Source organism: Oryzias latipes, chromosome 21, assembly GCF_053564925.1.
Source record: "Oryzias latipes strain Hd-rR chromosome 21, Olatipes_Hd-rR_3.1".
Classification (NCBI taxonomy): Eukaryota; Metazoa; Chordata; class Actinopteri; order Beloniformes; family Adrianichthyidae; genus Oryzias; species Oryzias latipes.
The window spans coordinates 13,945,735-14,067,630 of record NC_136257.1 but is presented as its reverse complement, the minus strand read 5'-3'; the positions used below and the strand labels follow the sequence as shown (position 1 = coordinate 14,067,630).

Here is a 121,896-nt window from a genome sequence, read left to right as displayed (position 1 = left end):
TCCTGTTCCATTTCTTTACATTCTTTATTGCCCCACTGCACATTTTACCTGCACATGTGAGGATTCCTCCTCCTATCTTTCTCTCATAAATCATTTTTTCAATTTCACAAGCTCTCAGGTTAATCAAGAAATTAAGAAGAACCAGGCCGTAATATTCAAAACGTGGAGATGCGTAAGTGATAATGAGTGCTACACTTTCATCAAAAAGACTCATTTGTAGGATGTAAATGAGCCATAAATGAAACAAACAATCTCAGACAAAAAAGACAGGTTTTATTGGAAAAATTAGATTAAAAATAGAGATTATAAAAGCAGAAAGATCTTTCACTTCGCACACACAGACACACACAAACGCACTGTAGTTAGTTTCTTCGGCTGCAGGTTTCACCAGCCGAACATGTACTCCATCGCTTTGGAAACAAAACTGTCGTCTTTCCTTGGGGTCTGTCTATCTTCAACCACCTTCAGATGAGAAAAGATTTAGAAGCCAGTCAACACGTGTTGAGAAGAAGAGAATATCCTCACCCCTTCAACACCAGAGCTTTAGCTCCAGTGTTGACATTCTTCTGACTATCATAACTCTTCCACCGTTTATGCAATCATGCAACTGATTCTGAAGCGAAGAAAAGCAGCTTCGTGCTGATATGCAACACTTTTAACAACACTTTCTGTTTATGTAGCTTTTGGCAACGCACGTCAAGCCACCACTTCCAAAGAAAAGTCCATGTAAACGCGTATGTATGAGCGTTCCGCCTTCAAAACCCTCGCGTGTGCGCATTGCTACGCAAGCTTTAGATGAGTATTTGAACTCTACATCTAAAAGAGCCATTGAACGCGCATTGAAAGTTAAACCAGGTTGAACTTTGAACAATCAGGGACTCAGATTTGACAGTGACGTATGGATGGATGGCTTCCTCTTTTACTTCAAGGAAGTGCCAACCGTGTAAAAGTTGATCATGGAGAAGAAATTACTAATTGGTTGAATGCTATAAAGAATTCAATCCATTGTTTTCCATTTTCTCTGTCTTTTTTAAAGTATGTTCTGCCATTTTTTGGCACTTAACTCTTTCTACAATTTCAGCTATTTTAACCATTAAGCTATTAAAATGTTCAGCTCTTTCAGCTTATTCCAGCTATGACTTTTGGTCCTTCAAATCCTTGAACCTTTCAAGATATTCCAATTATTCAATTAAATATTATTTTTCCACTTTATTTATGGTAAACTTTGATCATTTCTTTATTATTTTTTTGTGTGCCAATTATTACCCTTTAAGTTTCATTTTCATTCAGCAACATAGCATACAACCCTGCCTTTTCTTATGGAAATGCAGCTCCTAGTTGAAGTTTGTGTCCGGACGGAATTCCATGAAACCAAGTCATTCAAAAATTGGAATAGAGCCGTGAAAGAAAAAGCCTAAGAGCTAGATATACCAGATCTGCACCACTCTGACATTTCACACCAAGCCTCTTCCAACTGTAGGTGGCAGACATGCACTAGTATCGGGTAGCAACAGTCTAATCAGGACGCCATATGCTAAACACGCCTTCCAGAACATCCTTTTAGCACATTCTTGAGCGTACATTCATGCTTGCTGTGAACGTAGCATTCGTAGTGAAGTTCTTAATCAATGTAAATCAGCTGATTCTGATGCAGAGAAAAGCGGCTTTGCATTGATATGCGACATTTTACATTACTTTTGCAGTGATTGCGTGAACGGTAGAAGTGTGTGTTATTGAAGAGTCGACAACGACATCTCTGCTGCTGAAAGGTTAAAGGCAGCTCCAGAAATTACCTGGTAGTCACTGCCTGAGCTCCTGTAGGTGGCGCTGAGTGGTCTGATGGCTGAGCGAGGCGTAGTGGGGAAGACAGAGGATGAAAAAGAAGTAGAGCGAGGGGTAGAGACAGCCTCACCGCTGTCCATTACACTCTGTGGAAAACAGACAGCAATCAAAGCTAAAACTCTCATGATGGAACAGCCAATCGCATGACAGAGAGTGACGGCAACAGGAAGCCAACAGCCCGGCTCACCTTGTCTATGCAGGGCTTCACTCCCACCATGATGGAGTCGCCGAACACCTTGCCGTCTTTTGACAGAGCTTTCCTGGCCTGAAGCTTGGACTGGTACTGGAGATGCATCCAATTACCAGGAGACGCCATCTGTAAACACATCATCAGAGCCTCATCTCAAACATCAATCAGTGGGAAAACTACAACTTAGTGAGGAGTTTTACTGCTGTAAAAATTTAGAATCCTACATTGAGGATTTCACCTATTGCGGCTAATTTTTACCATGTAACTCCTGCCATAAACGCGAAAACACTGTAAATGTGACTTCAGTCCAGTCAAAGAGATGCAAACTGTCCCACCTTGTGTTTCTGGATGTTTCCATACTGAGCGAACTGCAGCAGGATGTATGAGGCTGAGGCTGGGGGGAAGCTGAAACACACACATATATATACACACACACACATTTCAGAGAACCTAACTGGTGCAATGTGCTCCCACCAACAAGAAATACCCGAAGACGGTGACCCAGGTCTGGTCCAGCTGGTCGTCAGACGACAGAGACTCGCCCTGGCTGTAAAAGGGATCCACCTGAGCTGGAGACATGCACACCTGCTGCATACCTGAGTGTCACCAGTGTAAAAAACATACCAGACAATTAAAAAAAAAGAAACAAAATGAGACATTTGAGAATTGATATAACATTTTACATTTACTACAAGTGCTGCAGTAAGACTATCAAAGCCGTTTGTTATGGATAAATTGATGTGGTTCCCCATGAAGTCGAAATCAAATGCTTCTCATTTTGAAATGAATGAAGGTTTTGCTCTAGATAAACTCCATGGTTTTTAAAACTTGACCAATCATGTCCTCACAAACTATAGTTAGTAGGCATGCACAATATTCCGCAAATGTAACGTTATCGCAATATCCAGCTCTGCAGTATGCATATCGCAGAAGGTAGCGAAAATCGCAATAAATCGTAAACCTTAAATGTGTTAATACAACCTTATGGCAGCTTGAAGCATTTAACAAATCAAATAAATCCCTTTATGCATTTGACCAATCGGATGGACGCCTTCACCTTTTTGACCAATCAGATGGAGGCCTGTTATGTTAGATGTTTGCCTCCTATGTCGACGAGGGTCATTTGGAGTATAATTTTTAAACTGTTACAATGAAATGGTAATGATGTTTTTGGTTATTTTGTTATTTGTTTATATACCGCAAATTATACCGTTATCGCAATATTAATCTCTAATATCGCGAGTTTTCCTCATATCGGGCAGCCCTAATAGAATTTAATTGCACTTCACATCCACAGCTGGATGTTCCCTTTGGTAACGGATCGGTGGGTCAGTACGCTGTGACGTGACGTCCACAACCTTGTGGATGCGGTCAGAGGGCCTGCTGTTCAGGTTATTTCTCTATGAAGGTTGGAATTTTGACAGTTTAAACAAGAGATGCAAGTGTGAAAATGTTCACGTCTGTCAGAGAAAAGTGTAGAAAGCATGTAGTTAGTGAGGCGTTTTACATCCTTAAAACATCTGTGGTCCTAGCTGCTACTATTTCGCCTATCGCGGGTTATTTATGGAACACTGTGCAGCTTTCCTTTAAGGTTTGGGAGGAGACGTGTTTTCTGAAGGGACTGACCTTTCAATGTTCCTTCATATCATGCAAAACATGCTTAGTCACAGTGAGCTGTTTGATTCAGGCTGTGCTTTTTAAAAAGAAACAAAACGGCTTCAGTGCTCACCTGTTCCTGGAGTGGAAGCTTGGCGTCCAGAAAGGGGGGACTGCATGACAGGAAAAGACTGAAGAGAAGAGAAAACGTTCAGAAACGTTAAACATCCTATAGTTGACCATCTATAGCTACCTTGTGTTCACATTAAAGCTGTCATCTACTCCTCACAGTGTCTGATTCATGTTTTGCTGCCAAAGACGTTGATCATTTGTCTTTGTGCAGCTGAAAACGGTAGCTTATGTAAGGGCTAATGGCCGACGAAGCGTGTATTATCAGAAATGAACGCACTTCGCGGATGCAACCGACATTTTGCTTCCATGAAGTACGCTAATTTCTGATAATGCACCCTTCGACTGCCATTATCCTGCTTATACCATGGTCACTTACAAAAAAAATAATTCAATCAGTTTTTAGTACTTTATTCTTGGTATTTTATCAGTTTAGATCTTTTTTTGTTTTTTTTCAACAAAAAGCGGACTATTTGTTACTTGGTGCGGCGTTTTGAGTCGGCACCGATCTCGACTGCAGCGCCAAAGGAAAGCGATATATATATATGCTGATCTTTCTGATGTGTTAAATAAAGCATCAGTTCAGAGAGAAAGTTCACCTTTTACCACTTGTTTTTGTCCAAATGATGAAGCAGAAGTTTTTTTTAAAGAAGCCAGCACAGTGATATAGAACATTTAAGCTATGTAATAATAATAATAATACATTTTATTTAAAAGCGCCTTTCAAAACACCCAAGGTCACTGTACAAAGTTAGAGGTAAAACACAATAAAATCACAAGTTAAAAACAATAAATAAATTGGATTCATTAATAAAATCAGCTGACAGAAAATGAGAAACTGTGTTCCGGAAATGCAAGCTTGAACAGAAAGGTTTTGAGTCTGGATTTGAAGATCAGAAAGGAGTCAGTGTTACGGAGGTCTGGGGGGAGAGAGTTCCAGAGTTGGGGAGCAGAGCGACTGAAGGCACGGCTCCCCATGGTGACCATACGGGCCGGAGGGACAGAGAGCTGAAGGGAGGAAGAAGATCGAAGAGAGCGAGAGGGAGTGTTAACATGGAGGAGATTAGAGAGATAGGAGGGAGCCAGGCTATGGAGGGCTTTGAAAGTGTAGAGAAGGAGCTTGAACTTAATCCTAAAGGCTACTGGAAGCCAGTGCAACTGCTGGAGAACGGGAGTGATGTGATGGAAGGAGGGGGTTCTGGTGATGATGCGGGCAGCTGAATTCTGGACCAATTGAAGCTTATTTAGAGTTTTGTTGGGAAGACCATAGAGAAGAGCATTACAATAGTCGAGACGAGAAGTGACCAGACTATGAACTAAAATGGAGGCGGAGTGGATGGTGAGGGAGGGGCGGAGACGATTAATATTACGTAAATGATAGTAGGCTGACCGAGTAATGCTATTGATGTGGGATTGAAATGATAATGTACTATCAAGGATGACACCCAGACTCTTTACTTGAGGGGAGGGGAAAACTGGAGAGGAATCGATGGAAATGTTAAAATTAGGAATTTTGGAAAGGGTGGATTTGGAACCTACGAGGAGTAATTCGGTTTTATCACTGTTAAGTTTGAGGAAGTTTAGGGTGAACCAGGTTTTTATTTCAGACAGGCAGGAGGAGAGGGAGGCAGGTGGAATACAAGAGTTGGGTTTACTGGACAGATAGAGCTGAGTGTCATCCGCGAAACAATGAAAATCAATATTGAATTTACGAAATATATTGCCAAGGGGTAGCAGGTAGGTAATGAAGAGGAGGGGACCGAGAACAGAACCTTGAGGAACACCAGATGAAATGAGTGAGGGTTGGGATTTGAAAGAATTCAGTTGAATAAACTGAGTGCGGCTTGAAAAATAAGAATGAAACCAGCGGAGGGGGGTGGACTCGATACCGAGGGCTGAAAGTCTGTGGAGAAGGATGGAGTGAGATATGGTGTCAAATGCTGCGCTCAAGTCGAGGAGGATGAGGATGGTGAAGAGTCCAGAATCAGCTGCAAGGAGAAGGTCATTGGTGATTTTTAGTAGGGCAGTTTCTGTGCTATGAAGGGGACGGAAACCAGATTGAAAGGGTTCAAAAAGATCATTTTGGGTGAGATGATGGGAAAGTTGGGAGGCGACTATTTTTTCAAGAATTTTTGAAATGAAGGGGAGGTTAGAAATAGGACGAAGATTATGAAAGGAATTGGGGTCTGAGCCGGGTTTTTTTAGGATGGGTCTGACGGCAGCGATCTTGAGGAGTGAGGGGACAATACCTGATGTCAATGAGGAGTGAATAATGGCACAAATGAAAGGAAGAAGAGAAGGAAGGCAGGATTTAACCAGGGATGTTGGTAGGGGATCTAGCAAACATGTGGATGGTTTGGACTTATGGATGAGGTGGGAAATTTCACTGGGATCAGGGAGGAAAAAGGAAGTGAATGTATGAGTTACAGAAAATGAGTCAGACGGGGTGGGAGGAGAGGTGGAGGAATGGAGATGCTGATGGATATCTAGAATTTTCTGGTTAAAGAATAATTGAAGAGAATTACAGTGCTCATCTGAATAAAAATGAGGGGGAAAACTGTTACGGGGTTGAAAGACATTATCCATTAGAGAAAACAGCATTTTGGAATTTCCCTTATTTGCATCAATCAGTTGAGTGAAGTATTTTGTTTTAGTGTTAGAAACCAAGTCCTTGTATTGTAAAATCCGTTCATTGTATATTTCCTTATGGACGGGAGAGCCAGTTTTTTTGCAGAGCCGCTCCAACTGGCGGCATTTGGCTTTCATTTTATGGAGTTCAGGGGTGAACCAGGGGGAAGATTTAACAAATAAAACAGACCGGGTTTTTACAGGAGCGAAATTGTTAAGAACATCTAAAAGGCAGTTATTATAAGAAAATATATAGAAAATGTGACCGGAACTTCTTTTTTATCACTGTGGATTATCACTTTTTATACCATGGTCCGGTTGAATACTCAATTCTGATTGGCTGCTGGGTATGCATTAAAACATGATAACCGCACGGTGAAAAAAGAAGTTCCGGTCAGCTAGCTTAAACGTTTTGTATCACTGCGCCAGCTTCTTTAAAATAACCTTTTGCTTCATCATCTGGACAAAAACAAGCGGTAAGAGGTGATCTTTCTCTCTGAACTGATGCTTTATTCAACCCATCGGGACGATCAGCATATATATATATATCGCCGAAACTTGACTGCAGTGGTGCTGCAGATGCGCTGCATAACGTAACATATAGTCTGCTTTTTGTGAGAAAAACGATCCAAATCGAAAAAAAAAAAACAAGAATTAAGGACTAAAACCTGGTTAGTATGTATTGCTTTTGTAACTGACCATGGTATAAGCGGGTTAATGGCCTTCGAAGTGTGCATTTATTACTTTTTAACGCGCTTCGCGGAAGCAAAGTTCAGGCTTCCACGGCGTGCGTTAAAAAGTAATAAACGCACACTTCGTCGGCCATTAACCCTTACTTAATGCACACCCAGCAGCCAATCAGAATCAGGTATTTACCTGGACCATGGTATAAGTTTTTCTAACTTTGTGGTATCAAGTTAACCTAAATGTCCCTAGCTGATGCATCAAATTCATCACATGGAACTCTAACTCTCCAACAATACAGTAGAAATCTTAAGCAGTTATGTTTTTTGGTGGATGCTGCAATGCAACAATTACTTTCAAGCATACAAACCTGCCTGTGAGCACCGAGGGGCGTGCCCATTGTTACCAGGTCGTCATGGATACTGCGAACAGGAGGAGCTCCACTCTTGTCTTTAGGTGTTGGGACAACAGGCTGCATGGGTGAACCGACACCGCCTGGTCCTCCTGCAAACACAGTTTCAGGACAAATGACCGTACGGTTATCCCAAATGAGGCAGCGGATGCGTCCCCCAGCTCACCTCGGTGTGCACTTTTGCTCTCTGAGATGGGGGTGGACAGGCTGAAGGAGCGGGGCTGTGGGCTGGCAGGAGCAGGAAGATCCCCCAACAGGAAACCAGGCAGAAACTGAGCTCCAGAGGTTGGTTTAGGAGAGGTGGGAGAACCCAGACTCATTGGTTCAGTACCCACTGAAACAGACAACATTTTATGCTCAGGTTAGCAGCAGCTTTCTGTTATTATGCAGCAAGAACTGGAACGTTCAAGATCTTTGTGTCTTCATTTTCTCACCCCAATTACCTTTTAGGCCAGGTAAAAATCAATGATCAGTAATCCAAAATAATAATAAAGAGTAAACACCAAGGACGACATCCAAAGCCATCTTTATGACTTCCTGTAACAGAGGAGTGACCTTTCTCAAAGCGTGTCTTGCTTCTTTTCGGTCTACTCCTGCCTTTGGTGCTTACCACAGGTGGAAACCATCAGCAAGCCGGACACCCCTGCCTTAAAGTATGCTAAACTAGACATGTTTCAGCAAGCTAAGTTCGTCCAATCAGCATCCTATATGCTGCTCTCTGGCGTTTGTATGAAGGAAATCCATCGCTTCAAAATGGATTTTACTTTAAAATTCATCCAAAACAAAAGAAAAAAAACGTTGAAAAAAGAAAAGAAAATTGTGTTTTGTATTAAAAAAAAAAGAAAGAACGGCTTTAAACTAAATAGTCAGGACTTAGAAGAGATGTCCTCCTCTGATCAGCCCATCGAGGGGCTGTGACTGTTTTTGGACGGATTTATTTATTTTTTGCTGTAAATATTACACTTAGAAAAAGTTCTTTTGGGTAGGAAAAACGTTTTAGAGGCTCTTTGAGGCAGTCTGATTCACCCCAGCAGATCACTTTGACCCATCTATTGAGAGCTACATTAGAAATGTGAGGACCAAATGTCTGAATTATAAAACTTTAAAGCATGAGAAGTTAGTGAGACGTTACTTTTCATAGTGTGTAAATGGAAAAGTGAAAGACTTTTCTTCTTTTGAATCAAGATAAACCTCCGGTAAAAAGCCACTGCAGCACATAAAACATAAAGCAATCCGTTATGAAACAATAAGTGGATTGGTTGTTTTAACAAACCAAAGGTTGACCAAATGTTAGCTAGTTTACAATTATCTTGTCAGTCTCTAGTAGAGAAAAATAAACGTCGATAGAAGCTGCCAGGAAGTACCGGATTAAGTTAACTGTCTTTAAAGTGTTTGCATATTTTCCCCATAAACAGAATAATTTATTTAAAAGTCGGTGTACCTTGTAGTTCCATTTGAGCTTCTTTAGCCGCGATTTTCAAACGTAGGAAGTGACGATGGAGAAACTGATGGCTAGCAGAGGTATTTACCCTCTAAAATTCAGTGTTCTGATTCTTATGTCTGTTTATATTCAATAAATAGTTACAATGAAGGTTCGGTTTCAATCGATGTATTAATCGATTGATTATCTGCTTCCACAAACCCAGTTCTTCAACTGCTTAATGGATCTCTAGCGTGGGCTGACGCTAAAGCAGCAAGCCGCTCGCTCCAGGCTCTTCTAGATGACGTCATTGACATGATGCATTCAGGTCTGTTGTTTTAAATAGTAATTGCTAGATCCTCAATATGAAAATACGACATTGTGTGTAGAAAAACTATCGGCTTGGGGCCTTTGTATGAAAAGGCAGACACATATATTAAGCTGAGAGCAAATATTACCATAATAGATCGATAGAAATCATGGTTCGAATTATTTACGTTTACAAGATTATGAAGATGTTCTTTGAGCGGCATCTGTCGGTATGCAGTTAAGTTACGTATGAACTAATGGGTAAATTCCAAGAAGCAAACATGTTTTAGAATCAGTCTTTTACAGTAAAAATGTCCTTGCTGTCAATCTACCCGTGGTTCTGTTCGAAATTTTGATTTAACAAAACCCGAACGCAACAAAGTACGTCATAAAGACGTGTCTGTCTATTTTCAAGTTAATCAAACACGTCCATCATAAAGCTTCCGGTTTCAATGTAAATGCGCATGTAAACCACAGCTGCTGAATTAGACCTAATACATAATTTTTAATGGAATATAAACTCCTGATCAAAATCTTAAGATCAGTTAAGAAAATATGCAACAATTTGGATTTATGAAAGGTTCTAAAAAAATGGGTCTTCAACAAAACCCATTTCCGTTATTCTTTTAAATTAAATGGTTTGTACAGAAAGTTTGGTTTCTTGTCCCCACTTCTTATTCTTTTACGTTATAAAGTTTTACTTAGAACCTTGTTATAATCTAGACAGAAAAAAATGCAAATTCATGCAGTTTCTTAACTGGCCTTCAAATCCCACTTTGACGAAAATTGTGATTTTGTTGTTTTTGTGGCATTTGTATCATGATGAGGACATAAAACAAGAAAGTTAAGCTCAAAATTGCATTTCTGAGAATTTCTTTATTCAAATTGTTGTGAATCGGGAGCAGACCAAAAACGCTGTTGGAAAAGCTTGCAAGTGTGATGTAGAAGCTACACTGGTACGACTCAAGCTCCCTGCTCTGCTCCATTCTGATGCATGCACCTGAAGACAAATAGATCCATGTTTTGATGATCAATGTCATCTTTGTTTTCCTCGTCTGGGCTGGTACCTGGCTCTAAACTGGACGGCTGGATAGCTCTGACATTGCACATCATTTTTGTTGCAGTGGTAATATTAGGTTGGGGTTGTGAGTTCTGGGAGAGGATCCCTCCTTCATGTGGACATCCCTGAGGTTTCTTGTTTTTTTCCCAGAATCCGTTTTTTTTTGAGTTTTTCCTTACCGAGAAGGCGGGTCAAAGGGCAGGGATGCCCAGTTTAGCGTAGTCTGTTTAGTTTAGCCATTACTTATTGAATTAAGTGACTTCATGTTCATTATGATTTCTTGTTTATGATACAATTACCGGTATGAAGCCCATTGAGATAACTATTGTTGTAATATTGGGCTATATAAATAAAATAGAATAGATATTGAATTGAATAGACATAAATAAACATGTTTATTATATTTTATATAGGATGATCATCACAAGTTCTCTCGCAGTGTCACCTCAGTCTGACTTACCCACAGGTCTTTTATTTTGAAAGGCAGGGACGGAACAAGCTGTGTTTGGGTGGAACTTGATGCCGGCGCAAGCCGGACGCTGAAGCGGATCTGCAGACTTCTGGAAGTTGGGATCCCTCTTAGGTAACGGCCCGTCTTCTTTATCTGATTTGAACCTTTTCTGAAGCGATAGGTGAATAGTGACCCACCATTAAAACCCCATTCATATAAAATCATGTAGCCTGTGCTTCCGGCTGATATTTTCCCCAACAACAAAATGCATCTATTTAATAATATAGAGCTGCAGCTAACCTAGCTTAGCTCATTTTCTAAGTTATAGTTTAATAGTGAATGAGGACAGTCTAACAGTTTGTTAAATGTCTTAAACAGTCTTATTATCTTTCAAAATTAAATTTTGTTCGTACTTATCTTTAGTATTTAGTAGTTGCAATTTGTGTAAGTGTATTATGTTATATTATTATTTTTTATGTTTTTGAAGAGACTGCATATGAGTTTCAAGTTTTCTAATTGTTTTTTTATGTTTTAGCACGATAATTGTTAATTGGAGACTTTTATTTTGGTAGTACTTGTCTAGACAGGGATCAATTATACCAACTAGAGGTTTGGTGAATTTCTTTGTTAGATCTTTTTTCACCACACCTTGCTTCTTCCTCTCTAATGTGGCCCGAAACAGTGGTGGACTGAGAAAATAAAAGCTGGGGGTTAATTGCAAACTGCACATCCACAGTTGAGGAAAGGATGAGTCTTAATTGTAACTGGGGATGTGATGATTGATCGACTTAATCATTGAGTTGATTTATTTTTCCTATAATCCAACCAGATTGACCTGCAGTTTGTTAATCGAATTGAATTTCCCTATACCATTAAAAAATATTTCAAAATGAAATAAATCTATTATTATGATATTGGAAAATACCATTTGGGTTGAGGCATACTTTACTATAATATAAAAACAAACAAGTGTCATCACACAGTGTGCTAGAATGTTCTACTAATGTTCCCTTTGGATTATGTTGATGTGGAAAAACAACAGTGGGCTGAACTTTAGGAAACTAAAATATGAATGGACTTGACATTAGTTCTTGTTTACTTATAGATATTTAATTTACACTTGATTATCTTGCAAAATCCAAGGAATCTGAAAAACTTCACCTGCACTGTTCAGTAGCAGGTATTTATCTCTGAGTCAGATTTTAGGGCAGTGAATCGGATCGTTCAGAATGAACCAATATTGACTATGAATTGTATTGTCAACCACAAATTATGATTTGGAATTGTTTCACCCCTAACTATAACTATCACAAGTTCTGGAAAAGGAGCTTAAACTGCAATCTAAAGGAAATATGTATCTCTGCTGTTGTGTGAGGTAGATGAGCCGTGACAAATACAATCACGGTTTAGGTTTTTTTTTGTAGTTTCCCGTGATTAGAAATGTTTTGGAGCTCTTTAAATTCTGCTATGATTTAATGGGACTTTAGTGCAGATCCAGCAGCTGTTCTCATGGAGCTAAACAGCTGCATCATCCTATGGTGTTTCCTGCAGGTGTCTGGTTTGGCAAAAAAGACAGTTTTCAAAGATATCCATATCACTAACAATCATTTAAAAGCAATCAAACAAGATAATGATCCCACACCAATAATTCTTCCATTTTTTTCTGTTTGGTCTAAATATTTATGTATTCTGCAAAAATGTCTGACATTGACAGGATATGCAGAAGTTCCAGGATGAGGTTCCTGAAGGATGTGATGTCATCACTTGTCTCAGAAGGCTGACTTTTTCTGTGATGAGCTGGGATTTGGTTCCTTAACTGCATGATGTGACATGAAGAACCAAAATAAATTCAGGAAGAGGACAGAGGAGATTTCAGCCGCCGTCAAAGAAGAAAAAATATATGTCCGCCTGATAAAACTGACGCCTAAAGAACGTTATCAGTCACCAACATTTTGAAGGGCATCAGGCAGGCTCATTCTTGAAGGCTAGTACGTAAAACAAAAAACAGAACTCTCATTTGATTGGTAAATAAAGTTGTATAAAGTTTTTTTTTTCATGCTTCAGCACTTGTTGTCTTTGCACAGCTGAAGAATCTGATCATGCTTGTCGTTTCCTCTTGCAGGAGATTTTCTATGAAGGCTTTGAAGCTCACTGCCAAAATAAAAGTACTGCATAAGTTGTGAAATAAAAAAAAAATGCAGAATTTTCCCTCAGGAAGGATATTTTCTAGCTCAGCTCCAACAAAGAGTGTTACTGGGTTATGATCTCATACTTTGTCTTTAATTGTTGTCTGCAGTCTGGAGGACGTTTCAGACTATTGCCCACGCTCCTCACTTGTTAGCAGGTTCTTAATCAAACAGGCTCATAACGTTTTCCTGATGCGGTAGGATGTGCTTTGCTGTCTGTTGAAGTTCACACTCTTGTGAGGTGGTGATGCCCTCAGGGCTGCCATCTTTAACGGTTTATCAGTGGGTGAATGAGGCTGCCAGCGCCAGTAAGCTTCGAGTTGTATGTTAAAGGTGGAGCCCCGGTGATGGAGAACAGGTCGGTCCTCGGGGCCCTGCGGCCTGTCCGGCTCATGCGGCTCCCGCTGTTGCTCGTCATCCTCCTGCTGGCTGCGGCGCCCGCTGAAGGAGTGTCGGACTACTACGACCTGCTGGGGATCAGCAGAGACGCCACCACCAGAGAGATTCGGCAGGCGTTCAAGAAGCTGGCGCTCACCATGCACCCCGACAAAAACCCGGTAAGCCCCATAGTTCTGACTAGGCCTTCACAGTGAATCGCAAATTTATCGCCATCGCGATATCAGCCTGTGCGATACCCGCATCGGTAAAGACGATGTACATTGCGATAACTGTTGATGTTTACCAACCATCTCATGGCAGCTTGAAGTATTTAACGAATCAAATAGAGTCCTTTATCCATTTGACCAATCAAGTGGAGCTTTTTTGTAAGACGAGGATCATTTGTTGTACAATTTAAGTTATGTTGACTTTATGTCAATGAAACGCTTTCAATGCAATGAAAATGATGTATTAATATTTTTTGTTTTACTATATGATCATGTATCGCAACACATATTATTGATCATTAATATTGAGCATCCCAAGCTTTCCTCATATCATGCAGCCCTAGCTCTGAGCCAGGACTACTGCACATGGATTATCCCCAAAACACACTTTGGTTTTCAAAATAAAAGCTGCCTTCCCTCAGAAAAGCTCAATTAAACTGATCGATTCTTCTCAGGGTGACCCGTCAGCTCATGAAAAGTTCCTGAAGGTGAACCGTGCTTATGAAGTTCTCAAAGATGAAGATCTGAGGAAAAAGTACGATAAGTATGGAGAAAAGGGTCTGGATGACCAGCAGGGAGGACGCTATGAGAGCTGGAACTATTACAGATACGACTTTGGTGAGTTTCCTCTGTTCAGACACTGCAGCAGCACATTACTGTTTGTTCCGTCAACTCTTTGAAATGCGGAGACGTTTGTGTCTTTAGGTTTTTTAAAGTTCTGATCTGTTGACAGGTATCTATGATGATGATTTGGAAATCATCACCCTGGACAGCGGAGACTTTGGTAAGATTATTTTAAATCTGACATTTATCTAAGACAGAAGATAATTACAATCATTCAGATGAAATAGAATCAAATCAATTGCAGTGAATAGACAGCTATCTGTTTGAAAGCCGGCGTGAAATAAATCATAAAACAAAGTAACATGAAAAATGCCAAATTGGAAATAGATGAAGGAACCCCTTGACGCCTTAATTTATTTTCAATTATAAAAAAAAGACTTTCTGTTTTCAGGTAGATTCTAAAATAAGGTAGCTAAAGTGGTATCGTGCATATTTGGATCAATGGGCGTCAAAGGCTTAAATGCAAAAATACTTTTGGGTTTAAACAATTTTTTCATGTCCATGTAGTTTATGACATGAAAGTATTTGTTGTTTTTTTGTGAGTTTTACTCTGTAGTTTTGCTTTGCAAAAATGGCAAATGATGAATACATAAGACCAAAGTCAATGTTAAAACTGGATTTTCTTCTAAACACATTAGTTCTGTTGGTAATTCTTTAGCGACATTTCTCCTATTCCCCTTCATTCTGACAGTTGGAGTTTTTCATTTTCATGAACTTTAATCACATCTCAGTCATCACATAAAGTAACGGTTGTTTAATTGATCCACAGGGAGGAAAATAATAATACAGAAGAAATCGGTTTGGAAAAAGAGCCAGTAGTAGCCGCGTTTACATGGGCAAAAGTAATCGGAATGAACGCCTGATCGGAAAGAAAATGCGTCATGTAAACGCGCCGTTCGGAATACTCTGCCCCGGTCAGACTCATTCGGATCAGAATTTCTTTCCGATCGAGATAGGTGGGTTATACCGATCGTTTATCCGATCGTGGAGCATGTAAACGGTCATTCCGATCGTGTGTCACTGCTGCTCTGGTTTACGTCACGCATAGACGGTGTTTCGCTGAGAGAAAGCTTTGGAGCGCATACGGGACCGACCAGCTCTGCGGACGCCCCTTGAAAAGCGTCGCTCCGCTCTCGCCCCGCTGGCTCTCCCCTCTCTTACACCCCTCACGGGGGAGATTCGGAGGAGGAGCGCTCACTCGGTCCACTGGCACCCGAGTGAGCAGAGCAGCTGGATTAATAATGTTGTGTCGGGGGGGTTACGTGTGCGTTTTGTTGTTTTGTTATGTGTGGGAGAATTCAGACTGCGAGCCGTCCCGCCGCTCTGGGTTAGCGGCTGCAGGACTCAGGAGGAACCGTGTTTGAACAGAGCTCGGGCCGCTAGCTCACAGAGTGGCTTTGGGGCGGTCTGTGTGAACTTTCAGAGCAGAAATAAATGTCGCTCAGTCCTTAGAAAGCTGCAGATTGCTGCGTTTCTCGCACGGTCCTGGATTTTGTGTCCATCCATCAGGCTAATGATGTTAGCCCGTGTTAGTCTGTCCTAAGCTTTCGTCCAGCTTAATTCTTCCACAAAAAAAGCACTGACCACACAGATTAAATATAACGATGAGCGAACAGGCAATTCATAATATTCATGACATTAATAAAAGCACGTTTGGAAGATCGTCTCGTATGTTACCGAGCTGCTGCATAAATGTCTGTGGAAGCGGTTTGTTTACAACGGGACCTATATCCGCATCCGGGTGATTTTACACTACTGCGCATGCCCAAATGATTCATTCCGAACGAGAGTATGAGCCATGGGAACGTTTGTTCTAATCGGAAAAAGGTTTTCTGTGCCCATGTGCACTGGTGAATTTTAACCCGACCATTGATCCGATCAAGATATTCTGCCCATGTAACCGCGGCAGCAGTTTAGTTCGAAAAAAACTTTCCTGATGGATTATTTTCAGTCCAATCATGCTTTAAAGACCCACATAGCCGCGTTTACATGGGCAAAAGTAATCGGAAAGAACGCCTGATCGGAAAGAAAATGCGTCATGTAAGAGCGCCGTTCGGAATACTCTGCCCCGATCAGACTCATTCGGATCAGAATTTCTTTCCGATCGAGATAGGTGGGTTATACCGATCGTTTATCCGATCATGGAGCATGTAAACGGTCATTCCGATCGTGTGTCACTACTGCTCTGGGTTACGTCATGCATAGACGGTGTTTCGCATAGAGAAAGCTTTGAAGCGCATACGGGACCACCAGCTGCTCTGCGGACGCCCCGTGAAAAGCGCCGCTCCGCTCTCGCCCCTCTGGCTGTCTGCCTCTCCCTCCTTCACGAGGGGTATGCGGGGCAGCAGCGCTTTGTTCCACTGGCACCCGAGTCCCGGTGCCAGTGGACCAAGTGAGCAGAGGAGCCAGATAACTTTGTGTGTGAAGGGAGGGAGGGATGCTTAGTTACATGTGCGCTTTTTTGTTTTGATATGTGTGGGAGAATTCAGACTGCGAGCCGTCCCGCCGCTCTGGGTTAGGGACTGCAGGACTCAGGAGGAACCGTGTTGTTTGGGGCGGTGTGTGAACGTTTCAGAGCAGAAATAAATGTTGCTCCGACCTTTAGAAGCTGTCCCGGCAAAATAAAGGCCGATGTTATTCCCACATATTTATGTGCAGCCAAGATAGATTGCTGCGTCTCTCGCACGGTCCGGGATTTTGTGTCCACAAGCAAGGCTAATGTTGTTAGTGCGTGTTTAAAGCCTGTCCTAACTCTTCCAGCTCCGTTCTTCAACATAAAAAGCAATGACCACACGGATTAAATAAACGATGAGCGAGCAGGCGCTTCATACTATTCATAACATTAATAAAAGCACGTTTGGAAGATCGCCTCGTGTTACGGAGCTGTTGCATAAAAGTCTGTGGCAGCGGTCTGTTTACAACGAGGCGCACCTCTTCTTCCGGGTTTTTTTTTTTTTTTTTTACCACTGCTGCGCATGCCCAAACGATTTATTCCGACCAAAGGTGTGAGCCATGGGAACGCTTGTTCTAATCGGAAAAAGGTTTTCTGTGCCCATGTGCACGGGTGAATTTTAACCCGACCATTGATCCGATCAAGATATTCTGCCCATGTAACCGCGGCTAAAATGATGAAAATGGTGTTTAAACATGTTCTTGGAGCATTTTTCTGTTGATGGAGGACAGACATTAAGAAAATTCAGCTTAAAATAGCATTTCTGAGTTTGTCTTTATTCTAATTGTTGTAAATCAGTTGCAGACGAAAAAGTGTAGTTTTAAAAAATGGCTTATTTGGGACGTAGAAAATATACTGGGTGGGACACAAGTTCCTTAACCCAAACCCTCAGCAATGGGGAGGGGAAGAGGGGGCGGGGTTGCTCTTCGCCAATGATCCCACCCACAACTCAGCAGTAACTATGTCCTTGAAAACGACTGTCTTTTTTATTTCTTTATTTTGTCCACAAATGGGATCATCATAATTAAAAGACCACTGGGTACACTAGATCAAAAGATGATCGGAGTTAGACTTTAAAAATAAAAATAAAAACACAACAATGGAAATTAAATTGATTTAAATGACGGAGTCATCTTTTAAGGTCATGAAAGTGCTTTAAATCTCTGAAAAATAGGACTGCTATGAACATAACATCTTAACTGTGGGTATTAAGGTGGAGTGTGTCTGTTGCAGAAGCGGCAGTAAACTCTGGAGAACTCTGGTTTGTCAACTTCTACTCTCCACGCTGCTCACACTGTCACCAGCTGGCTCCTACGGTAATATAACACTAATACATAAAAAACGCTCTTAACATGCAGATAGACTTTTGCAGGAAAATATCCCAAGACTCTCATCTTCATTTCATTGCCAATTTTTGTACAACAAGACTAGGGATGGGCCGATATCATTTTTTCTTGTCCGATACGATAACAGACATTTCCCCTGCAACTGTGGCCGATGGCCAAGATTTGCAGACACCGATACTTAAGTGTCTACATTCACACAAGGTTTACATTTCCTGGATATAACTGTAAAACATAAGCTCCCTATTGCCGGGGATCTAATTGGACCAAGTATACATTTAAAAGAGAAAGGGTGTCAGAAAACAGTCAGAAGAATATCGGCAGATCTTTTTAATATGGGGCAGACACAGATAAACTCAAATTATGCAAATATCGGCCAATACCGATACTGACACCGATATATCGCCTATACCTAGATACAACAGTTTGGGCAACAAGTGAAGACAGCTACAGAGAACCAACCATGACACCAGTCAAAAAGAAACTGAGACTGATCTCACACGAACAAATGCACACACACACAGGTACACAAACATGCACACAGAGACATGGATGCAAACCACTGACTGGAAATGAAACTGGACAGAGTGATTGTAACACCACTAATGGAAAATGGCTTTCTTCTGGCTCCAACCAAATGACGTCAATTCAGTCAGTAAGAAGTGATTGGTCTGAGTCGAGCTACGTACACACCGGCCTTGGCACATGGCGTTCTAGCGACCGCTTTAAATGAAAAGTCTATGTAAATGCCTGTAAACCTGAGCTGAGGTCTGAAGCCTCAGCGTTCAAAACTAACGTGTCCATGCATGGCTACACAATTTTTTAAGTCCGTTTTGGGCGTTCATTGAACATGTGTTGACAGTTCAACCAGTCGAACTTATGACTGCTTGAATGTCAAACAGCTGAACTTTGACCAATCAAGGGCTGGGAGATGGTAGCGATGTACGGATGGCGTCCTCTTTCAATACATGGAAGTGCCAACTGTTTGAAAATTGATCATAGAGGAGAAATGATGCAAACACTCACATATACAAAGATATGCACACAAACGTCTGCACGCATAGGCTTGTGCACAGAGACGTGTGCAGATGCATGTACAGTTGGAATGCCACAATTCTGGGTTTAAAACTGAACCGTTTGTTACACCATTGAACCAGATCTTGGAGAAAGTTAGTCTTTGCATTCCTATTGCATACAACGGGTTGTGCTAAATTTAAGAAAAAATTGATGTATTGTTTTATTACATCACGCCAGGTTAAATAAAACCAAATAAAAGGCCTTTCTTTGTTTGTTACTCCTCATTATAAAAGGATAATAAAAATGTATGAGTTCTTAGTTCTTTGTTGTTTTGTATTACAAAAATCATAAATTGAACCCATCAAACCTATTTTTGGTGTCACAGTGGAGGGAGTTCGCCAAAGAAATGGATGGAGTGATCCGGATTGGTGCAGTAAACTGCGGAGACAACAACCACCTCTGCAGGAGGAAAGGCGTCACCAGCTACCCAAGCCTGTACATTTACAGAGCAGGACAGGTGGGACCATCCACACAGCAGCGTCAGTGTTTCTAAACTGTGATGGATGGATGTATTCAACTGATAACAATTCATGCAAACTCCTTCAGGGGGCCCCCCAGCGCCCAAAGGCATAGGCGAACCCTCTGAGAATTTGAGAATCCTCAAAAGCATCCACACAGCACTAGGCTCTGACGGTTCAAGTGTCGTTTGGAAAGTACTAGTACAGTTACTTGCAGCTGAGCCTATATATACGTTTACATACTCCGCCAAAATGTATCAAGCTTGTATCATTCTTTATGAAAAACATCAGGAAAAAAAGGGGTTTATTTTTCATGGAATTAAAACAAACTACACTGCATCTTCCTGAATAACATTTAGAGAGCAAAGCATTACAATAAGGACGACGTGGGGGTAGCCTTTGTTCAAGCTTGCACTGCCTTAGTTTGTGGTACTGTGCATTGTTCTGCGTGCAGAATGGATGAAATTAGTGTTTGATCCTTTGCTGATTTTGTGAGTTTGCCCAATTAAAAAGTAATTGACAGTCTGTCATTTTAATGGTAGCTTCATTTGAACAGTGAGAGCTAGAAAAAAAAATCAGCTTTAAAGAGTTTATATACATTTAATTGTATTTAATTGAAGAAACCTCTTTCCAGATAAAAACCCCCAGACCATAATGTTTCCACCGCCATGCTTGGTTGAATTGATGCCACAGAGCTCAGTTTTGGTTTGATCTGACCGTGGCACCTTCTCCCAATCACTCTCTAAATCATGAAGGCGTTCATTGACAAACTTCAGTTGGGCCTGCACATGTGACTTCTTAAACAGGGGGGGCTTTGTGAGGTTTGTAAGATGTTAAACCATTTCAGCGTAAAATATCAGCAATGGTCTCCTTGGTGACTGTGGTTCCAGCTGCTTTGAGATCAACTCCTGCCCTATTGTTTTAGGTTGATTTCTCACCATTTTCATGATTATGTCAACCCCACCAGGTCAGATCTGGTTTGGAGTCCCTGTAATTCCTGTATTTTGGCACAACAGTTGTCACCTTAACCTCCAGCTTCTGGCTGATGGTGTTGTAGTCCGTTCTGGTCTTGTGCAGGTCTACAATCTTCTCCCTTAAATCCACTCTTTAGTCTTTCCATGTTGGAGAGTTTGAGTCTGACTGATTCTGTGGACAGGTGACTCTTCTACAGGTGAGCAGTTCAAACAGGCGTCTTTAATTCAGGTGCGGGTTGATTAGGAGAGTCTAACTCAGGGATGTCAAACATCCAGCACACGGGCCGTGTCCGGCCCGCCAGATGGTTATATCCGGCCCAGTCATGAAGAGTAAAAATTATAAGGATGTTTAAAAAAAGTAGCACGTTTCAAGTCCCTTCCTGTGGCGAGTTAGGATTTTTTAAAGAAATAACCAAAATGTGCAATTCCGCCACTAGGGGGAGCAAAGGAAAAGCCAAACAGGTGAAACAGAAAATCTTTGCATGTGCCAAAAGCGAAACCTAACAGCTCTGTGTACGATGTAGTTTGGTTTCTCGTGAGCTTCACCACTGTTACACTGCTAAAAGAATGATCAGTAGTGACACCCTAATGACCAAAATGTTGTCAAAAAGAAAAAAAAGGTTGAAGTGAAGTGCTGAGCTTTCCAGGAAAATGGAAAGAGTTTTACTTGTTGACGGAGCTGAATGCAAAACCTGTATGCTTGGTATGTCATCAACAGGTCGCAGTACTCAAACAATACAACATTCAGCACCACAATGAGACTCACCATAAAGAAACGTTTTACCATTTGGAGTTAAGAAAAGCAAAGATTTACCAACTATTAGCTGGACTGAAAAAACAACCGTCTGCATTTACTGCAGCCGTAACGTCAGTGATGGAGCAGTGACAGACACCCTATTGCAAAAAAGTTGGAGCAAACATCCAAACCATTTTCGGATGGTGATCTTATTGAAAAATACTGAAGGCTGCAGAAGTCTAGTGCCCCAAAAAAAGCAGTTCAGCTGCTTTACTAGCATAAATCTGTAAAGGATTACAATTGCAGATAAAACATCTCTGAGGAGACTTGGGCGCCAAATGAAGGAATCCAGTCATTAATTGTATTTTTGGTCACTTGATGAAAGCACAGATACAGATATTGCATAATATTAGAGGTGTTAAAAAGGCCGTCACAGCGGAGTTTCTTGAGTTGATTGACACAACAACAGCTGATGACATAGTCAGCTCTCTAGTTCCTGCGCTGGATAATGTGACCAGACGGTCATGTGATGTCAGTCTGTTCACTGTCCCTCAAAGGTCAGGAAGACGACAGGTGTTGCCACAAAATTCAGGCAGCAAACCAGGACAAGATTCTTGGACATTTCATTGTGTTTTGCACACTTGAATGACAGTAAATATGTTTCTGCCCAGGATCTGAATCCTGTGTTTCATTTTTTCCCGTAGCCCCTTTTGAGTTTATTATTAGGATTGCTTCAGTGTCAGATGTAAAATTTTCAGACTGTATAAAATTGAATAAACCCTTTTTTTTAAGTGAAATGCATTTTATTTGAGACCCATTGGTCTCTGTGAATGAAGCTGTTTTTTTACTTTTATGTTACTGTTTTTCTCGGTGGTCTGCTGGGGGGGCAGCATATCTGCTAGGGACAGTAATAGACTGAACAAACTGATCCGAAGAGCTGGCTCCGTAATCAGTTGTCAAATGGACACATTTGAATCTGTGATGGAGAGGAGGACTTTAAATAAGCTGGTATCCATCATGGATAATCCTGAGCATCCTCTCCATCCTGTACTGGAAGGTCAGCGGAGCTCCTTCTCCAACAGGCTAAGGCAGCTTCGCTGTCACACAAACCGCTTCAGGAGATCTTTCATACCTCACTCCATTGGTCTCTATGACTTGTCATCCATGTGCAATAGATAAAGTCATTATGGTCTGTCTGTTTTTCTCTCCTGATGTGTCACGCAATACAACTGTTTTTATTCACTGATGTTTCTTTCCGATTGATGGTTCTGGTCCTCTGTTGTCGTCTATTGTGTGTATGTTTGTATCTTGAGCCTAACGCCGACGCTGCAACAACCCAATTTCCCAAGCTGGGATCAATAAAGTATCTTTATCTTATTTATCTTATCTACTGGTCCGGCCCACTTGGGATCATACGGGTTAAATGTGGCCCCCAAACCAAAATGAGTTTGACCCCCCTGGTCTAACTGGTCTGTGTGGACCAGAACTCTTGATGGTTACTTGGGAATAAAATACTTAATTCCTCCATTGTATGTAGTTGTCACTGCAGTTTGCCACTACAATCTGTGGTGTAGAATGCGGGTTATCAGCAGAGGATTGTCTTTGCATTCCAAACATGTTTTATAGCAGATTTTGTTGCTGTTGTTTTAGCAGAAACACTTGTTTTCCACATCCTTTCTAGTCCGAACAGCCAGGATTGGCCTCTTATTCCATTTTAAATTTTTTCTTCTGTCTGTTCTTTTTACAATTCCTCTGGTTTTCTAAATCAGAAGTCAGAAGTTAAAAAGCACAGATATTCACTGAGTTTTTAGTAACTTTAGTGAACAGGTAACGTGAGAAGAGCTAGTCTCGTCAGCCATGGAAATCTGTTTGAGTTGATATTATTGTAAGTGACTTTCCAATAAATCATTGGTGTATGATGCTGAATACAAAAGTGCTCAAGCCAAACAAGTCAAAATGTTTTGTTTTTTTTTTGTTTTTTTTTTAACTTGTCCTGTCCAACAGCTAGGCAAACAGATGAGAGCTGAGGGCCTCTTGTGTTGGACATATTTTATTTTAACAACAGGGGTTATTCATCTTCAGACAAACCAAAGGTATGTCTGAATAAACCCCTTTTGTAATTGAGGCCAAACTTTATTAATTTCAATCATGTTTGAAAATCTTTGGTGTTGGACCGGACGGAAAAGGAAAGAGGGGAAGAAGAGAGAGGGACGCTAGAGAGAGGGGGGGGTTGGAGGGTGATAATAGTCAAAATGTTTGCTGCTTTTTCTGACATTCATTGACACTTGAATCTGTCTTGTGGTCTTTAGGTAAACTGCCACCAATGCACGTTCAGTTTGACGTTTTAGTTCTTTTTCAGTCCGAACCTTAAAGGGCGTGTGCGCATTTACTCATCTTGTCATTTTAAATGGTAGATGGTAAATGGCGTCTACTTGTAAAACACTTTTACCTCCCTCGAAGGCCCAAAGCGCTTTACAGCTTTACAGTTACAGTCCCATTCACCCATACACACACATATTCACACACTGATGGCGGCTCCACTGCCAAACACTGGCGCCAACTTATAACCACCAGGAGCAATGTGGAGTTAAGTGTCTTGCTCAGAGCCACTTCGACTCATGGGCAGACAAGTCGGGACTCGAACTTGCAATCTTCCAATCGGCGATTGAATACTTTCTTTAAAATGCTACTTACGGTAGTTTGAGAAATTGTGCTGGGCTGTGGAACCTGAGAAGCATAGCTAGATAAATGCGGTTGAGCTGATTCATGAATCTCCTCGTCCTGTGTTTCCTCTGTACACAGTGTGTGTGTGTTTACAGCATTTACCACCAATAATCTTGTTTTTCACTCCGTCTCATGAACATTATATGGCATTTCCACCACTAGAAGCCCCATACTTTGGGTTTCTAAGGTGTTCCCGTCTTTCTCTTTGCCATGACTTAGAAGTCGTAGCCTGTAAACCACATTTTCCTCAAGTTTTGAACTGGATTTTGCAGCCACAGCGATGTTCTGTCGTAAATTATCAATAACTACTTTTGCTTCTGCAGAGACCAGAGAAGTTTAATGGAGAGCGCACCAGAGACGATCTGGTTGGTTTTGCCATGCAGTTCATCACCACCACCGTCACTCAGCTCTGGCAGGGTGAGATACGACTGTGACCCTTACAACCTCAGCTGAGATCCACTTTTTAAAAATCTTTTTCTTTGTAATGAAGTGTTTGTGACTAGATCTTCACCTTTTCAGGGAACGTCTTCACTGAGATTGAGAAGTCGTTTTTGTCAGGGCTGGGCTGGCTGATCACCTTCTGCTCTGACACAGGAGGTAAACATCAGTCTGCCACAAACTCTTCACAGCTCCCAGTGGAAAGTTTAGCGTCTGTGCTCACCTGGTGTCATGAGACACACGTTTACCATATAGTTGTTGTTTTTAAAATTTTTTAATGTCATTTTAATGTTTTTTTGTGTTCCTCATGTGTTTGTCTCTAAGATTGTCTGGAGCCAAGAACAAGACAGAAGCTGGCAGGAATGCTGGTGAGAATTCTTCCCATCCAGTTTAGTTGAAAGAACGCAATTCCAAATTGATCCAGATGATTCCAGTGCAGCCAAACTATTAGAACTCTAATGATGGCCTATGTTAACAACCAACAGATTAAATGAAAGCATTTTGGGAGGCTACTGGGCATCTATAAGGAGAAACTCGCTCTAAATGGATGAATAGAGACAAGCCTACAGCAGAACCAGACTCAGTAGAGCAGCCAGTTGCTATAAGGAACCAGTTGAGGTCAAAGAGCAAGAACTGGAATAAAACACCAAGGCCTTAGAACAACACTTGCCTCATTTTTCTTCTGCTAGTTTACAACATTAAGTCAAAGACGGTCTTGATGCGCAGAGAAGCATGTGTCCTCAATCTGTGTATTATCTTTAGATAAGTGGCAGAGAGTCTGAAAACATCAGGATTCTTTAGACAGTGGTTAAGAAACTGATCTTATCTGATTAATTTGATCCATGTGTGTCTGCATGAAGGAAGGTCTGGTGAAGATGGGATGGATAGACTGCACCGTACAGCCACAGCTCTGTGACAGTTTCCAGGTAACTGTCAAAAACTTGTTTCCTTTCAGGAATATTTGATTGTTTAGAGCTCTGTTTATGCTCTGCTTAAAGGTCAAATAAACCACATCATCATCTGCAAACTGCTTCTTTGCTTTGACATCAGATTTCTCTCATTTGTCCCATTAATTGTTCTGCTTGTTGATAAGTTTCATATTGTGTTGGTGCATTGTGCAGTGCTGGTATTTAACATTAATCCTCCTCCTTGAGGTGGTGAGTGGAGCGACAGCCTTTTTCCCCCCTGGAAGCTCTCTGGATAAAGAAGGCAGTGTACTGGTAAGACCTGAACCAGTGAAGTACTGCAGAAGTGTATTTTCTATCGCTGCAGCTCTGCCTCTGTTTATGTGCTTCAGTGGATCAAGACTCTCGACAGTAAAGAGATCTACAACCAGGTCCTAAACCATCTACCAGATCTGAAGCTGCTGACTGCAGAGAGTTTTGAGGTACTCAAAAAAAAACGAAATCTCTCAGATTACCACTGCTTTAGCACACGTGTCTAGGTTAGCTTAAAAATACATGTTTAAATATGTTCATGTGCAGGAGAAACTGGCCCATCACCGCTGGCTAATCAGCTTCACATTTAGAGACAGAAGTTCCACCACAAATGAGTACAAGAAGCTCCAAGCGTTTCTGCGAAATGACCACATACAGGTACCTTCAGTCCGTCTGTCCCACTCCACGTTTTTGGCTGTTTTCCTGCTAACAGACTGTTTTTCTGTGTCCAGATCGGCAGAGTGGACTGTGTCGCCGACTCAGAGTTGTGTCATTCTCTCTACATCCACAAACCCTGTGTGGCTGTTTTCAAAGGTCTGGGGATCCACGACTTTGAGATCCACCATGGTCAGTACTGGATCTTCTCTGTCTTGCATCTGTCTACGCTTCACCTGCCGGATCTTTTTATTCCTGCAGAATTAAAGTTCCACTCCGATCCTCTTTTGATCTATTTACAAAGCATTCCCGGGAACATTAGCATGGACTAAGCCTACTCCCACTTCCTGTCTAGGTCTAGTTTACAGCCCCTCACACCCCCAACCTAACATTACTGGTGCCGCAAAAATGACGAGCAATATTGGAGCTATCTAGTTTAGTACCAGATTCCAGCTCAGACGAGGAAAACAAAGACGTTCGTGGATCTGTTTGTCTGCAAGTGGATGCATCAGAATGGAGTGGAGCACGGAGCCCAGCATATTTTCTACGATAGTTCAACGCTCATCTGTACCTTTGCCCTCTCTGCCTGTTTTTGTGACGTGTGTATTTTTGTGACATTGTGTCTTCTTGCAGGTAAAGATGTGTTGTACAACATCGCAGCCTTTGCAAAGGACAGCGTTCGTGCCCATGTGACGACCCTGAGGCCGGACAACTTCCCCTCTGACAGGAAGGAACCCTGGCTGGTGGATTTCTTTGCTCCGGTTTGTACTTTTTTGGTTCAGCATGGAAATAATTTTATTCTCCTTGAAAAATTGTGCCTTAAATGATTGATTATATTTTATAAAATGTTCTTATCATGCGAAGACATCCAGTATTTTAATACAGTCAAGTTAAAGACCACTTTATTTGATTTATAGAAAGGAACAGCTTTTCTGAAGGTGAACCTGAGAAGTCATTAGTTGCCAGCAGCTCCACAGACCATACATGCTCACTTATTGACAGCATCACCACAGGGATCTTCAGTAGCCTCCTTTGACTGGACCTTTGCCGTGTTGAGATGTTTTACCCTTGTGTGGAAAAACTGGCTCCCGAGGCTGCCGTATATATATATTTTTTAATCTAAAGAAAAAATGTCTAAATACAAAAAGGTCTTTAGTTGAGAAAAAATAACTTAACTAGTGTTGGCATGACCAGATCTGATAATCAAACATTAGTTCTGTGGGACCCATCTTTGCGCTTTCAAGTGGCTAAAATCTGTTCATTCATTCTTTTGGGTGGTTTTGGTTTAACTGTTTACATTCCCTGTTTGCTTCCACATAAGGTGATAGAGAGCAGCAGAGGGACCAAAGGCACCATGAAACCTGCTTTTTAAAGGATACATAGGGACTATTTGGAATTACAAAAAAAGTTTTCAACACCAGGCTATTTATATGTTTTGTTTTTGCTTTAAAATCTGAAGCTTTAACATGGGAGTCAATGGAGAATTGCTCCTTTCTGACACCAGCCTTCAGTGGTCTTGGGAGGAACTGCAGGATTTGGTCCTTCCTGCTTTGTATCTGGTTTGAGAACAAAAGTGGGAGTTTCACTCTGTAGTTCCACTCCGATCATCTTTTGATTTATTTTCAAAGTGTTCCCCTTACAACCCCACGCAAACATTAGCGGTAGAACAAAAATGGTGAGCAATATCAGAGCTATCCATCCGTGCAGTTTAGATCCAGATTCCAGCTCAGAGGAGGAAAACAAAGACGTACATGGATCTATTTGTCTAAAAGTGGATGCATCAGAAAGGAGCAGAGCAGGGAGCTCCATCAGTCGTATTTTCTACGTAACAAATACAATATTTTTCAAACAGTATTTTGTTGTCTGCTCCTGATTTACAACAATTTGAATAAAGAATCATTCCAAAATGCAATTTTATGTTTACATTTCTTTATATATGTCTTATATCATCAGAAAAATGCCACAAGAACATGTTAAAAACACCAAAATACAATGTTCATCAGAGTGGGTCATAAAGTTGTTTGTGTGTGATTGTGTGTTCTCAAAAATCCTCCCCCCTCTGTGCAGTGGTGTCCCCCATGCCGGGCCCTGCTGCCCGAGCTGAGAAAAGCCTCAATCCAGCTGGCCGGACAGATAAAGTTTGGTACTCTGGACTGCACCATCCACCACAACCTCTGCTCCACGGTAAAGTCATGGACCTCCTCCATGGTCCACTCCTATGGAAGCGATTCTGTAGCATAATTAAAACTAAAAGTCAAAACCAGAAATGCTTTTTCATTTTCAAAATGAAGCTGCATTTTTTTTACTCAAAATGAAAATGAAAAAGCAATCCACCAAAATGCTTTTTCATTTCCTTCCTCAACAGCGCATATTCTGTCACTTAATTAAAATGATAAAGAAAATGGTATTTAACATTTCATTATCAAAAACTTCCCTGGTAAATGTGTAGCAAAATTCATTTAGAAATGTCTATTTTGACAATTAAAATGGAACAACAGAAATACTTTTTCATTTTCAAAATGTAACTGCATCAAATGACTCAAAATGAAAATGAAAAATCAAAACTTCAAAATGCTTTTTCACTTCTACTTAAAACCGCTTATTCTGTGTCAAAATTAAAACGAAAATGCCAAGAGGGGATTTTATTTTCATTTTCACATCCACTGTGAAACTGTCGCATAATTCAATTCAAATTAGCATTTCCAGAGGGGAGGCGGGGCGGCTGCCGGTCCGAAGACAAAGGTTGTCCGGTGGGGGGAGTTTCGACGAACTGCGGTGCGTCCGAAGGAGGAAATGCTAAATCGAATTGAATTATGCGACACTATTTGCAGGGTGGATGTTAAAATGAAAATGCATCCCCCCCTTTGCATTTTCGTTTTAATTATGACACAGAATAAGCGGTTTTAATTATAAAATGAAAAAGCATTTTGAAGTACTGATTTTTCATTTTCATTTTGAGTCATTTGTTGCTGTTACATTTTGAAAATTAAAAAGCATTTCTGTGAATCCATTTAAATTGTCAAATTAGACATTTCTAAATCAATTTTGCTACACATTTACCAGAGAACTTTTTAAAAATGAAATGTCAAATACCATTTTCATTATCATTTGAATTAAGTGAGAGAATAAGCTGTGTTGAAAAAGAGAAGGAAAAAGCATTTTGGCGGATTGCTTTTTCATTTTAATTTTGAGTCAAAAAATGCAGCTTCATTTTGAAAATGAAAAAGCATTTCTGGTTTTGACGTTTATTTTTAATTATGCTACAGAATCGCTTCCATACGCTCCAGCCTGCATTAAGAACACAACATGATTGTATCTTTTGGTATCTCAGTACAACATCCAGGCTTACCCCACCACAGTCATCTTTAATGGCTCCTCTGTTCACGAGTATGAAGGCCATCATTCTGCTGACGGCATCCTGGAGTTCATACAGGTGCTGCCTCCACTTCTTCCTCATTATGTCCTCCTCTCTACGTGGACTGGTGTTCAGTGAGAGCTTCTGCCTGTTTCTGCAGGACCTGGTCAGCCCATCTGTTCTGGCACTCGATCCTTCCAGCTTCAAAGAGAGGGTAAAAGGTAAAATTCTGCTTTGAGGTCTCTTCTGACAGCAAACCAGCAGCTGGAACTGTTGGTTTCATCCATAGTGTGTTCTAGTCCGGATTTAGAAAACTGCTAATATAAACCAGAATTTAGACGCCTGTTTTTGTAAGCAGCTGTCTGAAGAACCTAAAATTGTCTGGAAACTTTATGTAAAATCCCTGAGGGACATTTTGGGGCCCCAACCACCTTCATATCTTGATTTCAAAACAAAAATTGGAAGTCCGTCTAACTCCTACCATAATAAAAGATAGCTGTGGTGCTGATTAGCAGACGGAACAAGACCAAAATGAATAAACCTCTGCAGCAGTAGCAGCAGAGAATTATTCTTTAAGAAATCAAAGTAAACCGTTGATGATCACAGAACTTTAGTATTTAAAAAAGGGGGGGGGGGTGATGTTAAATATGGAGCTGCTAGGTTAGTAAAACTCATTTGTGCCCACAGAACAAAACTACTATGAGTAGCATGCGCATTTTGAGATGTCTTCTCAGTGCCCCACCCGCCAATTTTGACTGCACCTTAGACATTTAGGGCCTCTTGATTGATCTTGATAACCGTGATTGTTGAAATCCACGGAGTCTGATTCCAGACGTTTATGGCAGTAAAACTCCTCACTGCCTAAATGCACTTTTCTCACACAGACATGAACATTTTCACCCTTTTCTTTTGTTTGAATTCTCAAACCTTTATAGAAATTAGGTCCAGGATCTTAGAATGAAAACAAAGATCTGATCACAGATTTCTGATCTGAACAGGAAACACGGCACGGACGGTGGAGATTGATTGACAGGGTCTCCAGCCAATCAGGACCCAGAACAGGGTGCGCTGTTTAAAAGAAACAGCATAATCGCTTTAAAAGAATGAGCTAAACCAGGAAAGATGAACTGCGACGTAGAAAGGGAAGTTTGTCTTCTCTTCTGTTTGACAGAGATTTTGAGAGGGTTTCAGGTTGGAGCACAGACTGCAGAAGGGGGGAAGAAAATGTCACGTCTTGATCGTGTGGCCAGATTTAAAAAACAAAATAAAACATGGGTCTGATATTGTTCAGTGGGCCGGACCAAACAAGGAGGCGGGCCGGATCGAGCCCGCGGGCTGTACTTTGCCCACCCCTGGACTACAGGGTGGTGGTGGGCGGCTCGTTTGGGGCTGGGGGACTCTCTGGGGGTGGTGTCCCATGCTGGGCACAGGGCTATCCTCCTGGCTGGGCTGAGGCCTGCTCTCTATGTGTTACTGTGCCTCTCTGCTCTTTGGCGTTGGGAACCGTGGGGCGGTCCTGCTAGCCCTGTTCTGGGTATCTGACTGGATTGCCAGGCGGCTGGATTCCCTTTATCTGCTATACTATGTCAGTGTGTGTGTGTGTGTGTGTGTGTGTGTGGTGTGGGGCGGGGGGGGGGGGGGGGGGGGGTGGCTGGCTGGCTGGCTACTGCTACCACTTTGGCGGAGGTCTTGGTGTGGGGACGGCCGGGCACTCTCTCTCTTTTGGCATTCCATCATCCACCTCAGCAGAACATAGACCCCCACCTGAGCAGAGCTGTCAGCTCAGTTTACACAAATAGTGTGTGTGACAGAAGGAAATGCTTTACATGTGCTGGTTTTTATGTAAATGTGCGTGTGAGCTGTAGTTGTTTAGATTATTGTATGTGAATATTTTGGTAGCCAACAGGTATGTCTGTAACACAAATGTGTATGTGTGTGTGGACAGGCCCCGCCCCTTTTGACTAACATTTACCCCAGACAGTGTTGATAATAATCCTCCAGCATCTTCTTGCTTTATGATTGGACCCCACCACCACGTCTGTAATCATCCTCCACATCTCCTTAACTCCCCTTTTCCCCTGTCTCCTACATTTCTCCCTACTTTCCTCTTCTTCTTTCCGTCCGGTCCAACGAAAAAAAGGATACAAATGTAATCAATTTAAATAAAATGTAGCCTAAATAACAAAAAGGGTTAATAAAAATCCACACCTGGTGTGTTAGAAAATCCACAACCCCCTGTTGGAACAGTAAAATGTGTCACACCATTTGGAGCATAAAACAGTAAATATTGTTTGTGCTCAAAAACTTATTTTGCACTTGAAACAGAAAAGTCCTTGAAACCCCAAAAATATGGGCATGTTTGTCCGTGATCAAAATAACTTTGTTTTCACGTATTTGTGAGTTTTGAGCATTCACTGCTCAAACAGTGAGTACTACACTTGGAATAATGGCACAACGATCACTCCAGGCACATCTGACCCTTCTTGATGCATGCCAAGTTCCTCAGTCATGTCTCAGAAATGCATCCGTTACTTTCTTGAAGCGGCTGCGCCGACGGCGGACTTGAAACTTGCAAGCTAAAAGAGTTAACAAAAACCAAACCTGTTTGAAAAGTTTCTTATGGCTAAAAAGAGTCCAAACAGACAAGAACCAGGAGTTATTTATTGCAACAGTTGTTCTCACAGACCATAATAATGATGCATAAAAAAAAAAAAATAAATAAATAATGATGCATGATATTTATCAATCGGCTATCTGATATTATGAAGATGCTGCTAATAAAGTTGTTCAAATGGTAAATTCATGTCTATTATTATTTTTAAAAAATACCAGTTTTATTGACCTATTTTCTTTTTTTCTTTTTATTCATTGCACCTTAAAAGTCGGACGAAGTTGGCATCTGATTTTATAGATCACATTTGAATGGTTCCTACAAAGAGATCTAGTGAACAAATAAAGTTTACAGCGGCTGCAGATATTTTACAGAAACTTGACCCTCAAAGGTTTAGGGAAATTAAAAGCTAAAAAATATCAGGCGCCCACTTACCTCATACATGAAAATAATGTTTGACATTTAACTGGTCCGTTGCCTGAAAAAGTTTGGCCTTAAAAGATTTCATTTAATATTTGGAATCTTAATGAATTGATTAACTTTTCATTGACATGCTGAATTTCAGAGTTTTGGGGAAAGCCAACAAATTGAATTTGGATTCTGATGATTGACACGGGGATGCAGCTCTCTAGTGAGCCAACAGGAGGAGATGTGGGCCCGAGCTTTTTCGGGTTTGAGGCTTCCACGTTTCTTTCTTTGCCACTATGTATACCCGTTTAAATGAAGTCAGGTTCACACGTCTCTGGTGATTTGAGGGACATCCTTTTGATTGAAGACATCTGCACATTGATGCTTGGCTTTTTATTTATTTATTTATTTTTGCTCATGGAAAACTTAAATGGTGGAAATCTGTTGCTCACAAACATGTCACAGCATGTCAAAAATGGACTGAAAGTCATCCACTGTGTTGTTTCTAAAGAGGCCAACCAAACCCATCAGAAGGTTTATCTCACAAATGCACAAACTACTCTGTATCCTACAGCGGCTGCGTGCTGAACTGATTGAGTACATTTGCAGGTGACAGTGTTGCCTTGGAAACAAAAGTTTTACTACATTTTATTCTCACAAACTCCAGAGCTGGAGCATTAGTGCCCTGCAGGTTTCCGATGTATCTGCTCTACCTGTGACTTATGGTTTGGATTAGGTGTGTTTGCCGATGAAAAAGTCTAAGGCTGGATAGATTTGATTTAAAAAAATCCAGACACTGGCCCCACAAGACCTGCAGTCAGACACCCCAGTTTCTCCACAGAAACAAAAATGAGGTATTTATTTGTCTGTTGCAGGTAGAGACGAGGGGCAGACCTGGGCGGTGGATTTCTACGCCCCCTGGTGCGGTCCCTGTCAAGCCTTGATGCCGGAGTGGAGGCGCATGGCTCGGGTAAAGCACACAGCCTCCGTACCGACGGAGCACAGAGCAGAAACCAGCACACAAGTCCACAGCAGACAAAGTCTCTGGTGTCTTTGTTGTACAGCTGGTTGCCGGTCAGATCCTGGTTGGTTCAGTCGACTGCCAGCGCTTTCAGACCTTCTGCCAGAGTCAGGGTGTGAGGGGGTACCCGGAAATCCGCCTGTATCCCGGCAACACTCTGCAGCCAAACCGCTACATGTGAGTCGCACTGACGCTCGTCCTGAATGTCTGAGGTGTTATAGCGTGCATACACAAACAAACACACAAACCGCAGAGGTTTTCACAGCACAGTCAGCTGGAAGAAGCTGGACACAGCAATTCTTTGTCCATTCTTGAGTTTACAGGATACTTGGATTGACGACAAACTTCAAATTTCTGTCCTAAAGTAGAAAAAGACTTTCCTGAACAAATGGAGTATATAAAGTGTTTTACACATGTATATAAAGTATATAAAGTGTTTTACACATGCACACAGACGTTCGCCACTGGTGCCAACCTGTAACTACCAGGAGCAACATGGGGTTCGGTGTCTAGGTGCTATCCTAGGCACTTGAATGTTGGCAGTGGGGTCATCTGGATTCTTCAATGATTTGTGATCTTCACCAAATCACGACGGGATCGCTGCTCAAAACATGTTCTCTACTTATAGCGTTAAACATATGATGTTAATTGCTCACCATTGATAAGATAATTGCCCCAGTACCATTGTTTCATTGTTCATTCCCCTCCAGGAGTCGAACCCTGGATTCCTGCATGGTAGCCTCTCGCCTTACCTACCAAGCTACCCAGCCACTATAAATGAGACAAGCAATTCTTACAATCAATACTAACTAAAAGTAGCTTTTTGCCTGCAAAACCATTCAGGAAATGACTCCCCTGACTGGATTTAATGAATCATATAGTATCTTCTAATTAGAGATTGATTTGGTTTTGGGGTTGAGTCTTCAGGACTCTGAAGCCCAAACACATTCAGGGTTCATTCTACTGTTTGTCTGCAGGTCCTACAATGGCTGGCATAGAGACGCACACTCGCTCAGAGCCTGGGCTCTCAGGTGAGACTCATCTTCTCCTCATGTTCCGCAAGGTTTTTATGTCATTTTAGTCTGCATTTCTACCTTCTTTTGTTCTGTCCTTGCTAAAAACTTCTCATCTTCAGCATTTCTGTCCTGCTTTAGCTCATCTTCTTTTCTACTGTCTTCGTTTCATCTCCACTACCTTCCACTCTCCTCTATTTGAAAGACCTACTGCAATGAAAATGCTGTTTTTGGTGTTTTAACATGTTGTTTTTTTGTTTTGATAAAGAACATGTATAAAGAAAATTAAGCTTAAAATTGGATTTCTGAGTATTTCTTTATTCAAATTATTGTAAATCAGGAGCAGATAAAAAATGAAATTAGAAAAAGATTGTATTTGTGACGTAGAAAATAGGCTGGGCGGGGCTCAAACTCTCTGCTCCTCGCCGTCCTGATGCATTCACTTGCAGACAAATAGATCCACGCACGTCTTTGTTTTCCTCTTTTGGGCTGGTATCTGGATAAAAACTGGATTACTCAAATATTGCTCCCCGTTTTTGTCCCACCTGTAAAGTTAGGTTGGGGGTGTGAGGGGCTGTAAGCTTGGGGGATTGCTCTGCACCAACGGTCTCGCCCACAACGCAGATGTGAATTCCTAAGGAACCCGTGTTTTTACACTTGATCTAATCCATCTCCTTTTGTCTCACTTATTTACTCACTTATTTACTTTTCTTACTTCTATTCATTTTTCTTCCTTCTTTCTTTCTTTTAGCTCCTATCTCTTCATTCATTCTTCTTTGCCCTGACTTTATTTTTATTTTTTCCTTTTACGTTTGCTCTTTTCATCCATCTTTTTTATTCCCTCAGCTTCACTTTTTTAAATTTTATTTTCTTTAAAAAAGAGAAACTTCCAGTTTTTCATGAGAAATGTTACATCAGGAGAGAAAAACCACACCAGCTTAGCCTCCTTGCGGTTGTTATGACTGAATTCAGATGAGTCTGAGAAGGACAGATTGTTCTACTTCTATTTTGATTATGGTAAATATTAGGGACCAACAAATGACATTGAAGGAATCTCTGTACTGATCATGCAAAGGGTGACGGTAGAGAGAAAAGTCTGTCAAAATGGAGAATTAAGTGAGTAAAATCTCCAGCAGGACGTCAGTCTTTTGTGTTCGGTTTGGGTTTCCTTCTTTTTGTTTTGAAAGGATTTAAAAAAATAGTTTTCCGGTGAAAGTTTTTGTTCAAATGTTTGGAGTTTTTTTTGTCTTCAGTTCTTTACCCAGAGCCTCAGTGGATCTGAATCCAGAAACCTTTAGATCGAAGGTTCTGTCCGGCCAGCACCACTGGGTTCTGGATTTCTACGCCCCCTGGTGTGGACCCTGCCAGCACTTTGCCCCAGAGTTTGAGGTTCTGGCCCGGGTGAGAGACTTCTCTCTTTCTGGTCTGCAGCAGCCGTTCAGATGGCTACATGACGCATTTACTGACTGGTTTTCAGAGCCGACGGTCCTCTGTGTTTGAGTGTGTGTGTGTGTGTGTGTGTGTGGGGAGGGCTTTTAAAGGGATGTGCTTCTTTTGATTGACAGATGCTCAAAGGGGAGGTCCGGGCAGGAAAGGTGGACTGTCAGGCTCATTATCAGACCTGCCAATCAGCTGGAATCACAGCTTACCCAACTGTTAAATTCTACCCTTACCTGGGATCACAGAAGGTGAAGACACACACACACACACACACACACACACACAGGCAAACCAACATGAAGTGTTAGTCACATATACCCGTAAAGGGGTTGACTCATGCAGTTGCTGTGGCACTGCAGGTTTTTTTCCTACAGGCCCCGAAACAGGTTTGGGCTTTTAGTAGTCCTGAGGCATTAGAAAAAAGGCCACAAGCCTGAGTGGTCTGTAGTGGGTTTCCTATGACATTCCATTTCTGCTGGTAATCTTAAGCGTGATTGGGCTCTTGCTCCAGAACAGAAGTGTCCTCTTCCTGATTGGCTGTTACATGTGTTCAGAGGCAGCATCAGCCGAGTGGAGAGCCCATCAACAGCCGGGACGCTAATACCATTTCTGACATCATCAGACAGCGACTAAAACAGCTGGCCCCACGCTTGCACAGCACACCAAAGGTAAACCAACTCTTCAAAATAAAAGCCTTTGCTTTAAGGGCTGGAATTCAACGTTTTGTTTTATTGGTTCACAGGATGAGCTCTGACAGAGGTGGCGTGGTGAGGCTGAACTGCAGCCTGATTGGTCGGAGAGGAGTGCCTGTGATCAGTCAGCGCTCTCATGTGCACAGACAGACTGTCAGCCGCTGTGCTCTTCATCGTGATGAACACTCCTGCCTTGATTTCTTTGGTTTCTTCTGGTCTCCATTGTTTGTATTTACTCCATGAAGTAAAGCTGTGGGACACTGAGGGTTACTGTAGGTTACTGATGCAGACAGATGTAAATCCATCACACTGTGCTTTATTTTTAGCATTGGAACAGGATAAAAACGGTGTTTCTGTTGAAAAAAAATGTTTCACTTTTACTGCTTCTACTGCATTTTTCAAGTCACTAAGAAAACTACAAGATTCTGTCCAAAGAAAGTTACTGGCAACTGTTATTTTCATTTCAACTGAGTTTATATTTGGCATTATAGCTAACACACCAGACTTTCTAAACATCCATGTTCATTTTGGGGTTTGTATTGTTAGTATTTATTCTGAAATGCTTTTGGTTTTCACGTTTAATAAATGACAACGTTTTTGGGGGCCTTTTTGGTTTTAGTGTTCATTTGTAATAAACCAACCATTAAAAACATGCGCAATGGTTGAAACTGTTAAAAAAGGGGACAGATTTTATAGGGAGATGTCTGTGGAATATTTTGTTTTATGATGGGTTTTTTGTATATCGTTGCTACCTTTTTTTTCCCCCATCTCTGAAATTTCGACAAACATCTTGTGTATCAGTTAGTTGTCTGTAATAAAGAAAATTGTCCATAAGGACGTTCAAATTTTGAGCTGTTACTCTTTTCAAAGATTGGCCAGCAGCACTGTTTACTCAGTGGGTGCAGAGGAAGACCGTAACCACAACAGACTTCTATTGCAACTAATTTGTAAACACAAAATGCTAATAAAATTCTATTTTGTGTTCACAAAAGGGCCAATTTGAGTCCACACAACCCCAACGTATTGCTAATTTGTGGCTACACAATATTGAATTGTGACCCCAGAATGTTTTATTCAACACACAAAATATCAATTGGTTCCCACAAATGCTAATAAAATGCTAATTTGTGGCCATACAGTACTAAATTGTGACCACCAAATCTAAATTCAGCAAAATAATAATGTGTGGCCACAAATTAGTATTTTGTGTGCACAAAATACGTTTTTCGTTTTTCAAAAGCTTTTACCGCCCTAAAGACAAAAGAGACAAAACAGAGATGTCAATTGTTGGTCCTGAAGCTGGGAGGAAGAAGCTGGGAGGAAGAGGGTCTCATTTGACATCAGTCAGCTCATGTGTGCAGTAAAGTCAGTTCAACTCAGTTTTATTTAAAGCAATGAGTCTTATCTGATGAACCTACTTGATGCAATTTAAAACCATTGGAACAGACTTTAGTTTAGAAACTGCCAGATTGATTTTGATAAAAATTGAAGATCATATCAAAGACGTTTCAGCTACAATTCCATTTGCAAAATAATAATTCACAGCAAATTTGGAGACAAAAAATATAAACTTGGACCTAAAAGTTGAAGACCAATTCCACATGAGATTCTAACAGACTCAGGAGAATCTGTCTGTCTAACAGAGCAGCGGTTAAACATATGGGGGTCAGATAATAAGAACCTGTTTGCCTGTAGTAGTTGTTCCCTCCTGTTTGATGACCAGTTTCTTCTGAATATTTGCAAATCTAAAAAACTGCTTGAAGACATTAGTATAAAACATTCTCTGAATTGCTTTGATAAAATAAATCAGGATATTACAATTTATGTTAAATATTTTACATGTTTTTTTTAGATTTTGTTTTAAAAAGGACTTTATGTCATCTATTTGGTATAAATCGATTATCAAGCAGATTCCAAAATCACTTCAAGCAGACTCAAGATTCCTTATGAATTATAGAGGCATTGGTTTTCTGAGTACCGCGTATAAGGTGTTCTCTAGCGTTCTAAATAACCGGTTATCTGAATATCTAGAAATAAACTCTATAAGTCCTTATAGAGAAGCAGAATGGTTGGATTCAGGAAATATTGAGCATGTATTGACCATATCTATGTTTTGTCCTCGGTAGTGAGAGCTACATTGCAAGAAAGTAAAAATACTTTTATTTGTTTTGTGGATTTTAATAAAGAATTTGACTGGATAAATAACGATCTTCTAGAATATAAATTACTCATGTATGGTATTGATGGTAAGTCTTATGAAGCAATGAAAGCTCTGTACAAGGCTCCATTAGCCTGTGTTCAGGTGAATGAGCTAAAAACAAGCTAGTTTCCTACGTCATTTGAAGTCAAACAGGGAGATGTTCGTTCACCAACCCTTTTTGCTATCTATGTCAATGACTTAGCTCAAGAAATTAAGAAAAACAACTTGGGTATCTATATTAATAATTTGAACTTGAGCACATTATCTTATACCGATGATACTGTTTTGATAGCTGACGAGGAAATAAAATTAAAAGGAATGTTAAAAACAAATAGTTCACTTTAGAAAAGCATGTTTAGTGAATACGATGCCATGGTGGAATCTGTGTTATTTTTTGCTGCTGGAGTCTGGGGTTATGAAGACACTCCTGAGTGTGATAAGGTTCAAAGCAGAGCAATGAGATACTTCCTGGGTGTACACAGGTTCACTACTAAAGCTGCCACAGAGGGGGACATGGGGTGGGAACCTTGTGTGATCAAACAAAGAGCAGAAGTTCTAAGATTTTGGAACCGGCTGGTGACTTTACCTGCAGAGAGACTTGCACGTAACATTTTTTAATGGCATAGAGGTCATATTTATCCCTGGTCTAAAGACGTCTTTAATATTTTGTCCTCTATAAACTTACACTCATTGTTTTTTGATAGTTAAAAATTTAAGATAGTTAATGTTAATGAAAATTTAGTTGTTTATTATATAAACGACTGGAAAGTGAAACTGCTTCAAAAACCAAAATCATGAACTTATTTGCAAATTAAGGAGAATTTCTCTACTGAGCCATATGTTAGGTGCTCAACAGCACATAAGGAGCGAGAGGGCTCCCCCTACAGGTGAAAGTGGGGCGTTTTGAAGGCGTTCCAGAGAAGGAAAGACAGTGAGGTCTGTGACCTACAAGTGGTGGAGGATGAATTTCCTTTTTTATTGTCCTTTGTATGAAAAACAGACTTTTTTGTAGGAGGTAATAGAAAAGAAATGACCTGATTTGTTTTGGTTATCTGAAAATAAAATGTTCTGTTTGGCAACTTTTTTGGCAAAAGCCCGGACAATAACAATGGACACTTTGTATTCCGTTAGACTCTTATTGGGTGGATTTGTATATATTGTTTTGTAGTTATGTGATGGGCATTTTCTGTTTTCTGTCTTCCAGTGTCAGATGCGGACTGGGCACATCAGTGCATGACACCTAAATAAAATCAAACTCAAACTATTTATACAGCCCAATATTACAACACAGTTGTCCCAACGGGCTTCACTTATTGTACCAAACATAAAATCAAATCAAACTTTATTCATAAAAAAGTGTTTCTCATACCTTGCACAAGTCAAATCGCTTTAACATTTACAACAACAAAAAAACACTCAATATAACAATAAAAACCCAACCCACCCTTCCCCTCTGTTACCACATATGACCCAAGACCCTACACACATTGAATACTTATAAAAGTAACTTCTAAAAGAAATGTAAGGCTTGGCTCTGCTGTGGGGAAACAGTATTTGGGAATCTCTTCATAGCAGGAAACAGCTCTCCCATAGGAACATCTCCACAGCGCCCACCCAGACTGGGACAGAAACGGGGTCCACTTCACAGCCGTGAGGCTGCAAAGTTTTACTCCAGCTGCCCCAGCAAGGCCGACAACTGCAGCAACAACCACCGACCAAGCCGGCAAGCCCTGGAGGAAAAGATCCCCACAAGAAACACTGGGGCTAAAATCATAATAATACACGAAACTTAAAGACATAAGATGTATATAAAAACGTAAAATCGAGAATAAGATAAATAAAAAATTAAATACATAAAACTAATAGAATAAATAAGCAGATAAGAACAACCAAACGTGAAAATCAGTCATAAAATAAAACAGGTGATTGCGCGGGTGTCCCTGCCCTTAGACGGAGGTGGAGGTCTTACCTTTGAAGCACCCACAAAGCATGTTACAAAGACTGCATTTTTCATCTTAGAAACATTGCCCAAGTCCCTTTCTCTCCAGAAACAGTGCTGAAATATTAATACACACTTTTCACAACTTCTAGAACAGATTGTTGTAATGTCCTTCTTTCTGGCGTTAATAAAAATACTATGAGTTGGCTGACGCTTGTTCAAAACTCGGCTGTACGCCTTTTAACCAGGACCAGAAAGAAGGAGCACAATAATACAATTTTGAAATCTTTGCACTGGCTCCCAGTCAGCTTTAGGATTGATTTTAAGGCTCTTTGATTTGTAAAAGTCTAAATGGAATTCATAATCAGAATTATTTTAGTTAGGACCCTCCTAGAGCCCTCAGATTCTCATTGCTTTCAGGGTCAAAACAAAAACCAACGGCGAGGCCACGTCTCAGTACTGTGGACCTCTCCTGTGGAACAGCCTACCTGAGGATGTGAAGCCACGGACACATCGGGCATGTCACGCCACGTCAGGCCACGTCAGGCCAGACAAAGGGACACATGGAGAAGATTGATCAGAATTTCCTCCATGTTGGTTTTGGATTCCATCTGCTGATCATGTCACCAAAGCTCTGTCCCCGATTGGTTGCCATTAATATAGTAGTATTAGCAATATTAATCGGTATCTAAGTACATTGTGTCGTCAGGTTGTCAAGTTTGCCGACGACACCACGGTGGTTGCACTCATCCCCAAGTGTCAGCCCTTGTATCTCTGAATTGAAGGTGATTAAATTTTATTCAAATTAAATAATATATCTTCTTGTTACACATCTTGACTCAATGATTTGTTCTTTAAATCCATCATGCACAACAGACTACACGACCTGTGTCTGTAACCTTCTTTTACTGCAGCTTTATCTGCTAAAAGCAATAGAACAAATGTTAAATTGACCAAAATGATATTATAAAGTATGTTTTTGATATGTTTGAATCTTAGTGCTGGACTGGAATCTTACACTAAAAACGTATTCATCTGGCAGGTCTGTCTTTTCTAAGTATCACCGAAGAAAATGAATAAGAAAGTCAAACGGAGCCATCCTACAATTTAAAGCCCTTTGTAAGCATAGACAAATGTACTGTAGGTATTTCACATTTTGGGATGAGACTGGGTTGCTGTCTGCAGCCTGGTGTTGTACCACAAATGGATCAAAGCTGCCTGTTAAAGCTGCATTTCTTTATTTATTTCCAATTGCAGCTGTTTTCATTGAGATCAAACAGTCATTAAAAACCCACACTGATGAAAACTGTGTTTTTAACGTGTTCTTGCAGCATTTGTTTCTGATGATGGAGGACGAATAGAAGGAAAATTAAGCTTAAAACAGCATTTCTGAGTATTCTTTTATTGTCATGTCTGTGAATCAGGAGCAGACACAAAAATGCAGTTTTTGGAAAAACTTGTAGGTGTGACGTAGGACCTACAACGGTACGTCACAAGTCCCTGCTCCATTCTGATGCATCCACTTGCAGACAAATAGATCCATGGACTCTGTTTTCCTCATCTGAGTTGGAATCTGGATCTAAACTGTACGGCTGGACAGCTCTGTTATGGCTTGCCATTTTTTTTTCAGCTGTACTATTAGGATGGGGTGTGAGTGGCTGTAAGTGTTTATTTCAGAAAATGCAGTTGTTATCAAGATTTTAAAGATGATGTGCGACCTGGATTGAGTAAATATCTATTCCATTTTCAATGATTTAAAATAATAAAACTTTGCCCAAAAAGTGTCCCATGGTGTTGTCCTGTCCTCAGGACCTTAGGAACTGTCCCCAAGGTTTTCTTCTTACTTTGATATCAGTTTGTTATTGTTGCTCATTTGGGTTTACCAGAGCAGGGAGGTAAAAAGATTTCTCCTGTCTCGGCCAAATGCGGGTAATTTTGGCCTATGCAGCGAGCTAAGCATAAATGGCTTCAAAAATCTCAAAAGAAAACTTTCCTTTCTTGTGCCAGTCTTTAATTTGTAAAAAGTTTTTCTTCTCACAGGGCTGCAGACACTATCTCAGGGCTTTTACCATCAGAGCATGTGCGTTTTTTCCTAAATCAAGCTCCCCCACATTCAAGATGTGACCACTAGAGGGCAATGTGAACACAAAAGATCCTATTTTCACAATAAAAGTAAGCCTTATTTCCTCAAACGAGAAAAATAAAACAAACAATTAAACTGATATTAAACCAATAAGAAACCTTTGGGGACAGAACAGGAACATTTCTGTGAAGACTCCCATTCATCCAGGATCGTTCTACAGCAGGAACATTTTGAAGAAGAGTAATCTGGACTTAGTTTTTTCACTGAAATAAGTCCAGATTAACTTTTTGAGAGGTGGATGCTGAGTACGAAAGGTGAAATTTGGTGTGAGGAAGCCTAACCTACGCCACTTTGACATTTCCCACCGAGTCTCTTCTATGAATATGCTAGTAAAGAGTCAAAAAAGAAAAAGAAGTCCCTCCCTGCTTGTCTAGTGTGAACACCATAAGTTTAATGCACGTTGAGCACATTTAGTGCGTTCTTCATTTGAAGCACAAATGTATTTAGTGCGAACACAGCTTATCACGTCCTCGGTCATTTGTACAAATTTGTCAGGAAAATTCAAAGAAACAGACAACAGAGATGGATGGACTTTCTGTCTGCATGATGTTGTACCAGTTTTTACACAACTATAATTCCCTTTGAAATATCACAGTGGTACATTCATCTTGCAGTCAGTGAAAGTTTCACTGGAGTCAGAATCAATTTAAAATAATCTATGTTGAATCTAAAAAAAAATTAAAAATCAAGCATTAAAATTTTTGATTCACACTTTTATTCTGAAAGGTAAAAAATATAAATGTGATTAAACATATTTAGGAATCATAAGATCAGGAGCACAGAAGTCATATATAAAACCACTTCCACCTTATTATACTGACATAATCAATACATGTTTTATTTCAAATGCAAATGCAATTAACTTTTATCCCTGTAGGAACTGATTGTGGTTCAAGAGTTGATGTGTGTACCACGGGGAAACAAATGGTCTATGCTCAAGTAAGAGTCACCAGTACGACAATTTGAGGTGTGTAAATAATTCTGTTCTAATTTTGAATATATAACTATTATCTAATACTTTTGGTTTTTCACCTATCACTATCTGAGAAGATAAATTGATTGTCAGATGAAGACAGATTGAAACATTTATTTGTTGAAAACTGCAATTTTTTTATTGAAAGCTTGGGAACGCCGTAAGACTTGTAAGACTTGTCTGTCTATTGTTTGTGTCTTTGTAAATCTTTCACGTGGTCTGGGCACCTTTGGTACTTGACACTAAAATAAATAAAAACTCATAATTAAATCAAAATCAATAGTATGTGAGGGATAAAGCCAGATGAGGTGCCTGTTATCAGAATTACTGGATAACGCGGAGGCCTGATTGGGTCAGACGGTTGCTTCCACGAATTCGTTTCTGATAATGCCCACCTTGATGAGCATTATCATGCTTATGCAATGGTCCCCTACAAACTCTTACAACTTTTATCGTTGTTTTTTTTTAGGTTTAAATCGTTTTTGACAAAAAGTGGACCATTTGATAGGCGTTGCATTGCATTGTCTTGGTACAGAACCTGCAATGATCTTGCTCTGCAGTGGTGAAGGAAAATGGTATGTATGCTGATGGTCTTGTGATCCAAGCATCATTTCAGAGGAAAAAGATCACCTGTTAGCTCTTGTTTTTTGTCCAGATGATGAAGCAAAAGTTTGTTTCAAAAAAACAAAGTCCATAGTTTAAATAGTTCAATTCCTCCTGTGTCACCTCCTCGTGATTCTTCTCTTCTCTTCTACTGCATCCCAGTCTTCAGAAGGATCAAATTCATCAAACAGGTTAAAGGAAACTATGAAATCAGTGATGTATTTTCTATTGTATGCTTTTTGGATTTCTTAAAAAAATTTTTTTTGTTTTTTTGATAAGTTAAACCCTTCTGTACAAAACGTTAATTTACTTTATACTTAATTGTTTGAGAATAAAAATAATACCCCTTGGTTATGTAAACGTTTTTGGAAGTCGATTATAATAAATAAGTTCATAAAGCCTTTTACTGTGCTACAATGTCACTGATTTTAATGTAAATACCTCAAATGATGCTTTTCACAGCAATTATAAGTTGGATTGAAATGTTTAATATAATTATGTACAGATAATATAGATTTTTGATTGCAGCAAAATGTGATGTTTGAATATTAAGAATTTTAATTTATCAGGAAACAATTTCATGTTGGTAGTTAGTTCATTTTTTTTTTCTCTTTAAAAAATATAAGTTTACGTTTTAATGTTTTCTCTCAGCTTTCATGGTGTCATTGAAACGATAAGGGTCATTTTGTGTTTGCAGTCATATTTTGCTCAACACACCGTTTTAAATATTGGAATTCCAAACACTGTAACTTGCTGTGTTTGTACGTATTGACTTTGTTTAAAGTGTGCATGTTTACTGTTGCAGTATCGTCATACTGAAGATTAAGTTACAGAGAGTGATAAAAGGCCACATAGTTTAAGTGACAAAAAGGACAGTATTTTTAACATTTCCAAGGTTAGATATTTGGATAAATACCTTCATATTTCTTTTTACGCTTAATTTTTGTGCGTTTACTTTCATTTTTTTTGGTATAAAGCTGGATTTTATTCTGCTGCCGTTTCAATAACACATTGACAGAAGCGATTCCTCTGTTGACCAACACATTTTCTCAAAACGAGCTTACGTAATCGTGATGCAATCTGATGAACCAATCGGAGGCTGGTGGGAGGGACTTAGAAGCACATTTTTAGTGTCAATGCGCGCTCCTGTGCGCGTGTTCGTTGGTTATTCGTCACGTGACCGTAGAGGGGAGCCGGTGATTGGCCAGGAGGGGCAGAAGGCGTGCCAACGGTGGCGGCGTGCTTTTGCCAGTGTGACACAATTACAACAACTTTTAGCCGCTGGTTGGGGAAGTTTGCTTTATTCACAAATAACACTTTGTCCTACAACCCAACATTATACCAACTTCACGCAAACATGGAACTGGAATACACACGGTCGTTTGATGTATAACAGGGAGTGTGGGAGATAACTTGAAAGGATCATTTCCTTGAGGATTTGGCAAGAATTACGTTACGCCCCGTTTTAATCCTGGATAGGTGTGCAGCGGTGTCCGTGTTCCTGCTTTCTGTTGGAATCCATCAGCCCCGCTGGTCTTCCTGTTTCCACTCCATGAAATCGTGCGGAGTTTCGCTCCCCGCCGCTGCCTCTGCTGCTACCCGGAGTATCGGCGTTGCTGGTAATGACGACGAGAAAATGGCGTCGGCAAAAGCGACTGAAATCGAAAAGGACTTTCCGAAGCTAACAGCGCAAGAGAAAGACTGCTTGGCCGGAATAGACAGGTTAGATATCTGCTTTGGTGTCTATAGTCTCTCTGGCCCGTTGGGGGAATTAATATTTGTTTTGCACGCTCAAATACAGAAAAACATAAAAAACAAAAACAAAAGCGATTGTGTGCACCCCCGCCTCCCCCAAGTAACACGGAACCGCCTGTGCGTTGTCTGTCCTTTACTTGCAGTACACTGTTTGGATTTCATGGGCTTCAAGAAGATGGCGCCAGAACGAAGGCCTTGTTGTTAAAGGTATGCCACTGAACAGGACCAAAGCCACGTCTGCCCGTTATCTCCTGTGATGAGCACATAGCCCGCCTGAAATGAGTGGTAGCGACCTCCCGACTAGCCTAGCCGCCGCCCCCCCCCACCCACCTCACCACCTCGCCTCTGGCTGTGCAGCTGTGGTGGGCTTCCAAATTGAGCCGCTATCAGTCATTAAAGTCAACACAAGGGAACTTGCAAGCACAAAACAAAATGAGCTGCTTTCTTCTGTCATTATGGGAGTCCAACACCCCTGGAATTGTCGGCACATAACTTTGTGAAATTGCACGCCTCTCCGCCCAGAGAGAGGTGTTACTGTTTCGAAGGGATCATGCTAACCGCACATTGATGCGTTTAAGTGCTTTTCCCACCCTGTAAAAGTTTACCTGTAGTTTTAGTGGCATAAAAAGCGGCTTGGGCTACTTTTCTAAAGCAACTATAGTATAAAGTTAGACATTTAAATGAGAAATGCTTTGACTTTAACGTATGTCCTGCAAACGTACGGCTTGCCGTATACAGACTCCGTGTTTTTACTAAAGTACTGACAGCTAACGACACAAACTGACCGAATAAAGCAAAGCTTCCATGAGAATCGGTCATCCGCAGAAACTAGAGTTGCTCGTGCGTCAGGTCAGGTCGTCCGGCTAGCACGTAGCGGCTAAGTAAGTGTCCAGCGATGGCCACCTCCCTTATTGCTAGCATCTAGACCGGACCCACATCCCATTTAGGGGTCAGAATATGTGTATAAGACGAAGGCTTGGCAGAAAGGAATATTTAAACAATAACCAAAAATGTGTGTGGTTTGGCCCAGTATGGTGGAGTCGAAGCGAAACCCATAAGTAGAAGGTTCGTTAGCTAACTCGTAACAGGCTAGGTTAGCCTTATAAACGAAAACTGAGTTCTCGTCAGTGTTTTTGAGAAACGTGGCCCGTACGAAGGACCTTACTGTCCTTAGTGTGCAGACTGACCGTGCTTATGCGTTGAAGTTGCTGCAATAGAACTGGTCTTCATGACTTCAACATGTGGCTCTGGGGTTGGGGGTTCTTCAACCCTTAAGTCCTCAGCCCACAGTCTTCTCCACACACTGTGAAGAAAATAAATATTTGAACCATTGCTGCATTTGTAGCTCTGTCATCCTAATGGGAGGTTCATTTGAACAGTGGGAGATGGAAAATCAAAAAACTGACTTTAAAGTCCCACTCCAATCATCTTTTGATCTATTTATAAAGTGTTCCCAGTGGTCTTTTAATTATGGTTATGCCGTTTTAGTAGGGCTGGGTATCACCAATGATTTCCATGATCAGTTCATTCACGGTTTTTCCCATTCACCCTATTCGATTCTGAATTTGCCCTGTTCATACATATAGACATATTTGTAAATAAATATATTAATAATATATATTGAGGATATTCATATTGATCTGATACAGTTCACATACAGTAAAATTTGTTAGTGTAATAATAAACCGATGCGATTGTTAACACCATACAGTGTTACAGGATTTCTCAAAAGGAGAACAACAAAAATGTGCAGATCATTAACATCTTAAAGACTCTAAACTGGCTCATATCATAAAATAAACTGTCCTTTAGACCCCAAAATGTTTCCTTAAAAGAGTTTGGAAAATTCCTTTTCATTAAGGCTACGTTCACACCGCTGGCTGAAACGACCCAATTCCAATTTTATTGCCCCTATGCGACCTGTATCTGATCTTTTCATGACAGTCTGAATGACACAGATCTGATCTTTTCAAATGTGACACAGGCCACTTGGGTATGTGTTCCTGAATCAGATACTTATCCGATCTTTTCAAATGCGACTGCCGTCTGACCGACCAGGCCACAAGTATCTGACCCGTACGTCATTGAGAGACTACAAACTTCATAATTCTGCATTGAAGTAGGCGGAAACAAGAACCTAAACATGAACCATGGCGGACGATGCTGCTGAGACCAGTCAGTGGAAGGGAAGCGAGGTCACCGATTGGATTAATATTTGGGGTGACAGCTCTATTCAGGCCAAACTCCAGGGCTCTTATCGCAACCGGGCGTTTTTTGAAAATTGAAATTTCCAGAATGGCTTAATAAGAACGGGTAAAAAAAGAGTCCATAGCATTTGTTCTGGGGGAAGCCTTCTTTAGGCCAGTTCCTCGCTGCACGCGCTCTTCTACTCTCTCTCACACACACGCACGCGTGTGCGCGGCTGCACCACATAAACCTCCCCATTCCGCAACAGTGGGTCCAGACAATCCGGGCTCCATTGCCTTCTTAAAATGAGAAGATTGTAATTGTGGTGGCTCCTTTGTGAAAATAAATTTAATAATGCAAAGGAGCTCCGCTGTTGACAACACTGTTGTTGACATCCATTGTTAACGTTAGTTACTTCTGCAAACAACGAGTGACGTCGTTCACCGTTGAGGACTCTTCTGCGCATGCGGGTCAGTTCTGGGTCATTTCACGGTCACACAGGAGATCACAAAAGTTCGGATATAATTGGAAATGTGAACGGGCTTGCAAAAAAATCGTATTTTTTCAAAAAATCCGAATTGAGCCTTAAGCTCTGCAGTGTAGCCTAAGGCAGCAATGTCTGTTTAGCGTTAGCGTTAGCTGTCCTATGGGAAATTCTATTATATGTTAGCATTCTCCTAGCAGGCTTAGGTTTTACTGCTGTTATGCGTTAGGTCACCGTATATCACTGAATCAATCTCTACTTTTATGGACCGATTATTGATCTATTAAGCTTGGATCAATTCAGATCGATTAATGTTGTTTTTTTCTAGGACAAGAGTTCATTAGAAATTCGCTTTTAAGTTGTGACTGTTGGCATAAAGTAAGCCTGCCCTAATTTTCCATCATCCCTTTGTTTAGACTCTCTTTTGCTAACTTAGAGCCCCCCACACCCCAACCAAATGTTAGCAGTGCAACAAAAAGGCCAAGCAATATTGAAGCTATCCAGCTATGTAGTTTTGAGCCAGAGACCAGATCAGACGAGGAAAACAAAGATGTACATGGGTCTTGTCATCTGCCAGTGGGAGTGGGGCAGGAAGCTTGTGAAGTTTCTTTCTCCATTATCAGAAAAATGCTGGGAGAACATGTTAAAAACACCAAAAAAGCAATTTACATTGGAGAGGATCTTTAAATAATTAATACACATATGTTTGCATTTTATAGAGAGAAATAAGTATTTGATCCTTCTTGTTATAAAGACTGAGTACTTTAGAGCAGTGTTTTTCACCCTTTTTTGAGCCACACCACACTTTAACGTTGACAAAAATCCCGCGGCACACCAGCATCCCCCCCAAAAAAAATAAGGGGGTTAAATAATTCAAATGAACTACAATCACTAAAAATAGGATGGTATGAATGTGTTGGCTACCACAAGCCACATCCATTAAGCTCTTCTCTGGTCTTCCTCTTTCCCTGACGTAGCTCCAACCTCAGCATCAATGCTACTAACATCATCACTGTTCCTTCTCTCAACATGTCCAAACCATCTCAATCTGCTTCCCTGCATTTATCTCCAAAACATTGACCCTGTTCTGTTCCTCTGATGGATTAATTCCTGATTCTATCCATCCTTATCACTCCCCAAGAGAACCTCAACGTCTTCATCTCTGGTACTTCCAGCTCTGCCTCTTGTCTCTTTCTCGACAACACGGCTGCTCTTACCACAGTCTTCTACACCTATCCTTTTATTCTTGATGAAACTTTTTGGTGTGATACCTGAAACCTTCCTCCACCCATTCCAACCTGCTTACACCTACCTCTTCACCTATTTTCCACTTCACTCTCTGTTGACTCTAAGATCTTAAAGTCCTCCATTTTCAAACAGATTCTCTCCACCATCTCTAGATGTTCCTCCACCATCTCCCTGCTCTCACTACAGAGCACCAAACTTATCCATCACTTCCTCATCTCCTCTGATTCCTGCACTCCCGTGTCCGGTAGAATCTGCTCCTCTACAGTATAAGGATACCCTGGATTACATGATCTACTTCTCTCTGGAACTTCTCCTTCTCCTCTAGCTTACGTCCTACCGGCCATAGCCACTGATGACATTCAACATCACACCTTTAGCTTCCAGCTTCAGACTCATTATCCTATCTGACCCTCTGTACCTCCAGAACATTTTTGGCAAACTCCTCCTTCCTGCTCTCTCCTCCTCTGTTCTTCTTTCCATCCACGCCATGATGATACAGCTTGAACCTGCTATCAATCTATAAACCTTGATTTCTTTCCATCTTCTCTCTTGAACACACAGGATATCCACCTTTTTTCTTTCCATTATGTCAACCAACTCTCTAGATTTTCCTGTCAAAATCCCTACACTCAAAGTTCCAACTGAAAGTCCTACAATCCTGTCTTTCCTTTTCTCACTTTGCAAACAAACACACCGTCCTCTTCTTTCTTTCACCAACAGTAGACCAATTTCCATCAGTACCCTGTAGGTCAGTGTTTTACCACCTTTTTTGAGCCAAGGCACACTTTATCATTGACAAAAAGCATTCAAACCAGCATTCAAAAATTGAAAAAAGGAGAAACTCTATAGTCTGTATTGATGGACAGTCCCTCCACAATCTCGCATGCATTTTTGTGACAATTGTGGCAGAAAAAGCTGGAATTTGCTGCTGTTTTTTCTAAAACATGTAATACAAGTTAAGTTAGTTTTCCATAATAATTGTCATCTAAATTATTTGAAATTTTACCCTCGTAGTTGGTTTTCCCTTCAGTTTATTAACATGCAATTTTATCTAACCTCACAAAAAACACATATATGCTTTCTAAATAGTGATTTATTTATTTTTTATATTTATTTCACTGTTAGTGCAAAGGCAACTGTATTTTTTTTAAACAATTGTATGATCGCAATATGTTTGATAAAAGGAATAACATTATATTTATGTTTTCTGTAGCTACACAAAAAGTAAACATGTTGAAGTTTTATTAGTTTTTCTTTTGTCTTAATCAAAGCTGAAGTCTTTGAAAACTTTAACAAAAATGTTTTTCTTTTTAGATAATTAAATTGTTTCATATTAGTTTAATTGTGTATGTTGCTCACTTCACCTTAATCCTGTTACTTAAATGTTATTACTTCTTCTTAAGTTTAACATATAAAACAATCCAGACCTTGTTAGAAAAGTGTTTCAGTTAGAAAGATGACTTGGACCAAACTCTGGGATGTTTGGTTGTTAATAAACTCAAACCTTGAAAGAGAACTAAAGTGTTGACCTCTGATTTCATCAAGAAGATTTAAAAAACTGTTTGATGTGTGTTCGTAATGTTTTCAAGACGTTTACAGGGAAGACTCATTTTACACTGAGACGCTGTCACTTTAACCCAATGCATCGTGGGAGATGTAGTGCTAAAACGGTCGGAAATCGCTTCTCTGATCCTCATTGTTTTATTCACTTATTCCACGGTCTGACACCGGATTCTGTGGAAAGCTACACAACTAAAGACGAGCTTTAGCTGTTATTTTTGTTGGAACTGAAATACTTTAAGAGCTAAATCAGAGCAAGGAAGTGAAGACTTTAACCACTTCTGATTGGTCAGACTGATGACGTATGATTAAGCCTCCAAGAATGATTGGTGGAGACAGTTAAAGGGACTTTTCCGAAAATGGCTAAAGGTGCAGCTAAATCGCAGTACCGTCATTCTTATCAAAATGTCTTTAATAGAATCAATTAACCACAAAGAAAAAAGTATTTTACGATCTTTCATATTCCTAACTTCTCAGTGTTTTATCAGGGGCTGTTTGGATGAACAAAGAGCTGATATCCTGGAGATGGTAAATGTTTTTAGATCAGTGAAAATCAGTGGATAATTTCCTATGGCACACCTGACCATCTCCCATGGCACACTAGGGTGCCGCGGCATACTGGTTGAAAAAAACCGCTGAAGGTCAACCGCACCAGTGATGGTCATAGTTAAACCAAAATCCCCCACTGATCCCTTCCTGACACAACCCTCTGCATTTATGTGCACGCACAAACGCTGGACGGTGACCCATTTGCTTGCGTTAATTTATGATTTCATAAATACTGCAATTTTATCATCTTGCTTCAATTTGCTGTTAGAACTCTTTGTTTGATGTCACAATGCTCTTGAAGAAACGACTACTTGATGACCTTATCCAGATAGTCCTCTCCCTCGCTTTGTGTTGCTGCTCCAGCAGACGTGGATAATCCAATTGTTGTGTCATTGATGGCTGAGCACTGAAATGCTCATTTACAGATCAGTCATGTACTTTATTATTTGAGCACTGAAATGCTACAAATGTGAAATTTGAACAGAAGTAGTTTTTTTTTTTTTTTGAGCTTAATTGTTTTGGCCTTTGCTTAAAGATCCACATGGAGATCCATATTTGAGCATAAAGCTAGTCAGAGCGATATGTCTAAAAATTAATCAAACAAAAAAACCTCTTTTTGGTAGAACGAGTCAGCCGTCAGTTTATCACATTTCACAAACCTCAGTTGCTGAATGACACATAGCTGGAAGTAGTAAACCATTTCGGTTACATGGACTCAGATATTTATTCCATATCTTCTTTTTAATTCTATACTGCTGCTGTTTTTTCAGGCTGTTAGCTGCTTTGAAGGCCACATTCTGAAAGCAGAGGGGAAAGTAGACCCTGGTGTCTTCTGCCAGCTCGGCCACTTCAATCTTCTGCTTGAGGACTATCAAAAAGGTTGGAACCGCTTTTCTTAATTGTTCACTTTACTTTGTTTTTTCTTAGAATTTAAACAAAATTAAACGTTTTTATTTATTACATTGTTTTTAATGTGACATTTATTTGGCTGTAAAACTCTTTGTTCTTTTTGTATGTTTTTACTTTTGGGAATTTCAGTCTCATTCACTGTTCGAGTTAGGAGTAACCTACAACAAAAGTAATGTATTACAGTCACAAGTAATTTTTTCACTGCGACAAAGTAGTGTAAGAAATCACTAAAGATGTTTTTGAATATTTACTTCTTTAGAAGTTCAGTAACTTTTGTATTAGAACAGACGGTTCAAAACTTGAATGATATTAAACAAGTAATACAAAAAAAACAGTTAATGCTGCAAACAAGGTATTTTTCTGCTCATGGTCAGTTAGTTGACATCCTTGACTTGAATTACAAATTAAAGAAAAATGCTCTGTTCCTGCTCTTACTGAGTCAACAGTTGGCTTTCTGCAATGCATCACAGTTTGAAAGGAATTTGCACTTTTATCTTTATTTTTAAATCATTTTTACACATTTCCATTCATTTCCAGCATTATCTGCATACCAGAGGTACTTCAGTTTACAGTCGGACTACTGGAAGGTGAGTTTACATGACAGGAATCTTGTTACCCAGTCAGAAAACATGTTGTTCTTTAGCAATAAGTATTGTTCTCAAGCTCATGTCTTTCACAACGCTTGCAGTTTAGTTAGACTCACTGTGTATAACAAATTTTTCCATCCTCCTAACAAACATTTAGTTTTGAAAGACCCACTCTGATTTAAATCATGTTTGGGGTGTTCTTAACGTGTTCTTGTAGCTTTTTTCTGATGATGGAGGACATTTGTAAAAAGATATGAGCTTAAAATTGTGCTTCTTAGTATTTTTTTACTTCAAACCATTGTGAATCAGTAGTACACAACAAAATGTTGTTTCAAAAAGCTTTTAATTGTGATGTAGAAAATATAATCCCTGCTCCGCTCCATTCTCATGCATTCACCTGTAGACGACTAGATTCATGTACTTCTTTGTTATTCTTAATAATAATAATAATAATAATAATAATAATAAATTTTATTTAGAATGCGCTTTACATTTTAGATAAAATCCCAAAGCGCTACACAGATCAAAAGATGATCGGAGTGACACTTTAACAATATTCTGAAAGATTTCAGAGAAATATTTTAGCAATAAACCAACAATCCATTTTAAGTTCCTAAACCAACGATAATGAATTATTTTAACGTTGGTCTCAGGAGTCTTGGTTTAAAGAGATGATGCAGTGCAAGGACCAAAATAAAGAAGAATTATGTTTCTGCATGCTGGCTGTCCACTTGGCCCGAGTTGAACCCTTTCTGACCTTGATTATGTGACTAAAAGGAATTGTGTGAAGTTGTTACTTTGTGGTGGAACAGTGGTATTTCATTTCTGAAGCAGAAAGAGATTTTCTGTAAAATCCTAGTAAAAATGACTTACTCATAAAGTCAGTTATTAATGTTTTTTTTTATTTCTTTTTTCTGCAACTGTCATAACTAGTAACAAGGATAAAAAGTTAACAATGTTAAAATGGGAACTGGAAATGTCATTCAATTGCATGGACAGTCAGTTGCATTGACTAAGATTTGCTATAATAAATCCACCCAATGGAAACACGACAATTAAAAAAAAATCTTGCATTGATTGGAAAAAAATGTTTTTGGTGGTTTTTGAGGCATGTTGAAATGGACATATTTAGCAAAACGGTAATGAGTTTTGACACAAGATGGAGTTTATTCATTCAAATTGTTGTGGTTCCGTGCGCGTGCCTCCGCAGTGACTACTCCTCACCTGCTCCTCATCATCTTGTCACCTGCAGCTCATTACAGAGAGTATTTATTCAGAGAAGGAGCCGTCGGCAAACGCCAGATTATTGTGCCTCACGAGTGAAAATCTGCCAGCCCGTGTATTTGCCTCCCTGTCTGTCACCAAACTCCGCCAGTCTGCTCATCTGCCTGCCTGTTCTCCTCCCCTCCATTCATCCCCTCTGCCACATAATATTAAAACCCAGTGCGCCACTCCATTTTTGTGTCCGCGCTTGGATTCTGCAAAGCTCCTCCGGTTTCACAACACAAATCTTAATATGATAACAAAATAACTTTTGGAATTTCTTCCTCTTATGGAAGCAAACTGACGTCCTTGTCCAAATAAAACTGGACCAAGCACAGGGCCCTGTGGTACACCACGACCGTTGTAAAATTAGAAAGACTCGTGTGAAAAAACTGGAATCAGTCAGAAAAAAATGTTTTAAATATTATGCCATGATTTAACTTAAAGACCACATCACTTGAATGACGGAAAACCTACATCAAAGTCATCATCAACTTATTAAAATGGTAATATTTTCCTTTTTTTCCCCAGAATGCTGCCTTTTTATATGGCCTTGGAATGGTTTATTTCCATTACAACGCGTTTCAGTGGTAAGTGTTTTTTCTGCTCCGTGAAAATTTGACCTTATACCGTCTAATGGATTTTCTGTAGCCACTTTTCTGTTCAGAACAATAGTGCTAGTAAAATTTTATTTAGCTTACCGTTTTTAGAATCAAAGTATTGAGAATTGAAAGAGTCAACTCAAAGGTAAGGACATTTCATTTTTGACCCATTTAAAGACAGTTCATAGATCAGCTTAGCAGACATAAAGGACACACATTTACAATTGTGTACTTGTACTGGAATTAGATGTTTATGATGCTGGTAGAGACTGAACTTCACTGTTGTTGACTGTTTGTCATTGTGCATTATGGACACAGATGCCATTAGGAAGGAAGGTGTTTGAATGCAGCAAGAGTTAGAGAGGCAGAGACGTGGCTTAAGTCACAAAGTCACTTCATCCAAATGATTACATTTCTATCAAGTGGAGAAAAAAAATGCAAAAAGAGAAAACCAAACCCTGTTTGTGCCCAAAGTGATTTAAAAAACCCACTCCAATTATTTTTAACTATTTATTAAGCATTTCCGATGGACTTTTAATTATGATTATGCAGTTTTTAGCCCCCCCCCCAGTTCTTTAGAAATTCACCTCTGAGATGTGGGCAGGACTGTTGGCGCAGAGCAACCCCGTCCCCCATTCCCTTCATTTTTGCGGAGCAGGGACCCTGTGGCCGGCCCACTGTATTTGTGATGTCACAATGACAATGTTTTTTGAATGACATTTTCTGTCAGGTCCTGATTCACAATCATTTGAATAAATGGTTGAAACTGTATTTTTTTTTGAGAAATACTCAAAAAACGGAATTTGAGCTCAATTTTCTTAATACATGTCCTCTATCTTTAGAAAATTGCCACAAGAACATGTTGACCGAATTCATTCCTTACCCCTCTGGCTCCTCCCATTGCTCCGTTTGTCGGGGCATTTGGAGCTGTAGTGGCGTCCAAACTTGATTTTTAAGGGAAAGCCGTAGTGACTCGGGGCTGGGTATCCCTCCGCCGGTAGGGTGATCCGCGTTCAGCTTGTGACGCGGAGAAGAAATGCATTTCTTCATGTGGGTGTGCTCTAAATCTAAACGTAAGTAACTTCCTGCGTGACTTTTTAAAGTGATAAAACCGATGGTATGCATTTTCCGAGCGCTGGTAGCTATGCGCTAAAGTAGCTCACCGGCGACTATTGATGACATCATCGAGCGGTAAGACATCTGAATTTGAAGACACTACTTTTCCCTATCACTTCCACATGGAGGACTTAATGTAGGTAGTTGGGATAAGCTGCAGGTGTAGGGAAGCAATTTGAAGTCGGCCGTTAAAAATTGCGTTTAAACAAAAACACAATTCTCATCAGAGCGAGTCTTTTACATAACTTTCATTTTATTAAAAAAATTACATAACTGGTGCAGCAGATCCATTAAAAGTTCACATTTTAATTTTAAAATACATCACCTTTTTTAAAGATATCCAATTGAACTGAAATGCGGTGATATGCTGGGAAAAAGAGTCAGCTGATGGAAAAAGCCATGAAATCATCATTAAATATAGTAAATACTGAAATTGTGTTTCAGTGTAGTGTATTTATTACAAGATAATCAAGTGTAAATTAAATTTGTACAAACAAGTAAACAAGAATGAATGGTAAATCCATTCACATTTTAGTTACCTAAAGTTCAGCCCACTGTAGTTTTTCCACATCAACATAATCCAAAGGGAACTTTATTAGAACATTCTACACACTGTAAGGTCACATGTCTTTGCTAAATTCAAAGGGTTTCCACACATTGGACTGGAATGATGGACTGATTGTTTGATTGCGCGTGTTGTTCACTGTGGTGGTCATTTTTATGTTCTGGTAAAATAAACCTACCGTACCTCAATCCAAATGGTATTTTCCAATATCAACAATTGATTTATTTCATTTTGAGATGATTTTTTAATGGAAAGGGTTTGATTCGATTAAACAAACAGATCAATCTGGTTGCATCATAGGAATAGAAATTGATTCATCGATTAAGTTGATTCATTGTTCCACCCCTAGCTTAAAATGTCTTGGAACATGTCAGGAAAAGCTGTTGGTCACAGTGTCATCAGCGGAAAAGAGCCGTGTGAGTCCTGCTCTGGAAATTCAGACGTCAAATCCAGCGTATTTGCTGAGGAGCTTCAGTGTGGCTGTTGAGGCAGGAGAGAATGAATGCAGAGCGGGGAGAAAGCAGCAGAGGGGTGATGGAGTTCATTCCTCTGTGGGTGTGTTTGTGTGTCCTGCAGAGAGCTCTGCTGGCTCATACAGGATGAGAGCTTCATGCTGACACGCAATAGCTCTTGTTGTCATGGCGACACAGTGTGCGCCTTCCATTAGAAACTCCTTTGTTTTGTGCTGTTTAAACATGTTTAACCCTGAAGACGCAATCATTCCAGGTTGTGTACTAAACGCATCGGTGTGTAAAACATAGAATAGGTGTGTGTGTCGGTGTGACGACCCTACAGCTCATGCGTTTGGGAGCAAACACAGCCCTCAAACACCTGCCGGGATTTTCTGTTCTTAGATTGGTTTCTGCCTGGGCTAATGGAGTCACTTCAACAACTACAGGATGGTTCCAACAGAAATGCTTATATGTGGAAGTATATTGGAGGAAGCTGGATGTTTTTTCCAAAAAGCGAAAGAAAAACTTCTTTATTTATCTCATTAGAGGAAAGAAACTGAGCTCAGGCTTTTTCTATACCTTTCATGTGGTCTTTTTTTTTAAAAACACTTTGTAACAAAGTGTTTTAAAAAGCTCTTGATTAAAAAGAAGCAAATCTCAAAGCTAACACCACAAGCGTTTCAAGCTAAACCTGCTTTTTGAAATCTTTGAGGTTTTGATCAAGTTTTTTTTATTTTCATTTTATTTATTTTTTTACAACTTTTCATCAACCAGGTTTCTAAAGAGGTTGATTCTATGCTGTTCTATTGAACGTTCAGTATGTTAGTCATGGGGAACATTTTTTTCCCCCCGTAGATGTTTGACAACGATGTTCTGCACAGGCAAACATTAATGATGATGGACATATAGACTAAATAACAAGTTGAAGAAAAGTAAGAACAAATAAGTGATAAACTGCATGTATGCTGATGAATGTAAGTAGGATGGAGGGATTTAAAGAACACAGATTTGGTTTAAGCCAAAGCCAATTTCTTAAACCATCATTCCCAGAAAGGGGAGAAGAGCCAATGATTTGCCTCATTAGTCCAAAAACAAAGATGCTCCCTCCCGATTCCAGCCCCATCAAAAGACATTACTCCTTGTTCTGTAACAGCTTTCTCCTCTCTGAACGACACAGTGGGCAGAATCTGGGCCCACCACATACGGTATGGGCCATTGACTTTGAAAGAGAACTGGCCTGAGTTGACACCCACCCATCCTGGCGTTCCAAACAGGAAGTACCCGCTGGCTCCAAGAAGCCCAAACCCCATCGACTTCTCTTGAGAAATAAAGAGCTGTTACTCTGTCATATTTGCCAGAATACCCATTCTTGCTCTGCATCCTTTCTTTACATCATTCTTGCTAATAACATGTTCTTACCAACATTTTTCTGTAGTGCAAGCCATTCAAGTTATAAACTGGCCAATCAGATGCCTCACTAAAGGTAGCCCCAGTGTCTATCATTTCAAATGTTTAACAGATTTCATGTAGCCCACTTTCAGGTGTTTGGGGTGTGGACTTCAAACAGACTCACTCCTGATTGGCAAGAGTGGTTGCCATATAAAACGTCGATTCAGTCTGACGTTGTCTGACTTCAACACGGCGGCATTCACATCACAAAAAAATGTCGACAAAATTGACTTCATTTCATTGAAGTTTTAAAAAGGTGACATCACCCTCCCAGTCCATGGACTGTGCTCACCGGAGCCCACAATTTTGTGCCAGTCTGTTTCCTGTGGGTCTAAATAACTGCAATGAGAGCCAACAGCAGCATCAGAAATAGATTTGACCGTTCTTTAAGCAGCAGCTCCCCATTTGGAGAGAAAGGAGCAGCTTTCATGGAGTTATGCCATGTATCCCCCAAGAAGCAGAAAAAAAACAAAATTTCTCCTTAGTTTATGCTTTTCAACACATTTAACGGATGGTATTAAAATGCAAAGCAGCTCCTTTTAGCCTAATCAGTATCTGCCAACTTGGATTTAGATTCTGAACATTTTCATTGGAAGCACGCATTTGTTTTATTTCAAGACTGTCTCTGTAATAATGATGGCCATTAAATAGAAATTCCACATGCCTCCTAAAAGCAGGGAGATTTGTGGTGAAAATAAATGGAAAAACATTGTCTGAATGTGGTCGCTGCATTTTTGCAGCATCAAACATTGATGCCTTATTTTCTTGATTTGATGCATCAACTGAACAGCAGAAAAAAAATCAAAAGGTTTGAGGACTTTGTTGAACTTTTAACTGTATAAAAGTTTTTGCAAAATGAAGTAAAGAATGAACTGAAATTTGTCTCTGATGAATTATACATGAATTATATGTACATTTTTAAATGATCCTCACTGTCTCAAGAATTTGAATTGAATCTACGGTGGAATTGGCTGCTTTGCCAGGAATAACGCTGTCTTGACTTCATGAATTATCTACTTCTGTTAACGAACCTGGTTTACGGAATGCAGGAGATGCCTGTAAACAGGGGACGTGAGGTGCATAATCAGAAGTCTACTTTTATTTTGTGCTGTGCCTAAAAAGAAAAACAGCCATCCTATTAATCCTTCACCTTTCACAAAATGACCCGAGCAAACTTGCAGATTTCTCAGAATCATTTGAGTCACATCCTACCAGTTTAGTCTCCCCAGCCATTCCTCCCGTCGTTTTTCCCCTCCCTGATGGCTGATGACGATCTATAATATACACGATCTGATTCACATTTTCCGTGTTGCAACCATAAACACCACATGCATTGAGCATTTTTCTGCCTCAAATGTAAAAGATTGAACTCCCTGAACAGTGTGTTGATGTGTTCCTGGTGGTTGTGAAAGTTTACTTGTCCTTTGGCATGGCGGACAGGAAGTGGCGTGACGTTTATGATTGCATGTCTGAAATGGAACCCATTTCGTCAAAAGGTCACGGCGATATGCTGATTGTAAATGTTTTTTGGTTTTCTGTAGGGCCATCAAAGCCTTCCAGGAGGTGCTTTACATTGACCCCAGTTTCTCAAGAGCTAAAGAGATTCACCTGAGACTGGGGCTGATGTTTAAAGTCATCACGGACTACGAGTCAAGCTTGAAGGTATGTATGATGGCTGGGTTTGATAAGGGAAATACAATAACTGTGAACCACCATCACTGCAGCTGCTCAGAACCCGCTGTCAGCTTGTAGAAATGCTGTTGGGAAAATGTAAAGCTGCAATCGATGCTTTTGTAGTTGTGGCAAAGGCTTTGTGGCCTGCATATAATGATAGATCAAAATGGGATTTAATTGGGGGTTTAGCGATTCATTTTAACGATTCGATTGAAAATCACAATTTCTGGCTGACCATCCAATTCATAGAGGACATTGGTTCATTTTGAACGATCAGATCAGATCTGATTCACTGACTTGAAGTCCATCCAGGACATCTTTACTCCAAAATTCAACCAGTGAGACTGAGATAAATACCAAATGGTGTTTTCCAATATTGATATTTGGGATCTACTTCATTTTGAAACGATTTTATAATGTTATAGTTCGATTTGATTAACACCTTTTTCAGACACATATGGTTGGATCATGTCGACTGATCGTTACACCCCTAGAGTTGATGCATGTGCTATTGTTTGGGATGCTTCGGAAAACAAGGGATACTCTGCCCTGGATGATGCACTCATGGTGTGGCTGTGGCCCTGCAAACTCCCTCAGGTTTGCAGGGGGTGGAGTGTGCACTCATCCAGAATAAGACAGAGAGAAATGTGAAAGAAAACACAAAGAAGAGCAGCTCTCTGCAGCCTGAAGCCTCTCTAAAGCTTCGACTTCCTTCCCATTTACACATTATGCTTTGAACGAGCCTCCAGCAATTAGACAGATGCTCATGAACATACAGACTCCACTCCATTAGTGGTTACTAATTCAGCCATGAGGATAGGAGGAGGAGGACTGAGACGATGCACCGATCTGCAGCCACACAGGAGCTTTGGACGGTGAGAAACAGGAGAGGAGGCGCGCGCCTCCTCCTTCCTGCTCGCTGGGATTGCATGTCATCTTTGCACTCTCCACTGCAGCCGTCGGCCGAATAGAAATCAGTGACACGAGGATGGAGGAAGGAGGGGCAGCGAGGGAGAGTAAAAGACTGCTGAGAGACTGTTGAAGGGAGTGAGGAGAAGGAGACATGACGAGAGAGGTGGAAAGCCAAAATGATGGCGCTGCTGCGTTATTGTGGCAGGGAAAGAGGGAAAAGGAAAAAGAGGGATAGAAAAGACGTGCCGGGATGTTAAAGCCAAGGTAGGGGACTTAAGGAGTGTTTGAATTGTGTCATGTGGCTTTGCTGTTTAGGCTGGTTTATTCTTAGCAGTGCTGCGCGTGTGTGTGGGTGTGTGTGTGTGTGTGTGTGTGTGTGTGGTCCGGGTGAAGCCTCCATTGATGGACCCCCCCCTTTTTAGTCAGTGAACATCTATGTCACTGCTGTTGGGCTCCTGTGGACTCCTATTTATAGTTTTTGTGTTGCTGGTGGTGTGTTTGTCAGACAGTTGTGCTGCAGGGAAATGTTCCACAGACCGGTGGAGTTGGCTGTTTGTGTGTGTATGTTTGTGTGCTGCATTCCTGCTGCTGTGGGTCTAGTCTCAGCAGGCTTCTGCGCTCCATGCTGAGTAGGATGAGAGGGATCCCTCATTCAGGAAGAAAGCACAGTCAAACCTGTGACTGTGACGGTTCCACAGGAATAGTCACCTTAAACTGGTGTCTGGTCTTGGGGTTGCTTCCTTATTGTCTGTTTATTTAAACTGTCCAAAGTACTTTATTTTATAATAGACAGTAAATATTCCACGTTTGCAACGTTTTGTTTTTGTAAGAAATCCCTCAGCGCTCTGCCTCTGCAGCTGTGTGTGGGATGGAGCTATTGATCGGTTGTTTGCTCCACCTTGCTCCAAGGTTAAGGCAATCCTGACTTTCACTGGGATGCTGGGATAAAACGGCATGGATGCTGGTGGACATGTGGTTTCAGTTTCAACCTTGGATCAATGCACTTCATTTAAAGACCCACTCCAGTACAGATGGTATTTTTAACATGTTCTAATGGAGGGAAATGAAGCTAAAAATTGAGTATTTCTTTATTCAAATCGTGGTGAATCAAGAACAGACAAAAAAGTGCTGCTTGAAAAAATATTTGTTAAATAAAAACGACAATGGGCAAGCCACGTGTAGACAAATAGATTCATTAACATGCTTAAATTGCTCGCCGTTTTTTGTTGGAGGTAATGTTAGCTTGGGGCTGTGATGGGCTGTAAGCGTGTAAACTTGGAGCTCTCAGCATCTTTGCACAAATGGTCCTGTTCACAACTAAGAGGCCATTTTCTGATAAACTCCTGCCGCTCTGCAGAAACTGTCCTAGAAAAGGAGAAAAAGTTGTACTGAATTAGACTAAAACGGCATAATCATGATGAAAAGGCCACGGTGGACTAGGGATGCATCAGCACACGGTTCAGTTTGGACTTTGATTTTTGGGTCACAGTTTTGTTTTGGTTTGTTGTACAATTTATGCATGACAAAACGACGACAGAATCATTTGCCAGTAAGTAAATACAATGAAGATTACCCTTTCAGTCGGCTAGTACTAAGTCTTGAATAATGTCATAAAGCAATAAATAATACATTCTTAAATTAAGCACAAAGTGTGTTTGACACTTTCGATGTAAACATTTGTGTATGCTCTAGGGAAGCAACAACTCACTGTCCCCATGATTTGGTTTAATGATGCTTCAGTTGGAGTTCAGAAATGGGGCGTCTCTACTGGGAACGCCTTTAAAATGGCTCCAAAGATGGTTGGAGTAGGTCTTTAAAGCCACGCCTTCTTCTGTGATCACTGTGTGGGGGGTGTGGTCTGCAGACGTCAACTCCAGACGTTTCTATTGTAGCTTGAAGGTCATTTTTCTGGCTTGCTGTAGAACGATGCAATGTTTATTTAGATTGATTTGTGAGCACCAGTTGAAAACCTTAAGCTGACTTTAACGGAGGAACTGTGTACATCTGACAGATGCCACTCGAGCATAAACTAATAAAAGTAATGTCTTTGTTTTTAACCCCTGCAGCATTTTCAGCTGGGATTGATTGACTCCAATCTCTGCACTTTGTCCAAAGCTGAAAGTAAGTAGAGCACACCCTCAACTCTATAGCTGTGGGGGCACACAGCCATTTCAGTGCACTTCTGGGGGTTGGGGGGGGGGCAAGAATATTTCTGAAGTCATTTTCTCTTTTGCTGTTGTTTCCTTGCTGACTGCCCAAGATTGGTGTTGCCATGGAAACTGAAAAAGGGGTGGGAGCTGCTAGGCCTTGGTTTAAAATTATGTCTAGTCTGTGAAAAATGTTGACCCACTTCAAAAACCATCTGTGCTCCATCATTTAAGCAATCTGCATCAGAGGAAGATTGTGGGTTGGATTTTTGGGTTTGTTAGATCATTTTTTGTTCACATCTTGAAAGCTAATTCTGTTTTTGTGTGCTTGTTCTCTGCTCTCTCCTCACAGTTCAGTTCCATATCGCTCATTTGTATGAAATTCAGGTAAGCTGGTGGTTTGCATACAATATTTACATTAGGACTGAAAATAATTACATTTCTAATTTCATATGGCCTTATCCATCTGTTCAGCGGATCCCTGAATGTTGAAATCTTCCTGCTGAAGTCGTCGTTTTTTTGCCATTTTATTTTCCTGATTTTGCTTATTTTTGTGGAATTGCATGTAATAGATTTATTTTTCTTCTGGGTTTTAAAAGCTGCTTTCCTGCTTCTTTTCCAAAACAGCCCGGTTCTTGTAGGTTCTTGTTGGAGAAATCCACCTGATCCTAGTGATCAGCAGCTGGTAGAACAGGAATATCTGCAAAAAAATTTAAAGGAACAAATGGAGAGCCAAAAAAATGTTATTAGCTGCACTCACTGGTCACTTTATTAGGTACTACTAGTAGCAGGTTTTGCCTTCAGATCTGCCTTATTTCTTAGTGGCATAGATTCCACAAGGTTCTGGAAACATTCCTCAGAGACTTTGGGCCATATTGACATGATAGCATCATGCAGTTGCTGCAGATTTGTCTGCTGCACATCCATGATGCCAATCTCCTGTTCCTCCACATCCCAAATTTTCTCTATTGGGTTGAGATCTGGTGACTTTGGAGGTCATTTGAGTCCAGTGAACTCATTGTCATGTTCAAGAAACCAGTCTGAGAGGATTCCAGCTTTATGACATGCTGCCTTTTACTGCAGCAGATCATTTGACCATGTCTGCATGTCTAAATGCATTGAGTTGCTGCCATTTGATTGGCTGATTAGAAATGTAACGGGTGTGCCTAGTAAAGTGGCCAGTGAGTGTGTATTTCATTCAAAAGTTTTCTTTCAGCTTTAAAGTGTTGTTCGTAGCTTCAAAAGCTTCAGAGCTCAGCATTACTGTTGATAAACTGAGCTGCATTTCTTTTGGCTGAGGGATTTCGATCAGAGTTCAGCGAGGACACAGACTGAGGAGTCTGGCAGCTCAGGTTCTCCTAAAGGACAAAGCATGCGCAGCAATCAAGTGCAGACACACACGTGGAGCTCCCAGACAGGTGGAGTCTGGCCTGTCCTCCACCCCCACTCCATTTCTGTGTGTGTAACTGACCTGTCAGTCAGCCAGCAGGTCTTCAGAGCTGTTGTGTCTGTCTGAGGAAAACCATCAAGCTCCGTGGTTACAACAGCATCCATGGTTTCATTTTCTCTGTGTGTGTGTGTGTTTTTTTAAATATCTGCAGAAGAAGTACAGAGCAGCAAAAGAGGCTTATGAGAGTCTGTTGCAGACAGAAAATCTTCCTGCTCAGGTGAAGGCAACCACGCTACAACAACTAGGTACGTCTCTTTGGTCTAAAGCCGCACATACTGAATGAACTGAAACAGATTGAAGTTATTTAGATCTTTTTTAGTAATGTGGTTGCAGAGAAGTGTTGCGGTTGCTTCTTTTGGAGAATATGGAATATAATTCGTATCATTAAACTTGTTGTCACTTGTGTGCCTGTAGTTCTTTTACGCTTCTCACCTTCTGTTGCTTGATTCATTTTTGAAAGTTCCATTTCTAGTGGTAAACGCTCAGCCGTGTGTTAAATGGCGTTTTTCTATACAGCGTTTTCCACCTTGTTGCAAACACTCTCACATATTCACACACCAATGAGGATAAAGAAAGGCACTGGCACGCGCGGGCAGGAAGAGCGGGAATCGAGCATGTGATCTTACAGTTTGAAAGGCCGACTGCTCTACCCCGGCACTACAGCCATCCAGACAGTTGCAGTACAGAGCTCTGGTCTTAGAAGTATTTCAAATACAGGAGTTGATATTGAGATGTTGACTTAAGAGAAACATGAGGTATTTGGCACATGCACCTGTGCGGGTGCTGCAGGGTTTTGGGTCCATGGATGGTCATAGACCGGACCTGCCACATCTTAAGTGGAGCGCAGGTGTCTCTTGTAGTTCCCCTTGAGGCTGTGCGACCACCTAAAGGGACATGAAGAAAATGGAACATGCTGTTATCATGCATGTGGTAAATGAATGTGCAGTATTTATTGTAATGTAAGTTACACGCGCCTAAGACGTACAGGTGATGCGGTTATGTTGTGCCCTAATGCCACACTTTAGTCGTCGGTAAGCTGCACGTACTGCTTCCTTACTGACCACGCACAAATGCAGCACGTATGGGGTGTGCCTGTGGGACTCCTGTAGGACGCTCACACAAACTACACTCTGCCTAATTTCCACATTTCTAACAGTCAGGCTGCACACAAGGAGCACCCACTTATCTTCTGAACTGCACTAAGGGGCTCCTTGCACAGTTCACAGGGTTTGTGGGGGCTATTAAAAGGAAAACCCTATACAACACACCCGCGCTGCCCCTTCATGTTGTATAAGTGTTTGCTACAACCTGTCCCTGTCCACTGTCCCCTGTCCCTGCCCTGAGAAAAAATGTAAATGAACTTTTTTTTACGGTTTCACTGAGCTATCTGATCTTAATATTTCGTGCGGTCCACCTGCTTGCAACGTATTGCAAAGCTTCTTGTGGAAATCCTGCTCTCGCTGTCCACTGATGAGTCCTTCAAAGACCCCATCAGAGCTGAACTTTCCCCTTTGTGCTGTAAAACTTTCAGACATGTCAGGAACAGAAATGAATACACAGCTTTATGTGAGGTTATCATTATTAATATTTATAGCTTTTTGCATTGTTTTTGTGCTATAATGCTATAATTAATCCTATCCACAAGCTATTTAGAAATTGCTTGTATGGGATTAATAAATATATTAAGTGTTCTTATTAACAGTTTATTGAGTGTTTTGCCATCTAAAGCGTGACCAAATATGAGGTGATCTTTGCAAGCTATTTATAAATTGCTTGTGGACAGATTCTGAATGCATACAGTTTGTAGTTTATTAAAATTCGTTTGGTTTGAAATGTTATAAGGCACGTTCTGTAAAGGACAGTAGGTGTTTCTCTTGTTTCACATTGTTGTTGTGATGTGTTGAAGAGTTGGTTAGTGTTCTAAAGGTCACTGTTCCTATTCTGTACTTTGCGGTTCTTTGTGGCCAAACATAGCCATCAGTTTAGGAGGCTGCAAAACACTCAAACTGTCAATGAAGGTTCTCGTTCATCAAGCTGGTTTAGTGTTGAGGTTTAGTCATATCAGATGGACTTAAGAAAATGTAAGTCCAGCTTGACATGGGAACTGTTAATATATTTATTAATTGCATACAAGCAATTTATGAATTTTTTTATAAACTTTATTGCACATTATGCCATTTTACTAGGATTCACTCTCAGGTATGCCATAAGAACATAATTGCAAATATCAAATACACAAATGTATAAAAAAACAAGAATAGAAATAGAAAAGAACCAGGGGGTTAAACTCTATGAGAAAATGTTGAATCGATCACATACAAGGTTTTGACTGCTTTTTGGTTCTCAGAATTACTATTACTATTAATATACTGATTTAACTCAGAATAGAATACAATGAAACAGGGTTTTCAACAAGAGAATTTACATTTATGAATATGAAATTTGGCCAAAATGAGCAAGAGATTTAAAAGTAAACCAGAGTCCTTTTGTATATTTTTTTGATATCAGACATCTTTGATACAAGACATCTTTCCATAATCAAACAAAACAAGAATCCATTTTGTCACTAATGAAATCACACATCTTCTGCCAAAACATTGGATGACTGTTTCAGGGGAATTGCAGCAAAAACTACAGAGTGTATCAATGTTTAATCTAAATCTATTTAGATTTAGATGAGGTCACGCTTTAGATTGGGGGGGGGGGCTGCAAAACACTCAATAAACTGTTAATAAGAAAACTGTTAATATATTTATCAATCCCATACAAGCAGTTTATAAATAGCTTGTGGATAGAATTAACAAATGCTAATAAGTGTCTTTCTAAGCTGCTTAATACCACATTACTCATGCTTGTTAATGTCTTATAAGTAGTTTATTAAGGAATATTTTAATGTATTTATAAACAGCTTATTTAAACTTGTAAGACATTTACAAATGCTAATTAATGTACTTACAAGCAGCTTACTAAAACATTACTAGTTCTTGTTAATGTGTTATAAATAGTTTATTAAGGACTCTTATTATATAGCGTTACCAAGTTATTGCTGTATTATTGCCGGCTGAGGAACTAAATACTTTTAAGATGCAGTAACTGAGTTATTAACTTAATTACTTTTTTGGACAATGTAACCACTAACTATAACCTATTACTTTTTTTTAAGGTAAGATTCCCAACACTGGTAATCATCCATCATTGTTTGCGTGGACTGATTTTGTGTGTTTGTGGAATTGGTCATGACACGGGGGTTTGTTTTGGAAACTGCTTCTGCAAACAGAGCTGAATTCTGGCTGCTCGCTGAACTGGAATATCTGTTTTATCACATTCGGTTCTGCTCGTCAGGCTGGATGCATCACACAGTGGAACAGCTTGGAGACAAAGGCACCAAGGACAGCTACGCCATCCAGTGTCTGCAGAAGTCTCTGGAAGCAGACCCAAACTCTGGCCAGTCCTGGTACCTCCTTGGCAGGTAGGACAGATGACGACAAGACGTCAGTGCTAAAGAGTTGTTTCTGGATGCTGATTAGGTTTTTTACATTGAAGCACTCTCCCTGTTTTGACATCTTTATCTGTAAGAAAAACTCATTCTAGGTAAAAAATGAAAAACTATAATTATAGTTATGAACTTTGAACCCATAGAAATATTTAAACCAGTTTCTCAGCTTCCATTTAGTTTTTGTTCATAAAATACTCCAATCTACTTCAGTGTTTGGTGAGACTGAGGGCCACATTTCTTTTTCCAACAATGAAAAGTTGGGATTTCACGATCCAATCACGTGGTTGAAGACTTGAAATCGGATGTTTTCTCCTGATCAGTGATCGGATCTTTAATTTTTTCTTATTATGATCAGCTCTTTACATTTCAAGCTTATTATTCTGGATAAATCATGACCGGATCACGGCATTTTATTGCCGTAAAGCACAGCAAAATATGGCAGCAGTTGAAGCTGGATGGAGGCTAACAAAAGCAGTTCAGTCAAGCTAATGAGAGGTTCATAGATTCAGACTTTCAGGATCAATAAATCCTTTAAAAAAAAGCATTTTAAACTGGCAGAAAGTGTCTATTGGTTTGTCTTAACACAAACAACAACCTACAAAGACATGGAGTCAAATCAAGCCATAAAGATTTGAAATCCAAACAAAACAACTTGAAAAATTCCAGCTGAAATATCGGTGCTAAAAAAATTCAACTGTTAGAAACCTGCTGCAATTTTAATGTAAACTTCATTATTTTCAGTCGCAAATTCAGCAGGACATTCATATGCATTCACACACCAGTGGAGCCTCACTGGAGGCAGGCAAGTGTCAGAGGGGATCAAACCCCCAACCCTTCCATCATTGGCAGACATTAGCCACTCAATGCCTCTGCATCCACACAAACTTCACGTCAATGGAGATTTTAAAAGTTTGCATTTGCCTTACATCAAGAAGATCAATGAACATTTATCACATCAAAAGAAGTATTTTGTACACTGAGCCTCTGACTCTTTTAAAAGTTAGATCAACTTTACGATGTACTATATGCCCGTGGACTGACACTTGAACCAAGCTTAAGTGTGTTAGGTTTGACTCAACTCGGGCTTTATGTTCAGAATTTGAGAACTTGAATCTTTAGATTTGAACTCACTTGATTGTTTCTTTTTAAACCCAGATGAAAAAAGTTCCTAACAAGCAGAAAGCCAGCTGTTCTGTTTTCAGCGCCTGTTAATCTACGCATGTGACAGACTATTGGAGACAACATGGTTTTGGTATTTACAGTCAGTTGATGAAGTTTCGTTTTCATCAAGAATGAAAGGAAAGGTGGAGAGACGGGAGGCAGAGCTAGAGGCAGCAGAGATGAAGATGTTGAGGTTCTCTTTTAAGAGTGATGAGGATGGAGCGGATCAGGAATGAATTCAGGAGGAACAGATCATGGTGGATGTTCTGGAGATAAATGCAGGGAAGCAGATTGAGATGGTTTGGAAACATTAAGAGTAGGAACAGTGATGATGTTGGTAACATTGATGCTGAGGTTGGAGCTACTGGGGAAAGAGGAGGACCAAAGAGGGGGTCATGGATGTAGAAGGAGGATGTGAGGGTGGGAGGTGAGAGCAAGTGGGATACAGAAGATGAGGAGGCGGATGATTGACTGTGGCGCCCCCTAAAGGGAACAGCAGAAAGTTGAAGATAAATTAACCAAACATGAAGAAAAAGGGAGCATTTTAGTGGTGTCAGTAAAACCGCATAACAAATATAGTTTTCCAAAAGTCACGAGAGAGAAATTCCCTAGGAACAAAATGAAGCATTATTTATCGTGGCTTAATCTGTAATTAGTTTAAATCTGGTAGATTTGTAAATAGATAAATGAATTTGGATGTTGTAACGATGTTTGTCATTTATTTTTATTCTTTAGAAACACCTCCTCACATTTGCTTTGACTGGATCACATGTTCCAAACAGACTTTGATGATTTTAACATCAGAAAACTGCATTTTAGGGTTTTGTTTTCAAAGAGTCCAATGTTAGCCACACAATGACCAACAACTGTACCTTATCATCTACAATAACTGTGCCAGCAGATTGCAATGCAAGTTCTGTGAATCCACATTTTAGTTTCTGTTCCAGAATATCAAGGTACTATTGAATTAAATGTAAAGAAAGCAGGATGAAGCCTTGGCAAAGAAGCAACCTAAAAGCTGGGATTTCCAATATATTCTTAGGATTCAGTAACTGACTAGATGTAATGTTTGACTTTCAGGTGCTACTCCAGTATTGGGAAGGTGCAGGATGCCTTCATCTCATACCGTCAGTCCATTGACAAGTCAGAGGCCAGTGCTGATACCTGGTGCTCCATAGGGTAAGAAGAAGCTCTCCTGATTCTTTGCTAGGATCCGCTTTTGTTTTGTTTTGTTTTGTCTGTGCAGGAGCCAGATGTTGTTCTTTTGGTTCCTGCTGTTGCCAAAAAGCCTGAGGGTTTTACCAAAGTGGATATTTTTCTGTTTTGATCCCTAAAGCAACAGACCAAACAGATTTCTGCTGCATTAGCAGTCAGTCTCCTTCTGTCGTCCTGCTGCTCGTCTCATCTGTGTCTCTTTAGAGCGTTCGCTCTTTTTGTTTTGGTCCAGGTTTTTGTTGTCTCGTAGCATCTGGCCCCACAGGTTTCCCTGTGTAGTGGTGTGACAATTATGAAGCTTTTAAAGACCCACTCTGATCCTCCTCCTTTTACTTTCGATGATGCCGTTTTTAGCCGAAACCAAAAAACCTCTGTTGTGTCGTTTTCTCAGAGCGTTTCTGCAGAGCAGCAGGAGTTTCTTAGAAATACTTGTCTGAGTTGTGGGCGTACCAGGCCACCCCTACTTCCCGTCATTCATCTGTTTACGCGCTTTCTCACTAGTCTGCAGCCTATTAACATAGCAAAAATGGCGAGCAATAGCCCAGTGTATGTTGTACATCACGTCGACTGCGTCACTCAACGTCACACTGCAGCTCACCGAGCTCCGTCTGCAGGTGGTCTGGAATGTCATCACGGACAAACTGCACTCCTCTCAAAGACACGAGCGGTGTCGGACACGTCTGAGCTTTCATCGCAGGCTAATGAAAAAAGCTCCAGCTCTGTTCCTTTTGCCCCCGACTGTAATATCAGATGAGATGTCTTCTCCAGTCCTCAGTGTTCTGAGCAAACATGAGCGAACTCCTGCTTCTTCTAAGGACAGATGTTCTTCACCATTTTCATCAGGCAGTCTTTTTTAATGAATTCCTCATCAGTAAAAGGTTTGCAGTTCTTTGCATTCGGAGTTTCCACGTCCTAGCTCGCTTTGAGGTACTTTCATTTGACTCGCAGGCTCTTGTTAAAATTGCTGCTGTGTCGTAAAACACTTTCCAGCTGCTTGAATGTTTCGCACCGTTAGTTTGTCGAAGTTAGCCTGTCTCGTCTGGTAACGCCTCTTGAGATTGCACTTCTTAAAAACAATCACGCTCTTGGCAAAAAAAACAACAAAAAAAGCCAATTTCCACTTATCCTGGCAGTGACGGCTTGCCTTAGTTATGCTGATTCGGATTCGGATGACTGACACAGTGAGGGCGGTTCAACAGAAGGTCTTGTAATACCAGAGTTTTTGGGGTTCAGAAGAAGGAAGACTTTCTCATGAAATCCGACTGGCATAGAGGTGGGATTCAGAAGGATCTGTGCTGTTTTTCCCTGCAGCGTGCTCTACCAGCAGCAGAACCAGCCTATGGACGCTCTTCAGGCCTACATCTGCGCCGTTCAACTTGATCATAACCACTCCGCCGCCTGGATGGACCTGGGCACCCTTTACGAGTCCTGTGGCCAGCTGCACGACGCCATGAAGTGTTACATCAATGCCACACGCAGCAGGGCCTGTCTGAACACCGCTGCACTGACTCAGCGCATCAAACTCTTGCAGGTGGGGCTGCTGCTGCTTCCGCCGCCATCCCCGCCACCGCCGCCACATCCATCACTCAGCCACCATCTTTGCTGTTGTGGTGGATTCCTAGCCTAGCATTGATAAATAACTCGCTTTTGAAATTCAGATTGTGCTTGTTGTGATATGTTTTGTGACCCCGGGAAAGGAATTAATTTAGGTGTTTTTGTTTTTTTTGTTGTCTTCATGCTTCAGGCTCAGTTGTGTAACCTGCATCCAGGTAGTCTGCAAAATAAGAGCAAAATGCTTCCTAGTATTGAGGAGGCATGGAGCCTTCCCATCCCCGCTGAACTCACGTCCAGGCAGGGGACCCTGAACGCAGCACAGGCACAGCAGGTGAGATCCTGGGATCGATACCGAACACCAACAAATGCAGATCTCTTAGTTTAAACACAAAATATAACTGTCAAATATAGACAAAACAATTCTTAATGTTCATATTTTTGGAATATTATATTTGTATATATTTTGAGCATGTTTATTGATTTAGCCTCTCTGATTTGAAGTTAAAGGTTATAGCATGACCTGAAATCGTTCTTTCCCTTTAGTTCAACATTTAGCTGTGATATTTCTTATGAGAACTGAATTCATATACAGTTTTTTCCCCAAATTTCAATACAATAGAGCAGGTATTCAATAATGGATGAATTGTATAACAAATACAATGAATTAGTGTCTAATGTCCATTTAACTTTCTGCAGAATATGAATTGTTTTGCGATTTTAGTTGCGATTTTAGTTTCAACATTAAGGCACTGGCACGTTAACAGGAGATTTCATCAAACAACATTAACAAATGTCGGTTAGAACAAAAAAGTTACATGTCCAAGACTTTTAGCTTTAGTTAAATGTGTATAGATGTCAAGCCTGAACTCTCATATTCCCCCAACATTATCAAAGTTCGTGTGTCACAACTGTTGACTTGCATCCTGTCAGCATCAGGTGCAGGTGAGGAGTTGAGAAATCGAAACAAGGTGCACATCATGTTTGAGCTCTTCCGCTTGCGTCAGCATTGTTTTAAAGTTACTGTCAGCCTCTTAACGGGTTTTTTACATTTTTCATCCTAACCCTAACCCGTTTCATTACCACACTTTCATTTGAAAAGCAGCTTTCTAGATGATCACATCTGTTAGATTGTCGTGTCACGGATGCTCAAAACCTGGACCTTTAAGTCGGTTGCATTCATTCACAGCATTTCTGTTGACATTGATGCTGTGTTTAGCATCAACAAGAGCGGTAACCAAGTGTGGATGAATGATGTATATATATATATTTCTTACATGCATAACCCTTAAAGTCCATCTCCCTGGCATATGCATGTTTGTGCAGACTCCATGATGTCCAACATTTGCATCCATGTTTGACCCTTTTGGACTCACTTGTAACTATGGCCATAGAACCAGTCTCACCTCAGTCTCTCTGATGGATTTCCAGGCCTGTAAAGGTGGGGAGACCCCACCTGCCAGTAATCACTCAGACCCACAAACTAGTCCGGCCAAGAAGAAACGAAGTGCCAGCCCAGAGAAGGTACGACACAGAGCTTTGGCTTTCACCACTGCTGAAAGTTGGGAGTTTAAGAGCTCTCTAAGAGCATCTTGGTGCTTTGATCTCATTGACAGAATGCTAGAGACTCCATCAGCTCCAATCAACCGCAGATGGCCAGCTGCTATTTACCACCGCACAAGCTTAAGGTAATAAGAACTTGATGCCGATGTCATCACAATGCACAGGGCATGACAAATTCCTGATAGAACCACAATTCTAATAAAATGTAACAATAAATGAGTCCAACCATGTATATCATTGTTATGTAAACATATATAACCAGACGGAGGCACAGAGGTGAAGCACAAATGCCATGTTGTTTCACCTCTGGGTTGTGGGCACGACCATTAGCATAGAGCAAGCCCGCCCCTCTTCCTGTCAGCCATAACCGAGCTCTCTGTTTACCTGCTTTTCGGCTAGCTTACAGCCCATCACAGCCTCAAACTAACATCCGCAGTGCAGCAAAAATGGTGTGCAGTTTTGAGGCAGATGCCAGGTCAGGCGAGGAAAACAAAGACGTACATGGATCTAGTCTTCTACAAGTGGACACGTCAGAATGGAATGGAGTAGGGAGCTTGTGGCCGGTTCTATGTCTAACAGCATTTTTTCACAGCAATTCAAATAAAGAAATAGTCAGAAATGCAATTTTAAGCTTTATTTTCATCATCAAAAACATGGCACAACATGTTAAAAACAACTAGAACACTTATTTCACTTTAAATCTATTTTTCTGCTGCTGTCTGTGATGTATTTAGGGTTACTTTTAGAGTATTTGAATACTTTATCTCCGCTGACTTGCAGCACCTGGATCACCTGCGGGCCCACCGGGTAAACCTGAAGCCTCCGGAGCTGCAGATGCTTCAACAGCTGGAGAGGCAGTTCTCCTCCATGCAGCAGCAGCAGCAGGTACGTCTGCAGCCTCCCGTCTGAATGCTTGTTTGGAGATGTTCATGACACATGGATACCTGAGCTGCTCTGTGTTTCAGATGAGGCAGTCGGCAGCAGAAGGAGACCAACCACGGCCTGGCCTCTCCAACGGCCCATCGGGTCACCCGTCTCCCCACCACACAGCTCTCCTCCACTCTTCCCCCTTGGATCACACAGGCGCCCGCCCCCTTTCTGCCAACGGGGCCTGTTCGATGAGCCCTTCGGCAGGACACCCGGACAAAAGTCCCAGCTTGTGGTTGGGAGGCGGCAGCACGGTCAATGGAAATGTGCCTTACTCTCAGAAAACCTTTCTACCTCACACCTGTGAAGCCGCCAACCATCCCAGCTCTGCCACCAGCAGCAGTACCATCCATGCAGATGAGACCTGGAAGAGCCAGCAGCGCAACACTACCACTCAGGTGGGTTTTTCAGCAAACCTGCATCTGTTCACTTCAGTTAGATTTTTGGTGAACTTTGACTTCTTCCCTGTTCAGGAGCTTCAGAAAGATCCAGGTTCACATTCGGCTGGTCCTAATGGAGAACGCCCTTCCTCCTCGTCCTCCTCCCCCCTTCAGACATCCCTCTCCTCCACCGGCATACTGAATCAGGTTGGACATGGTTCTGGGCCCTGCACTGTCTCTTCCTCAGCCTCCTCTTTATCCCCCACCTCGCCCCAGACGACCCCCAACCACTTGTCCTCGCCTCCTCACTTTGCTACTATCTCAGGTGTCCACGCCAAAGACAATGCACCTTCTGGGGGCAAAAATGGAAGCACCAATGGAGCTTCAACCTTAGCGTCAGGTTCAGAGGCCACCATCAGGCCTTCTGGAGAGGCTCCACACAGTCCTAGCACCCCCCCCATGGAGGGATTAGCTAATCACATCCAGCCGGGGGGGGTGGACGGCGCCACTAGCTTGCCTCAGCCGAACTCTTCTTCCCCCCCCAGTATACTAAGTTCTGACAATCCTCAACTCTCAGCCTTGCTAAAGGGAAAAGCCAATACAACAAGTAATGACAACACAGACTGCAGTAACCACAGAGGGTCTTCCTCAGAGAAAATCAACAACATCCACTCGGGTCTCCATACTGCCACGGGGCCGCCCTCAGAGCACGCCAGCGCGTCATCCTCTCTGTGTTCTGCCACAACCGGGGCCTCCTCGTCTTCAGCGGACCCTCACACCCCTGGCGGCCTGTCCGGCCTGAACAGCTCGCCCAGCATCAACGGTCAGGGACCTGCTCTCAACGGGAGAGGGCTGGAGGACTCCCGGAGCCCACTGAAGGCTTGGGGAGCTCACAGACAGTCTTCTGGTTTGAGTCCCTGGTCGTCGGTTTCCATTTATCCTAGCTCCAGTGAAGTGCTGAAAGCGTGCAGGTAAGAAGCTCAGGTGTGGTTTTCAGCAGATGTTTCCATTTGGAACCTTGCAGATGATTAGAAAAATGACAACCTCAGTCTTTTGAAATGTTTTCCAGAATCGCTTGTTTTTGGTCATTTATTCCATCCTCATTCTTGCATAATATATCTATAACAATTGCCTGTATGCTGTAAGGTGTGCAGGCTGGTGCAGGATGATGTGAGGTTTGGGGAAGTTAGGTTTGTTCTCCAGCAGGTAACTGTACTTCTCTGTAAAGTTCTACATTGCACATTTGCAAAACATGCAGATGTTTTCCTTTTTCTAGCCACACCCTCAAATCCAAACCCGCACAAATCGGTATAAACATACGATATCTGTCCTAGTCTCTTGGATTAAGCCCATAGGAAGCCATGTGGCAGCATCTCGACTAGACCCAGGTCAATACTTTGGCTCTGAAACTTTGGTTTTGTTGTTGTGTTGTCCTGAGGTGGACCAGCTGCTGTGTTTATGCATCCTGCTCTGCTGCAGAAGCCTAGAGACTTCAGCTGATGGACTTTCAACATGACGTGGTTCAAAGCAAAATTCAGTGAATAAAGTGAATTTTCCTGAAGAATCGAAAACAGCCCCAGACAATCACTCTGCCACCCCCTTATTTATTCGAAGACAGTTGGGATGCTGCTGTCTTTGTGAGGCCGTGTGTAACTGTTACACTCATTGATTGGATCTGATCACTGGACTGACATCATCCATAGAAAATGACTTCCAGCTCCAACCAAATGCAGTCACTTCAGTCTCCCCTTTTCTGTGATACAGATGCCACGTTGGACCATTCACTGCTCACTGACATTGTCCTGCTCCGAGTCTGAGTCAACGTTTCTATGGCAACCACTTTCGCCAATTAGGAAAGAGCCTATTTGAAGTCCACAGCTCTAAAGCTACGGACACACCGAAAATGTGATGCATTTTCAGGAATGCGCTAAACACGTTGTCTTGTTTAATTTTTTTTTGTTTTTATACCGGTACATGTTTTCTTGAGTGTGCATTTAGCCCATGATGTTCATCCTGCACAAGCAGGATGGGGCTTCTTTTTATACGATTTACTAGCACATATCCACTACATACAGTTAGAAGAGGCTTGGTGTGGAATGTCAAAGTGATGAAGATGTCAAAGTGATGAAGATGTGGTGAATCTTGCTCCAGGCTTTTTCTTTCACATCTCTGTTGCGACACATGGAAGGATTGGTCTCATAGAATTCCAGACAGACACAAACCGCAATTCTTAATTTCTCCTTCATGATCAGTTGTACACAGTTGGCATTTCTGCGACATAAAAAGGGATGCCATCCATGTGCCACTGCCAAATCAGAGGCCCTGATTGGTCAAAGTTCAACTGGTTAAACTCTCAACACGCGTTCCATGGCTGCAAGCTTTGTACGTAGAGCCCAAACATGGTTGTGGAAACTTGCATAGCTACGTGTGAATGCAAGAGTTTTGAACACGGAAGTCAGAATAGTTATTCTGACCAATAGAATGATTGAATAATAGCTGTTCATTTCTCTATAGACGTCTATAGGATTTTAGCTTCTTGGAACCAGCAGGTACTTCCTGTTTGGAATGCCAAGGGGGAGGGGGTCACTCAGTCCAGTTCTCAGATACAGTTGATGGTTACATCTGACATACCTAAACAACACAACTCCCAAAAGCCTCTGCCAATCCAGATGTGTTAGGTGGAACTGAAAAAAGCTCTGCTGTTTCAGAGAGGGTTTTTAGTCCTGACCTCTGACTCTAAGTGAGGCAACTGAGGTGCAAACCTTTGGATATTATGGGACACTCTATGAACTCTCCCAAAGCATGAAAAACTCTGTTTCCCATTGTGGATTGCAGCGTGTTGTCTAATGTTTGAGGATCTTTCAGTTTGCTTCACATCTGGTTCGTCTCATTTATTGAAGCTGATCAAGATATAAAAAAAATTTGACTCGGCACGAATGTTTAACGTTTTAAATAAGGGATTCCTCACATTTTGTCTTTTGAGTTAAACACAGCAAACCACAGCTGGTTTGATTTGCTGCAGCTCTTCAGAGTAAAGAGCAGGACTCGACATAGCCATTTGTCCGCTGGCCCGGTCCTGTTTTTCGAGCAGTGCGGACCACAAGACTTTACTTTTCACTTGTCCGCTCGGGCCACTAAAATATCTAACGGTTTATATATTCTTCACCTTTTTCAATAAAGTAAATTTTGCGAAAACGTGTAGATTTACCTCGTCTTCATAATTTAGTTTTTCTGCTAGTCCTGTGTTCAGACTTCAAGGGTTTCTATGGGAAACCTTTGATCACTTCTCCTTCTCTCCTGCCTGCGCGCGCGCGGCTTTCACTGCCGAGCACCACGCGGCACGCGCTCACTACTTTTTTTTTTCAAACTTTATTGAATGTAACAATTCAATACAAAACAATGTTAAACAGCAACAACGAAGGCACAAGCCAGTGGGTTATTATTACATTTGATTATAAATCCGACACCGTCACTGAAGAGAGACTGAAGCATGTCAGAGATGTGGAAGACATGGCAGGAATATAAAGGAATATGTTAGATGGAGTAATGGGTATAATTAGTAGTATGGACAGCAAGATATTTAATGAATGCATTGAAGATGAAACTGTATGCACTAAGCTTTAAGCTGAATGTCAAAGAATTAAAGGCAACTCCAAATACCTGAATCTCAGACTCAAATGCAGTAGAATGTTAAACTACTTAATTTTGTTTTTCTTTACAACACTGTAAGCAGTAAGTATTTCTAGTTAGCTGAATGATCTCAGTAGACCTGCACAATATGAGGAAAACTCGCGATATGCGATATCAGAGATTAAAATTGCGATAACGATATAATTTGCGGTATATAAACAAACAGCAAAATAACCAAATAACCATTCCCAGTTTAAAAATTATACTCCAAATGACCCACGTTGACGAAGGTTACAAACATCTAACATAACAGGGCTCCATCTGATTGGTCAACAATGTGAAGGCGTCCATCCGATTGGTCAAATGCATTAAGGGATTTATTTGATTCGTTAAATGGTTCAAGCTGCCATTAGATTGTTTTAACACATTTAAGGTTTATGATTTATTGCGATATTTGCCGTTAGAAGCACCATGAAAACTTCTGAACTAGTGTTACCTACTACACTGCAGTGCTCTCTTCAAAACATCTGAAACAAACTAGAGCAGATTTAAGTTTGATATGGTCTATTTTCAGTCATTGAAAAGTGTAGAAATAAGTGATGTCACCAGAATGCACCAAATTGCACCATATTAAAAGTTTCCGGGGGGGCATGCCCCCGGACCCCCCTAAAGTTGCAAGCACCTGCGGAGCGGCGGGTCCCGCTATGCGCGGTGTCGGGCCAGTAACTTTCAGGCAGGGCCAGTAAGTTTCAAAAACTACTGGCCCTGTGGGCCAGTGCAAATTTCTGGGCTATGTCAACCCCTGAAGAGTGAAGATGAAAAAAGCCCAATATTTGCTTTGTGATGGTGTTGAGGAGATCCATCGCCATGGCAAAGGAAACTCGTGCTTCTGTTTTGCTGTCATGTTTTGTTGTTGTGGGAAACGGGAAACCGTTTAAATAGTTTGTTCACAAACGTCTGACAGGACTGTGGAGTCTGAGACGTAGAAATATTTGATCTCTGACTCTTGTAAAGCGGGTTCCTCTGTCCACACTTGCATACTTAGTGTGCTGAGGGAAAAGGTGGAGCTGTGGGAAGGTCCCACTCAGGAGAGTAATGTCGTGTTTACGCTCCTACAGGAATCTGGGAAGGAACGGCTTGTCCACCAGCAGCATCCTCCTGGACAGGTGCCCCCCACCTCGGCCCCCTGCTCCTCCCTCTCCTCCGCTCCCAAAAGACAAACTCAACCCCCCCACACCCAGTGTTTATGTAAGTGCATCATAGATGACTGTGGGGTTTTCCAGCCTCTGCCATCCCTGATGCCCATCTGTCTCCTACTTGACATGCAGCTGGAAAACAAAAGGGATGCCTTCTTCCCCCCACTCCACCAGTTCTGCACCAACCCCGCCAACCCGGTCACGGTCATCAGGGGGCTGGCTGGAGCGCTCAAGCTGGGTAAGACGCCATCAGCATCTCGCATGTTAGACGGGCAGCATGGTGTCCGCCGCCGGTCTCCCATGGCATTCTGGGAGTTGGTGTGTGAGGTAGACTCACAGGAGTCTACACTCTCCATCCGCATGACTTCTTTCACTTGTGACATGAGCACCACTCGCTGGTGAGAAGTGTAACTGCACTCCACAGGTCTGTGGTTCCTTTCATCTTCTCCTTGAAGTTTTGTGGAACAGATTTGGTAAACTATAATTATGTTGCAATAGTCATGACATGCTTTTATTATTTTTAATAATACCTAATCTTCGTAATGTGTTGTAAAATAATCTGAACTGTAGTTCATTATCCCCTAAATGTTCTGATGGGAAACAGTTTGTCTTTAGGTCAACATAAAGTCCACAACTGACTTTTTCCACAATCCAGGAAAGACTCAGGTCCAGAAGCATCGTTCACTGTGAAACCTTTACTACTGATCCCAGTTTGAACCTGAGGAGTAAAATTCGAGTCCGTAATCTGATTGTTTGTTTCTTGGGGCTTCCTGCAGCTCCTTAGAATCATGAAAATAGAGCATTTGTCAACTGGAGATTGAGCTGCTTCATATATTTTCATTCCAGCTCTATGAACTGTGCAAACATTTCTCCACACCACATAACTTGGCATGAAAACGTGTAAAATATGGAAAATGTTCTTGGAATGAAGACGGGAGGAAAAAAACCTTTGTCCATAGGACAGCACAGGGCTTCATCTGAGCAGAAAACCCAGAAGAAAGGATGAGGAAAAAACAATTTTCTACAAATCACACAAATTTAAAATTTGCAATCATTTTTGCGACAGATGTCATATTTGAGATGTCAGGACATGACCACATTTTTCATGCAGTGAGTCTGTGTCTCTGTTTAGACAGGCGTCAAATTTGCCGCTGGATGCTTGTAGAAAAAACGTGACGCTCTCGCTGCGTGTGGGAGGAGCTACCTTCCAGAGTTTTCAGCCTCGTCGCAACATGGAGGCATGGACTCTATCTCTGTAGATTTCATGTTCAGTCAATGCATGGAAGACATGGGTGATGTTAAGAGATCAGGTTTATTTATTTCAGAGAGCTTCACAAAAGCATCAGTAATCACGTCTCCATGTCTGGATTCAGGACCTTGTTCAGAGATTCTCTCAGCACGGCGAGCTTCACCATCTACTGCAGGAGCCGCCTCTGAATGACGACCCGTTCAGCGCTACTTCCGTCAGTTTTCAAAAGAAAACCTTAAACACAAAATTCTCTGTTTCTGTTTTGCTTAGAATAAGAGGATGATGGCGCTAAAAGACCCAGTCTGATGAAAAATTGTTCTTTTTCTGATGAGGGAGGACATATGTAAAGAAAAATAAGCGAATTCTAAATTGGAAAAAAGATCAAAAGATGATCAAAGTGGGTCTTTAAAGTTTGTGAACCTCATCTATGTCCATTTTTCTTAATGTAATGCGTGTTTTAGTCGAAGTGGTTTTTGAGCCATCCTGTCATCCTCCTCAGATTTAGGGCTGTTCTCCACAAAGACTCTGGTGGAGGCCAACCCCGAACATCTGGTGGAGGTGCGGACCCAGCTCGCTCAACCCGCTGACGAAAACTGGGACCCCAGCGGCGCCAAGAAGATGTGGCGCTGCGAGAGCAGCCGCTCCCACACCACCATCCTCAAATACGCACAGTACCAGGCCTCGTCCTTCCAGGACTCCCTGCGGGTCCGAACGCTTTCCATTACTGTCTGCCCGAATTCCTCAACATCCAAAGGACTTTGCTAAAACATAACCAGTTCCTCTGCATCTTTTAGGAGGAGAATGAGAAAAAGAGAGAGGTGGAAGCAGAAGCAGGCTCCACAGAGAGGTGCTTTGTTGTTTTTTTACTTGCAGATTTCCATTGTATGTTTGTGTCAACCTTTCCATGCCTTTGCTTTCTTTTCAGTTTGATGCGCAGAAGAAAAGGTCTTTTCAGACACATCAAGTTTGGAACCAACATCGACCTGTCAGACGAGAAGAAGTGAGTTCAGCAAGATCCACAGCTTTTTTCCCCTCAACGTCTTCCTCTTTCTTTCATTCTAACGGGTGTTTTCCAGGTGGAAGCAGCAGCTGCAGGAGCTGACCAAGCTGCCTGCTTTTGCCAGGGTGGTTTCGGCCGGTAACCTGCTGAGTCACGTGGGACACACCATCCTGGGCATGAACACCGTCCAGCTGTACATGAAGGTGCCGGGCTGCAGGACGCCAGGTAGTCCTTTTTCTTTCCCCGCCTCTCCTCTTTTACTCCTGTCATTCTGACCTGCTCTTCTGCGTTTTTGTAGGCCACCAAGAGAACAACAACTTCTGCTCAGTCAACATCAACATTGGACCTGGCGACTGCGAATGGTTCGCTGTCCCTGAGGCGTACTGGGGCGTCATCAACAGCTTCTGTGAAAAGTATGGCGGCAGAAAGAACTGAGCGGTGTGCTGATCGGTCCTTGGTGACTGATGTTTCTGGAAACCTTTTTGCAGGAACAATATCAATTTTCTGATGGGCTCCTGGTGGCCCAACCTGGAGGACCTGTACGAGACCGACGTGCCCGTTTACCGCTTCATCCAGCGGCCCGGGGATTTGGTGTGGCTCAACACAGGCGCCATTCACTGGGTTCAGGCCATCGGCTGGTGCAACAACATCGCGTGGAACGTGGGACCCCTCACAGGTGAGAGCAGCAGATCCAGAAGGGGATGCAGAACCGGAAGTTGACAATGAAATCTTTTTGTTTTTTCTTCATCCTCAGCACATCAATACAAGCTGGCAGTTGAGCGCTACGAGTGGAACAAGCTGCAGAGCGTCAAATCCATTGTCCCTATGATCCATCTCTCCTGGAACATGGCGAGGAACATCAAAGTATCGGACCACAAGCTTTTTGAGATGATCAAGTGAGGACTTGGTGGTTTTTAGGGCCTGTTGGCAATCTCTGCGCAGTCCTGAGCTCAAAAGGTCCCGTCTGTTTGTCAGGTATTGCTTGTTGCGGACTCTGAAGCAGTGTCAGATGCAGAGGGAGACGCTGCTGGCTGCTGGGAAGGAGCTGGTGTGGCACTGCAGGACGCAGAGCGAGCCGGCGCATTACTGCAGCGTTTGTGAAGTAAGCACACTTGTGCAGAAGCTCCGCTGCTGCGCTCACGCTGCTGCGCTCACGCTGCTGCGCTCACGCTGCTGCGCTCACGCTGCTCCTGTGTTTCAGGTGGAAGTGTTTGACCTGCTCTTTGTGACCAGCGAGAGCAACAGCAGGAAAACGTACATCGTCCACTGCCAGGACTGTGCGCAAAGGTCCAGCACCAACCTGGACAACTTTGTGGTGCTAGAGCAGTACAAGATCAGCGACCTCATGCAAGTTTATGACCAGTTCACACTAGTAAGTATCTAACAGAACCACACCCAGGCATTGGTTGAGCAAGTCCCTGACATTTTCAGGCTGTAAAACCCCTCACTGTGTACTTTCGGCACTTTTCTCAGAAAGACAAAAACATTTTTACTTTTCTCTCTTGCTTTAACTCTCAAAGTTTAAACCTTCATAGAAAATAAGTAGAATTATAGAATGAAAACCAAAAATCGGATCATGTTTGAAGCTTTATGTAAATACGACAAACTGAACACATTCCGTACGGGAGATACCGCATGAAGGAGAATGAATCGAAAAGGTCTACAGCCAATCAGGACGCAGAACACAGTACAATGTTTAAAAAAAAAAGCATTAAAAGTTGCTCTAAAAAAAATACACGAAGCTGCAAAATGTCATCTGTGATATAGCGAGGGACGCCTGTAATGCCAGAGCACAACACCTATAACCTTACAGAAATCCTAAAAGGCCCCCCCCCTACTGAGCATGTGCAAGCAGGAAGAAACCAGACCCGTTATCTCTCTTTACAAAAACACCTGACCAGCAGCAAAGTCTATGAACGCAGCAACACAATTTCTGCATTCAAAAGCCGCCTCCGCCAGCTCACACACCGTCGGAACAGTGTGTTTACATGACGCATTTTTATCCTGATCAGGCATTCATTCTGATTACTTTTGTACACGTAAACACAGGTACAGACTATACAGTGTTTCCTCATTGATCCCTGGGGATGCGTTCCTATACAGATGTTTTAACCCCTCACTAACCACACAATTTGTACACTTTTCTCAGACAGACATGAATATTTTCACACTTTTCTCTCTTGTTTAAACTCTCAAAGTTCAAACCTTCATAGAAAAATAAGTTTAGTTTTATAAAATGAAAACAAAGATCTGTTTGTTATAGAAGATTTGTGTAACTCTGGTGAACTGAAGCAGTGTGTCAGTTCAAGAGACATCACACGGAGGAGATTGACCATATCGACAGCCAATTGGGACCAAGAACCAAAAAGAAATCTGCAAAAAGTGAACTATGGGTTATCGAGGGAACGCTATACATATTTACTGAGGAAGACGAGTGGAACAATCAGCTTTAAACTCCTCAAATCTGTTTCTCTGAGAGTGTGAACACATTTCCGGCAAAATATGATTACAGCTGAAAGTAGAACTGTTTGTTTTCAGGTATTATTTTTATATCAGTGAAGTGACGCTCCAAACCAACCAGGGACATCTTCATGAATTTGACTATCACATGTGTCATGTGTGTTCTCTGCCTCCTCTCTACAGGCGACCCCTCTGCCCTCTTCCTCTTGACGCTGACGTTTTCTTCTTCAGAAGTCGTCTTAGAACCTCCGTGAAGAAGATCAGATGTTCCAGAAAAACTGTCAAACCTTTCCTGATATTCAGGAAGGGAGGTGACAGTCCTCCAACTGTGTCCTGTAGCCATCCCAGAAAGGCAGCTGTGTCAAAGCTGTTCGTCTATGCAACCCGCCCTAAGCGTTACGCCTCCCCCTGTTGGACCGGAGGGAGATCTCACCTCCTGTCGTCATGACTGCTGGGCCAGCTGGACTTCCCCAAACGACTCGTAAAAGCAAAACAGATACAACGGACTGAAGTTTTGTACATAAGATAACAGAGACTACTGATTGGACCGATGCTGACACCAGAGCTTTGCTCCATGAGATGACTAATCAGCCCAGCAGGTCGTCTGTATGTTCGACACCGCAGTCCAGATAAAGATGTGAACCATGAGCGATGTGTCCTTTAACCCCCCCCCCCCCCCCCCCAAAGTCGATTAAAACTTTATTTTGTTTGCTAAAAAGTCTGTATTTTGTTACCTTAAGTGAGGCGAAGACAGAAGTCACTGAGAATGGAGTTGCACATGGACAAACAGGGGAATTTAGTTAGTTTCTTTTCATTCTGATGTACATTTACAATATTTATAAATGCATATTTATTGCTTGAAATATTTGTTGATTGAATGCTGTCGTTTTTTTCCCCCCTCCAAAGTGTCTGCCATGAAATTTTTAAGGAGCCATGTGACATTAGCACGCCCCCCCCCCCGCCCCCCCGGTATGTTTTTTTATATTAAAGAGTGAGCATTGTACAGAGACCTTACCTGGAAATGAGTTTATTGTTTGAAGGATGTCATCTGCATCAATAAACGAAAAGGTCTTTGTTGACTGCTGCTGCTCTTTATTGCTGGTCAGGAACCACTTGATGTTTCTGTTGATGAATTTGGCATCTGTGGTTACATAAACATGGTAATCAAGTACCAATTCACAGGAGAGGCTTTCTCAAAGAGCTGTTTACTAAATGTTGGTCTTACACAAAAGACCGAGGCGACAGCACCATGCCTGTCAGATGAGATGTTAAGAGAGGAAATGGTTTCTGTAGCTAAAGTTTAAGGGACAAGCAGCTTAATATTTGTCAGCCATGCTAGACAGTTTTTCATTGATCAGCTGGTGTGTTTTCTTAAGCTATGCTGCAGAATTTTGCAACCCCAATAAAGTTTTTTTTCTCTCACAAACATTGAAAGCCTCACTTGGATCATCTTTTAATTTTCAGTGTTTTTTTTATTATGCTGTTTTTAGCCCAAATTAAAACTCTATCATTTTTGAAGACCGTTTCTGTAGTGTATTAGGAAATTTGGCTCAGAGTTATAGACGGGACTGTTTGCGAGCAGTAAGCTCGTCCGCTCTTCCCATTAAGAGCTTCAGGCACTCACAACTCCAACCACACATTAGCCGTGCAACAAAAATGGTGAGCCATATTGCAGCTATCCAGACGTACATTTTAGACTCCAGAATCTTTTAGATTCCAGCTCCAAGCAAAACAGACGTACATGGATCTAGTATTTGTCTGCAAGTGATGCATCAGAATTGAGCGGAGCAGGGTTCTAAGCTCTTTATCCATTGGCAACTTATCATCTGCTCCTAATTCACGACAATGTAACCCTTGTGCTCTCCTAGGCACTTTAACATTGGGAGTTGGGTCATCTAGACCCACTAGACAGTGCTCTGAACCTTTTATCTTCAATGATTTGTGATCCTCACTGGTGTCCATGGATTACATGAAATCTTTCCACCTTTATCCACCTTTGTCATGGTAGGAAGAACACGTCAAAGTAAGGGTGGGGTCATCTAAGATAGCACAAGGGTTAAATAAATACTCAGAAATACTAATTTTATCTTAATGTTCTTTATATATGTCCTCCAAAATATACCACAAAAGCATATTAAAATCTGGGGGGGGAAAACCTGTGTGACTTAATAGTTTACACACTTTCAAGAACAGGCCTGATGTATATGCTCTTGAACATGTATTAAACTCCACAGGGCGGCCGTGGTGCAGCGGTAGGGTGGTCGACCCATGATCGTTCGATTACCATCTTGCACGCCCATGTGTCAAAGTGTCCTTGGGTAAGACACTGAACCCCACCTTGCCTCTGGTGGGAGGTTGGCGCCAGTGTTCGGCAGTGGAGCGGCCACCAGTGTGTGAATGAGTGTGTGACTGGGTGAATGGGTCTGTGACTGTAAAGCGCTTTGGGCCTTGTAGGTAGAAAAGCGCTATATAAGTATACGCCATTTACAATGTATTAAACTCAAATTCATCTCTTTCTGTTTCTACTAGCGCATCTACAGTAGGAAGAGGCTTTGTGTGAAATGTCAAAGCGGTGCAAGTTTTGCGAAGTTCGCTTCTGGTTTTTTCTATGACAGCTCTATTCTAATACATGAAAGACTTGGGCCCAATCCGAATTATTCCCCTACCACAACATTTAGTTTTTCAAACGGAGAGTTGTGGAAAAAGAATGGAAATGTCCAAAGTCCCATCCTAATCTCTAACTGCTGACAATGTAGTGCCCTGGATTTGTAACCCTTGTGCTATCATGGGCACTTTAACATTGGGAGTTGGGTCATCTAGACCCACTAGACAGTGCTCTGAACCTTTTTTCTTCAATGATTTGTGATCCTCACTGGTGTCCATGGATTACATGAAATCTTTCCACCTTTATCCACCTTTGTCATGGTAGGGAGAACACGTCAATGGAAGGGTGGGGTCATCTACGATAGTGGTTCTCAAACTTCCTTCAGTGATGAACCCCCTTAGAAATACATTTTTAGCAAGTACCCCCTGACACGGGCAAAACATTTTTGGAAAAAAAAAGAGGTACAGTGCTGTAAAGTCAGATTTATTCAAGCCAAACAACAGTGAACCTGACAAAAACATTCATATGGCAAACATTGCATGTTCAAACAAAAAAGAAAAACAGAAGACGTTGACCACCAGAAGGCATAAAACCAGTCAAAACTCAAATATGCAAAATGCTGCTAATAATAAATAAAATAAAAAATATACATGAATAAAAAAATCTGTTCACAGAAATAAATCTATAACTTAATTATAAATAAATAATATTTAGTTTAAAAAATATATTAACTTCATAAATAATGATTTGCTCACAAAACATAATTCACGTTAACTCTTTTAGGATAAAAAAGAAGAAGATTGCATGTGAATCACTTTGCATTGAACACTTGACTTGAATTGAACAGCATGTAACAGGCAGTGATTTATGAACATGAAAATAAATGTACTCAATACATTTCAATGAGAAATATGAGACGCTGCTGCAGGATTTCCAGCTGATAAACATGTTAACGACATTCAAAATGTCCTCTCTGGTTGTTCACCCCTCCATTTCTTTGCAGAATAGAACGTGTTCACAGATGTCGTCCGTGTCAATGGATCTTAAATGCAACAAGTTGCGCATGTCCACTCACATCTGTGGATTCATCCAGCTGCAGTGAAAATGAGTCGCCAAGTTTCCCCACAACTTGTTGGATAATGTCTGTGCCCATGATATCTATTCTGCGGCAAACGGTGTCATTAGACAGAGGCACAGTTTTTTATGTATCTGCTGATTTTTTGTCCAGCATAGTTTCGGCCAATACCACAGCGGCGGGGAGCAGTAGGTCTTCCGCTATGGTGAACGGTTGTTTGGCTTTAGCAACAAACAAGCAAAGACACCGCGTAAAAAGCCTCCAGGGCTTTGGCTGATGTAGTGGAGACTTTTCGCATTGTGGCTTGGGATGACTTGAAATCAGAAAGCTTTCTCCTGAAGAACTCTGGTGCCTTACCAACGTGACATCTATGTTTTGTGGTGAGATGCCGCTGGAGGTGTGCCGGCTTCATGCTAGCGTTGGCTAACTTCTCCCCGCAAAAAAAAAAAAAAAAACACAGTGCCTGGGGTGGGTCAGAGCTCGTGGACGTAAATCCCATTAAAACTTATTCTTCCATGTACTTTCTGGACTTCGTCGCCTCTTGTTTTGTTTTCTTTTTCACTTGTCCATCTCTTCTTTCAGCAGCATGGCTGCTGCGCTTTAACCACGCCTCCATAGTTAGTCGTTGATGAGTGCGTGACGTCAGTGGGTCAAACTAACTTGGTGTCCGGGGGGGGGGGGGGGGGGGCAGTTTTATTTCAAAGGACATTGAAACTAAATACTGAATATACAATTCAATGAATGAACACATATTTATATTTTATGGAACTTTTTACAAAATAATTTTTCTCAGGTTTATTATAAGGATGAGCCCACTGATTTAGATAGATATTTTGAAAAGCTTCACGTACCCCCTACAGTACCTCCACGTACCCCCATTTGAGAACCACTGTATATGATATGCTGATTACATCAATATGATGTAATAGTATGATGTAGCATGGTATCTTTGATATCTGTGATGTCATCATACAAGAGCCGATTGGTGTGACCACAGATTACATCATCAGACCAAAATCTATATATACCGGTAGGAGTCAGGTTAGTGTTTATTCTGGTCTTTCTTAGTAAAGAGTGATCACGTTTGAAACCTTTACGTTTTCAAAAACTCAATTCAAGAACCAGAGTATTTTTACCAAGCAGACTATTTTTAGCTTTCATCAAATTTAAACTAAAATGGATTGCATCACAAATGACCAACCGGAAAAATGTTCCCTTTGGAAACTTCTTCACACAAAAGAAGTTTCTTCTTTTAAACTGAATCAGATCAGATCCATTCTGCGTCGAGTGGCAACTGCTTTTCAGGACCCTCAATACGCTGATGGAATTCTGACGCCGGAAAGAATTCAGTTGGTTGTTAAAAGAAACCAGAGACAACAGGTCATTTCTACTAAATTTAGTGGAGTTGAGAATCTTCCTCTGGATTCATGCCAACATTTCAGGTGGTACATGGCCCCAGAGACACTTCTTGGTTTAGAGACCACTGAAAAATCCCATGTCTGGTCCCTTGCTTGCATTGTTGCTGAGATGTTCCTTGGCTCTCCTTTCTACACTGCCAATAGTGATTTTGAGATGATCAGGAACATAACAAAAACTCATGGCCGCTTTCCAGACCATCTCTTAAATGCTGGATCCAAAACCAAAGATTTTTACTTCAAAACCTTGAAAAAGCAGTGGCTTCTGAGGACACCAAAAGAAGATAGAAACAGGATCCTTAAAGATGTCAGCTGTGTTTCAGCAGATGACTTCAGAAACCACCAACAGAAGTCGGGAATCTGTTCAGAGACCAAACAGATGAAGCTGGAACAATTTATTGATCTGTTCAAGAGAATGCAGTTATTGGATCCTGCAAACCGTATTGCTCTTCATCAGGTGCTTCAACATCCATTTGTAGCAGGTAACATGGATCTCCCAAGAAGCTCTGTAGGAAATGTTACCAGTTTTACTGGCCAGCAAAATCTGTCTTCATCAGAAAAGATAAAAGAGAAAGACACACCATGCCAGTCTGGTAAAGAAAGAAAACTGCCTACGGTCTGGATCATGGGATCAGAATATTACATCAACGGAGCACAAAAAACAGCAAATGAATGCTACGGAGAAAACTTTGGACTCGATTCAAAAATAAATTGGATTGGAAAAGTAAACATGCGCTGGAGGGATGTCTTCGATCATTTCAAAAGTGAGGTTTCCCAACAAAGGAGTATACCAGACATTTTAATTCTCCATGTTGGCAGCAACGACTTGGGGAACACAAATGTGTCTGATCTTCTCTGTCAAATGGTGAAGGACTTGAAATGGCTGCATGACAATTTTCCCACAATGAAAATTGGGTATTCCTTCATAATTCCAACGTCAATACGGGGAACAGAGAAAATAGATAACGACAGGATCAGGATCAACAAAACAATTCAATCCAGCGTCGAATTATTCAATGGCTTTGTGATAGAGCATCCAAGACTGATACCATTTAGCCATCTGTTTAAATCGAATGGAATACATTTCACCATAGAAGGATTTGAAATGTTTGTAAGCTCTATCTATGACAGGCTTGAGCAAATTCTCAACTCGACCTTTTCAGGAGGCCAACCTCAGTCAACCTCAGTCCCACACATCCTTCCAAAGGTGCAGGTACCAACACCAGAGAAAGAACCCCCTTCAAAAGAGTTTGTCAATGGAATGTCTGCAACAGTAAGACAGCTGGAAATGGAGACATCCTTGCCAAAGCACAAAAAGTGTAATCTGAAAAGGAAACACATTTCAGAATCAGACTCAGAAAGCTACTTACCTGCACCAAAGATAATAAGAAAGATTTGTCTGAAATTCACAACAGAAAATGCACAGTCACCACCTGAGGATGAACACTGGCCTAACAAGAAAAAGCCTTTACTGAAGAGAAAAAGAAGTTCAGAGGAACCCCCTTCCCCAGTAAAAAAGATCAAGCTAATCTATGAAAATGTCTCTGAGGATGAACTGGGTTTTGATAGTCCTTTTGCCAGTTCACCAGAAACTGTGATCCAACCTGAGGAGATGGAAGAGGACACATGTAGCATTACATCGGACAGCTCACCAACAACCCAAACACATCATTTAATAGGAGCACCTGATGTCTGGATCGTTGGCTCACAATACATTTCCAATGCAAAGCATGCAGCGGTTGATGAGTCCTTTGGAAAAAGCCTTCATTCCAACTCCAATGTTAAGTGGATTGGAAGTAAACACTCGGCCTGGAAGGACATTGTTAAAGCAGTCCATCAAACAATCTCTAAGGAAAGTGGTCCCCCTGAAGTTTTGGTCATTCATACTGAAGGTGAGGAATTAGGAACAATTCCTCCAGCGGTGATTGCAAGTCAGATGGCAGAAGACCTGAGGGTTCTAAAAGAAAAGTATCCTCAAATGAATGTAGCTTTATCCCTCATCATCCCAAGAAGACATTGGAGATTTGGAAATCCTGCTCATATGAATAAACTCCGGACCTCTGTCAACAAAATGATCAAGGGGTATACTGACCTGTTCGATGTGGTGGTTGAACATGAAAATATGGTTCCAGCTGAACAGAACATCTATCTACCTGATGGAGTAAATTTAACCAAAAGAGGGAGTCAAGTATTTTTAAATAACATTTGGACTGCCATCAAGACATTACTCCCAGAAGAACAACCAGACTTGATCACTTCTTTTCTTGATGATTTTAGTGAGAGGGATTTTCTAAATTGGGTGAACCAAATGATCACAGGAGATTAGATGATGAATTTTTGTAATTTGAATTTTTTTTCCTGTGGGTTATTATTTCTTTATCGTAAGGACATGTTTGTTTGGATTAAAAATGACCTATGCTTTAGGTTCACAATGTTTGGGTTTTGTTGTAGCACTTTAGTTTAATGGGGATTCTGGAAGTGACTTAATTGTCTTTTGTATAGTAAAAAAAAAAGAAATAGTTTAAGTTTATAGGTTCATAACTTTTTTTTATTCTATTCTGTGAAATTTGTATCTTGTGTGAAAATAAAAATTGGGAGTTGTCCCCCACACACATACTTTGTAAATTCTTAAATTTTTATTTATGTTATTGTTTTGTGTAAATATTTTATTCTGGAAAAAGACAAGGTTTTGTTCGGGGGGGGGTTGTTCATGAACTCTGCCCTCCCCCTAGACACACTCTTTGTACATCTGTAAATTCCTTTTTTCTGTAAAACCTTCACTTTGGAAAAAAAAACACAAAAAAATACTTTAGGGGGGTTTCTTTGTAAATTCTTAGGTTTTCTTTTATTCTTTTCTGTAAAACATTTACTTTGAAAAAAAACTGGGGGGTTTTCTACAGGTACTCTGGTTACCCCCCATGCTTTGTAAATTCTTAGGTTTTCTTTTATTCTTTTCTGTAAAACCTTTACTTTGAAAAAAAAAACTTTGGGGGGTTTTCTCTAGGGACTCTGGTTACCCCCCATGCTTTGTAAATTCTTAGTTTTTCTTTTCTTCTTTTCTTTAAAACCTTTACTTTGAAAAATAAAATAAAAAAAAACGTTAGGGGGGTTTCTTTGTAAATTCTTATGTTTTCATTTATTCTTTTCTGTAAAACCTTTACTTTGAAAAAAAAAATTGGGGGGGTTTCTCCAGGGACTCTGGTTACCCCCCCATGCTTTGTAAATTCTTAGGTTTTCTTTTATTCTTTTATTTTTTCTGTAAAACCTTCACTTTGTAAAAAAAAAACACACACACACAAAAAAAAAATTGGGGGGTTTTCTCCAGGTACTCTGGTTACCCCCCCCCATGCTTTGTAAATTCTTAGTTTTTCTTTTATTCTTTTATTTTTTCTGTAAAACCTTCACTTTGTAAAAAAAAAACACACACACACAAAAAAAAATTGGGGGGTTTTCTCCAGGGACTCTGGTTATCCCCCATGCTTTGTAAATTCTTAGGTTTCTTTTATTCTTTTCTTTAAAACCTGTACTTTGAAAAAAAACACTTTTGGGGGTTTTCTCCAGGGACTCTGGTTACCCCCCATGCTTTGTAAATTCTTAGGTTTTCTTTTATTCTTTTCTTTAAAACCTTTACTTTGAAAAAAAAAAACTTTGGGGGGTTTTCTCCGGGGACTCTGGTTACCCCCCCCCATGCTTTGTAAATTCTTAGGTTTTCTTTTATTCTTTTCTTTAAAACTTTTACTTTGAAAAAAATAAAACTTTTGGGGGTTTTCTCCAGGGACTCTGGTTACCCCCCCATGCTTTGTAAATTCTTAGGTTTTCTATTATTCTTCTCTGTAAAACCTTTACTTTGAAAAAAAAAAAACTTTAGGGGGTTTTCACCAGGGACTCTGGTGCCCCCCCCCCCCCCCCCCCACACACACACACACTCAAGTCTTAGGCCGTCCTTTGATAATATCCTCTTTCCTTGTAAATGTACATTTTTTTGTGAAATCTTTAGTTTCTTTTACTGTATTTTCAGTTTCAGTTTCCTTATTTCAAACACAAATGAAAAAGTAAACACAGTAGTACATTAAATTGGGCTTGAAAAGGAGTGGGTTGAAGAGAAATCTTGTCTGATCCCACCACTTTTTTTTACAACCAATCCGTTCCGTTCATCCAATCCGTTCCATAAATCCACACCACAATTTGATTAACACATTTTTGTTTTTTAGTACAAATGCACTGCTTTTTGAAATTCAGTTGGTTTCTTAGATCGTAACTCCCGTCTCTGACTCTGAACATTTGCTGTATGTTTATTGGAAGTAAGTTGTTTCTGGCTTTATACATGATAAGTGCTGTTTACAGTTTCACTAGTTCCCATAATTTCAATAAACCCAACTTTAAAAACAATACATTTGTATGTGTCCCATAATCCACTGCATGAACTATTTGAATGGATTTTTTTGTAAGATGTACAAACACTCTAGATTTGTTTTATAAGTATTTTAACAAGCATGTGATACAAAAACAGGTTATGTGTGATAGTTTTTAAAGTTAATACACTAACAATTATTCCAAATGTATTCGATCATTTAAAGTCGCATACCGGTTGGACTGCAGGTTTTGCTTTACCTTCCATGTTCAGTCAAAAAAACAAAGGAACTGGTAGATGGTACTCTGGCTTCAGCTAGACGGGGTTCAACTCCCTGCAGTGTCCTTGAAAATTCTTTGACTTTGACATGAAACATCAAAGTAAATAGTCTTCCAAAAAAGATTATTCTAAAGTTTTAAAGATTATTCTATGTTGATAAAGAATAGTTTAGGAATTAATTAACCCTCATGCTATCCTAGGCACTTTAACATTGGGAGTTGGGTCATGTAGATCCACTAGACAGTGCTCTGAACCTTTTTTCTTGAATGATTTGTGATCTTCACTGGTGTCCAAGGATTACCGGTACATGAAATCTTTCCACCTTTATCCACCTTTGTCATGGTAGGGAGAACACGTCAATGTAAGGGTGGGGTTAATATAGCAATAGGACATGTATGTCATGTAAATGTATTCTTTTTTTCTCAATTGGTTGCATTGGTTTTGTATTATGATGGTTCCAAACAGTGTTGCCAGATAGTGTCACAGTTTTCCAGCCCAAAAGTCATCTGAAAAACCGTCAGACCTAGCAAAAAACTGCCCACCCTTTTATGACCGCGGGTTGGGGGGCATTGAAGTGCGGTGAGGTTGATGGCTGGTGAGGCACTGACTCCTCTGGAGTCAGATTTACAATTAGGTGTTAGAGAAAAGAAGAGCACAGATAGACAGCAAGTGGGATTGGGGGTGTTGGGGGTGGGGGTGTTAGAGGGGTTACTGATGAACCTGACTGCAGTGGGAGCTGTTTATGAAGTGGAAAGGCTGGACTGACCTGAGAACAGCTCCTTGGAGGATTCTCAAGTTCTTACTGATGAGCTTTTGCAGCCCTCTGATGACCATGGGGCACAGACTCTGGGAGGGGGGAAAGAGCTAGGGGAAGTTCCAGGGCCAAGGGAGAGATTTATTTTACCACCATGTCACACTTTATGGACCAAACCTCACAAGATGCCCTCAAATGTTACTTTCCTCTAGAGCAGTGATCCCCAACCTTTTTAGCGCCTTGACCCGGTATGACGTCACAAAAAGTTTTCACGGACCGGTCTTTTGGTCTTTTTTTTTTCTTTTTTCAATAAACTTGATTGCACCTTTTTTAATTTAACGGACCGGTCTTTAAGATGTTGACGGAGGATTACTGTAGCAACGCCACACAGAAGGAGGAACAGAAACGTGACAACACAAACCCCAAGCTTTAATTTTGACACGCATGGATACAACATCGCACAGGAGTCATCATCCTCTCCCCTTCCCACACTCATGGTGCAAAAAAGAAGTACTGTCTATTAAATGTAGCTTTCTTTTTTTGGAAGTTGAAGGTCCCTCTTCTGTCTCCTGGCTGGGCCTTTAACCCCTGGCAAAGAAACTTTCCAAAGACGTTTGTTTTTTACTCTTTTTGCTAGTTCCTGGGTTTTATTTTACCGGTAATCTATCACGTGACCGAGATGAGCGTGATAGGTTGATAGGCGTTACTGGTGACATAGACAGATGTGACAGAGAATCGGGCAATTTTTCAAAATAAAACTGCTTTCAGATTCCGATATAAATGAACCGGAAGTAAAGTATGTTATTTATTATTTCTGTGCGGCCCGGTACCAAATGACCCGCGGACCGGTGGGGTTGGGGACCACTGATCTAGACCCACTAGACAGTGCACTGAACCTTGTTTCTTCAATGATTTGAGAACCTCACTGGTGTCCATGGATTACATGAAATCTTTCCACCTTTATCCACCTTTGTCATGGTAGGGAGAACACGTCAGTGTAAGGGTGGGGTCATCTAAGATAGTACAAGGGTTAAGACAAAAAAAAAACTAAAAAAAGGAAACTGGATAAGAGTTTTCAAATACTAAAGCTTTTATAAATATCTTGAGTTACCCGATATACAATCAAATCAAATCAAATCAAATTAAACTTTATTTATAAAATAGCACTTCTCATGCATTTGTGCAGCTCCAAGCGCTTCAACATTAAAAACAGAAAACACACAATATTAGAGTAAAAACCCAACCCACCCTTCATCCTTCCCACTCCCCTCTGCTAAAACATATGACCCATGGCCCCCATGTACAAAGAATAATGACTATGTAACTGTAAAACTCAATTAAAAATAAATAAATAAAGAAACAAACAAAAAAGTAAGGCTTGGCTCTGCAGTGAGGAAACAGTATATGGGAGTCTCTTCATACCAGGAGCCAGCTTGACCATGGGAGCATCGCCACAGCGCCCACCCAGACTGGGACAACAACGGGGTCCACTTCACAGCCATGAAGCTGCAAAGTTAGACTTCAGCTGCCCCAGGAAGGGCGACGACCACGGCAACAACCACCGACCAAACCGGCGAGCCCTGGAGGAAAAGATCCCCACAAACACTGGGGCTAAAATCATGATAAGATACTAAAATTAAAGACACAAGATGTATATAAAAACATAAAATTGAGATTAAGATGCATAAAATGAAATTCAATACATAACATAGCGTATACTAAACTAATAGAATAAATTAGCAGTTAAAATCAAGTAAAAGCTAAATTAAAAAGGTAGATCTTGAGCCTCTTCTTAAAAACCTCTACAGTCTCTGCGGCCCTGAGGCTCCCTGGCATGCTGTTCCACAGGCTATGACCGTAATGGCAGTACTACGCCTCACCATAAGTTTTGGTCCTCACCTTAGGAACAACTAAGAGGCCAGCACTGGAGGACCTCAGGGTCCGCAAGGGCTCATATTTTAAAATAATATATCATTTGAATAAGATTCCCTTCTCTACCTCTGTGCCGGTCCCAAGCCCAGTTGCTTTGAGAGGGTTGCGTCAGGAAGGGCATCCGCCGTAAAACATTGCCATGTTTACCATGCGACTTGTTCGCTGTGGCGACCCCTGATGGGAAAAGCCGAAAGGGAAACAAACATATCATTTGAAAAAGAAGGCCCAAGACCATAAAACATATATAAACCATTAAAAGTATTTTAAAATCAATCCTGAAACGTAGAGGGAGCCAATGCAGCGACTTTAATCCTTGCGCCATCTTAGATGACCCCACCCTTACATTGACCTGTTCTCCCTACCATGAAAAAGGTGGATAAAGGTGGAAAGATTTCATTTAATCCATGGACACCAGTGAGGTTCACAAATCATTAAAGCCGCATGTGACTCTTGGCCAATAAGCATGCGGCTCTTTGCGTCTCATCATATTTTCTATATACTGTGCCTCATTTCATAATTTTTTCCCTCTTAAACCACACTCAAACCATCAGAGGGTATAAAAATAAATAATAAATAATACTAAAAGTTATTTGGCAGTGCGAATGTTTGATGCTGCTCCCGACACATAAGTGATCGCCAATCATTTGCGCGGGTTACGCCCAATGCCGTAAAAAATAACTAAACATATGATGTGCGTGCAGACTGTTACCCTCATGGTCAAAATGGTGAAATTCAGAGTTTAAAGATAAACACAGGACGTTTCTGGAAGAACGGGAAGATTCTTACTTTTTTTACTTAACAGAATGGCGTCACTATGTTTATCATTATGAGCTTTTGGGAGCAGTGACATAGTTCATGGCAGAAAAGAACAAAAAATATGCTGGAGAAAATGAAAAACTCTTCCTGATCTGACACAAATTGTCTCCTTTATTAACAAGTTGAAGCTTTTCAAAGTGCATATTCAAAACGGCCATCATGCCACTTTACTTTTTTGCGGAGCTCCCAGCAGAAAGCTGAAATCAGAATGAATACAGCGCAGAACGTGACACTGCTTGCGCAACTGGACAGAAACAACCGCAGATCCCTTTTCTCATGGATCCTGTAATACAGAGACTGACTGCCTGACATCCCCGCTTGTAACTGATGAGGCAGCGAGCGAACTGGAGATGAATGCGCTGAAATCTCTTTGGAAAAAAGGCCCTGTTACGTTTTGGAGAACGGAGAAATACCCGTGTGTAAAAGAGCTGCTCTCAAGCTGCTGTCGATGTTCTCCTCAATATATGTCTGTGAGTCCCTGTTTATTACCTTAAAACACGTGAAATCAAGGCATCGGTCCATTCTGACCAACACTCACGTAAAGGAACCGATCAGAGAGGCTACAACTGGCCTAGGCGTTAACCCCGCCTACAGCCCCTAAGACTCATGGGAAGTGGGGAATTAAGTGTAAGACAATAAGCCAGGGAGGAATGAGCAGAAGTGACTTGCATGCCGTTTGACTGTTTGTGTGTGTGCTTAAGTTAATGTGCTCTCAATATGGATTGGGGGGGGGGCGGGGCTCAAATAACGCAGCCAGTTTAATGGTAACTTAGCACTTGTTTGCTAACTACGTTGAAGGATGAAATGAGTCTTTTCAATGTATTAACATTTAATAAATTATTTGCTTTTGATGCAAAAAGTTAGTCATTCAATTTTAAATAAAAAAACATATAAAAGCAAGATAATCTAATAAAAGTAAAATTAAATTTAAGTTGCACACAACTGAAATGTAATGTATTCAATGTGTTATGTGTTATGGAAAATAATACGTGTTTGTGTGTGTGTACGTCTTGGCAGGTCGGTGTGGTGTGTAACCTTTATTTACCCAGGAATTGTCCCATTGAGATTGAGAATCTGTTTTTCGAGGGAGTCCTGGTATGGAAGCGATTCTGTCGCATAAATAAAAAGCAAAGTCAAAACTAGAAATGCTTTTTCATTTTCAAAATGAAGCTGCATTTTTTGACTCAAAAATAAAATAAAAAAGTAATCCACCAAAATGCTTTTTCATTTCCTTCCTCAACACAGCTTATTCTGTCACTTAATTAAATTTAAAATGAAAATAGTATTTGACATTTCATTTTCAAAATGTTATCTGGTAAATGTGTAGCAAAATTCATTTAGAAATGTCTAATTTGACAATTAAAATGTTATTTTATTTTTAATTTTTCATTTTATTTTTGAGTCAAAAAATGCAGCTTCATTTTGAAAATGAAAAAGCATTTCTAGTTTTGACTTTGCTTTTTATTTATGCTACAGAATCGCTTTAACTCTCACAGTGAAAAAATTTGTTTCTTGGTGTCAAACTTGTTTGCCACCCCTGGTCTAGTGGGTCTAGATGACCCAACTCCCAGTGTTAAAGTGCCTAGGATAGCACAAGGGTTACAACCGGTGTAATGTGTTCCCGCCCTCTGGTCCTCGTCTGAACTCGTGCCGCTGAGTTCTGCAGTAGCTATAGATTTGAAATAGACTTTTTGGATAAACCAGAGAGCAGGGCATTACAATAATCTAAAGGACTAAAAATAAAAGTATGCACAAGCACCTCTGTGCTGGGAAGAGAGAGGAACGGGCAGACTCTGGTAATGTTTTTGAGATGATGTTCTAGAGTGACTGAACTCGCTGTCTAAAGCTGGCTTTGAGTTAGCTGGAAAGAGCAGACAAGCCAGTGTGAGTTAGGAAATATTGAACTTGTGGAGAGACACGCTGAAGTCACCCAGAAAGATGCAGGACAAGGAGAAACACTGCAGGCACAACACAACACCAGGGTTTCTTTACCTGGAGTGACTAGTTTGATCACTCTAACAGTCAGAGCTCTGTTACTCCTGGTTGGTGAGTAGTTTTTAAGTCTGGCTTTACCTGAGTTTGTTGCACAGAGAGGATTTAACTCAGGTAACAGAGGGGCCATCTAGAAAGGAAACTTCTGGACTCACCAGTGAGTGGGGTCTCAGAGGTCAGACATCCCCTGTTCACCGAGTCACTTCAAAAGCTAATGACTTGCTCTATCTCAGCAGAGACAGAAGGGCAGACAGTGTGAGCGGAACACAGGCACTTGAGAAAAATGATCAAACACCATGATGTCCATTAAGGCACAACAAATACACTACAGTCACAAACAACAGGCGGCAGGGACAAAAACGTGATTCTCTCTGTGAGCACACACAGACGCACAATCAGTGTACAGATCTGCGGACAAAATCACTCTACGGTTACAAAGAAAGATTTCTACAACAACAGCTGACATTTAACACCAAAGAGCAGGCTGGATGGTGGCTTTTTCTGTACTTTAGGAGCCAGATGAGACTTTTCTGCTGCAAAATTTAGGCTTTGTTGCACCACTTTACCCTTTCCCTGGGGAAAGTAATACTTAGGATTATATACAAAATAAAAGTTACATCGTGTAAGAAGAAAGAGCTTAAATCTTTTTTTTAATCAATAACACAAAAAGAAAAGAACATATACTAGGAATAGCATTTACTATATCATTAAAAGTTGAAGAACAGATTGTCCTAAAACGGCTTTTTATGAAAAGTGAAGCCTCACTTTTAACATGCTTACCCGGTATAGTGCCATATCACTGTGCAGAGTCATGTTTTATAAAGTTTTGAAAGTTTAATATAGAAAAAATAAACAACTAAAATGCTATGAGGAAACATTTGAAAAGGAAAAAAAGCCCAAAATACTAATTTACCAAGATAAAATGTGGGATTTATTCTGATGAATAGCGTTCAACAAAACAAATATCAAGCAATAAACATACAAACTAGCTTTCAAGCACTATTTCTTAACATCAAAACAAAGATTTGACTTATTAAACAGCAATTTTTTTATTTTTGTTATTTATCCCTGTAAACAACTCCCATGAAAACTGAAGACAGACATGTTTCCGACAGCATAAGAAAGTCCCTTCATTAGCTACTCTTCACATAACAAAAGATTTGTTTATGGTACACAAGTTTTCAATGAGCTTTATGACGGCTTTTCTTTGACAGGATTTGATCCTATTTATATTTCCAGTGTGTGTTCAGTCAGTATGTTAATATATTTTTTTAAATACACATCTTTTCCTTGAGGATGGTTTAAGTTTTGGCAAAGTCTCCAAAGTCTCTGCATCATTAAGTCATTGCCATCCCAAATTCTGCAGGAAAATGTTTGTTTTGCTTAAATGGATCCAGAAAGCCAAAATTTTACATAAATGGCTAGTTTGATCTTGTTTGTACATTATGAGCTTTTACATTAGGTCCTCAAATATTTAGAATTCTGTAAATATGTAAATGATCTTGCGTATTGCTGTTATCTGCTAGCTTTCCGCTATCTACAAGATCTGGAAGTGAATGTGTGCTGTTAAACCCAAAAACAAAATCTCAATATCTCGGCCTAATCTTTAATTAAGACTATAATTGATTCAATAAACAATTATTTGAAGATAAAGGCAAAATGTCAACATATTTATTAATGTAAATGAGTAATAAATGACTATGAATTTAGGCCATTCGTTGTTTATTATGAAGAACTCACTGATAGACTTTTTATTTTTTTCTGACTTTTGTGTTTATTTGAAATCTGCAACTTAAATCACAAACATGGATTCAAACACAGCCTTGAATGGAAAGAGTTGAGGATAATAAAGTTAGCATTGTGTTTAGCAGCTGGCGTTCTTCCTGCCTTACAGTCTCATGTGGAAATGCTTTCTGTGGTGACTGTTTTCATGGGATTTGTTGACACTTGGTTATAAACTGACCAAATATGTCATCCTTTCAGTTTAACCTCTGCTGTGATTGTAAGACAAGCTACTGTAGGACAAACACGGATGATTCTGCGTTGGCTCAAACATTTACAGCCTTTTGTCTGAAGCCAAAAAGCAGCTCAATTCTGCAGAGCTAGTCATCAACACCAACACTGTGTGCACTTCTTTGACAAACGCACATCCAAAGCAGAGTATCAATGCATACGTACAGTCAAAGCCCACACATACACAGCAAGACAAGATCAGACAAGGACATGTATGAAAAATATGAATGTCATTGGCATTTCATGGAAACTGGCTTCTCCGATTCTTCCTACACCAGTAGCGGTTTTAGGCACGGGCCATACGGGCGATCGCCCGGGGCGGAAAAATGACGGAGGGGCGGCGCCAGCGGCTCAGCTCTTGTAAAATACTTTATGCATCACTATTGGTTTACTTATATCACAGAGTTTGTAACAGCCTGAAACCTGGCGGCGCCCCCGCCCCGCAGCTGCGCTCCCTGCTGTCTTTGAGAAGTAGACGCAAATGTGTGTGAGAAGGAGAAGGGAGGGGGCGCGGGGTGAAGAAGGAGAAGGGAGGGGGCGCGGGGTGAAGAAGGAGAAGGGAGGGGGCGCGGGGTGAAGGGTGCAGGCTGAGGTGAGCACGGAGCACAAAACGCATGCGCAAACCTGGCTGGATCTTCTTCCAGGGGGGCGACGGTCGCGGGCCGCGGCTCAGTGCTTGATGAAAAAATAAAAATAAAAATTGCGCCGCCATGTAGCGAATTGGCGCCCCTGGGTGCAGCTGCACGCGCTCCTGCTGGAAATGTTTGACGAACGGGGGGGGGGGGGGGGGGGGGGCTGCGGGTATAAAAAAAGTATAAAAAATCATGCTTTTTTGGTTATTTCAAATAAAAAATGGGAAAACAAAAAAAAATTCTTCACTTAGATGACAGTTGGTTTAGTCGACAGACTTGATACCTATGTCAGGACATTTATGCTAAATGCAAAAACATCTGAAATATGGAGAAAAAAGGTCAAAGCTGGTGCCCAATTTAGAAAGAAAAGAGAAGAAGAGGAGAAAAGAGACAAAGAAAAGGGTATTATCGCATAGCTAGATGCACGTTTTCTAAATTCGAATGTTATCTGCCCTCCAACAACAACAACGTTGCAGAGGAAAAATCTCTTGTTTGGTCTATCATGACCAAAACTGAAGTAGGCCCAAATATTGCAAATAACGTCATTTTTAAGATATTTATTCTTAAATGTTTGCTCTGCCTTAACTTGTAACATTAGTTATGATTCGTGTGTCTGTCTGCTCTGCTGTAACACAAAGTTTTTGTTGTGTTTTATTGTTGTATATTAGTTCATAATGTTAAATAAGCTGTGATGGTAGCATGCTGCTGCTGCTGCTGCTGCTGCTGCTGCTGCTGCTGCTTCTGCTGCTGTTAGCTTTTCAAAACTCCAGTTGATCAAGTCATACCTGAGATCACCAATGTCTCAGGAGCAACTCACTAACCTGCTGTTGTTAGTATCAATCATTCAGGGGGGGAGCAGATTTCATATGATGACGTTATTGACAAGCTTGCATCAGGAAGGCCACAAAGGTTAGGTTTTAGTTAGTGTTTTCTGTTCTTAGTGCTGCAGTTACATTTATTCTAGTGTGTTATTAGTGTGATTTGTAGTTTATAATATTTATTTCAGATTGTTTGTGTTTATTAAATATTTCCTAACTGTATTTTCAGTTACAATAAATGGACAAAGTGACTCTATGGGGGGGGGGGGCGGGGGGGGGGGGGGGGGGGGGCTAGAGGAGGGCCTCGCCCGGGGAGTAATTCAGGGTAGAACCGCCACTGTCCTACACCGTCAGGTTTCTTCCTTCGTTTCTTTCCAAATTTGACTCGTTGATTAACTTTTGACTGATCTATTTGCTCCAATTCTCAGTGTCATTTCAGCCCACTACTGCTCGTCTCTCTGAAACCTCAGTGTTTGCAGAAGTGTTTGCATCAGCTGAACTGCGTCTCTCATGAAAAATCAATAACTAATCCTCCTAAACGTTACATTTTTCACTACTTTGTAGCTCAGGCCTCAAAATAGTGCACCAGAGGGGTGAGAATACAGTTCATATGGAGCTCTGTCTGCTTAAGACACAGACGACTGAGAGAACGGATGCTGGGGGTTTAACAGTGGGGCAGAAGGCCTTTCTTGTAGGCCACAAAGCCGGCTGCTGCGGCCACAGACAGGAAGCTGGAGACCCCCATGAACCTCAGCAGACCGCCGACTGAAGGCAAATTCCTCTCCCAGAAGGTGGTGTGGAATGGAAGTGCTGGGACGTCCTGCATGGGAAGATCAGCAAATTTAGGTTGAAGCTTTTTCTGCACTTTGAAAGGTAAAACTAAAAATAAAGTATTCAATTGAATGAATGGACTTTTACATATTAGCGTGGCTTAAAAACAGAGATGATATGATGTGTGCCAACCACAGTCAGGAGCTGAGGAACCAGCCTCCACAGTCCTGAGGTGAACATTCTTACCATGCTCTCAGCCTCCGGCTGCCAGACCCGATTCTGGTGGATTTTACCCATCGCACACATAATCTGTAAAAACATTAGATATTTTTAAGAAATCAAACATTTATCTCTAAAGTGTGTCTGACTTTACGCTTGACATTTTTTACAACAGCAAAATACCCAACATTCTGACACGGTGAATATCCCTGAATTACTGCTGTTACAGTTAAAAAGATAAATACTTTTTCAATAAATACAGATAATATACTTTCTCAATGTAAATTAACCTTAACGATAATAAACATATAAGGCAACCATTGGCATCGAAAGAGTTTGAATTTTTTCTATTGAGCATTTAGTGTTTTGAAAACATAAAATAGGATTTTTTTTCTAATAGATTAGTAGTTTGAACATGTGAAATAGGAATTAATCAACATAAGTAAATAACAACATATTTCTGCTGTAAAGGAAAAGAGGCACTTTTTTCTTTATCAAAAAAAGAAAAAAATGTGAACAACTCCAGCACAACAAACCAAAAATAGTTTTCATGAATAAAATACTTTTCAAAGCTGGATCGGTTTGGTAAAGCTCTTATATTTATACCTTTAAAGACCCGCTCCAATGAAAAAGGTGTTTTTTGTGTTTTTTAAACTGTTTTTTTTTTGCTGATGATGAAGGACACGCATAAAGAAAATTAAGCTCAAAATTGCGTTTCTGAATATTTCTCTTTTTAAACCCTGGTGAATCAGAAGCAGACACCAAAATGCTGTTTGAAAAGATTATAGCAGTGACAATCTGCAGCTCACAAACTCCCTGCTCCGCTCCATTGCATGCATCCACTCGTAGACAAATAGATCCATGTACATCTTTGTTTTCCGAACTGGTATCTAGATGAAAGCTGTACGGCTGGATAACTCTGGTATTAATCACCATTTTTGTTGCACCGGTAATGTTAAGTTGTGGGTTGAGGGGCTGTAAGCTAGCGGGAGTGTGTTTATATTTATGGATGATGGGAAGTGGGTGCGAGGTTAGTACAGGAAAATAGTCCCGCCTACAAAGGTGAATTTCTGATGAACTCCTGCTGCTCTGCAAAAACTATGTCTGGGACAGAACCCAGGTTTTTTGATTTAGGCTAAAAACGTCAAAACCATAATTAAAAGACCACTGGGAACACTTTTACAAGTGTTGGAGTGGGACTTTTAATAACCAAACATCCGCTGTGTGACTGAAAGTGGAGGAGCTATAGTTACAAACAAAAAATAAAATCATCATTAAGCACAATTATAAACTAATGACTGTCAACTTTTTGGAGAACTTTTATGTGAGTCTTATAGTTAAACAAATGCTCTTGTTGTTTTAAACATAAATGTTACTATAATGTACAGTCATATCAACTTTCCAGACATGAATTACTGAGCGGAGTGTGTGAACAGTGCATCGTGCGCTCTGGGTCTGGCTGTGGGGCTCTGACCTCTCTGGCTGCCCTCTCTCCTGCTTGTACGGCTCCCTCCATGTATCCGCTCCACTCTGTGGCCGTTTCTGTGCCAGCGAAGAACAACCTCCCCACCGGCTCCCTCAGAACTCTACAGGAGAAAGAAATATATTTCATTTGGTAACATTTCAAGGTGTGTATGTATATACAGTGTCCACACACGAGCACGCGCAAACGCAGGCCCACACGTGCACACACACATCCACACACATATATAAAACGAGTAACGAGTGTCCTGCGTGGATTCCAGCGCGTGGCTGCGTTCCCACCAAACGGGACGTAAGATTTCCATATGAAGTCAGGACAGACCCGATAAGAGGTTTTGCAGGGCGTTTTGAACGTCAGGAATGGTGCAGCGGTCTGGCTGTAGCACATTTTGATCAATGCAAACCGTTTGGGGCGTTAAAATGCATCCAGAGTTCAAATATTTGAGCCTTGGTGAAAAAGACACATCAATCAATCAGGGACCCAGAGTTGATACGGTGATGGCGTGATCAGTGGGCGGAGTCCAAAACCAACATGGAGAGAATCCAATCATTCTCCCCCTGGGCTTTATTATGTTTTTCTTATTTGTATAAAGACAATTAGAAAAATGTAATTTTTAATTTTTTCTTTCCTCTGACTAAAGTGGGACAGAAAGTCGTCAAACTGGGTCACAGAGAGATGGAAGTACTGCTAAAAGTTCCATCATTTAGATGATTCCCTGTAGGGATGAGGCTAAAAACTTTGGACAGTAGCTTTTACCACTTATGTGGCAACTTAGCCATCAAGTGGTGAAGCACATACAGTAAACTGACAGAGCAAGGTCAGCAGATGTTTAGCATAGGGGTCACCAACCTTCTGCTCTCATTCACTACAGGCCTCCTAACTTCATGTGGCCTTTAGATTAGCTCAAAAACATTGTGGAGGATGCAGTGACGTGCGGTAAGGTTGATGGCTGGTGAGGCACTGACTCCTCTGGAGTCAGATTTACAATTGTAAGAACTAAATATTTCACTATTCATCCAACAGCAGGTAACAGCATATAAGATACACACAAGAAGATCTTTGTCCTACAGAGAATATTTCTTTTATAGACATGGATAGAACACTCTTCTTGTGTATAAATTCTTCATATATACTGTAAACAAATTAAAGTATACAGATGTGTTCGGCACACATTTCATTTCTACCTCAAGTAACTATTTATAGTATTTTTCCAAGTTCAAATTCTGTTGCTTTAATGTTATCAAAAGTTGTCTGTGAAAATGATCGTAAAAATAATTCTTTGGGCCTAAAATTTATTACACATTTAAAAATTTATAATTTATAATTTATTTTCCACTTACTGTCATGTTGTTTTTAAAAAACATGCGTGGCCTTATTTTTTGAGTCTGTGCGCTGCTCTTCAACGCAGATGCATGGAAAATAATCTTAAATTTATTTATCTTTTTCTAGTTTATCACAATCATGACAGGTGAAGCTGAGCCTCACTTGCCTCATCTGACTGCATGTCACTGGGAGGATGTCATGGAAGAAGGTTTTGACCAAAACCAAGTGCTGCAAATCCTGAACGAAGTGCCCAGAACTGTAGATGCCTCATACTAGGAGATTTCAACAATTTGTGCTTCCCACTTTGTTGGAGATTACCTCTTCCTGTTCCAACATGACTTCCTACCAGTGCACAAAGAGGGTTCATAAAGACATGCAGGTGTCAGTTTAGTGTGAAAAACTGGACTGGTCTGCTGAGAACCAGACTTTCTCAGAGTCTAAGCTCATTTTTGGCCTTCTGGAAGATCAAGCATTCCCATAAACGTCCTCAGAAGAATAAAAGCTGTTCCAACAGCAGAAGCTGGACCAAAGTCACACTAAGCTACGTTCACACCGGTCTCTGCAACGTGTGTTCAAGCAACCACTTCCAATGAAAAGTCTATGTAAGCGCACGGGAATGCGCATCTCAGGCCTCTGCGTTCAAAACTCTTGAATTCACACATTGCTACAAACATTTCTAAAGCCATTTTGACACATGGATGGCATCTCTTTTAATGCACAGAAGTGCCAACTGTTGGAAAAGTGATCATGAAGGAGAAATGAATCATTCCGGTTTGTGGCCACCTGGAATTCTATGATACCAAGTCTTTCATTTATCGGAATACACTGCTCTTCAAAATGTAGGCGGTGGACATGCGCTAGTAAACAGTAGAAAAAGAAGAAGAAGCCCTTCTCTGCTTTTAAAGCGTGAACACCATGGGCTATACTCAAGTTTAAGTTTAGCATGTTCTTGAACATCTAGTGTGAATGCAGCATTAACCCCAATAGAACCTGAATGTGTGTGTGTGTAAAGGCAAATGAGTGAATACTTCATCCACATCAATATAATCATAAGAATTTTCATTCACAGGAAATACAAAAGACTACGTCGCAATTCGTCCCGGTGTGTACGGGCCTTTACATTGACATTTTTTCCCTACCATGACAAAGGTGGATAAAGGTGGAAAGATTTCATGTAATCCATGGACACCAGTGAAGATCAAAAATCATTGAAGAAAAAAGGTTCAGAGCACTGTCTAGTGGGTCTAGATGACCCAACTCCCAATGTTAAAGTGCCTAGGATAGCACAAGCGTTAAACATGTTTTTTTTTGCAGTGAAATTTATTCAAGTGATAAACTGACCAATCAGATGCCTCGTTAAAACTAAGCGGTCTCACATCCAATATTCAAAATGTTTGATTGACAGATTTTCCTGAGCCTGCTTTCTGGTAGCAGGGGTGTGGACTTCAAACAAGGTCACTCCTGATTGGTGAGATTGAACATTTGCAAAAAAATCGGCAACAGAATTGACTTTATTTGGGACTGAAAGTGAGCCATTTTCTATGGGTGACGTCACACTGACTCGGTCCAGTTCTCATTACAGTCAACAATCCAGACCCCTGATGAATCTTGACCTACCCCATAATAGCAGGCACAGTCCCATCTGGCTTTGTGTCATCAAGTGTCAGTCCAATTGGAGCACCCTCTTCCTCAATCACCATGGTTCCACAGTAGTGACTCCAGCTTCACCCGCTCACCCAGCTCTTTGGCCATGCCCTCGCTGATCTGACCAGATCCGCCCAGGAACTTCCTCTCCTTCAGATAGAGAGAGGCATCAGTCAGAGCAGAACTATTCACAACATGACTTGTTTTCACATTGATCTACTTTCTACCTACCAGATTTATTCAAGCCAAAAAACAGTGAACCTGACAAAAATATTCATATGGCAAACATTGCATGTTCAAACAAAAAAGAAAAACAGAAGACGTTGACCACCAGAAGGCATAAAACCAGTCAAAACTCAAATATGCAAAATGCTGCTAATAATAAATAAAATAAAAAATATACATGAATAAAAAAATCTGTTCACAGAAATAAATCTATAACTTAATTATGAATAAATAATATTTAGTTTACAAAATAAATTAACTTCATAAACAAAGATTTGCTCACAAATAATAATTCACATTAACTCTTTTAGGATAAAAAAGAAGAAGATTGCATGTGAATCACTTTGCATTGAACACTTGACTTGAATTGAACAGCATGTAACAGGCAGTGATTTATGAACTGGAAAAAAATGTACTCAATACATTTCAATGAGAAATATAAGCTTGCACCTCACTGAGGATCTTTGTCATTCTTGGTGGCAAAGAGGCAACTGCAGTGATCAAGCTCTTCTCCAGGCACAGTCTGTTTCTTTGCTTTGTTTTGATCAGCATCATTGCTGAGAAGGAGGCCTCACATAAATATGTGGATGCAAACGGTAGCAGCTGCTCCAAAGCTTTCTGTCCCAGCTCAGGGTGCTCCTGCCTCACACACAGCCAAAACGGTGTGAGAGTGGATGCACCACACTTCATCTGCAGGCCACGGTCAGATGCTACTTCCATCACTTTTTCCTGACGAGTGACAGGAAGCTTGCTTCTGTTTGCTTCAGACAAGAGAAATGGGTTTCTCACCCAATCCAGCTGCACAGATGTCTCATCCATGTCAGTAAAGTAGGAGCGAAATCCGGTGGTGAAATCCTCCTGATCACATGGCTTTTTCCACATCTCTGCTTTCTTCAGGAAACCCCCCACCTTGTCATACAGGTTCAGGATGCTGGTGTCCTTGCCCTGCAGGGACATGTTCAGATCATTCAGTTTCCTGAATATATCTGCCAGATTATAGCAAAGCTTTGCAAGCCAGTCCGTGTCCTCAAACATGGTGGCATGGGGAGATCCGTGCTCTGTCAGGAAGGTGTGCACTTCAGCTGGCAACTCAAACAGCCTGCTCAGTACTCATCCACGGGACAGCCAGCGTACTTCAGGATGCAGGAGCAGTTCTGTGTGTTCAGCTCCCGTATTTCCACAGAGGCTGCGGAACAAACGTGCATTAAGTGGCCTTGACTTGATAAAGATTAGAACTTTAATGCTGTCGTTCAAAACTCCTTTTCTTGGACGCTAGCGCTTCCCTGTGTATCACACAGTGCGTCCACTTGATGTGGGGATTTTCTTTTTTAATCCGTGCTATGAGCCCTTTCGTGCTGCCCGTCGTTGATGCAGCCGCATCTGTGCAGATGCTGCTGCAGGATTTCCAGCTGATAAACATGTTAACGACATTCAAAATGTCCTCTCTGGTTGTTCACCCCTCCATTTCTTTGCAGAATAGAACGTGTTCACAGATGTCGTCCGTGTCAATGTATCTTAAATGCAACAAGTTGCGCATGTCCACTCACATCTGTGGATTCATCCAGCTGCAGTGAAAATGAGTCGCCAAGTTTCCCCACAACTTGTTCGATAATGTCTGTGCCCATGATATCTATTCTGCGGAAAACTGTGTCATTAGACAGAGGCACAGTTTTTTATGTATCTGCTGATTTTTTGTCCAGCATAGTTTCGGCCAATACCACTCACAGCGGCGGGGAGCAGTAGGTCTTCCGCTATGGTGAACGGTTGTTTGGCTTTAGCAACAAACAAGCAAAGACACCGCGTAAGAAGCCTCCAGGGCTTTGGCTGATGTAGTGGAGACTTTTCGCATTGTGGCTTGGGATGACTTGAAATCAGAAAGCTTTCTCCTGAAGAACTCTGCCTTCCCAACGTGACATCTATGTTTTGTGGTGAGATGCCGCTGGAGGTGTGCCGGCTTCATGCTAGCGTTGGCTAACTTCTCCCCGCAAAAAAAACAAAAAAAAACACAGTGCCTGGGGTGGGTCAGAGCTCGTGGAGGTAAATCCCATTAAAACTTATTCTTCCATGTACTTTCTGGACTTCGTCGCCTCTTGTTTTGTTTTCTTTTTCACTTGTCCATCTCTTCTTTCAGCAGCATGGCTGCTGCGCTTTAACCACGCCTCCATAGTTAGTCGTTGATGAGTGCGTGACGTCAGTGGGTCAAACTAACTTGGTGTCGGGGGGGGGGGGGGGGGGCAGTTTTATTTCAAAGGACATTGAAACTAAATACTGAATATACAATTCAATGAATGAACACATATTTATATTTTATGGAACTTTTTACAAAATAATTTTTCTCAGGTTTATTATAAGGATGAGCCCACTGATTTAGATAGATATTTTGAAAAGCTTCACGTACCCCCTACAGTACCTCCACGTACCCCCATTTGAGAACCACTGTATATGATATGCTGATTACATCAATATGATGTAATAGTATGATGTAGCATGGTATCTTTGATATCTGTGATGTCATCATACAAGAGCCGATTGGTGTGACCACAGATTACATCATCAGACCAAAATCTATATATACCGGTAGGAGTCAGGTTAGTGTTTATTCTGGTCTTTCTTAGTAAAGAGTGATCACGTTTGAAACCTTTACGTTTTCAAAAACTCAATTCAAGAACCAGAGTATTTTTACCAAGCAGACTATTTTTACCTTTCATCAAATTTAAACTAAAATGGATTGCATCACAAATGACCAACCGGAAAAATGTTCCCTTTGGAAACTTCTTCACACAAAAGAAGTTTCTTCTTTTAAACTGAATCAGATCAGATCCATTCTGCGTCGAGTGGCAACTGCTTTTCAGGACCCTCAATACGCTGATGGAATTCTGACGCCAGAAAGAATTCAGTTGGTTGTTAAAAGAAACCAGAGACAACAGGTCATTTCTACTAAATTTAGTGGAGTTGAGAATCTTCCTCTGGATTCATGCCAACATTTCAGGTGGTACATGGCCCCAGAGACACTTCTTGGTTTAGAGACCACTGAAAAATCCCATGTCTGGTCCCTTGCTTGCATTGTTGCTGAGATGTTCCTTGGCTCTCCTTTCTACACTGCCAATAGTGATTTTGAGATGATCAGGAACATAACAAAAACTCATGGCCGCTTTCCAGACCATCTCTTAAATGCTGGATCCAAAACCAAAGATTTTTACTTCAAAACCTTGAAAAAGCAGTGGCTTCTGAGGACACCAAAAGAAGATACAAACAGGATCCTTAAAGATGTCAGCTGTGTTTCAGCAGATGACTTCAGAAAACACCAACAGAAGTCGGGAATCTGTTCAGAGACCAAACAGATAAAACTGGAACAATTTATTGATCTGTTCAAGAGAATGCAGTTATTGGATCCTGCAAACCGTATTGCTCTTCATCAGGTGCTTCAACATCCATTTGTAGCAGGTAACACGGATCTCCCAAGAAGCTCTGTAGGAAATGTTACCAGTTTTACTGGCCAGCAAAATCTGTCTTCATCAGAACAGATAAAAGAGAAAGACACACCATGCCATTCTGGTAAAGAAAGAAAACTGCCTACGGTCTGGATCATGGGATCAGAATATTACATCAACGGAGCACAAAAAACAGCAAATGAATGCTACGGAGAAAATTTTGGACTCGATTCAAAAATAAATTGGATTGGAAAAGTAAACATGCGCTGGAGGGATGTCTTCGATCATTTCAAAAGTGAGGTTTCCCAACAAAGGAGTATACCAGACATTTTAATTCTCCATGTTGGCAGCAACGACTTGGGGAACACAAATGTGTCTGATCTTCTCTGTCAAATGGTGAAGGACTTGAAATGGCTGCATGACAATTTTCCCACAATGAAAATTGGGTATTCCTTCATAACTCCAACGTCAATACGGGGAACAGAGAAAATAGATAACGACAGGATCAGGATCAACAAAACAATTCAATCCAGCGTTGAATTATTCAATGGCTTTGTGATAGAGCATCCAAGACTGATACCATTTAGCCATCTGTTTAAATCGAATGGAATACATTTCACCATAGAAGGATTTGAAATGTTTGTAAGCTCTATCTATGACAGGCTTGAGCAAATTCTCAACTCGACCTTTTCAGGAGGCCAACCTCAGTCAACCTCAGTCCCACACATCCTTCCAAAGGTGCAGGTACCAACACCAGAGAAAGAAACCCCTTCAAAAGAGTTTGTCAATGGAATGTCTGCAACAGTAAGACAGCTGGAAATGGAGACATCCTTGCCAAAGCACAAAAAGTGTAATCTGAAAAGGAAACACATTTCAGAATCAGACTCAGAAAGCTACTTACCTGCACAAAAGATAATAAGAAAGATTTGTCTGAAATTCACAACAGAAAATGCACAGTCACCACCTGAGGATGAACACTGGCCTAACAAGAAAAAGCCTTTACTGAAGAGAAAAAGAAGTTCAGAGGAACCCCCTTCCCCAGTAAAAAAGATCAAGCTAATCTATGAAAATGTCTCTGAGGATGAACTGGGTTTTGAAAGTCCTTTTGCCAGTTCACCAGAAACTGTGATCCAACCTGAGGAGATGGAAGAGGACACATGTAGCATTACATCGGACAGCTCACCAACAACCCAAACACATCATTTAATAGGAGCACCTGATGTCTGGATCGTTGGCTCACAATACATTTCCAATGCAAAGCATGCAGCGGTTGATGAGTCCTTTGGAAAAAGCCTTCATTCCAACTCCAATGTTAAGTGGATTGGAAGTAAACACTCGGCCTGGAAGGACATTGTTAAAGCAGTCCATCAAACAATCTCTAAGGAAAGTGGTCCCCCTGAAGTTTTGGTCATTCATACTGAAGGTGAGGAATTAGGAACAATTCCTCCAGCGGTGATTGCAAGTCAGATGGCAGAAGACCTGAGGGTTCTAAAAGAAAAGTATCCTCAAATGAATGTAGCTTTATCCCTCATCATCCCAAGAAGACATTGGAGATTTGGAAATCCTGCTCATATGAATAAACTCCGGACCTCTGTCAACAAAATGATCAAGGAGTATACTGACCTGTTCGATGTGGTGGTTGAACATGAAAATATGGTTCCAGCTGAACAGAACATCTATCTACCTGATGGAGTAAATTTAACCAAAAGAGGGAGTCAAGTATTTTTAAATAACATTTGGACTGCCATCAAGACATTACTCCCAGAAGAACAACCAGACTTGATCACTTCTTTTCTTGATGATTTTAGTGAGAGGGATTTTCTAAATTGGGTGAACCAAATGATCACAGGAGATTAGATGATGAGTTTATGTAATCTGATTTTTTTTCGTGTGGGTTATTATTTCTTTATCGTAAGGACCTGTTTGTTTGGATTAAAAAAGACCTATGCTTTAGCTTCACAATGTTTGGGTTTTGTTGTAGCACTTTAGTTTAATGGGGATTCTGGAAGTGACTTAATTGTCTTTTGTATAGTAAAAAAAAAAGAAATAGTTAGTTTAAGTTTATAGGTTCATAACTTTTTTTTATTCTATTCTGTGAAATTTTTGTCTTGTGTGAAAAATAAAAATTGGGAGTTGTCCCCCACACACATACTTTGTAAATTCTTAAATTTTTATTTATGTTATTGTTTTGTGTAAATATTTTAATCTTTTTTTTGGGGGGGGGGGGGTGTTCATGAACTCTGCCCTCCCCCTAGACACACTCTTTGTACATCTGTAAATTCCTTTTTTCTGTAAAACCTTCACTTTGTAAAAAAAAACAAAAAACACACACACACACACAAAATACTTTGGGGGGTTTTCTCCAGGTACTCTGGTTACCCCCCATGCTTTGTAAATTCTTAGGTTTTCTTTTTTTCTTTTCTGTAAAACCTTTACTTTGGAAAAAAATAAAAATAAATTAAAAATCTTTAGGGTTTTTTTTACCAGGATCTCCGGTTACCCCCCATGCTTTGTAAATTCTTAGGTTTTCTTTTATTCTTTTTTTAAAAATTTAATTTGAAAAAAAAAAAACTTTGGGGGGATTTCTCCAGGTACTCTGGTTACCCCCCCATGATTTGTAAATTCTTAGGTTTTCTTTTATTCTTTTCTTTCAAACCTTTACTTTGAAAAAAAAAAAACTTTTGGGGGTTTTCTCCAGGGACTCTGGTTATCCCCCATGCTTTGTAAATTCTTAGGTTTTCTTTTCTGTAAAACCTTTACTTTGAAAAAAAAAAAATTAAAAAACTTTAGGGAGTTTTCACCAGGTACTCTGGTTACCCCCCCCCCCCCCCCCCCCCGATTTGTAAATTCTTAGGTTTTCTTTTATTCTTTTCTGTAAAACCTTTACGTTGAAAAAAAAAAATTAAAAAACTTTAGGGAGTTTTCACCAGGTACTCTGGTTACAACCCATGCTTTGTAAATTCTTAGGTTTTCTTTTATTCTTTTCTGTAAAACCTTTACGTTGAAAAAAAAAAAATTAAAAAACTTTAGGGGTTTTCTCCAGGTACTCTGGTTACAACCCATGCTTTGTAAATTCTTAGGTTTTCTTTTATTCTTTTCTTTAAAACCTTTACATTGAAAAAAAAAAACTTTTGGGGGTTTTCTCCAGGGACTCTGGTTATCCCCCATGCTTTGTAAATTCTTAGGTTTTCTTTTATTCTTTTCTGTAAAACCTTTACGTTGAAAAAAAAAAAAATTAAAAAACTTTAGGGGTTTTCTCCAGGTACTCTGGTTACAACCCATGCTTTGTAAATTCTTAGGTTTTCTTTTATTCTTTTCTTTAAAACCTTTACCTTGAAAAAAAAAACTTTTGGGGGTTTTCTCCAGGGACTCTGGTTATCCCCCATGCTTTGTAAATTCTTAGGTTTTCTTTTATTCTTTTCTTTAAAACCTTTACTTTAAAAAAAAAAAAACTTTGGGGGGTTTTCTCCAGGTACTCTGGTTACCCCCCCATGCTTTGTAAATTCTTAGGTTTTCTTTTATTCTTTTCTTTAAAACCTTTACTTTGAAAAAAAAAAAAACTTTGGGGGGTTTTCTCCAGGGACTCTGGTTACCCCCCCATGCTTTGTAAATTCTTAGGTTTTCTTTTATTCTTTTCTGTAAAACCTTTACTTTGAAAAAAAAAAAAAACTTTTGGGGGTTTTCTCCAGGTACTCTGGTTACCCCCCATGCTTTGTAAATTCTTAAGTTTTCTTTTATTCTTTTCTTTAAAACCTTTACTTTGAAAAAAAAAAAAAAAACTTTAGGGGGTTTTCACCAGGGACTCTGGTCCCCCCCCCCCCCCCCCCCACACACACACACTCAATTCTTAGGCTGTCCTTTGATAATATCCTCTTTCCTTGTAAATGTACATTTTTTTGTGAAACCTTTGGTTTCTTTTACTGTATTTTCAGATTCAGTTTCCTTATTTCAAACACAAATGAAAAAGTTAACACAGTAGTTTAAAATAGACATAGAAAACAATAAAGTGGGCTTGAAAAGGAGCGGGTTGAAGAGAAATCTTGTCTGATCCCATTACTTTTTTTTACAACCAATCCGTTCTTATTATCCGTTCATCCAATCCGTTCCATAAATCCACACCACAATTTTATAAACACATTTTGTTTTTTAGTACAAATGCACTGCTTTTTGAAATTCAGTTGGTTTCTTAGATCGTAACTCCCGTCTCTGACTCTGAACATTTGCTGTATGTTTATTGGAAGTAAGTTGCTTCTGGCTTTATACACGATAAGTGCTGTTTACAGTTTCACTAATTCCCATAATTTCAATAAACCCAACTTTAAAAACAATACATTTGTATGTGTCCCATAATCCACTCCATGAACTATTTGAATACATTTTTTTGTAAGATGTACAAACACTGTAGATTTGTTTTATAAGTATTTTAACAAGCATGTGATACAAAAACAGGTTATGTGTGATAGTTTTTAAAGTTAATAGACTAACAATTATTCCAAATGTATTCGATCATTTAAAGTCGCATACCGGTTGGACTGCCGGTTTTGCTTTGCCTTCCATAGTGAGTCAAAAAAACAAAGGCACTGGTAGATGGTACTCTGGCTTCAGCTAGACGGGGTTCAACTCCCTGCAGTGTCCTTGAAAATTCTTTGACTTTGACATGAAACATCAAAGTAAATAGTCTTCCAAAAAAGATTATTCTAAAGTTTTAAAGATTATTCTATGTTGATAAAGAATAGTTTAGGAATTAATTAACCCTCATGCTATCCTAGGCACTTTAACATTGGGAGTTGGGTCATGTAGATCCACTAGACAGTGCTCTGAACCTTTTTTCTTGAATGATTTGTGATCTTCACTGGTGTCCATGGATTACATGAAATCTTTCCACCTTTATCCACCTTTGTCATGGTAGGGAGAACACGTCAATGTAAGGGTGGGGTTAATATAGCAATAGGACATGTATGTCATGTAAATGTATTCTTTTTTTCTCAATTTGTTGCATTGGTTTGTATTATGATGGTTCCAAACAGTGTTGCCAGATAGTGTCAGTTTTCCAGCCCAAAAGTCATCTGAAAAACCGCCAGACGTAGCAAAAAACTTCCCACCCTTTTATGACTGCGGACCACGGGGGTTGGGGGGCATTGAAGTGCGGTGAGGTTGATGGCTGGTGAGGCACTGACTCCTCTGGAGTCAGATTTACAATTAGGTGTTAGAGAAAAGAAGAGCACAGATACACAGCAAGTGGGATTGTGGGTGTTGGGGGTGGGGGTGTTAGAGGGGTTACTGATGAACCTGACTGCAGTGGGAGCTGTTTATGAAGTGGAAAGGCTGGACTTACCTGAGAACAGCTCCTCGGAGGATTTTCAAGTTCTTACTGATGAGCTTTTTCAGCCCTCTGATGACCATGGGGCGCAGACTCTGGGAGGGGGGAAAGAGCTAGGGGGAGTTCCAGGGCCAAGGGAGAGATTGCACCTTTTTTAATTTAACGGACCGGTCTTCAAGATGTTGACGGAGGATTACTGTAGCAACGGCACACAGAAAGAGGAACAGTAACGTGACAACACAAACCCCAAGCTTTAATTTTGACACGCATGGATACAACATGGCACAGGAGTCATCATCCTCTCCCCTTCCCACACTCATGGTGCAAAAAAGAAGTACTGTCTATTCAATTCAATTCAATTCAATTCAATTTTATTTGTATAGCCCAAAATCACAACAACAGTCGTCTCGATGGGCTTCGAAGTAAAACATGAAATCAAAAGGATCACGAATACAAAGAGTTCAATAGAAAAATACTAAAATGAACTAACAAACTGACTAAGCTATACTGGCATCCCTGCCCTTAGACCCCCCTTCGCGGTAAGGAAAAACTCCCAAAAAAACCGGATTCCGGAAAAAACGAAGAAACCTCAGGGGTGCCCACATGAAAGAGGGATCCTCCCCCAGGACGGACAGGCGATTTACCAGAACTCTTAGAGAAGAATTAACTTATCTAAATCTACAACTACATATATAAAAGTCCAGCAGACGAGCTTCATCCAGCCGTGGTTATCGGGACAGTCAAAGGCGCGAGTCGAGCCGGAGACAGGAACCACAGCCAGGTGTAGGAGCAGGAGCAGAGACGAGGTACTCGGTCAGGTACAGAGCAGAGACGAGCCAGAGATGAGCCAGAGGCAGGATCCACAGCCAGGTGTAGGAGCAGGAGCAGAGACGAGGTACTCGGTCAGGTACAGAGCAGAGACGAGCCAGAGATGAGCCAGAGGCAGGATCCACAGCCAGGTGTAGGAGCGGGAGCAAAGGCGAGGTAAACGGTCAGGAACTGGAGCACGGATGAGCCAACTGGAGTCTGGAAGCACTCCCACTCCCCAGGAGGGGAGAGGAAAAGAGGGACAATACATGAATCGCACTGCACCAAACAGAGGCATGGAGAACTAAATGATAAATTATGATCAAGAATAGAGGAGAGGAAGGGTAGAAGTAAAAAAGGAAAGAGGACAGAACCCCAGTGCACCATAGTTACCCCAGCTTCAACTTCTAGCAGCCTTTTAAAAGAAATAGTTTTTATTAAGTTTAATTTAAACAAACTAACATTAAGTTAAATAATCTCTGAATACTAACTAGTCTGACAATAAGCCTGTCCAAAGAGGAATGTTTTCAGTCTAGCTTTGAATGTAGAAACTGAGTCGGCCTCTCTTACATGAGCTGGGAGTTTATTCCATAAGACAGGGGCTTGGTGGCTAAACGCTCTACCTCCAACCGTACTTTTACTAATTCTAGGAACCACAAGCAGTCCTGCATTTTGCGAGCGAAGTGTTCTGATTGGTTGGTAAGGGACTATGAGGTCCTTAATATAGGACGGGGCCATTCCATGTAAGGCCTTATAGGTTAACAGGAGGATCTTGAACTTAATTCTAGAATCAACTGGGAGCCAATGGAGCGAAACTAACACAGGAGTGATGTGATCTCTTCTGCTGGTTCCAGCTAACAATCTAGCAGCTGCGTTCTGAACAAGCTGGAGACTTCTTAAGGAACTCTTAGGACACGCTGCTAACAAGGAGTTACAGTAATCCAGCCTCGACGTAACAAATGCATGGATGAGTTTTTCAGCATCACTCTTAGAAAGTATATTTCTGATCTTAGCAATATTCCGCAGGTGAAAAAAGGCAGTTCTGCACGCCTGAGATATGTGAGCCTTAAATGATAAATCCTGGTCAAGTAAAACCCCAAGGTTTCTAACTGTGGAATTGGGGGCTATACTTATACCATCCAGGGAGACTATCTGAGCAGACAGAGCATCTCTGAGGTTTTTAGGACCAAGTATAATGACCTCAGTTTTTTCTGGGTTCAAGAGGAGGTAATTAATTGTCATCCAGGTCTTGATGTCACTGATGCAGGCGTTCAGTTTCTCTATCTGGTCATTCTGGTCAGGCTTCATGGATAAATACAACTGCGTATCGTCGGCATAACAATGAAAATTAATGCTGTGTTTCCTGATTATGTTTCCTAGGGGTAACATATAAAGCGTAAACAGGATCGGTCCCAAGACTGAGCCCTGTGGGACTCCATAGTTGACTCGAGTGCACTGAGAGGAATGGCCATTTACATTAACGAACTGATACCTATCGGACAGATAGGATTTAAACCACTGGAGAGCAGATCCTCTGATCCCTTTGTCCTGCTCTAATCTATGGAGTAAAATACCGTGGTCGATAGTGTCAAAGGCTGCACTGAGGTCTAACAGGACCAGAATAGAAAGTAGTCCCTTTTCTGAGGCCAATAACAAGTCATTAGAGACTCTAACTAGTGCAGTTTCCGTACTGTGGTGAGGTCTAAACCCCGACTGAAAGTCTTCAAAGTGGCTGTTGTCCTGTAGGTGGCAGTAAAGCTGCTTAACTACAACTCTTTCTAGGATTTTAGAAATAAAGGGCAGGTTTGATATCGGTCTATAGTTGGCCAAGATGCTAGGATCCAAACTGGGCTTTTTCAGAAGAGGTTTAACAACTGCATATTTAAAAGACTGTGGCACGTAACCCGTTTCCAGAGAGGCATTTATCATTGTTAATATGGGATCATTAATTAGGGGAAAAGTTTCTTTAAAAAGTCTAGTGGGAATTGGGTCTAACAGACACGTTGAGGATTTGGGGGACGTAATAATTGATGTTATTTCCGCTTGATCCACAGCAGTGAAGCAGTCCAATGTTACAGAGGTTTCTATGGATGCCTCCATTTCTACCGCTTCAGCCTGTTCTGGGCTGATAGTAGGAATAACTTGATTTAACTTATGTCTAATATTTGAGATTTTACTATCGAAAAATGTAAGAAAATCATCAGAGCTGAGAGAAACAGGAACATGTGGTTCTACTGAGCTCTGACTGCGAGTTAATTTAGCTATAGTGCTAAAAAGAAATCTTGGATTGTTTCCATTCTCTGATATTAAGGTTGAATAGTACTGGCTTCTAGCTCTACGCAGAGCTTTTTTATAATTTAATAGGCTATGTTTCCAGATATCCAGAGACTGCTCTGAACCGGAGCGGCGCCATTCTCTTTCCAACTTACGGGTTTCTCGTTTAAGAGAACGAGTTTCAGCGTTAAACCACGGTACTACTCGGTTTTGTCTGACGAACTTAGGTTTCAAGGGGGCAACAACATCGAGTGTACTCCTGAGGGCTTGTAAGGCATCATTAACAAAGTGGTCATTTATACTAGGACTATTAAATGTAGCTTTCTTTTTTTGGAAGTTGAAGGTCCCTCTTCTGTCTCCTGGCTGGGCCTTTAACCCCTGGCAAAGAAACTTTCCAAAGACGTTTGTTTTTTACTCATTTTTGTAGTTCCTGGGTTTTATTTTACCGGTAACCTATCACGTGACTGAGAAGAGCGTGATAGGTTGATAAGCGTTACTGGTGACATAGACAGATGTGACAGAGAATTGGGCAATTTTTCAAAATAAAACTTCGTTCAAATTCCGATATAAATAAACCAAAAGTAAAGTATGTTATTTATTATTTCTGTGCAGCCCGGTGCCAAATGACCCACGGACCGGTAGGGGGTTGGGG

The 121,896-nt window shown here is 40.9% G+C and overlaps 4 protein-coding genes across 9 annotated transcripts; 2 read left to right on the top strand and 2 right to left on the bottom strand.

Moving 5' to 3' along the window:
* Positions 1-253: 253 nt before the first annotated feature.
* Positions 254-9,218, bottom strand: nup35 (nucleoporin 35). Its single transcript, XM_004081601.5, has 9 exons — positions 8,923-9,218; positions 7,648-7,815; positions 7,440-7,573; positions 3,762-3,819; positions 2,520-2,628; positions 2,368-2,437; positions 2,030-2,158; positions 1,794-1,928; positions 254-462 (listed from the first exon to the last, which is right to left on the bottom strand). Exons 1-9 carry the CDS (start codon positions 8,933-8,935, stop codon positions 385-387), a joined length of 894 nt encoding a protein of 297 aa, XP_004081649.1. The 5' UTR covers positions 8,936-9,218; the 3' UTR covers positions 254-384.
* Positions 9,219-10,747: 1,529 nt separating this feature from the next.
* On the top strand, positions 10,748-37,315 carry dnajc10 (DnaJ (Hsp40) homolog, subfamily C, member 10). 2 transcript variants are annotated; one of them, XM_023950818.2, is made up of 25 exons: positions 10,748-10,853; positions 13,241-13,464; positions 13,968-14,130; positions 14,246-14,296; positions 17,822-17,904; positions 19,334-19,465; positions 24,224-24,317; positions 24,420-24,497; positions 24,663-24,706; positions 25,199-25,264; positions 25,493-25,558; positions 25,636-25,725; positions 25,823-25,933; positions 26,008-26,122; positions 26,564-26,691; positions 27,998-28,114; positions 29,262-29,363; positions 29,446-29,506; positions 33,180-33,274; positions 33,369-33,502; positions 34,303-34,356; positions 35,592-35,739; positions 35,904-36,026; positions 36,333-36,446; positions 36,521-37,315. In XM_023950818.2, exons 2-25 carry the CDS (start codon positions 13,255-13,257, stop codon positions 36,530-36,532), a joined length of 2,391 nt encoding a protein of 796 aa, XP_023806586.1. In that variant the 5' UTR covers positions 10,748-10,853; positions 13,241-13,254; the 3' UTR covers positions 36,533-37,315. The 2 variants fall into 2 exon arrangements, with proteins under 2 accessions (XP_023806586.1, XP_078795646.1); XM_078939520.1 differs by lacking the exons at positions 10,748-10,853; positions 13,241-13,464; positions 13,968-14,130; positions 14,246-14,296 and adding an exon at positions 15,913-16,249.
* An 8,214-nt stretch (positions 37,316-45,529) lies between these two features.
* Positions 45,530-86,493, top strand: kdm6a (lysine (K)-specific demethylase 6A). 3 transcript variants are annotated; one of them, XM_078939513.1, is made up of 30 exons: positions 45,530-46,050; positions 46,227-46,290; positions 52,882-52,990; positions 53,558-53,607; positions 55,402-55,460; positions 60,596-60,716; positions 63,707-63,761; positions 64,140-64,174; positions 65,389-65,482; positions 68,580-68,706; positions 70,975-71,073; positions 72,421-72,640; positions 72,854-72,994; positions 74,092-74,184; positions 74,277-74,348; positions 75,004-75,108; positions 75,189-75,548; positions 75,624-76,501; positions 80,279-80,408; positions 80,489-80,594; positions 82,105-82,310; positions 82,400-82,452; positions 82,531-82,605; positions 82,682-82,830; positions 82,904-83,018; positions 83,094-83,281; positions 83,360-83,501; positions 83,581-83,707; positions 83,807-83,977; positions 85,249-86,493. In XM_078939513.1, exons 1-30 carry the CDS (start codon positions 45,881-45,883, stop codon positions 85,273-85,275), a joined length of 4,341 nt encoding a protein of 1,446 aa, XP_078795639.1. In that variant the 5' UTR covers positions 45,530-45,880; the 3' UTR covers positions 85,276-86,493. The 3 variants fall into 3 exon arrangements, with proteins under 3 accessions (XP_078795639.1, XP_078795640.1, XP_078795641.1); XM_078939514.1 differs by lacking the exons at positions 45,530-46,050; positions 46,227-46,290; positions 52,882-52,990; ... (1 more) ...; positions 55,402-55,460; positions 60,596-60,716 and adding an exon at positions 61,502-61,603; XM_078939515.1 differs by lacking the exons at positions 45,530-46,050; positions 46,227-46,290; positions 52,882-52,990; ... (1 more) ...; positions 55,402-55,460; positions 60,596-60,716 and adding an exon at positions 61,705-61,904.
* Positions 86,494-104,269: 17,776 nt separating this feature from the next.
* Positions 104,270-110,369, bottom strand: LOC144988708 (amine oxidase [flavin-containing]-like). Of its 3 annotated transcripts, none has more exons than XM_078939517.1 (5): positions 110,202-110,336; positions 109,161-109,337; positions 106,212-106,323; positions 104,765-104,827; positions 104,270-104,567 (listed from the first exon to the last, which is right to left on the bottom strand). In XM_078939517.1, the coding sequence occupies exons 2-5, from the start codon at positions 109,241-109,243 to the stop codon at positions 104,412-104,414; spliced, it is 414 nt and encodes a 137-aa protein (XP_078795643.1). In that variant the 5' UTR covers positions 109,244-109,337; positions 110,202-110,336; the 3' UTR covers positions 104,270-104,411. The 3 variants fall into 3 exon arrangements, with proteins under 3 accessions (XP_078795643.1, XP_078795642.1, XP_078795644.1); XM_078939516.1 differs by lacking the exon at positions 110,202-110,336 and adding an exon at positions 109,863-110,072; XM_078939518.1 differs by lacking the exon at positions 109,161-109,337 and having other exon boundaries at positions 110,202-110,369.
* Positions 110,370-121,896: the final 11,527 nt, after the last annotated feature.

Excerpts from the sequence above, each read along its gene's own strand:
- nup35 (XM_004081601.5), bottom strand. Across the intron at positions 2,438-2,519 it reads ACCTGGGTCACCGTCTTCGG|CTTCCCCCCAGCCTCAGCCT; the intron begins GTATTTCTTGTT and ends TGTGTGTTTCAG. Across the intron at positions 2,159-2,367 it reads GAAACATCCAGAAACACAAG|ATGGCGTCTCCTGGTAATTG; the intron begins GTGGGACAGTTT and ends ATGTGTTTACAG.
- dnajc10 (XM_023950818.2), top strand. The coding sequence starts at position 13,255 with ATGGAGAACAGGTCGGTCCTCGGGGCCCTGCGGCCTGTCCGGCTCATG. Across the intron at positions 17,905-19,333 it reads GTCACCAGCTGGCTCCTACG|TGGAGGGAGTTCGCCAAAGA; the intron begins GTAATATAACAC and ends TTGGTGTCACAG. Across the intron at positions 36,027-36,332 it reads CTTACCTGGGATCACAGAAG|AGGCAGCATCAGCCGAGTGG; the intron begins GTGAAGACACAC and ends ACATGTGTTCAG.
- kdm6a (XM_078939513.1), top strand. The coding sequence starts at position 45,881 with ATGAAATCGTGCGGAGTTTCGCTCCCCGCCGCTGCCTCTGCTGCTACC. Across the intron at positions 80,595-82,104 it reads GGCTGGAGCGCTCAAGCTGG|ATTTAGGGCTGTTCTCCACA; the intron begins GTAAGACGCCAT and ends CATCCTCCTCAG. Across the intron at positions 82,831-82,903 it reads GCCGGGCTGCAGGACGCCAG|GCCACCAAGAGAACAACAAC; the intron begins GTAGTCCTTTTT and ends GCGTTTTTGTAG.
- LOC144988708 (XM_078939517.1), bottom strand. The coding sequence starts at position 109,243 with ATGGTGATTGAGGAAGAGGGTGCTCCAATTGGACTGACACTTGATGAC. Across the intron at positions 104,828-106,211 it reads GAGAGAGGGCAGCCAGAGAG|ATTATGTGTGCGATGGGTAA; the intron begins GTCAGAGCCCCA and ends ATGTTTTTACAG. Across the intron at positions 104,568-104,764 it reads AGCCGGAGGCTGAGAGCATG|GACGTCCCAGCACTTCCATT; the intron begins GTAAGAATGTTC and ends CTTCCCATGCAG.